The following is a 144,179-nucleotide window of genomic DNA, read 5'->3' as shown; positions in this document are numbered from 1 at the left end:
GGTATATTGGTCACTGAATAATAATAATACAATTTATTTATATATCGCCACCAGATTCCGCAGCACTTTACAAATTCATAGGGTTCATGTACAAGACAAAAGTAACTGGTTAATATGCAACTGAAACACTAGCAGTCAGGGCCCTGCTCGCAAGAGCTTACAATCTATGAGGAATTGGGGGTGATACATAAGGTAGTTGATTGTGATAAGTAGGATTTAAGCCATTATTGAACTGACAAGAGTGGTGTCGGCTGATCTGCTTCGGGTTTGGGACAACTAGAGAATCGAGTTTAGGCCAGAGGAGTTGGTGGGGGAAAGGTTTATTCTGGGAAAAGTCATTTTAGGTAGCTTGATAACCCTGCCTGAAAATATGTGTTTTTAAGGCACGTTTGAAGGTGGAGAAGTTGTAAATTGACCTAGTATTTCGGGGCTGAGTATTCCAGAAAGTAGGTGCAGCTCAAGAAATGTCTTATAGACGGGAGTGAGAGATACGAATTATGGAGGTTATTAATCTTAGGTCACTAACAGAACGGAGAGCACGAGTAGGGTGGTAGATGGAGATTAGGGAGGAGATGTATAGAGGTGCAGCATTGTGGAGAGCAGGAGTAGGGTGGTAGATGGAGATAAGGGAGGAGATGTATGGAGGTGCAGCATTGTGGAGAGCAGGAGTAGGGTGGTAGATGGAGATGAGGGAGGAGATGTATGAAGGTGCAGCCCTGTGGAGAGCAGGAGTAGGGTGGTAGATGGAGATAAGGGAGGAGATGTATGGAGGTGCAGCATTGTGGAGAGCAGGAGTAGGGTGGTAGATGGAGATGAGGGAGGAGATGTATGGAGGTGCAGCACTGTGGAGAGCAGGAGTAGGGTGGTAGATGGAGATGTATGGAGGTGCAGCACTGTGGAGAGCTTTGTGGGTGAGTGTGAGAAGTGTGAACTGTATTCTGTGGTGGATGGGCATCCAGTGAAGTGACTTGCACAGACTAGTAGCATTAGTGTAGCGGTTGGATGGATAGATGAGCCTGGCTGCAGCATTTAGGACAGACTGAAGGGGGGAGAGTTTAGTGAGAGGGAGACCGGTTAGTAATGCATTGCGGTAGTCAAGACGAGAATGAATCAAGGCAACAACAAGAGTTTTTGCAGTTTCCACCATAAGAAAAGGGCGGATTTTGGCGATATTCTTGAGGTGCAGACGACAAGAGCATGTAAGTGATTGAATATGAGGAACAAAGGAAAGATTAGAGTCAAATGTGGCCCCAAGACAGCGGGCATGTTGTACAGGAGTTATGATAGTGCTGCAGACCAAAATTGAAATATCAAGTTTAGGTGAGTTAGTAGATGGAGGAAAGACAAGAAGTTCTGTTTTTGAGAGGTTCAGTTTTAGATACAGAGAGGACATGATGTTAGAGACAGCTGCCAGACAATTACTGGTGTTTTGTAGTAAATCAGGGGTGATGTCAGGGGACGGAGTGTATAGTTGGGTGTCGTCGGCATAGATATGGTACCGAAAGCCAAATCTACTGATAGTCTGTCCGATGGGGGCTGTATAGAGGGAGAAGAGTAGAGGACCTAGTACTGAGCCCTGAGGAATGCCGACACCAAGAGGAAGAGGAGAAGAAGAAGAGCCAGTGAATGATACACTATAGGAGTGGCCATAGAGTAACAATTTTACTGCAGGCCAGTGGAGTACAGGCCCCAAAAATTAGGCATTCACCGTGCAGAAAAGATCAAGTGATTATGTGGCTGGAGGTATATTAGATGGTCTGTGGATAACAATTTTACTGTAGGCCAGCACAGGCCCCAAAAATTAGGCATTCACCTGACAGAAACAAACTTGTGATGATGTGGCTGAAGGTACAATAGGCAGTCACCGGCTAAAAATTTTAAAGTAGGCCATTGAAGTACAGGCCCCAAAAATTAGACATTCACCTGACAGAAAAGGCCTTTTATGCCACTGTATATACATAAGACAAGGACCATTCCTTGTTCTGGGTGGTGGCGGATATGTGTGGGCTGGCATGAGTAAATTCAATTACACATGGTCGTCACAGGTGTTGAATTCCTCTTTGATCCATGCCTCATTCATTTTTAGAAAAGTGAGGTAGTCCACACTGTTGTGAACTAGGCTAGTGCGCTTATCAGTCACGATCCCCCCTGCTGCGCCGAACGTCCTTTCGGACAGGACACTAGACGAGGGGCAAGCCAAGAGTTCCATGGCAAATTCTGCCAGCTCTGGCCACAGGTCAAGCGTGCACACCCAGTAGTCCAGGGGTTCCTCGCTTCTCAGAGCGTCCACATCGGCCGTTAACCCAATGTAGTCGGACACCTGTCGGTCTAGGCGTTCCGTGAGGCTGGATCCGGAGGGCGGCTGTCGATGGGTTGGCTGCAAGAATGATTCATATGCGAAGTGACCAACACATCTTCAAACCGCCCTCTTCTTGCATCTTCCAGCTCCTGCTCTTCGACGGCTTGATCAATGAAACAACGCAATGCACGCTCCAGAAAGAAGGCGTAAGGTACGATGTTACTGATGGTGCCCTGACTGCGACTGACCAGTTTGGTGATATTATCAAATGGTCGCAGAAATCTGCTTGAGTCGCGCATGAGCAGCCACTGGCGCGATGAAAAAAAACAATTCACCCAGTACCTTTCCTGCATATACAAGGTGGAGTTCCAGCGCGTCGGGCTGTCACAAATCAGACGTCTGAGTCAACCGAGGAGCAGACGGAGGATGGAGTAGGAGGAGGAAAAGAAGAGGCAGGCCTGCATGCAATCCTTGGCGGTAACACCAAATCCACACGGGTGCCACGGGTTACATGCCTGACGGCCGTCAGAAGGTTCACCTAGTGATGTACCTTCCCTGCCCGTGTTTGCTAGACCACGTGTCTGTGGTCAGATGTATCTTGGCACCGACACTGTGTGCCAGAGATACTGTATATTCAATTGCCGCTGAACGTGGCCATATAGCTCCGGGATGCCCTTCTGGGAGAAATATTTCCTTCCGGGGACCTTCCATTGCGGTGTGCCAATAGCCACAAATTTTCTAAAGGCCTCCGAGTCCACCGGTTTATATGACAGTAGTTGGCGGGCTAGCAGTTCCGACAAGCCAGCGGTCAGTCATTGGGCAAGAGGGTTATCCGGCGTCATCAACCTTTTGCGCTCGAACAATTGGGCCACTGAAGCCTGCCTTCCGCCAGATGAACACCACGATGGCACGGTGGAAGGTGGAGTGGAGGACAAATGGGAGAAGAGAGGAAAAGGATAAGAGGCAGGACGTGGAGCACCGGGAGTGTGGCTTTGTGGGTTCTGACGGCGTTGCTCCTACTGGGCTCTGTGATGGGAGGCCAGGTGCCTTTTTTAAGGCGGTTGTCCCTAGTTGAGTGTTGAACTTACATCGACTTATGCATTGACAGCACAGGCTGCAGATGGCAACACTATTGTCAGCAGCGGACATGTTAAAAAAAGCCCGCACTGCAGAGCCATGTGCCTGCGTCTTGGGAGCGCAAGATGTGACCGTACATGGTGGATGGCTCGCTCCAGATACATTAGCAGTCTGCTTTTTGCCTCCTGTGCACTGCAAGTTTTGCCTGCTTCTCCTCCTTCTCCTCCCTCTCTGCTGCTCCGTCTCTCCCTCTGAACTCCCCTACCTCTGTGGGCACCCATGTGACATCCATCGACACGTCATCATCGTTACCTTCACCACCACTGACATTAGAGATCTCGGAGTAGGCAGCAACAGCGGGGACCACCCTCCTTGGGCTGATGTGGGTACTTTCGTCAGACCGCTGGTTGCTACCTCCTCTTCCTAATCCGATGCCAAGAATGGCTGCGCATCGGTAAGGTCTGGGAATGGATGGGAAAATAATTCCTCTGACTCGAGTGGAGGGGCTATGGTGGTGGTGGTGGAGGTATCTTTGGGGGTGCACACAGCAGAGAGTGAGGAGGGTGCAGATACAGAGGATGAGGAGGGTGCAGAAGCAGAAGGCTGAATGAGCCACTCAACCAACTCTGGTGCGTCCTTTTACGTAATCGCACGCACCATCTCCAGCTTCCACTTAGGCTCAGGCCTGGTGCACCTGCCTGACCCGTACCACCCCTGCGGAACGACCTGTCATTTTCAAAATGACCCTGTGCCAAAGTTCCTAGAGAAGAGCAGTATTTGTGGAAGCAGGTATATCACAGTCCTCAATCAGTATTTGGTGGAAACCCGTATATCGCACCCCTCAATCAGTGTTTTGTAGAAGCAGGTATATGACACCCCTCAATCAGTATTTTGTGAAAGCAGGTATATAGAATACCTGAATCAGTATTTGGTGGAAGCAGTTATATCGCACCCCTCAATCATTTTTTTGTGGAAGCAGGTATACAGAAGCTTTTAATCAGTATTTTGTAGAAGCAGGTATATCCCACCCCTCAATCAGTATTTTATGGAAGCAGGCATATCAAACCCCCTAATCAGTATTTTGTAGAAGCAGGTATATCAAACCCCTTAATCAGTATATTGTGGAAGCAGGTATATCAAACCCCTTAATAAATATTTGGTGGAAGCAGGTATATCGCACCCCTCAATCAGTATTTTGTGGAAGCAGGTATATAGAAACCCTCAATCAGTATTTTGTAGAAGCAGGTATATCGCACCCCTCAATCAGTATTTTGTGGAAGCAGGTTATATAGAACCCTTTAATCAGTATTTTGTAGAAGCAGATATATAGAACACCTAAATCAGTATTTTATGGAAGCAGGTATGTAACACCCCTCAATCAGTATTTTGTGGAAGCAGGTATATAGAAACCTTTATTTAATATTTGGTGGAAGCAGGTGTATCGCACCGCTCAATCAGTATTTTGTAGAAGCAGGTATATAGAAACCCTTAATCAGTATTTTGTAGAAGCAGGTATATCGCACCCCTAATCTGTATTTTGTGAAAGCCGGTATATCAAACCCCTTAACCCCTTAAGGACCGAGGACGTACCGGTACGCCCTATTTCCCGAGTCCTTAAGGACCGAGGATGTACCGGTACGTCCTGACTTAAAATCTGAATTCCGGCGCCGCGGGGGTTAATCGAAACGGGATTTCGGCTGAAATCATTCAGCCGGCATCCCGTAACAACGCAGGGGGGGGTCATTGGACCCCCCCGTATCGGCGATCGCAGAAAACCGCAGGTCAATTCAGACCTGCGGTTTTCTGCGTTTCCGGTCCATTCGGGTGTCCTGTGACCCGATGAACCGGAAAAAGACTGCGATCGGTGGCGTAATTTTACACCACCAATCGCAGTCCGAGGATTTGCAGAGGCGGAGCTGGCCCTGGTGCTGAACGCCGCTGTCCAGGGTGCTGATTGGTGCAGGGGAGAGAGGCGCGAGATTCAAACTTCCTGCGCTCCTCTCTCCCCTCCTCTTCCTGTCCAGCACCCTGACCGTGCAGCATCGTCCAGCACCAGCTCCTGTGTCCCCCTAAATCGGCATCCATCACCCTCCTGCACCCATCGCCACCCAGGTAGGTTAGGGTCAGTGAGGGAGAGGCACCTTTAGGCAGGGATAGAAGGGAAAAGTTAGAAAAAAAAAAAAAAAAAAAAAAGCACATTTATTCCAAACTTTTTTTTTTCAACTTTCAGACCCCAGACCCCCCCTGCCACTTGCCCCCCCCGCATCCCCCCCACCACCAGCCCCCCCCCCCCCACCACCAGCCCCCCCCCACCAACCCCCTCCCCCCACCACCAGACCCTTCCCCCACCACCACTTTTTTTTTTTTTCTGCGTGCGCTGACTGGCCGGCACTTTTTAGCGTCCGTCCACTGTTAGCGCATCGCCCGCCCCACCACCCCACCGACCGCTGATCAGCGTTGAACCGCAGATCAGCAAGTTTGAACTTTTTTTTTTTTTTTTTTTCCTAACACTTTTTTTTGCCTGGACTTTTTAGTACGTGAACACCCGTGCCCCCACACACACGCACATAGAATAAAGGTTTACACGCACGCACATACACACGCACACACACACACCCATGGCCCGCCGGGTGTTCTCGGCCGAGGAGGCATATGCCCAGATTGCCTCCGACTCTGAGAGCCCCAGTGAGGATGAGGATGACCCCACGTTCCTTTTGTCATCCGCATCCTCCTCATCATCATCGGATGACGATGAGCCACCAAGGCAGCGGAGACGCCGCCAGGCGGAGCCAGGGGCCACACATGCTAGGGATCCTGTGGCCCACCCTAGTACGAGCCGCCCTGGGGTTCGTACTGGTTTCCCGGCCCACCAAATAAGTTCACCGGAGCCCCCTGCCGATGAACTTAGCTGGTGTCCCCCAGTGGACTTTGAGCCTGAGATTCCGGATTTCGCTGGCAATCCTGGAATCCAGATTCCCACAGTGGGGTTTACTGAAATAGACTTTTTTAGTTTTTTTTTCAGTAACCCACTGGTGAATTTGATGGTGGAGCAGACGAATCTGTACGCCCAACAGTTCGTCGCTCAAAACCCAGGCTCAGTTTTGGCTAGACCCGGTGGCTGGACGCCGGTCAGTGCAGCCGAAATGAGGACATTTTGGGGCCTCGTGCTGCATATGGGTCTAGTCCAAAAACCCAGTGTCAGGCAATACTGGAGTGGGGACGTCCTGTACCAGACCCCACTGTACAGTATGGTCATGATACGTCACCGGTTTGAGGCCATCCGGAAATGTCTGCATTATTCCGATAATGCAGCATGTCCACCCCGAGGTGATCCTGCCTATGACCGGCTGTACAAGATACGGCCGGTCATCGATCACTTTGGGGCCACATTTCAGCAGGCCTACGTACCTGGAAGGGAGGTCGCGGTTGATGAGTCTCTCGTTGCGTTCAAGGGGAGACTCAGTTTCCGCCAATACATTCCCACAAAGCGGGCGAGGTATGGCGTGAAGCTATACAAAATTTGTGAGAGTACCTCAGGGTACACTTACAAATTTCGTGTGTACGAGGGGCGAGATTCCCGGATTCAACCACCAGAATGTCCCCCCACTCTGGGTGTTACCGGGAAACTCGTGTGGGACCTTATGTACCCACTGCTGGATAAGGGTTACCACTTGTACGTGGACAACTTTTATACCAGCATTCCCTTGTTCAGGTCCCTTGCCGCCAGATCCACGTTCGCTTGTGGGACCGTGCGGAAAAATCAACGCGGCCTCCCTGCCTACCCCCTCCAGGTACCTATCCCCAGGGGTGAGACCCGTGCACTTACCAGTGGAAACCTGTTGCTGGTCAGGTATAAGGACAAGAGGGATGTCCTTATGCTGTCCACAATCCACGGTAACAGCACCACCCCAGTCCCTGTGCGAGGTACCGCGGCAACGGTCCTCAAGCCCGATTGTATCGTCGACTACAATCGGTATATGGGAGGAGTTGATCTCTCTGATCAAGTCCTCACGCCATATAACGCCATGCGCAAAACCCGGGCATGGTACAAAAAAGTTGCGGTCTACATGGTGCAGGTTGCCATGTACAACTCTTTTGTACTATCCCGAAGCGCTGGCAGCACAGGGACATTCCTCCAATTCTATGAGGCAGTCCTCAAAGACCTGATCTTTTCGGACCGGGAAAGAGCAGGCCGGAGTACCTCGGGAACTGGAGGCGCCCGGATCGTCCCTGGCCAACACTTTCCAGGTGTGGTCCCCCATACTGGAAAGAAGGGACGAACCCAAAAAAAGTGCAGAGTGTGTCACAAGAGGGGGATACGGAAGGACACCACAACTCAATGTGACACGTGCCCCGATCATCCGGGCCTCTGCATTATCGATTGCTTCAGGGAGTATCACACTTCCATGGAGTACTAAATTTTTATAATCCCCAACAGTTCACTAGAGAACATAAAACACTATGGCTCTCAGACTTTGGAGACACGAAAACAATTTTTCTTTCCCCAAAAAATATTAGTTTTAGTGCAGGCATCCTCAAACTGCGGCCCTCCAGATGTTGTAAAACTATAACTCCCAGCATGCCCAGACAACCTACAGCCATCATCAGGGCATGGTGGGAATTGTAGTTTTACAACATCTGGAGGGCCGCAGTTTTAGGATGCCTGCTTAGTGTCTCCAAAGTCTGAGAGCCATACATATTGGGCATCGTCGCGTGCGTAAAAGTCGTCGCTATAAAAATAACTTTTTACCAAACGCCTCGGATGAACGGTGTTAAAAATATAAAATAAAAACGGTGCCAAAACACCTATTTTTGGGCAAAATTTAAATTTAAATCCATTTTGCCGGTAATAAAGCAAGGGTTAACAGCCAAACAAAACTAAACATTTATTGCCCCAATTATGTAGTTTGCAGAAACACCCCATATGTGGTCGTAAATGGCTATATAGCCGCACGGCAGGGCATAGAACGAAGGGAACTCCATACGGTTTCTGGAAGGCAGATTTTGATGGACATTTTTTTTTTTTTACACCATGTCCCATTAGAAGCCCCCCCTGATGTAGCCTAGACTAGAAACTCCAAAAAAGTGACCCCATCTAAGAAACTACACCCCTCAAGGTATTCAAAAATTACTTTACAAACTATGTTAACCCTTTAGGTGTTCCACAAAACTAAATAGCGAATGTAGAAACAATTTTAGAATTAAATTTTTTTGTTACATTGCCTCAAAAAAGAGTAATATAGAGCAACCAAAAATCTAATTTACCCCAAAAATTGTCCCAAAACAACAACCACCTTATCCCGTAGTTTCCTAGATGGGGTCACTTTTATGGAGTTTCTACTCTAGGGGTGCATCAGGGGGCTTGAAAGGGTACATGGTGTAAATAAACCAGTCCAGCAAAATCTGCCTTCCAAAAACCGTATGGCGTTCCCCTTCTTCTATGTCCTGCCGTTTAGCCAAACAGTAGTTTACGACCACATTTGGGGTGTTTTTGCAAACTACAGAATCAGGGCAACCCATTTTGAGTTTTGTTTGGCAGTTAACCCTTGTTTTACTCCTGGAAAAAACTGATTATATTGGAAAATTTTCCAAAAAATAGAAATTTCTAAATTGTTTCTCCATCTGCCATTAACTCTTGTGGAACACCTAAAGGGTTAACAAAGTTTGTAAACCCAGTTTTGAATACCTTGAGGGGTGTACTTTCTTAGATGGAGTCACTTTTTTGAAATTTCTATTCTAGGGGTGCAACAGGGGGCTTCAAATGGGACATGGTATAAACAAAACCAGTCCTGCAAAATCTGCCTTCCAAAACCCATATGGTGTTCCCCTCCTTCTATGTGCTACCGTTCGGCCAAACAGTAGTTTACGACCACATATGGGGTGTTTTTGCAAACTACAGAATCAGGGCAACCCATTTTGAGTGTTGTTTGGCAGTTAACCCTTGTTTTACTCCTGGAAAAAATTGATTATATTGGAAAATTTTCCAAAAAATAGAAATTTCAAAATTGTTTCTCCATCTGCCATTAACTCTTGTGGAACACCTAAAGGGTTAACAAAGTTTGTAAACCCAGTTTTGAATACCTTGAGGGGTGTACTTTCTTAGATGGAGTCACTTTTTTGAAATTTCTATTCTAGGGGTGCAACAGGGGGCTTCAAATGGGACATGGTATAAACAAAACCAGTCCTGCAAAATCTGCCTTCCAAAACCCATATGGTGTTCCCCTCCTTCTATGTGCTACCGTTCGGCCAAATAGTAGTTTACGACCACATATGGGGTGTTTCTGTAAACTACAGAATCAGGGCAACCCATTTTGAGTGTTGTTTGGCAGTTAACCCTTGTTTTACTCCTGGAAAAAATTGATTATATTGGAAAATTTTCCAAAAAATAGAAATTTCAAAATTGTTTCTCCATCTGCCATTAACTCTTGTGGAACACCTAAAGGGTTAACAAAGTTTGTAAACCCAGTTTTGAATACCTTGAGGGGTGTACTTTCTTAGATGGAGTCACTTTTTTGAAATTTCTATTCTAGGGGTGCAACAGGGGGCTTCAAATGGGACATGGTATAAACAAAACCAGTCCTGCAAAATCTGCCTTCCAAAACCCATATGGTGTTCCCCTCCTTCTATGTGCTACCGTTCGGCCAAACAGTAGTTTACAACCACATATGGGGTGTTTCTGCAAACTACAGAATCAGGGCAACCCATTTTGAGTGTTGTTTGGCAGTTAACCCTTGTTTTACTCCTGGAAAAAATTGATTATATTGGAAAATTTTCCAAAAAATAGAAATTTCAAAATTGTTTCTCCATCTGCCATCAACTCTTGTGGAAGACCTAAAGGGTTAATGAAGTTTGAAAAAACAGTTTTGAATACCTTGAGGGGTGTAGTTTCTAGAATGGGGTCATTTTTGGGAGGTTTCTATTATCTAAGCCTCACAATATGACTGCAAACCTGAACTGGTCCATAAAAAGTGGGATTTTGAAGATTTCTCAAAAATTTCAAAATTTGCTTCTAAACTTCTAAGCCTTGTAACATCCCCAAAAAATAAAATATCATTCCCAAAATGCTACAAACATGAAGTAGACATATGGGGAATGTAAAGTCATCACAATTTTTGGGGGTATTACTATGTATTACAGAAGTAGAGAAACTGAAACTTTGAAATTTGCTAATTTTTCAAAATTTTTGGTAAAAAATGTATTTTTTTATGCAAAAAAATTAACTTTTTTGACCCAATTTTAGCAGTGTCATGAAGTACAATATGTGACGAAAAAACAATCTCAGAACGGCCTGGGTAAGTCGAAGCGTTTTAAAGTTATGAGCACTTAAAGTGACACTGGTCAGATTTGCAAAAAATGGCCTGGTCCTTAAGGTGAAAATGAGCCTGGTCCTTAAGGGGTTAAAGGGATTCTGTCACCTCCCCTAACCCAAAATCGTATTTTAAAGCAGTCATGCAGCACAGCTTACCTTGAAATGGCTGTGCTCTTCTATCTTGTAATCCGTCCAGTAGTTTAGGAGAAAAACAACTTGTATGATTATGCAAATTAGCCCTGTAGGTGCCCAGAGGGGCGTTTTGTTCCCCTTAGTGTGCCCAGTAACGCCCCTCTTACAGTGCCCAAAACGCCTTCCTTCAGAATGCCTAACCGCCCACAGCCTCTCATCCCTCTCCTCCCCCTCTCTCACGGCCGAACGAACTCTCGCGCAGGCACAGTACCCACTCCAGTGCGATCTGCAGGAGACTGAGGGCAGGAGCTTCATCGTCGTCACTGGGCATGCGCCGAGCCCAGTGACCAGATCATTACAATTGCTAGAATTGTCCACTCAGAGAACACAATGTTGAGAGTATAACCAGGGCTGGTCTTTGGGGTGTACTAATGTACATGAATCCTCAGCATCCGACATATTGAAATCTTTACAAAAGATCATACAGACCATGTGTCATGGTCTTACCTTCTTACTGTTCTCCTTCGTTTGACATGTGCTGGCGGCCATCTTGGTTTCTGGGTTTCTTGTAGCCTCCCACCCTGCGGCTTCTCCTTCCCACTGGGAGGAGCTGGATGCCTAGCTCATATATATAGAAGGTCTGTGGCTTCAGTTCCTTGCTTGGTCCTCCTGTGTTCACATGCTTCTAAGACTGCTGCTGCTTCTGGTTCCTGATCCTGGCCTCGTCTGACTACCCCGTTGGTTCCTGATCCTGGCTTCGTCTGACTACCCTGCTGGTTCCTGATCCAGGCTTCGTCTGACTACCCTCCTGGTTCCTGACCTCTGTCTACGCAAGACCCTGCTTCGGTTTAGCCATCCGTTTGGACTTTTGCTACAGCTTGATTTTCAATAAAGCCTTCTTATTTCCACTTATCTCTTGTTGTACGTCTGGTTCATGGTTCCATGACATTAGGACCAAGCCATGAATTCTGACGGTACAGGGCCATCCTCGCTACCTACGCTGGTTGCCAGACTTGATCAGCAGGATCACCTGTTGGGTCGGTTCGCTGTGGCGTTGCAAACCCTGCTTGAACGCACGGCTCATTTCGCTTCCGTTGCCGATGGGTCGGTTGTCGCTCCTGGGCCCGCTCCTACTGCCGCTCCGGTTGTTGCGCCAGAGTCTACCCCGACACCTGTTGCTGCGCCTGCGGTGTCTCGGGGTATGACCGGTTCTGCCCCCCTTCCACAGCGCTTTGGGGGAGAGCCAACTCCGTGCCGAGGTTTCCTTAACCAGGTGGGCATTTATTTCGAGTTGCTGCCACATGCCTTTCCTACTGAGAGATCAAAGGTGGGCTTCTTGATCTCGCTGCTCTCGGACAAGGCCTTGGCCTGGGCCAGCCCTTTATGGGAGAACAACAATCCGGTGGTTGCCGAGTTTTCCGGTTTTGTTGCTTCTCTTCGGAAGGTATTCGATGTGCCGGCTCGTGCTGCCTCTGCTGCGAAGCTCCTTATGTCCATCAGACAGGGTTCACGATCCGTAGCTGAATACGCCATTGAGTTTCGTACCCTGGCAGCAGAGGTGGGCTGAAATAATGAGGCTCTGGTCGCTGCTTTCTCTCATGGTCTCTCGGATGCCTTGAAGGATGAGGTTGCAGCTAAGGACCTACCAGTGGAGCTCGAGTCTCTTATTTCTTTCCTGATTTTGATTGACACCAGACTCAGGGAGAGACCTTCCTTTAAGGAGAGCCTGCGGAGGTCTTCTAACAGATTGGCGCCTACGTTTGCTGTCCCACCCGTGCCTCCCTCTCCTCCCACGCCTCCTGGGGATGACTTGTCTGGGGGTGAACCCATGCAGCTGGGGTTTGCTCGCCTGTCCGAGGGGGAGAGGGTACTCCAGAGACGCGAGGGCCGATGCATGTACTGTGGTCTCGGTGGGCATTTTCGGTTGGCATGTCCGAACCGTCTGGGAAACGCTCGCACCTGAGATCCTGTCGGGGGCAGATCTTGGGTGGAGTCTCCTCGTCCCCGGTTTCCCGTGTTGACAAACCACTGATTACTGTTGTCCTCTCCTGGGTCGGGGGCTCGGTGACGACCCAGGCGTTGGTGGACTCTGGTGCTGGTGGTTTGTTCATTGATAGTGTGTTCGCTGCCGCCAATTCCATTCCTCTGCAGCCTCGAGGTTCCCCACTGGCTCTTGAGGCGATAGACGGCAGACCCCTTCTGCCGCCACACGTGACTCATGAGACCCTTCCAGTGGGGATAGCCATTGGTGCCGTTCACAGAGAGTCGGTCTGTCTCCAGGTGATTTCGTCTCCACACTACTCGGTGGTCTTGGGGTACCCCTGGCTCCAGAAGCATAATCCGACTTTCGATTGGAGATCGGCCAAGATCCTCTCGTGGTCACCGCAGTGTGGGGCTAGTTGCATCCATGGGCCTGTCAAGTTGCTGTGTACTTCCTCGGACTCTCTGTTGCCTCCTGAATACGAAGAGTACCGGGATGTATTCGATAAGGTGCGCGCGGTTGCCCTACCTCCACACCGCCCATACGATTGTGCCATAGAGTTACAATCTGGTGCCGTTCCTCCTCGTGGCAAAGTCTATCCACTGTCGGTAGCGGAGAATGAGGCCATGGAGGAGTACGTGAGGGAGGCGCTTTCACGCGGACACATTCGCAAATCCTCGTCCCCGGCAGGGGCTGGATTTTTCTTTGTGAAAAAGAAGGGTGGTGAGTTGAGGCCTTGCATTGATTACAGGGGTCTCAATCGCATCACGATCAAGAACGCTTACCCGATACCCTTGATTTCCGAGCTGTTCGATCGCCTCAAAGGGGCCACGGTCTTTACCAAACTCGACCTGAGGGCGGCATATAACCTGGTAAGGATCAAGGCGGGCGATGAGTGGAAGACCGCGTTTAACACCAGGACCGGTCATTATGAATCCTTGGTTATGCCCTTTGGGTTGTGCAATGCGCCCGCAGTCTTCCAGGAATTCATCAACGATGTTTTCCGTGACCTGTTGCAGCAGTGTGTGGTGGTCTATTTGGATGACATCTTGGTATATTCTGAATCCATGGAGGCCCACATTATGGATGTCAGACGAGTGTTGCAACGGTTACGAGAGAACAGGCTGTTTGGTAAGCTTGAGAAATGCGAATTTCACCGATCCCAGGTAACCTTCTTAGGTTACATCATTTCCGCTGAGGGGTTCTCCATGGATCCTGAGAAGGTTTCGGCTGTCTTACAGTGGCCCCAGCCCAGTGGTCTCCATGCCCTGCAGCGCTTTTTGGGCTTCGCCAATTATTATCGGAAGTTCATCAGGGACTTTTCTATGCTAGCCAAGCCTCTCACGGATCTGACCAGGAAGGGCAGTAATTTCCAGGTCTGGCCGCTCGAGGCCATCCGAGCTTTTGAGGCTCTAAAGTCCGCCTTTGTGTCGGCTCCGATTCTGTCGCATCCCAACCCTGGGTTGCCCTTTGTCCTCGAGGTGGATGCGTCTGAGACGGGAGTAGGCGCCCTTCTGTCTCAGCGTAGAACACCAGAGGGTCCTCTGCTTCCTTGTGGGTTTTACTCCCGGAAACTGTCTTCCGCGGAGTGCAACTATCAGATTGGTGACAGGGAGTTATTGGCCATCGTGCAGGCCCTTAAAGAATGGAGGCACTTGCTCGAGGGATCGGTGGTTCCGGTTCTCATCCTGACGGACCACAAGAATCTGACCTACCTTTCTGAGGCCAAGAGATTGACACCACGTCAGGCCAGATGGGCTGTGTTCTTGTCACGTTTTAATTACGTGGTCTCCTACCTACCCGGTTCCAAGAACATCAGAGCGGATGCCTTATCACGGCAGTACTCCGAGCTGTCCGGGGAGGAGTCGATTTCGACTTCGGTCATACCTCCGAATCAGATCCTGGCCGCCATTCGCACCAGCCTGACCTCTCCCCTGGGTGAGCAGATTTTGGCGGCTCAATCTAGGTGCTCCCTCTGGGAGACCCAACGGCAGGTGTTTTGTGCCTGAGGAGTTGCGCACTCGGTTGTTGCGAACCTACCATAACTCCAAGGCCGCGGGGCATCCTGGAAAGAATCAGCTGTCCTGGGCTGTTTCACGTCTGTTCTGGTGGCCTTCTCTACGTTCCGACATCGCCGCATATGTAGCGGCATGCTCCGTTTGTGCCCAGAGTAAGTCCCCTCGGCACCTTCCGTTGGGCCTTTTGCAACCCATAGCCACCGGGGAGCGCCCATGGTCACACCTGGGGATGGATTTCATTGTGGACCTCCCTGCATCCCGAGGCCAAACGGTCATTCTCATGATTGTGGATCGGTTTTCCAAAATGTGCCACTGTGTTCCTCTCAAGAAGTTACCCTCTGCACAAGAGTTGGCCACGATTTTCGCCAGGGAGGTCTTCCGGTTGCACGGTTTGCCCAAGGAGATTGTGTCGGATCGGGGGAGTCAGTTTGTGTCCAGGTTCTGGCGCGCCTTTTGCTCCCAGTTGGGGATTCATCTCTCTTTCTCCTCGGCCTACCACCCTCAGTCCAATGGGGCCGCAGAACGATCCAATCAGGCCTTGGAGCAATTCCTTCGTTGCTATGTCTCCGATCACCAAGACAATTGGGTTGACCTCCTGCCTTGGGCTGAGTTTGCCAGGAACACGGCGGTGAACTCTTCCTCTGGGACGTCTCCCTTCATGGCCAATTATGGGTTCCAACCTGCCGTGTTACCGGAGGTATTCTCTCCCCAGGATACTCCGGCTGTGGAGGATCACCTTTCCGTCCTACGTGCTTCTTGGGTACAGATCCAGAGGTCCCTTGAGGTCTCTGCGCAGCGCCAGAGACTCCAGGCTGATCGCAGACGAGCGCCCGCTCCTTCCTACCAGGTCGGAGACCGTGTATGGTTGTCCACCCGCAACCTCAACCTTCGAGTGCCCACTCCCAAGCTGGCGCCTCGCTTTGTTGGTCCCTTCCGAGTGCTTCGCAGGGTAAACCCGGTAGCCTATGCCCTTGCGCTTCCTCCTGGCATGCGGATCTCCAACGTGTTTCATGTCTCCCTGTTGAAGCCATTGGTGTGTAATCGTTTCACTTCCTCGGTTCCTCGGCCCCGTCCGGTCCAAGTGGGCAATCGTGAGGAATATGAGGTGAGCAATATCCTGGACTCACGCCTGGTCCGCGGTCGGTTGCAGTTTTTGGTCCATTGGCGTGGTTATGGTCCAGAGGAGCGTTCCTGGGTTCCCTCCACAGATGTCCATGCTCCTGCTTTGCTCCGAGCCTTCCACGCACGCTTCCCTCAGAAACCGTTCCTTACTCCGCGGAGGAGGGGCCCTTGAGGGGGAGGTACTGTCATGGTCTTACCTTCTTACTGTTCTCCTTCGTTTGACATGTGCTGGCGGCCATCTTGGTTTCTGGGTTTCTTGTAGCCTCCCACCCTGCGGCTTCTCCTTCCCACTGGGAGGAGCTGGATGCCTAGCTCATATATATAGAAGGTCTGTGGCTTCAGTTCCTTGCTTGGTCCTCCTGTGTTCACATGCTTCTAAGACTGCTGCTGCTTCTGGTTCCTGATCCTGGCCTCGTCTGACTACCCCGTTGGTTCCTGATCCTGGCTTCGTCTGACTACCCTGCTGGTTCCTGATCCAGGCTTCGTCTGACTACCCTCCTGGTTCCTGACCTCTGTCTACGCAAGACCCTGCTTCGGTTTAGCCATCCGTTTGGACTTTTGCTACAGCTTGATTTTCAATAAAGCCTTCTTATTTCCACTTATCTCTCGTTGTACGTCTGGTTCATGGTTCCATGACACCATGCCTGTACTGCTGAGAAATCCAGGAAGATACTTATCCATCATGCAATACATGCAGCAGGACAACAACCCCAAACATCCAGCCAATGTCATGAAGAACTATTGGCCCCGACAGAGCCCTGATCTCAACAGCATCCAGTCTATCTGGGATGAAGAGACAGAAGGATCGGAGCAAGCCTACATCCACAGAAGATCTGTGCTTAGTTCTCTAAGATGTCTGGAACCAGCTCCCTGCCGAGAAGGCAAAGGGCGTTCACCCCAAACACTGATTGGCTTTAGATTTTTCTTTTCTTCATTCACTTTGCATTTTGTACATTGATAAAGAGAAACTATTAACACTTCTGGATTTGAAAGCATTCTTGCTCTGCTGCATTTTTTCACACATGCCTAAAACTTTAGCATAGTACTGTATATGTAGACAGTATAATATCATTTCATGCCATAATTGGTGCCCAAGCTTTAAGCAGGAGTGTAACTTGCAAAGACTGGGCCCCAAAATAAACTTTTAAATGAAGCCCACATTCCCTCCTTCTCTTCCAGCCTAGCACTGCCTCACTGCTCTGTGCCCCACTGGCTCCTTCTCCGGATCACACCTCAGGAGGACAGAGTAAGTCCCCATGGGCCCTGATGCTGGTTAGTGCTAGACACAACCGATGCTACTATCACTGATAACTGACAAGAAACAGCAGGACTGCAGGAGGCACAACAGATCATCCAGGCTGCCGGCCCCTCGAATGCCGTGGACTGCATAACAGTCATTATGGTTGCTGTGGCAGAAGGTCTGCCACTGGCTTTAAGCTATGCCCCTCCATGAGTGTCCCACGGAACTCAATAGAGGGGCTCCTCAGGGGCCGGCAGAGCACATTTGGCTTTGGAGTCAGACAATAATTCATAAATACTTTATAAGTGGTTGCAGGATGAGTATAATAATAAAATTAAAAAAACTCCTGAGTGCCAAAAATTAGCAAAGGGTAAATCATTATCGATACAAATACTGAGTTCTTTATTTTTCAAAAAAGGTAAAAGAATAAGAGATAATTGAAATTATAACAGGTAAACCAAAGCCTCTACCCCCCACCCCAGGGACACAGGGGCACTATGGGTGTAATATTTTAATTAGCAGAATGAAAACCTCTGATTAGCTTTGTAAATGAATCCCCAGAGCTGCCGTGTTGATGTGAAGATCTGAACTAACTAACACACATCAAATTCCCAGAGACTATAATACTCTAATAAGACAGAGAAATCCTTACGATACTTTTCACAGGTTTTCTGTCATTCCATACGCTTTATAAACATTTAATATGTACAATACTTTACTGAGTTACTAATTGTTTTCTTGTACATAGGAAAAAGTAAGGAAAAAGCAGACGAATATAGTATTAGTAATATATGGTCGACATAGTGGTTCCTTACGTAAAAAAAACCTGCTATAATAAGGCATTTTTTGCGGACCTAAAATACATACGTTCTTGTGCGTGAGGTCTAATGCAGAATATATGAAGTCCTATGTACAAGAATATAACTACTATAATACTGCTCCTATGTACAAGAATATAACTACTATAATACTGCTCCTATGTACAAGAATATAACTACTATAATACTGCTCCTATGTACAAGAATATAACTACTATAATACTGCTCCTATGTACAAGAATATAACTACTATAATACTGCTCCTATATACAAGAATATAACTACTATAATACTGCTCCTATGTACAAGAATATAACTACTATAATACTGCCCTTATGTACAAGAATATAACTACTATAATACTGCTCCTATGTACAAGAATATAACTACTATAATACTGCCCTTATGTACAAGAATATAACTACTATAATACTGCTCCTATGTACAAGGATATAACTACTATAATACTGCTCCTATGTACAAGAATATAACTACTATAATACTGCCTCCTATGTACAAGAATACAACTACTATAATACTGCCTCCTATGTACAAGAATACAACTACTATAATACTGCTCCTATATACAAGAATATAACTACTATAATACTGCTCCTATGTACAAGAATATAACTACTATAATACTGCCTCCTATGTACAAGAATATAACTACTATAATACTTCTCCTATGTACAAGAATATAACTACTATAATACTTCTCCTATGTACAAGAATATAACTACTATAATACTGCTCCTATGTACAAGAATATAACTACTATAATACTGCTCCTATGTACAAGAATATAACTACTATAATACTGCTCCTATGTACAAGAAAATAACTACTATAATACTGCTCCTATGTACCAGAACATAACTACTATAATACTGCTCCTATGTACAAGAATATAACTACTATAATACAGCTCCTATGTGCAGGAATATAACTACTATAATACTGCTCCTATGTACAAGAATATAACTACTATAATACTGCCCTTATGTACAAGAATATAACTACTATAATACTGCTCCTATATATACAAGAATATAACTTCTATAATACTGATTCTATGTACAAGAATATAACTACTATAATACTGCCTCCTATGTAGAAGAATATAACTACTATAATACTGCTCCTATGTACAAGAATATAACTACTATAATACTGCTCCTATGTACAAGAATATAACTACTATAATACTGCTCCTATGTGCAAGAATATAACTACTATAATACTGCTCCTATGTACAAAAATATAACTACTATAATACTGCTCCTATGTACAAGAAAATAACTACTATAATACTGCTCCTATGTACAAGTATATAAATACTATAATACTGCCTCCTATGTACAAGAATATAACTACTATAATACTGCTCCTATGTACAAGAATATAACTACTATAATACTGCCTCCTATGTACAAGAATATAACTACTATAATACTGCCTCCTATGTACAAGAATATAACTACTATAATACTGCTCATATGTACAAGAATATAACTACTATAATACTGCCTCCTATGTACAAGAATATAACTACTATAATACTGCCTCCTATGTACAAGAATATAACTACTATAATACTGCTCCTATGTACAAGAATATAACTACTATAATACTGCCTCCTATGTACAAGAATATAACTACTATAATACTGCTCCTATGTACAAGAATATAACTACTATAATACTGCCTCCTATGTACAAGAATATAACTACTATAATACTGCCTCCTATGTACAAGAATATAACTACTATAATACTGCCTCCTATGTACAAGAAAATAACTACTATAATACTGCTCCTATGTACAAGTATATAAATACTATAATACTGCCTCCTATGTACAAGAATATAACTACTATAATACTGCTCCTATGTACAAGAATATAACTACTATAATACTGCCTCCTATGTACAAGAATATAACTACTATAATACTGCCTCCTATGTACAAGAATATAACTACTATAATACTGCTCCTATGTACAAGAATATAACTACTATAATACTGCCTCCTATGTACAAGAATATAACTACTATAATACTGCCTCCTATGTACAAGAATATAACTACTATAATACTGCTCCTATGTACAAGAATATAACTACTATAATACTGCTCCTATGTACAAGAATATAACTACTATAATACTGCCTCCTATGTACAAGAATATAACTACTATAATACTGCCTCCTATGTACAAGAATATAAATACTATAATACTGCCTCCTATGTACAAGAATATAACTACTATAATGATCTTTTTATTTAAAATCAAGCAACAAAATATTACAATATATTTACAATAAAGTCATAGAAAATAAATGAAATAAAGTTACATCACATAAACATCACACACATTGTACACATGCTGACACATGGATGTTCCTCCTCTACACATTATTGCAGTTCTTTTTCTCAACTTCTATCTATCACACAATCACTTCTCTCCAGCATAAAGGACCAGAAAGACGCCTTTTGTCTCCCGGCTGCAAACTCATGAGAATTGCTCCTCAGATAAGTCTCCTGTATGGATGGAGAAGACGTCAGATCTCTCCTGAGAAACTCGCCTGCCGCCTGTTCTTAGTCTTTACACTGTTCACATTAAGATTTATTTTATTTTTTTGCAGTCTTATTCAGGTCACTTAAACTTCTTTGCCCTTTTTTTCCTCCTCCCTCTGCTGTGACCTGTACTGCCCCATGTTTTGGTGGACACTGAGGAAACAAGATCTTCTTTCTGAGGGTCATCCTCAGGATTGAGTGAATGAACTTGCTCCATTTGTGCCTCTTCCTTCTGATCTTCTTCTCCCAGTGCACTGTAACGTCCAGAAGCTACTTCCAGTACCGATAGCTCAGGTGTTCGCTTCACTGTGCTGTTTTTCCTTTTTACTGTCTGGAACCCATCATCATCCACACTGGTCTCTATGGCTGGACCAGCTGGCTCTGTGGACATGGTCTCTGTGGCTGCAGCAGCTGGCTCTGTGGACATGGTCTCTGTGGCTGGACCAGCTGGCTCTGTGGACATGGTCTCTGTGGCTGGAGCAGCTGGCTCTGTGGACATGGTCTCTGAGGCTGGAGCAGCTGGCTCTGTGGACATGGTCTCTGAGGCTGGAGCAGATGGCTCTGTGGACATGGTCTCTGTGGCTGCAGCAGCTGGCTCTGTGGACATGGTCTCTGTGGCTAGAGCAGCTGGCTCTGTGGACATGGTCTCTGTGGCTGGGGCAGCTGGCTCTGTGGACATGGTCTCTGAGGCTGGAGCAGCTGGCTCTGTGGACATGGTCTCTGTGGCTGGGGCAGCTGGCTCTGTGGACATGGTCTCTGTGGCTGGAGCAGCTGGCTCTGTGGACATGGTCTCTGTGGCTGGAGAAGCTGGCTCTGTGGACATGGTCTCTGTGGCTGGAGCAGCTGGCTCTGTGGACATGGTCTCTGTGGCTGCAGCAGCTGGCTCTGTGGACATGGTCTCTGTGGCTGGAGCAGCTGGCTCTGTGGACATGGTCTCTGTGGCTGGAGCAGCTGGCTCTGTGGACATGGTCTCTGTGGCTGGAGCAGCTGGCTCTGTGGACATGGTCTCTGTGGCTGGAGCAGCTGGCTCTGTGGACATGGTCTCTGTGGCTGGAGCAGCTGTCTCTGTGGACATGGTCTCTGTGGCTGGAGCAGCTGGTTCTGTGTCTGGATCAGTTGGTTCTACAAGTGTGGCCCTGCAGGGTTAGCTGGTTCTGTAGACACGCTGGGCCTCTCTTCAGGTGGTTTGGTGGCAGCTGGCTCTTCAGGCGTGCTGAGCTTTTGTTTCAGTAAGTCATTCATAACTTTTTTGAATATAACTACTATAATACTGCTCCTATGTACAAGAATATAACTACTATAATACTGCTCCTATGTACAAGAATATAACTACTATAATACTACCTCCTATGTACAAGAATATAACTACTATAATACTGCTCCTATGTACAAGAATATAACTACTATAATACTGCTCCTATGTACAAGAATATAACTACTATAATACTACCTCCTATGTACAAGAATATAACTACTATAATACTGCTCCTATGTACAAGAATATAACTACTATAATACTGCTCCTATGTACAAGAATATAACTACTATAATACTGCTCCTATGTACAAGAATATAACTACTATAATACTACCTCCTATGTACAAGAATATAACTACTATAATACTGCTCCTATGTACAAGAATATAACTACTATAATACTACTCCTATGTACAAGAATATAACTACTATAATACTGCTCCTATGTACAAGAATATAACTACTATAATACTACCTCCTATGTACAAGAATATAACTACTATAATACTGCCTCCTATGTACAGGAATATAATTACTATAATTCTGCCTCCTATGTACAAGAATATAACTACTATAATACTGCCCCCTATCTACAAGAATATAACTGCTATAATACTGCCTCCTATGTACAAGAATATAACTACTATAATACTGCTCCTATGTACAAGAATATAACTACTATAATACTGCTCCTATGTACAAGAATATAACTACTATAATACTGCCTCCTATGTACAAGAATATAACTACTATAATACTGCTCCTATGTACAAGAATATAACTACTATAATACTGCTCCTCTGTACAAGAATATAACTATTATAATACTGCTCCTATGTACAAGAATATAACTGCTATAATACTGCTCCTATGTACAGGAATGTAACTATAATACTCGGTGTTCTTAGTTTCTTCATTCTTTGCTGAAGATAGTATGATGACCACCTTTTAAAAAATCAGCATTAGGCCTCATACACATGACAGTATGTATTTGTGGTCCACAAAAAACGGATCTGCAAAAAATACAGATGACTTCCGTGTGCATTCTGTATTTTGCGGAACGGAACAGGTGGCCCCTAATAGAACAGTCCTATCCTTGTCCGTATTGCGGACAATAAAAGGATATGTTCTATTTTTTTGCGGAACGGAAATACGGACATACGGAAAAGGAATGCACACGGAGTTCCTTCTGTTTTTTTTGCGGACCCATTGAAACAAATGGTCCTAAAAAAAAGCGTAACTGCCGCGGAATGAAAATACGTTCGTGTGCATGAGGCCTTATTTGGTTGGGTGTTATTGTCACCGTTTTTTTTCCTTCAAAGTATGTCATCTGGGGTAATTTGGAGGACAGGCAAGGAAGGTCACATCTGTACAGTATAGACGTTTGGGGTACATTTGTCTTCGGTGTATTTTTATTATTTTCTATTAACCTCTTAATGCAGAACGCCATACATGCATGATGGGATGAACATGAAGGCAGGCACCGGAGCGGTGCATGCCCGATCACTGCAGGGGTCCGGCAGTCCCTGGTAGCCAGGCCTCTGCTGTATCCGCCGGCTTCACTGTTTACAGCGATGTCGGCGGATTAACCCCTACTATGCCGCGGTCCACGCTGACCGCGACATAGAAGTGGTTTGCGGCAGGTGAAGTATTGATCTGGCTCTCCTGTAAATTATTAATATCAAGGATATTAATTATTAATATTAAGGATATTAATTATGACAGATAATAAATATATTAATAATCAAAATAGGAATAACAGTTGAGACAATGGGGGTACAAATATCCGTAATGATATAGATATATATAGGATGTGTCATCCAAATTGGGTCTTACAATATATATAGTGATTGTATAAGGACAATGGAAAATCAGAATCATCACAGAGAGTCTTCTAATATATACAGTGATGATATAAGAATAAGAATAATGAAAAATCAGAATCATCATAGAGAACTCAAGATGATGAGGTCCACTCAGGAGTACACAGCTCTTAGACTCCAGAAAGACACTATTTGGTTTGTCTGAAAGAAAAAGAAAACTAAAAAGCTTGCAACATAGTTTCAATGCCTTTTCTGAACATCTTGATCCGCTACATTTGGCGGCTTAGATGGCATTGCTATTATGGTTATGAAGACATAATAGCTCAGAGTGGATACCTCTCCACCGTTATATCTATATATATTTGTGAGTGCGCTCCGATCTAATTATGATCTGACGTACATGTGAAGACCGGCCTGGTTATCTAAGTCCTGGCGCAAGCGCAGTAGGAATCGGGAACCAGAGGATTCGATCCTAGAGTATGGACGCATGCGCATAGGCTCGTACCTTTTGACCCCTATCGGATGACATCATAAGGAATAGACGGTACTTTGATTGGCCCCCTTGACGCTGACAACACGAGCAGGAAGGTTAGGATTGGTTTTCCTTTTCTGATGACCCGCCTCAGGACTATAAAGCATCAAGCATTACAAACGCTCGTGTTGCCTGTAGCTCCATCCCCCTGAAGAAGCCGCCGAGTGCGGTGAAACATGTCGGGGGAGCTTCGTCGTAATAAATTTTAATAATATGTTAGGGAGAGCCTATCCATAGCACTGTGAACTGCAGACGCAGTGCGCCTTGGATTATTACCACGAGGGTGTGCAGATGTAGTGATTTGTGCTGGCAATAGATATTAGGCTCAAACAAATAGCAGGAAAGACTCCTCTAATGATTAATATGACTTGTTGCAAACAGCACACCGCATACATCGCTAGAATGATAGTATAACCTGGTGGCACATAACACCAGTAGATGACCAAAAGTGAAGATAAGCCAATGGCAAACTTTTGAGTTGTATCTATTGATAAATATAAACATCATTCTTAGAAGGATATACATCCGGTACAGTTAGTGACACAGTGTCACAATCATCCCGTGACATATATTTTTAAGGACTCTCAATAGAGTGTTTTCTTGTTTTGTTTTGTATTAGATGATAAAAAATTGTTATAATAAGTAATAATAAAAGTTATATTTTAAAATCGACCTGAAACAGGAAATATTGGTCTTTTGACTATTGGATTATAAACATTGATCTCCTGGGTCCAGTGGATTTTTTGCAAATAATACGGCAGGTGAAGCAGCGCAGCGAGTCCCTGCGCTGCTGTGGCGGGGACCCGATGCGTGACCAGGCAGCCAGATGCCGTGCAGACGCTGCCCAATGCACTGCACTGCATCTGGACCTGCCTTCTACGGGTGCCCAGGAGATCCAGCCTCAGGCCCATCTCCTAGGCAACCTGTCCGGCCTCAGGACGTCTCCTAGGCAACCTGTTAGGCTCCATTCACACGTCCGTGATGTGTTGCAGACCCGCAAATTGCGGGTTTGCAACACACCAGCCTGGCACCCCCATAGAAATGCCTATTCTTGTCCACAAGCTGCGGACAAGAATAGGACATGTTCTATCTTTTGCGGAGCTGCGGACCCGAAGATCGGGGACGCGCTCCGCAATTGCGGATGCAGACAGCACACTGTGTGCTGTCCGCATCCATTCCGTCCCCATAGAGAATGAATGGGTCCGCACCCGTTCCGCAAAATTGCGGAACGGATGCAGACACATTCTGCGGACGTGTGAATGGAGCCTAAGTGTATGACTCAGTGTAATACACTAACAGCCAATGCATTACAACAGAGATGTATTGCAATGCATTGCAGAGGGAATCAGACCCCCAGAGTGGGACAGAAATAAAGTTTTAAAAAAAAGTAAAAAAAAAGTGTTTTGGATAAAAAATAATAAAGTTTCAAGTGAAAATAAAAACCATGCCCCTTTCCCCTGATTTTCTAATAAAAAAAGAAAAGAAAAAAAGAAAAAACGCACATTTTAGGTATCGCCGCATCCGTAACGAATGGCTCTATAAATATATCACATGATCCACCCCGTCCGATAGACACCATAAAAAATTACAAATAAAAACTGTAAAAAAAAATTTTTTTGGTCAACTTAAATCACTAAAAGTGCAACACCAAGCGTTAGTACCAATCTAACCGTCACCTCATCACACTAAAAATTAGCCCCTACATAGGGCAATCACCCCAAAAATTTAAAAACTATGGCTCCCAGACTATGTAGACACTAAAACATGATATTTTTTTGTTTCAAAAATGCTTTTATTGTGTTCACTGTAAAAAAATATATACATATTAGGAATCGTCGTGTCCGTAAAAACCTGCTCTATAAAAATACCACATGGCCTAACCCCTCAGGTAAACACCGTGAAAAAAAAAAACCTATGCAATGAATCAAAAAGTCATATGCACCCCAAAATTGTACCAATCAAACCGTCATCTCATCCTGAAAAAAATGAGATCTTACCTAAGATAATCACCCAAAAACTTAAAAATATATGGCTCTCGGAATATGGAGACACTAAAACATGATTTTTTTTTTGTTTCAAAAATATTATTGTGTAAAACTTCCATAAATAAAAAAAGTATACATATTAGGTATCACCGCATCCATAATAATCTGCTCTATAAAAATATCTCATTAACTAACCCCTCAGATGAACACCATAAAAAAAAATAAACGGTGTAAAAAAAGCAATTTTTTGTCACCTTAGATCACAAAAAGTGTAATAGCAAGCGAGCAAAAAGTCACACGCACCCCAAAATAGTGCCAATCAAACCAACATCTTGTCCCGCAAAAATCCTACCCTACCTAAGATAATTGCCGAAAAACAGAAAAAACTATGGCTCTCAGACTATGGAGACTCTAAAACATGATTTTTTTTGTTTCATAAATGAAATCATTGTGTAAAACTTACATAAATAAAAAAAAGTATACATATTATGTATCACCGCATCCGTAATAACCTGCTATATAAAAATATCACATGACCTAACCCCTCAGGTTAATACCGTAAAAAATAAAATAAAAACTGTGTAAAAAAAGTCATTTTCTGTCTCCTTCTATCACAAAAAATTTAATAGAAAGCGATAAAAAAGTCATACTCACCCCAAAATAGTGCCAATCAAACCGTCATCTCATCACGAAAAAAAAGAGACCCTACACAAGAGTCGCCCAAAAAATAAATAAAACTATGGCTTTCAGAATGTGTAGACACTAAAGATTAATTTTTTTTTTTAAATGCTTTGTTATTTAAAACTGAAACAAACAACCCAAAAAAGTAGTCATATTTGGTATTGTTGCGTCCTGCTCTATAAAAATACTATATGATCTAACCTGTCAGATGAATGCTGTAAATAACAAAAAATAAAAATGGTGCCAAAACAGCTATTTCTTGTTACCTTGCCTCACAAAAAGTGTAATATAGAGCAAACAAAATCATATGTACCCTAAAATAGTACCAATAAAACTGCCCCCCTATCCCGTAGTGTAAAGGGGGAATATTAATCACCAATATTATGCGAATATCGATAATTAATATTCCTAAATAGGAGGAGCCGCCTGGTGATGACTCCGCCTATTTATACCTTTATATAACATTAACATAATACTTTCGCTATACCTTACACTAATCACTACGCTAGCTGCATGCGCCTTACTAACTCACTACCGCTAACAAGTACACGCTACACAAAGGGTACAAATATAACGGTATTTATTAACACCTGACGCACATGATATACTGTAAATACTCAGCCTAAACTACACTACACGTTCCCATATTCCACCCATAAACTAACTATACAGTTCACACATACAAGTATATAACAACCCACCCCACCTGACTAATTCTATCCCTAAGGTACGACAAGGGTTAACGGTGGCACTGCAGGGGTGTTTGCAGGCCACCGACACAAATACAGCTACACAGTAATGCAAGGGTTAATACCCTGCAAATGTAGTAACCAGGGGATCAGGGGTTAACCAGGGGATGCAGGGGTAACTCAGGGGAATAAGGTCTGGCAGGGAAAGGGTTAATCAGGGGAGGTGGTGCGTTGGTGGGATAGGGGTTGATCAGGGGTTGCCACCAGGGGTTAACAGGGTAAATCAGGGGCACAGCAGGGGCTACTCAGGTGTATGAAAGGGGTCCACCAGGGGTTAACAGGGTAAATATATGAGGAGTGGGGGTTCGTTGGTGGGATAGTGGGGGTTAATGGAGTGGGGGTTCGTTGGTGGGATAGTGGGGTTAATTCGTTAGTGGAATAGTGGGGGGGGATACTTAGTCCTTCTGCTCGTTCTTCTAGGGTGATCCTCGCCAGCCAGGGGGCCGCTCTGTACAGAGCGCCGATCGCGCTCTCTTCCTTCTGGGGGGTGGGGGCGGCAGGGGTCCGGTCCGGCTGAGCGCAGGATGCGCGGCCCTTTCAGGTGGGGGGATAGTAATCGCACTGTAGGAATGCGCATAATAGAAGGAGGGGAGGCTTCTCCCCTTCTTCTATCATGCGTAATTATCTCCAGCGGCACTGGAGGTAATTACAACAAAGGGCTCAGGTTCTGTTGAATCTGAGCTCTTTGTATCCATCAGGATGACCGGACCCTTGTCCGGTCATTCTGATGCAATTAGCCAGATTGCATCGGTGTGAATGCTTGGGGCACATTCACACCGATGCACCTGGTTTCAGGTGTAGGAGGGGGAATATTGTATAATATACATGTGTATGGATGCATGGGGCACATCCATACACATGTATACACCAATATAAAAGGGACAGATATATTTATAAGGGGGACAGATGATTATATAAGGGGGCACAAGCCCCTACATTATAAGGGGGCACAAGCCCCTACATATATTAAAAGGGGTCACATATCCCACAGGGGTCTCCATGAGCCCCTGTGGGCCACTAAGGGCAGATGTGCGCAGATGCTGGGAACATCTGCGCACATCCTCCTATAACGTGATTAATGCATGCAAATATATCATATATGCATGCACGTGTTTGCATGCATATATGTATATATATGCATGCGTCTCAATCCTTCCTCAACACGTAGTTTCTAAAATGGGGTCACTTTTTTGGAGTTTCTACTCTAGGGGTGCATCAGGGGGGCTTCAAATGGGACATGGTGTCAAAAAACCAGTCCAGCAAAATCTGCCTTCCAAACACCGTATGGCGTTCCTTTCTTTCTGCGCCCTGCCGTGTGCCCATACAGCAATTTACGACCACATATGGGGTGTTTCTGTAAACTACAGAATCAGGGCAATAAATATTGAGTTTTGTTTGGCTGTTAACCCTTGCTTTGTAAATGGAAAAAAATTATTAAAATGGAAAATCTGCCAAAAAAGTTAAATTTTGAAATGTTATCTCTAAGGGTAAACAAAGTTTGTTAAATCAGTTTTGAATACTTTGAGGGGTGTAGTTTGTAAAGTGGGGTCATTTTTGGGTAGTTTCTATTATGTAAGCCTCACAAAGTGACTTCAGACCTGAACTGGTCCTAAAAAAGTGGGTTTTAGAAATTGTCTGAAAAATTTCAAGATTTGCTTCTAAACTTCTAAGCCTTGTAACGTACCCAAAAAATTAATTCAAAAAATTATCCAAACATTAAATAGACATATTCAAAATGTAAATTAAAGGGGTTCTGCACTTTGTTTAAACGGATGATCTATCCTCTGGATAGATCATCAGCTTCTGATCGGCGGGGGTCCGACACCCGGGACCCCTGCCGATCAGCTGTTTGAGAAGGCAGCGGCGGAGTTTACTTGAATGGAGCTTCGCTGCGTCCAGGCCAGTGATACTAGTCGTGACGTCACTGGGCCAGCGGTAAACAGTGAGAATGCTGTTGCCTTTTCAAACAGCTGATCGGCAGGGGTCACGGGTGTTGGACCCCCGCCGATCAGAAGCTGATGATCTATCCAGAGGAGAGATCATCAGTTTAAACAAAGTGCAGAACCCCTTTAATAACTATTTTTTGGAGGTATTACTATGTATTATAGAAGTAGAGAAATTAAAACTTGGAAATTTGCTAATTTTGCCAAATTTTGGGGTAAATTTTGTATTTTTTTTATAAATAAAAAACTATTTTTTTAACTCCATTTTACCAGTGTCATGAAGTACAATATGTGACAAAAAAAACATTCTCAGAATGGCCTGGGTAAGTCAAAGCGTTTTAAAGTTATTGACACATAAAGTGACACTGATCAGATTTGCAAACAATGGCCTGGTCCTTAATGGGTTAATAATTATCTTATTTCATATGACAAAACCCTTAATTTGATTTTATTATATAAATGAATTTACTTAATAGCTAATATTAACAAACCCATGGAAAAATGAAAAAGTGGTGGGGCTCTGTACCTCAGAGCTGACATCTTTACCTTAAAATAACATTAACATCAAGCAATAAAAATAAATTGAGAAATAAATAAAATCTTCATAAAGGTTTAGTTTATTTTACAAACCCCTATCTTAGAGATGCAGTCACTGAAGGGTTAAAGAATTAATGGCCGGTGGGAGAGTGCGGCTGGAGATGGTGGATTTCTGCTAATTAGGACTGTTTAATAGGAGACATGTAGAAGACGCTGGAGAATTAGTGATATCAGTCAGACTCCACAGGTATAAGTAGCTGTATGCAGACGGCGGTGGAGTCTTCCTTGGACTTCTCATCCCACCGGTCATCTCTCTCTCAGGTCCCCGTAATGTGGCTTCTCCCATTCACACTTCTTATTCTGCAACTTTTTATGGCAGAACCTCAGTTCATCACTAGTATAAATGCCACCAAGGGACCACCGTCTTCCAAAATATTCCTTGGGCTCCAGGCTCCTTGGAATATGTCCTACCCATTTAGTGCCCAGCGGCTCGGCGCTGCCATCCAGTTGGCTTTTGAGAGGATAAGTAAGGAATGGGAACACCATTTCTTGAGTAACAGGACACTGGAGTTTGTGTACGCCGACTGCGGCTGTAACGCCAAGATGTCTCTCAATGCCTTCATTCAACAATCCGAAGAATACAAAATCTCTGCTCTCTTTGGTCCAGTTTGTCCAGAGGCTGCTGAGGTATGTTTCTTTCTGGTGGGCACCATGTGTCGCCATTTCTATTTACACTGTCATATAGGTTACATTTGGCAAAAAGGAAAGGAACTGTCCTGGAACGGAGAATGTAACCTGTGAAGATAGTAACTGTTACAAATGTATTAACTTGTGTGCAACATTTCATGCAATGTAAAGAATGCTAATTATAAAAGTAACACTATGCAAAAAATGTGGGGGTTTTAGGGCAGAAATGTCTGAAATACTCTTTTGCTGTTTGAAACACAGAATTTCTAATCAGAAGTGGAAAAGCAGTGAAATAACTTTATAATTCCAGGTCAATTTTCAGGGGCAGGGGTCAGCAACCTCCGGCACTCCAGATGTTGTGTAACTACAATTCCCAGCATGCTCCATTATTTTCTATAGGAGTTCTGAGAAGACCAGAGCAATTATGCATGCTGGGAGTTGTAGTTTCACAACAGCTGGATTGCCGGAGGTTGCCTACCCCAGTACTAGAGTAATATCAGTATTGCTGACCCCAATGTCACCTGTTGGTTGCATTGTCCAGATTTTCACCTTTTCAGGCTCTACCTCAGTTTTTCCTCCAGCAAGCATCAGCTCCTGTAATGCTGTCCTGCACCCAGGAGCACTGCACCCCCAGCCCATGGTTCAGTGCCTGCTGCTAATTAACTGGTAGAAGGTTCTCATCAGTGTAAGCTTTCTCTCAGTACTGTGTAGACCAGGGATTAGCAACCTCTGTCAGCCCAGCTGTTCAGAAACTAGAACTCCCAGAATGCTTCATTCACTTCTGTGGGAGTTAGAATGTCTGCATGCTGGGGGTTGTAGTTTCACAGCAGCTGGTGTAGAATCACCTGCATGAGAACTTGTGGACTTATCCCTAACAGTACTGTGTGGGCAGGCAGCTCCCTCTCCCTCAGTGTCTCTGGAGCTCCGCTTTCCTCAGTACTTGCCACTTTTAATCAGGTACCGATCAGATATCCTGAGGATAGGTCATTAGTAGAAAAGTCTCAGAAAAGCCTTTTAAGATAAAGAAGTGTATGTGAATAATGTTCTCTCCCTGGTTTAAGTTTCACTTTGGAGCTTTGGGAGCTTCTGGTTCTTTCAGTATTTTGTGGCAAACACGGCCATGAAATCGGTTTTAATGGACATAAAGATTAGCACCTTTAAATGGTTCTTTTGTAGTATGAAGAAGAAATAAACTTGCGGCACTCACCAAGCTCCTTTATTCACATTCAAAACAGGGCCGCCTGTAGCTGAGTGAGTGCCCGCTCCAGCGACCATGTTTTATTGCCGCAAGTTTATTTCTTCTTCATACTACATGTGAACTTGGTCTATACTGCTGAGCACCACCCATGAATCACACGACAGGCGCATCGACCCAATGCACACCCCATAAAGAGGCAGCAGTGCCGACACCAAAACTATTTCTATACAATACCAGCAGAAGGACCCGGCTACGCACAGGTATATTTCATCTATTTCATTTTATGTTTCCGTGTGTCATAAAAAGATATCAACTGTTTCCCCCATAACATGAACCTCTAGAGTACCCGCCCCTTTAACAATGACCTCCACAGTGCCTGCCCCTTTAACAGTGACCCCTACAGTGGCCGCCCCTTTAACATTGACCTCCACAGTGGCCGCCCCTTTTACATTGACCTCCACAGTGCCTGCCCCTTTAACAGTGACCTCCACAGTGCCCGCCCCTTTAACAGTGACCACATCTTTAACAGCGACCTCCACAGTGCCCGCCTCTTTAACAATGACCTCCACAGTGCCTGCCCCTTTAACATTGAACACCCCTTTAACAGTGACCTTCATAGTGGCTGCCACTTTAACAGTGATCCTCACAGTGCCCGCCCCTTTAAAAGTGACCTCCACAGTGCCCGTCCCTTTAACATTGACCACCCCTTTAACAGTGACCTCCACAGTGCCTGCCCCTTTAACAGTGACCTCCACAGTGCCTGCCCCATTAACAGTGACCTCCACAGTGCCTGCCCCTTTAACAGTGACCTCCACAGTGCCCGCCCTTTTAACACTGACCACCCCTTTAACAGTGACCTTCATAGTGCCTGCCCCATTAACAGTGACCTCCACAGTGCCTGCCCCTTTAACAGTGACCTCCACAGTGCCCTTTCGGATTTCACCGGTCATTTTTTACACATTTTGATTGCAAAGTTCTTCTCACACATTTGGGCCCCTAAATTGCCAGGGCAGTATAACTACCCCACAAGTGACCCCATTTTGGAAAGAAGACACCCCAAGGTATTCCGTGAGGGGCATGGCGAGTTCCTAGAATTTTTTATTTTTTGTCGCAAGTTAGTGGAATATGAGACTTTGTAAGAAAAAAATAAAAATAAAAAATCATCATCATTTTCCGCTAACTTGTGACAAAAAATAAAAAGTTCTATGAACTCACTATGCCCATCAGCGAATACCTTAGGGTGTCTACTTTCCGAAATGGGGTCATTTGTGGGGTTTTTCTACTGTCTGGGCATTGTAGAACCTCAGGAAACATGACAGGTGCTCAGAAAGTCAGAGCTGCTTCAAAAAGCGGAAATTCACATTTTTGTACCATAGTGTGTAAACGCTATAACTTTTACCCAAACCATTTTTTTTTGCCCAAACATTTTTTTTTTATCAAAGACATATAGAACAATAAATTTAGCGAAAAATTTATATATGGATATCGTTTTTTTTGCAAAATTTTACAGCTGAAAGTGAAAAATGTCATTTTTTTGCACAAAAATCGTTACATTTCGATTAATAACAAAAAAAGTAAAAATGTCAGCAGCAATAAAATACCACCAAATGAAAGCTCTATTAGTGAGAAGAAAAGGAGGTAAAATTCATTTGGGTGGTAAGTTGCATGACCGAGCGATAAACGGTGAAAGTAGTGTAGTGTCGAAGTGTAAAAAGTGCTCTGGTCATGAAGGGGGTTTCAGCTAGCGGGGCTGAAGTGGTTAACAGTGACCTTCATAGTGCCTGCCCCTTTAAAAGTGACCTCCACAGTGCCTGCCCCTTTAACAGTGACCTCCACAGTGCCCGCCCTTTTAACACTGACCACCCCTTTAACAGTGACCTTCATAGTGGCTGCCCCTTTAACAGTGACCTCTAAAGTACCCACCCCTTTAACAGTGACCTCCACAGTGCCAGCACCTTTAACAGTGACCTCCACAGTTCCCGCCCCTTTAACAGTGACCTCCACATTGCCCGTCCCTTTAATAGTGACCCCCTCTTTAACCACTTCACCACCGGGCCATTTCCCCTTCCTGAAAGAGTAATTTTTTGCAAATCTGACATGCGTCAATTTATGTGCTGATAACTTTAAAACGCTTTTACTTATCCAGGCAATTCTGAGATTGTTTTCTCGTCACATATTGTACTTCATGACAGTGGTAAAATTGAGTAAAAAAAATCATTTTTAACTATAAAAAAATACCAAATTTCTCAACTTTTATAATAGATAGTAATACCTCCAAAAATAGTTATTAGTTTCCATTCCCCATATGTTTACTTCATGTTTGGATCATTTTGTGAATATCATAAAAAAAATTGGGAACGTTAGAAGGCTTAGAAGTTTAGAAGCAAACCCACTTTTTATGGACCAGTTCAGGACTGAAGTCACTTTGTGAGGCTTACATAATAGAAACCAACCAATAACCCCATTTTAGAAACCACACCCCCTCCAAGGTATTCAAAACTGATTTCACAAACGTTGCTACCATTTAGGTGTTCCACAAGAATTAATGGAAAATGGAGATTAAATTTCAGAATTTCACTTTTTGGGCAGATTTTCCATTTTAATCATTTTTTTCCACTAACAAAGCAAGGGTTAACAGCCAAACAAAACTCAATATTTATTGCCCTGATTTTGTAGTTTACAGAAACACCCCACATGTGGTCGTAAACTGCTGTACGGGCACACGGCACGGCGCAGTAGAGCACGGCGCAGTAGGAAAGGAACGCCATATGGTTTTTGACAGGCAGATTTTGAAGATGCCCTGATGCACCCCTGGAGTAGAAACCCCAAAAAAGTTAACCCATTTAAGAAACTACAACCATCAAGGTATTCAAAAATGATTTTACTAACTTTTTTAACCCTTTAGGTGTTCCACAAGAATTAATGGAAAATTGAGATGAAATTTCAGAATTTCACTTTTTTGGCAAATTTTCCATTTTAATCCATTTTCCGCTAACAAAGCAAGGGTCAACAGCCAAACAAAACTCAATATTTATTGCCCTGATTCTGTAGTTTACAGAAACACCCCACATATGGTTGTAAACTGCTGTACGGGCACACGGCAGGGCGCAGAAAGAAAGGAGCGCCATGTGGTTTTTGGAAGGCAGATTTTGCTGGTTTATGATTTTTGGTTGCTCTATATTACAGTTTTTGTGAGGCAAGGTAAAAAAAAAATAGCTGTTTTTTGGCACCGTTTTTATTTTTTGTTATTTACAATATTCATCTGACAGGTTAGATGATGTGGTGTTTTTATAGAGCAGGTTGTTACGAATGCGACAATACCAAATATGACAAAAAAATTGTTTGCAGTGTAAGATGACGATTTGAATGGTACAATTTAAGGATGCATATGACTTTTTGATCGCTTGGTATTACACTTTTTGTGATGTAAGGTGACAAAAAATAGCTTTTTTGACTCACTTTTTATTTTTACGGTGTTCAGCTGAGGGGTTAGGTAATTATTTCATAAAAGCAGGTTCTTACGGACGCAGCGATACCTAATTATACTTTTTATTTATTTATTTAAGTTTTAGACAAAAAAAAATCATTTTAGTGTCTCCATAGTCTGAGAGCCATAGTTTTTATATTTTCTAAGCGATTGTCTTAGGTAGGGTATAATTTTTGCGGGATGAGATGACGATTTAATTGCCACTATTTTGAGGTGCATATGACTTTTTTATCGCTTGCTATTGCACTTTCTGTGAAGTAAGGTGACAAATAATAGCTTTTTTGACACAGTTTTTATTTACGGTGTTAACCTGAGAGGTTAGGTCATGTGATATTTTTAAAAAGCAGATTCTTACGGACATGGCGATACCTAATATGTATACTTTTTTATTTACTTAAGTTTTACACAATAACAGCATTTTTAAAAGAATATATATATTTTAGTGTCTCCATATTCTGAGAGACATATTTTTTTTATTTTTTGGGTGATTGTCTTAGATAGGGGCAAATTTTTTGCGGGATGAGGTAACTGTTAGACTGGTACTATTTTGGGGGGCATGCACCTTTTTGATCGCTTGGTGTTGCAATTTTAGTGATGTAAGGTGACAAAAAAGTGTTTTTTAGCAGTTTTTATTGAATTTTTTTGACAGTAGTTACCTGAGGGGTCATGTGATATTTTTATAGAGCCGGTCGTTACGGATGTGGCAATACCTAATATGTGTACTTTCTTTTATTTATTTAAGTTTTACATAATGATATCATTTTTGAAACAAAATAATATCTTGTTTTAGTGTCTCCATATTCTGAGAGTCATAGTTTAAAATTTTTTGGGCGATTGTCTGCATATGACTTCTTGATCACTTGCTATTATACTTTTTGTGATGTAAGGTGAAAATAATGGCTTTTTTATTTTACGGCGTTCACCTGAGGGGTTGGAGTTGGGATATTTTTATAGAAATGGTTGTTACGGATGCGGCGATACCTAATATATCTACTTTTTTAAATTCTTTAACACTAAAATTGCATTTTTGAAACAAACAGTGACCTCCACAGTGCCCGCCCCTTTAACAATGACCTCCAGAGTGCCCACCCATTTAGCATTGACCACCCCTTTAACAGTGACCTTCACAGTGCCCGCCCCTTTAACAGTGACTTCCATAGTAGCCGCCCCTTTACCAGAAACCTACACAGTGCATGCCCCTTTAACATTGACCACCCCTTGAACAGTGACCTCCACAGTGTCAACCCCTTTAACAGTGACCTCCACAATGCCCGCCCCTGTAACATTGACCACCCCTTTAACATTGACCTTCACATTGCCCGCCCCTTTAACAGTGGCCTCCACAGTAACTGCCCCTTTAACAGTAACCTTAACAGTGCCTGCCCCTTTAACATTGACCACCACTTTAACAGTTACCTCCACAATTCCCGCTACTTTAACATTGATCACCCCTTTACCCTTTAACAGTGAACTTTGTAGTGTCCGCCCCTTTAACAGTGACCTTCACAGTGCCCGTCCCTTTAACATTGACTTCCACAGTGCCTGCCACTTTAACAGTAACCGCCCGGGTGCCCGCCACTTTAACATTGACCACCCCTTTAACAGTGACCTCCACAGTGCCCCCCCTTTAACACTGACCACCTCTTTAACAGTGACCTTCATAGTGGCCGCCCCTTTAACAGTGACTTTCACAGTGCCTGCCCCTTTAACAGTGACCTCCACAGTGCCCACCCCTTTAGCAGTGACCTTCATAGTGGCTGCCCCTTTAACAGTGACCTTCACAGTGCCTGCCCTTTTAACAGTGACTTCCACAGTGCCCGCCCCTTTAACAGTGACCTCAGCAGTGCCTGCCCCTTTAACAGTGACATTCACAGTGCCCGTCCCTTTAACAGTGAACTCCACAGTGCCCGTCCATTTAAAAGTGGCCCCTGCCCCCTATGCATGTAGCAGTGTAGTTTTGCCATCATACGTCATATGACTGAATATTTAAGGACCTGTGAACTGCTAAAACCTGTGATCAGTTGTTATGGAAACCTGGAGTAGGACCTTCAAGCTTCTATTGGCTAATAAGGGACACGTGACCGTGTAAATGGCAGTTCGGATTTAGTGAAAGGCTTGCTGGCTTCTATTGGCTAATGCAGATAATTTTTGGGGAATATCTCAGGAACGGTAAGTATTAGAGAGCTGAGACTCGGTCTAAAACCTCCCCGGACACCTGATATACCTGTGTGCCAATTTGTGAAGATTGGTCCAGTCGTTTGGTCGCGATTAAAGAACGTCCAGACAGACAGACGTCCAGACAGAAACTCATTTTTATATGTAAAAGAGACTAACAGAATGACCCGGCTTTGCATGGGTATATTTCATCTATTTTATTTTAGGTTTCTGTGTGTCGTAAAAATAAATCAACAGTATCCCCCAAAACAGTGACCTCTACAGTACCCACCCCTTTAACAATGACCTCCACAGTGCACGACCCTTTAACAGTGATCTCCACAGTGCCCGCGCCTTTACCATTGACGTCCACAGTGGCCTCCCCTTTAACATTGACCTCCACAGTGGCCTCCCCTTTAACATTGACCTTCACAGTGCCCGCCCCTTTAACATTGACCTCCACAGTGCCCGCCCCTTTAACATTGACCTCCACAGTGCCCGCCCCTTTAACAGTGACCTCCACAGTGCCCGCCCCTTTAACATTGACCTCCACAGTGCCCGCCCCTTTAACATTGACCTCCACAGTGCCTGTACTTTTAACAGTGACCTCCACAGTGACGGCCCCTTTAACAGTGAACACCACAGCACCCATCCGTTTAATAGTGGCCCCTGCCCTCCATGCATGTAGCAGTGTAGTTGTGCCGTCATACGTCATCTGACTAAATATTAAGGACCTGCGAACTGCTAAAACCTGTGATCAGTTGTTATGGCAACCTGGAGTAGGACCTTCGAGCTTCTATTGGCTAATAAGGGACATGTGACCGTGTAAATGGCAGTTCGGATTTAAATGAAAGGCTTGCTGGCTTCTATTAGCTAATGCAGGTAATTTTTTGGGAATATCTAAGGAACGGTACGTCCTAGAGAGCTGAGAACTGGTCTAAAACCTTCCCGGACACCTGATATACCTGTGTGCCAAATTTGGTGAAGATCGGTCCAGTCGTTAGGTTGCGCATAAAGAACGTCTAGACAGACAGACGTCCAGACAGAAACTCATTTTTATATATATAAGAGATTAGCAGAAGGACTCGGCTTCGCACGGGTATATTTCATCTATTTAATTTTATGTTTCCGTGTGTCGTAAAAAGATATCAACAGTTTCCCCCATAAGTGACTTCTACAGTACCCGCCCCTTTAACAGTGACCTCCACAGTGCCCGCACCTGTAACAATGATCTCCACAGTGCCTTACCCTTTAACAGTGACCTCCATAGTGGCCGCATCTTTAACATTGACCTCCACAGTGGTTGCCCCTTTAACATTGACCTCCACAGTGGTTGCCCCTTTAACATTGACCTCCACAGTGCCTGCCGCTTTACCAGTGCCCGCCCTTTTACCAGTGACCTCCACAGTGTCCGCTCATTTAACAGTGACCTTCACAGTGTCAGCCCCTTTAACAGTGACCTCCACAATGCCCGCCCCTTTAATAGTGACCTCCACAGTGCCCGCCCCTTTAACAGTGACCTTTACAGTGGCCGCCCCTTTAACAGTGACTTTCACAGTGCCCGCCCCTTTAACAGAAACCTCCACAGTGCCCGCCCCTTTAAAAGTGACTTTTACAGTGACCACACCCTTTAACAGTGACTTTCACAGTGACCGCCCCTTTAAAAGTGACTTTCTCAATGGCCGCCCCTTTAACAGGGACTTTCACAGTGGCCGCCCCTATAACAGTGACTTTCACAGTGACATCCCCTTTAACAGTGACTTTCACAGTAACCTCCCCTTTAACAGTGACTTTCACAGCGACCGCAGCTTTAACAGTGACCGCCTCTTTAACAGTGACTTTCACAGTGGCCACCCCTTTAACAGTGACCGCCTCTTTAACAGTGACTTTTTAAGTGGCCGCCCCTTTAACAGTGACTTTCACAGTGACCGCCCCTTTAACCCCTTATAGACCTGGCTCATTTTCACCTTAAGGACCAGGCCATTTTTTGCAAATCTCATTAGTGTCACTTTATCCAGGCCATTCTGAGATTGTTTTTTCGTCACATACAGGTGAACTTCGAACAATTGGAATATCATGCAAAAGTCCATTTATTTTAGTAATGCAAATTCAAAGGAATTGCATTAATGCAGCTTAAAATACATTTTTTATTAAAAGGTTCAATATTCTAGGCTCAAAGTGTCACACTCTAGTCAGCTAATTAATCCATACCCCCTGAGCAAAGGGTACCTCAAAATTTTGACTGGGGTTTCATAAGCTCTAAGCCAAAATCATCCAAATCATAACAAATAAAGGCTTAAAATATCTCGCTTTGCCTGTAATGAGTCTCATATGTTAGTTTCACCTTTTAAGTTGCATTACTGAAATAAATGAACTTTGCACGATATTTTAATTTTTCAAGTTTCACCTGTATTGTACTTCATGGCACTGGTAAAATGAAGTAAATAAAAAATCTTTTTTATTTCTAAAAAATAAAAAATTTACAAAACATTTTGAAAAATTAGCAAATTTCCAAGTTTCAATTTCTTTACTTCTATAATACATAGTAATACCTACAAAATAGTTATTACTTTACATTCCCCATATGTCTACTTCATGTTAGGATCATTTTTGGAATGATTTTTTATTTTTTGGGGATTTTACAAGGCTTAGAAGTTTAGAAGCAAATCTTGAAATTTTTCAGAAATTTTCAAAAACCCACTTTTTAAGGACCAGTTCAGGTCTGAAGTCACTTTATGAAGCTTACATAAAAGAAACCACCCAAAACTACACCCTTCTAGAAACTACGCCCGTCAAGGTATTCAAAACTGATTTTACAAACTTTGTTAACCCTTTAAGTGTTCCACAAGAATTAATGGAACATAGAGATACAATTTCAAAATTTCTCTTTTTTGGTAGATTTGCCATTTTAATAATTTTTTCCAGTTACAAAGCAAGTATTAACAACCAAACAAAAAACTTAATATTTATGTCTCTGATTCTGTAGTTTACAAAAACACCCCATATTTGGTCGTAAACTGCTGTACGGGCACAGAAGGAAAGGAATGCCATACGGTTTTTTGAAGGCAGATTTTGCTAGACTGGTTTTTTGACACCATGTCCCATTTGAAGCCCCCCTGATGCACACCTAGAGTAGAAACTCCAAAAAATGTACCCCATTTTAGAAACTACGGGATAGGGTGGCAGTTTTGTTGGTACTATTTTAGGGTACATAAGATTTTTGGTTGCTCTATATTACACTTTTTGTGAGGCAAGGTAACAAGAAATAGCTGTTTTGGCACCGTTTTTATTTTTTGTTATTTACAACATTCATCTGACAGGCTAGATCATGTGGTATTTTTATAGAGCAGGTTGTCACGGACGCGACAATACCAAATATGACTACCTTTTTTGGTTGTTTGTTTCAGTTTTACATAACAAAGCATTTTTTTTTTTAAATGATTCTTTAGTGTCTCCACATTCTGAAAGCCATAGTTTTATTTATTTTTTGGGGGACTCTCTTGTGTAGGGGCAAATTTTTTTCGGGATGAGATGACGGTTTGATTGGCACTATTTTGGGGTGCGTATGACTTTTTGATAGCTTGGTATTACACTTTTTGTGATGTAAGGTGACAAAAAATGGCTTTCTTTACACCGTTTATTATTTTTTTACGGTATTCTCCTGAGGGGTTAGATCATGTGATATTTTTATAGAGCAGGTTATTAGGGACGCGGCGGTACCTAATATGTATTCACAGTGACCACCCCTTTAACAGGGCCTTTCACAGTGACCGCCCCTTTACCAGTGACTTTCACAGTGTCCGCCCATTTACCAGTGACTTTCACAGTGACCGTCCCTTTAACAGTGACGGCCCCTTTAACACTGACTTTTACAGTGGCCGGCCTTTTAACAGTGACCACCTCTTTAACAGTGACTTTCACAGTGTCCGCCCCTTTAACAGGGACTGTCACAGTGACTGCCCCTCTAACAGTGACTTTCACAGTGACCGCCCCTTTAACAGTGACTTTCACAGTGACCGCCCATTTAACAGTGACCGCTCCTTTAACAGTGACTTTTACAGTGGCCGGTCCTTTAACAGTGACTTTAACAGTGACTTTCACCGTGGCCATCTCAGGAACGGTACGTCCTAGAGAGCTGAGACCTTCCTGGATGCCTGATGTACCTGTGTGCCAAATTTGGTGAAGATCGGTCCAGTCGTTTGGTCGCGCATAAAGAGCGTCCATACAGACAGACGTCTAGACAGACAGACAGTCAGAAATAAATTTTTATATATATATATAAGATACTAGCAGAAGGACCCGGCTTCGCACAGGTATATTTAATCTATTTCATTTTATGTTTCCGTGTGTCATAAAAAGATATCAACAGTTTCCCCCATAACAGTGACCTCTACAGTACCCGCCCCATTAACAATGACATCCACGTTGCCCACCCCTTTAACATTGACCTCCACAGTGGCCAGCCCTTTAACATTGACCTCCACAGTGTCTGCCCCTTTAGCAATGACCTTCACAGTGCCCGCCCATTTACCAGTGCCTGCCCCTTTAACAGTGACCTCTACAGTGCCCGCCCTATTAGCATTGAACTCCCCTTTAACAGTGACCTTCATGGTGGCCGCCCCTTTAACAGTGACCTTCACAGTGCCCGCCCCTTTAACAGAGACCTCCACAGTGCCCGCCCCTTTAACACAGACCTCCACAGTGCCCGCTCCTTTAAAAGTGACTTTCACAGTGACCACCACTTAAACAGTGACTTTTACAGGGACCGACCCTTTAACCGTGACTTTCACAGTGACCGCCCCTTAAACTGCGTCTTTCACAGTGACCGCCCCTTTAACAGTGACTTTTTGGGAATATCTCAGGAACTGTACGTCCTAGAGAGCTCAGGCCTGGTCTAAAACCTTCCCGGACACCTGATGTAACTGTGTGCCAAATTTGGTGAAGATCGGTCAAGTTGTTTGGTCGCGCATAAAGAACGCCCATACAGACAGACGTCTAGACAGACAGACAGACAGAAATTCATTTATATATATATAAGATACTAGCAGAAGGACCCGGCTTCGCACAGGTATATTTCATCTATTTCATTTTATGTTTCCGTGTGTCATAAAAAGATATCAACAGTTTCCCCCATAACAGTGACCTCTACAGTACCCGCCCCTTTAAAAGTGACTTTCACAGTGGCCGCCCCTTTAACAATGACTTTTACAGTGGCCGCCCCTTTAACAGTGACTTTCACAGTGACCGCCCCTTTAACTGCGACTTTCACAGTGACCGCCCCTTTAACAGTGACTTTTTGGGAATATCTCAGGAACGGTACGTCCTAGAGAGCTGAGGCCTGGTCTAAAACCTTCCCGGACGCCTGATGTAACTGGCTGCCAAATTTGGTGAAGATCGGTCAAGTTGTTTGGTTGCGCATAAAGAACGTCCAGACAGACAGACAGAAACTCATTTATATATATATATAAGATACTAGCAGAAAGACCCGGCTTCGCACAGGTATATTTCATCTATTTCATTTTATGTTTCCGTGTGTCATAAAAAGATATCAACAGTTTCCCCATAACAGTGACCTCTACAGTACCCGTCCCATTAACAAAAACCTCCCCAGTGCCCGCCCCTTTAACAGTGACTTTCACAGTGACCACCCCTTTAACAGTGACTTTCACAGTGACCGCCCCGTTAACCCCTTAAGGACACAGCCTTATTTCCCCTTAAGGACCAGGCAATTTTTTGAAAATCTGACCAGTGTCACTTTATGTGGTGATAACTTTAAAACGCTTTTACTTATCCAGGCCATTCTGAGATAGTTTCTTTGTCACATATTGTACTTCATAACACTGGTAAAATGGAGTAAAAAAAAATCATTTTTATTTATAAAAAAATACCAAATTTACCAAAATTTGGGAAAAATTAGCAAATTTCCAAGTTTCAATTTCTCTACTTCTATAATACATAGTAATACCTCCAAAAATAGTTATTAGTTTACATTCCCCATATGTCTACTTCATGTTTGGATCATTTTGAGAATGCCATTTTATTTTTTGGGGACATTACAAGGCTTAGAAGTTTATAAGCAAATCTTGTAAATTTTCTGAAATTTTCAAAAACCTACTTTTTAGGGACCAATTCAGGTCTGAAGTCACTTTGTGAGGCTTACATAATAGAAACCACCCAAAAGTGAACCCATTCTAGAAACTGCACCCCTCAAGGTATTCAAAACTGATTTTACAAACATCATTAACCTTTTAGGTGTTCCCCGAGAGTTGATAGCAAACGGAGATGAAATTTCAGAATTTAAATTTTTTGCCAAATTTTCCATTTTAATCCAATTTTTCCACTAACAATGCAAGGGTTAACAGCCAAACAAAACTCTATATTTATTGCCCTGATTCTGCGGTTTACAGAAACACCCGATATGTGGTCGTAAACTGCTGTACAGACACACGGCAGGGCGCAGAAGGAAAGGAGCGCTGTGGGGTTTTTGGAAGGCAGATTTCGCTGGACTGGTTTGTTTACACCATGTCCCATTTGAAGCCCCATGATGCACCCCTAGAGTAGAAACTCCAAAAACGTGACCACATTTTGGAAACTACTGGATAAAGTGGCAGTTTTTTGGGTACTATTTTAGGGTACATATGATTTTTGTTTGCTCTATATTACACTTTTTGTAAAGTAAAGTAACAAAAAATATCATCTCCATATGCCATTGACTCATGTGGAACACTTAAAAGGTTAACAAAGTTAGTAAAATTTGTTTTGAATTTCTTGAGGGGTGTAGTTTCTTAAATGGGGTCACTTTTTGGAGTTTTTACTCTAGGGGTGCATCAGGGGGGACATGGTGTCAAAAAACAAGTCCAGCAAAAACTGCCTTCCAAAATCCATATGGCATTCCTTTCCTTCTGCGCCCTGCCGTGTGTCTGTACAGCAGTTTACGACCACATATGGGGTGTTTCTGTAAACTAAAGAATCAGGACAATAAATATTGAGTTTTGTTTGGCTGTTAACCCTTGCTTTGTTACGGGAAAAAATTAATTCAAATGGAAAATTTGCCAAAAACAGTTTTTATTTTTTATTATTTACAACGTTCATCTGACAGATTAGATCATGTGCTATTTTTATAGAGAAGGTTGTTACGGACGCAGGGATACCTAAAATGTTTACTTTCTTAAATTTATTTACGTTTTACACAATATCATTTTTGAAACAAAAAAAATCATTTTAGTGTCTCCATAGTCTGAGAGCCACAGTTTTTTTTAGTTTTTGGGCGATTGTCTTAGGGTCACTTGCTATTACACTTTTTGTGTTGTTCATCTGAGGGGTTAGGTCATGTGATATTTTTATAGAGCAGGTTCTTACGGACACGGCAATACCTAGTATGTGTACTTTTTTTATTTATTAAGGTTTTACACAATAATATTATTTTTGAAACAAAAAAAACTTGTTTTTGTTTCTCCATAGTCTGAGATCCATAGTTTATTTTTATTTTTGGGCCATTGTCTCATGTAGGGGCTCATTTTTTTGTAGGATGAGGCGACGGTTTGAATGGTACTATTTTGGCATACTTACGACCTTTTTGATCACTTTTATTACCTTTTTTGGGAAGTAAGGTGGGCTAAATTTCAATTTCATCATAGTTTTAATTTTTTATGGCGTTCACCATAATGTAACATTGGAATGTAACATTTATAGATCGTTTTATAGATCAGGTCGTTACGGACATGGTGATATATAACATGTGTAGGGAATTTTTTTTTATTATTTTTAATCAGGGATAACTGTTTTTTTATTTTTACTTTTTTTCACTTTTTTTTCTTTTTTTACCCAGACCCACTTGGTTCTTGAAGATCCAGTGGGTCTTATGTCTGTATAATACAGTACAGTACAGTATAGATTGTACTGCACTGTATTTCACTCACACTTTGTCTGAAGAGATCTTTTCCTTTAGCACAGGTCTGTTCAGCACCATGGACAGCAGGGTGCCTGAGGAGGCGTCCTGTTGCCATGGGAACCTTCCCCCGTCTGCCTCCCCTGAGGGGGGGCTCCCTCCCTCCGTGACCCCATCCTGTCCAGGGGCTGCAAAGGCACAGCAGCCCCCCTATGGGAGAGGGAGGGAGCTCCCTCCCCTTCCATACAGCGGTCCCTACGGACTGCGGCATGGAAGGGGTTAAAATGGTTGACATCTGCACAGATGTCAGCCGTTTGAATCAGAGTGTCAGCAATGAGCTGACACTCTGATTAAACCGCTCGTTCATCCTGAGAAAAAACAGGGGGCGGGCGGAAGATCGCGCGCCCAAAGGCGCAAAAACACAGAGGGCTTCAGGGGGCGGTTAACTTCGAAATACAGGCACTTTGAGGTTTCTGATCCCTGCGGTCACGGACTGCAGGGATCAGAAACTTGCATAAGCTCTACATTCCGCAGGTCTGAATTGACCTGCGGTTTGTAGCGATCGGCAATGCGGGGGGGGGGGGGGTCACAGGACCCCCCTAGGCATTGTCACAGGGTGCCTGCTGAATGATATCAACAGGCACCCTGTTCCGATCACTGCCGGCCGTGTGGCAGTGATCAAAACTACACAGGACGTACGGGTATGCCCTGTGTTCTTAAGTACCAGGACATTAGGCCATACCTGTACGACCTGTGTCATTAAGAGGTTAACAGTGACTTTCACAGTGGCCGCCCCTTTAACAGTGACTTTCACAGTGACCGCCCCTTTAGCAGTGACTTTCACAGTGACCGCCCCTTTAACAGTGACTTTCACAGTGACTGCCCCTTTAACAGGGACCTTCATAGCGCCCACAGTGCTGGGTTGTTGTGGAAACCTGGAGTAAAACTGTGTTTATGGCAGTTGGGATTTGAAGAGAAAGACTTGCAGGCTGGTATTGGCTAATGCAGGTAATTTTTTAGGAATATCTCAGGAACAGTACGTCCTAGAGAGCTGAGGCCCAGTCTAAAACCTTCCCAGACACCTGATGTATCTGTGTGCCAAATTTGGTTAAGATCGGTCCAGTCGTTTGGTCGCGCATAAAGAACGTCCAGACAGACAGACAGAAACTCATATATATATATAAAAGAGATTACCTTTTATTACAAGAACCATTAAAAGTTTTCAGTGATTTACTCTGTAATTTCCATCACTTTTCAGTGAGTGCAGAGATTCTGAGCTATTACATAACCGAGAGGGAAAGAGGTAAATTATAGTACGTTTCTTATCTTTGCTAACACTGTTCATCCAATGTTTTCTGTGTTTTGTAGATTTACTAATATTTAAGACCGCTTCAGCTCAGACTAAAGATGCACCAAATTTATCACAGTGGCTGATGATGGACGATGAACCGAGTGCATTGTTAGATATGTTACTTTTGCAATTTTTTACCACCTCTTGGTTGGCTGACAAAGTTTTGGTGCAATCTTTTCACGTTACTGCATCTTAGGCCATGTCCCCTTTTTAACCACTTCTGTAAGGTACATCCCTTTTCCAGTGAGTCTTAGGCTACATGCATACGACAGTGAAAAACGGACACGTGCTGTACATTTTTTTTATTGACCTTCACCAATGGTAGTCTATAGGGTTATTCACATGGCAGTTTTATTTGACTGTCAGTGAAAAACAGACATCAACATGTTCTATCTTGTCCGTTTTTCACTGACCGACAGCCCCCATTCAATTGCATGGATCCGTTTTTTAATTTCCCTTTCTCAGAAAGGCATTAGTGAAAAAAAAGTCTGTTAAAAATGGACAGTTTGTAGCACACAGCAGTAAGTGTTTTGTCATCTGCAAAACACGGATACCGAACCGCGTGCATTCTGTATTTTGTGGAACAGAGCGGCTGACCCCTAATAGAACAGTCCTATCATTTTCCGTAATGTGGACAATAATACAACATGTTTTATTTTTTTACGGACACAGAATGCATATGGAGTCATTTCCCCATTGAAGTGTATGTTTGTGTGCATTAGCCCTTAAAAAAGTCTAAACCCCATAATAAATGTGATGCAAAGCATGTACACCTGCTTTTATATAAGCAAATTAAGACAGAAATCCCCTGTAAATCCCATCCAATGTATCCTCTTTTCAGCTATGCTAGCTATCTCCACATTTATTGCCTGTAAACCGGCGTGCTCATTCACTGACAGCAAACACATGCATTAAGTCAGAATGTACCAGAATTCTGACTCAGGCCTCATGCACACGGCCGTTGTGCAATTGCGGTCCCCAATGCACGGGCAACATCCATGTAACGGGTCAGGCCCATTCAACTTGAATGGGTCTGTGGTCTGTCCGCACCCAAAAAAAATGACATGTCATATTTATTTGCGGTGCGGAACAGCGGAAAGAAACACCACGGAAGCACTCCATAGTGGTTCCGGTGTTCCGTCTCGTGACTCTGTTCCGCATATCCGGAATTGCGAACCCACACAAAGGCCGTGTGCATGAGGCCTTAATATTATTCTCTAGGCCATGGATGTCAAACTCATGGCCCTCCAGATGTTGCAAAACTACAACTCCCATCATTCCCTGATAGCTGTAGTAGGCCCAGGCATGATGGGAGTTGTAGTTTTCCAACAGCTGGAGGGCCACGAGTTTGACATCCCTGCCTAGGGGGAGCGCTGTTTCTGTTGCAGAGCTCCAAATCTCCTGCTTACTTTTGCCCAGCAATAGAGTTGTCCCAGCGCCACCACTGGAGGGCGTTGTAGAGATTTCTTATTGGGTTCATTGGGAGCTGTATAGCGGTACATGCAGGGAGCCCTGATGACTCTATGGCTGTGTTTACAGCAGCAGGGGATTTGGACCTCTGTATCAGTGTGTAATTAGTCAGAAGAGAATACTCTGGCTTAGGCTATGTTCGCACTTGTTGGATTTGTCAGCAGTGAGGCTGTTGTCCGCTGCGGACATGCTGGCAGATTCACTTGTTAGTTGGCGCCATTGTAATCTGGCAGGAATCCATGCATCTTGAACATTCAGCTTTACTCTGGGTTTTTCTGCTCCATGTGAATTGGCTATACTGTAAAATGCCGCATTCACTTCCATTAATTGCAGAATGTCAGGATTCAATCCTGATACAATCCTAAGCATGTGAACATGGCCTAACATGGAAAGCAATATCAATATGTAGTTATGGCTTCCCTTAGATCCTATAGCAGGGGTAGGGAACCTACGGCACTCCAGCTGTTGTGAAACTACAACTCCCAGCATGCATACTTAGGCCTCTTGAACACGACCGTGTGTCCCCAGTGGCCGTATTGCGGGCCGTATATGGCGGGTCCACAATACATGGGACACCGGCCGTGTGCATTCAGCATCACGGATGCGGACCCATTCACTGCAATGGGTCCGCAAATCGGTAGATGCGGTGCGGAATGGAACCACGGAATGGAAGCACTACGGAGTGCTTTTGTAGGGTTCCGTGCTTCCGTTCCGCAAAAAGATAGAACTCGTCCTATTTTTTTGCGGAACGGACGGATCGCGGACCCCATTCAAGTAATTGGGGTTGCGATCCGCATGCGGCTGGCCCACGGTCGGTGCCCATGCATTGCGGACCACAATTTGCGGTCTGCAGCACGGGAGACACACGGTCGTGTGCAAGAGGCCTTACTCTGCTCTTCTCTGAATGAAGCATGTTGGGAATTGTAGTTTCACCGCAGCTGGAGAGCCGAAGGTTGCTGATCCCTGTCCTATAGGATTACCACCCCAGGTTCCCACTTCCAGCTGATGTTACTGATGCTAAGAATAGAGTCAGACGTGGCGGGCAGTGGGCGGCAGAGACACGGCTGTGAGGCCATCAGCAATTAGCAAGCCACTGACAATGAATAATCAATAGAACACAACTGCAGCTTGCATGGCCCTGTGTCTTTCGGTGTCTCGGATGCCTGTCGGCTGGTTCTGCCTTGAAGGAACTTGTCCAATTTCCTGTAAATGAAGCTTAATCGTTGGTAAGTGAACAAGTAATACTCTGTGTTCAGCTCCTCCCCATTGTAAAGATCTCTGCTTGCGGTCTTTGAATAGAAAAATTATCCTTTTAAAACTATAGGCTGCAAACCTGACTCAATCAAATACTTCTCACAGCTGAGAGTTTGCTACAATTGCATACAGTCTAGACAATACTTTGTGAGATAAACATCCTGGACTCCAGGCTGCTACATTGTAATTATCGGGACAAGAGAGATCTGTACTGCTGACAGGTTAGGATTGCTTCATCTGAAAAATTACAATGTTTAAACCTATACATAATATGAGGATAATAATATCTATAATGTACATATATGAAGACAAAACAAGAGCAGCACTCAAGTCATAAGTGTTGTCATGAGAACCAAGCAGTAGAGCGGTCTTGGGCATTAGAGTAGTCTTTGGCAGTAGAGCAGTCTTGGGCAGGGGAGCAGCATAGGGCGGTAGAGTGGTCTTGGGCAATACAGCGGTAATAGGCAGTAGAGCGGTACTGAGCTGTAGTTGTAGAGCGGCCTTGTAGAGCGCTATTGGGCAGTGGAGCAGCATAGGGCGATAGAGCGGTCTTGGGCATTAGAGTAGTCTTTGGCAGTAGAGCAGTCTTAGGCAGTGGAGCAGCATAGGGCGGTAGAGTGGTCTTGGGCAATACAGCGGTAATGAGCAGTAGAGCGGTACTGAGCTGTAATTGTAGAGCGGCCCTGTAGAGCGCTATTGGGCAGTGGAGCAGCATAGGGCGATAGAGCGGTCTTGGGCAGTACAGGATTCTTGGGCATTAGAGTAGTCTTGGGCAGTAGATCAGTATTGAGCAGTAGAGTGGTCTTTGGCAGTGGAACGGTACTGAGCTGTAGAGTGCTATTGGGCAGCAGAGCAGTAATGGGCAGTACAGTATTCTTGGGAATTAGAGTACTCTTGGGTAGTAGAGCAGTATTGGGCAGTAGAGTGGTCTTGGGCAGTGCAGCGGTAATGGGCAGTAGAGCAGCCTTGGGCAGTAGAGCAGTCTTGGGCAGTAGTGTAGCCTTAGTCAGTAGAGCTGTCTCGGGCAGTAAAACAACCTTGGACCATAAAACAGTCTAATGCAGTGGAGAAGTCTGGGACAGTAGGGCAGTCTTTGGCAGTACAGCAGTCTTGGGCATTAGAGTCGTCTTGAGCATTAGAGTAGTCTTGGGCAGTAGAGCACTCTTTGGCAGTAGAGCGGTCTTGGGCAGTAGAGCGGTCTTGGGCAGTAGAGCGGTCTTGGGCAGTAGAGCGGTCTTGGGCAGTAGGGCAGTTTTGGGCATTGGAGCAGACAGGCAGCAGGGCAGTCTGAGGCAGTAGGCCAGTCTCGGGCAGTGGGGCAGTCTCAAGCAGTAGGGCAGCCTTTGGCAGTACAGCAGTCCTGTCCAGTAGTGTAGTCTTAGTCAGTAAAGCAGTCTTAGTAGAGCAGTCTTAGTCAGTAGGGCCATGTTGCACAGTAGAGTAGTCTCTAATAGTAGGGCAGTCTTGGCCAGTAGTGTAGCCTTAGTCAGTAGAGCAGTATGAACAGTAGATCAGTCTTAGTCGGTAGAGTAGTCTTGAGCAGTTGAGCAGTCTTAGGCAGTAGAGCCGTGTTGCGCAGTAGAGCAGCCTTAGGCCTTATGCACACGAGCGTTCCGTTTTTTGGGGTCCGCAAACCGCGGAGCCGCAAAAAACAGAAGCTGCCCATGTGCCTTCCGCAATTTGCGGAAAGGAACAGGTGGCCTATTGTAGAAATGCCTATTCTTGTCTGCAAAACGGACAAGAATAAGACATGTTATATTTTTTTTGCGGGGCTACGGAACGGAGCAACGGATGCGGACAGTGAATGAGTCCGCATCCGAGCCGCAAAAACGGTGGCTCGGATGTGGACCAAAACAGTGGTCGTGTGCATGAGGCCTTAGTCAGTAGAGCAGCCTTAGTCAGTAGAGCAGCCTTGGGCAGTAGAGCAGCCTTGGGCAGTAGAGCAGCCTTGAGCAGTAGAGCAGTAGAGCAGTCTGGGGGCAGTAGAGCAGTCTGGGGCAGTAGAGCAGTCTTGAGCAGTAATGCAGCCTTAGTCAGTAGAGCAGTCTTGGGCAGTAGAGCAGTCTTGGGCAGTAGAGCAGTCTTCGGCAGTAGAGCAGTCTTCGGCAGTAGAGCAGTCTTGGGCAGTAGAGCAGTCTTGGGCAGTAGAGCAGTCTTGGGAAGTAGAGCAGTCTTGGGCAGTAGAGTAGCATTAGTAGAGCAGTCTTAGTAGTCTTGGGCAGTAGAGCAGTCTTAGTAGAGCAGTCTTAGTCAGTAGAGTACTCTTGAGCAGTAGACCAGTCTTAGGCAGTAGAGCCTTGTTGCATGTTAGAGTAGTCCTGGTCAGTAGAGCAGTCTTGGGCAGTAGAGCAGTCTTGGGCAGTAGAGCAGTCTTGGGCAGTAGAGCAGTCTTGGGCAGTAGAGCAGTCTTGGGCAGTAGAGCAGTCTTGGGCAGTAGAGTAGCATTAGTAGAGCAGTCTTAGTAGTCTTGGGCAGTAGAGCAGTCTTAGTAGAGCAGTCTTAGTCAGTAGAGTACTCTTGAGCAATAGACCAGTCTTAGGCAGTAGAGCCTTGTTGCATGTTAGAGTAGTCCTGGTCAGTAGAGCAGTCTTGGTCAGTAGAGCAGTCTTGGTCAGTAGAGCAGTCTTGGTCAGTAGAGCAGTCTTGGTCAGTAGAGCAGTCTTGGTCAGTAGAGCAGTCTTGGTCAGTAGAGCAGTCTTGGTCAGTAGAGCAGTCTTGGGCAGTAGAGCAGTCTTGGGCAGTAGAGCAGTCTTAGTAGAGCAGTCTTAGTCAGTAGAGTAGTCTTGAGCAGTAGACCAGTCTTAGGCAGTAGAGCCTTGTTGCATGGTAGAGTAGTCCTGGTCAGTAGAGCAGTCTTAGTCAGTAGAGTAGTCTTGAGCAGTAGAACAGTGTCAGGCAGTAGAGCCTTGTTGCATAGTAGAGTAGTCCTGGTCAGTAGAGCAGTCTTGGGTAGTACAGTAGTCTTGGGCTTCAAACCAGCAGCTGAAAACTCTAATACATTTGAGCCAGGTTCTTTGCTCAGCCTGATCCTCTTCTCCTTCTGTACGCAGGTCACAGGCTTGCTGGTCTCCACTTGGAATATTCCAATGTTTGGCTTTGTTAGTCACACCCCAAAGCTTAGTAACAACCAAATCTATAACACCTACATCAAAATAATTTCCCCTCTCCAGCGAATATCTGATGCTCTGGAGAAAACCTTGAAATATTTTAATTGGGAATATGTTGCCTTGTTTGGAGGATCAGCCGCGGAGTCGACGTGGGACAAAATAGATGAACTGTGGACGTTACTGGAAAATCAGCTGGTTGTAAACTTCACCATCACTGTGAAGAAGAAATACGAAACAACAAACCCAGACAGTCTGCGGGAGGCTCTCAGATCAGTGGCTTCACTCGCTAGAGGTAACAGAAATACATCAGGTCTGATACTCCACTCACATCCAGAGGTGCATTGAGAAGTCCATTGTTTCCTGCTATTACACTGATACATGTAGCAAGGTTAGGAAATACCAATGTCAGTTACTTTGTCTTGTCGTATGGGTTGAGTATTTTGAGATGTATAGCAGACACTATAGGAGGCATACAGAACATAGACATCCATGGCCCTATATGGTGGCTTATCTGATTTCTGGCACAGTGTTGAATTTTCCCGACACTGTACATCTCTGTGCCAGGCATTAGGGGCACCTGTGGCAGTCGTAACCAGACTTTCATTCACCCGGGGCAAATATTTAGCTTGCTGCCCCATTCATCTACTCTGTACCTGGCACACATGCCATGTTGTCCCCTCTTTAGCTATGCTCCTGGGCCTTCTGTACCTCTTTTAAGAAAGTTGAAGGGTATGCATTTTTGGGTCTTAACAAAACGTCTTCTGATTGACCTGATGTATGCAATATCTGACTTTAAGTATCATACAAGAATAAAACAAAGAACACAGCACCTCATGTGCAGTACCGTCTTATGTCATAAAAGTGTACAGTGCTTATCGAAAACTGTTGTGAAGAGTCACAACAGCTATTTGAGCTTTGCTGGTATCTAACCCCACCAGCCTAGGGAATGCCTTGCTGCTGCCCGGTCTCCCCCCGTCTCGTTCACGAGCTCCAGGAGAATTGCTTGTAGAATAAAGGATGAAAAAAAGAAAAAGACCGCTCGTTCGGCTCTGCAGATTTACAGATGAGTCTTCAGTATAAATAGGTGTTCTTTTATTCAATATCAGTCAACGCGTTTCAAGGGCAGAGCGCCCCCTTCATCAGGACAATATTACAGGATGACATTTAGATACATGCTGCATGGTTTAAATCACACTTTTGGCGCGCTTATCTAAGGGGAAGTGTAACATCCCAGAGTTGTGTTACTAAACTCTTTTACAATCTCTTAAGAGCCTTCACCTTGTCATCTGATGTAATTTTACATTATATCCTCACAACTGTGATTAATAAACCATGTTAAATGTATATTGCTGTAATTTCCATGTTCACCAGCAGGTGGTAGCAATGTGCTAGCAAGGACTTAGGTTCAGTTTAGTACATCTAAGCTGGAATAGTTCATTCCAGCTTAGCTCCCCCTCTGTGAGCAGAATGGGCTGTGCCCACATCCTGCAGAATGGGGAGAGAAGGAAGTTAGAGTGAGTGTAGGCCACCCCCTGCTAGAGGTAGGGTGTGCATGTTAGGAGCTCCCTGAGATAGAGAAGAAAGCCAGGATCTTGTCTCGGCTGAGACATTGATCAAATCCCTAGCCTGAGCCCTGCAGCCTCGGCTGGATGAAGCAAACAGACAACTCGAGTTACAGGAAGAAAGCATACCCTGAGAAGATAACTGTGAGTAAAGTCCAGAGACCCAGGAGACTCCATGTTCCTCCTCAGCTAGTCAGTCCCCAGACAGCAATAGATAGAGTGCAGAAGCCAAATTCCTGCCACAGTATAGAGCTACAAAGCAGACGTCCTTTCCTGCAAGCTCCAGGTTGATAGAGCAGAAGATAAATCCCTGACAACAATTGCCAATACCTGCTGGGACCTAAGACAAAAGCTGTATCTTGCTTGGATGAAAGTTACCATCAGTAAATACAAGTTTGAACTTTACCAAAGGTCTGGATCTCAATTTCTGCTGCAAAATCCCTCTATTACTCCTACTATCACTACACTAAATTTATTGCAAGTGAGCCAGGAGCCAGGAGTCCAGCCGTACCCATGTAGGAGACACCGTTGACACAATTACCACTACCATAACGAGACATTACACCACTCTGGCATTCCTAACCTGGGGTGTGAGTTATAACCTTTAAAGGGCTCTGTGACAGTACCCTGTGCATGCTGCAATTGGCGTCACAAACAAAACTATAGACTATTATACTCATATCCTGACCCACTCTATAATTTAGCGTTAGTGTAACTGACCACAGTCCTGCTCATTGCAGAAGGTTGGGGGCCGGATCTGGTGAGTGGCAGGAGCGTGCATGTTTTGAATAATGAGGTTCACTCGCAAAGAACCTCTTTCTCCGGCCTCGCTGCTATTGTTGTCAGATTCATTGTGTTGCCTCCGCATTCCCACAACAATTATTGTAGAGATGCACAGCTCAAAGCACAACATTGTCACCAATGCGCTGAATTTGGCACCTTCTGTACATGTATAGTGCCTTCTATGCGCATACCCCGCGATACTGCGAGGTGCACTGCCTCGCAGTGTCATAATGCTGAGTTAATAGTTGTTGGGCGCTCTCTTATCCCGGAGCGCTCGAGCTGTCAGTCTGGGGCGATCGCGTTCAGTGCAAGACCGCCCCTGCTCGTTCCGTACCTATTGTTACCCGCAGGTAATCCTTATTCGTTGCGGGATTGCGGGGCTTGACCGCATGGGTTTAGTGTATACAGGAAGAATGATCCATGGGTTCTTGTATCTATAATTCAGCGCCTTGGTGACAATGTTGTGCTTTGAGCTGCGCATCTCTACAATAATTGTTGTGGGAATGCGGAGGCAACACAATGAATCTGTACCACAACAATAGCAGCGAGGCCGGAGAAAGAGGTTCTTTGCGAGTGAACCTCATTATGCAAAACACGCACGATCCTGCCACTCACCCGATCCGGCCCCCAACCTTCCCCGCAGATGAGCGCGCCAAAAGTGTGACTAAAACCATGCATCTAAATGTCATCCTGTAATTGTCCTGATGAAGGGGGCGCTCCGCCCTTGAAACGCGTTGACTGATATTGAATAAAAGAACACTTATATAGCGCTACTATATTCCGCATCGCTTTACAGACATTAGCATTCAACTGTACCCAATGGGGCTCACAATCTAAGGTCCCTATCAGTCTGTCTTTGGAGTGTGGGAGGAAACCGGAGAACCCGGAGGAAACCCAGGCAAACACGGGGAGAACATACAAACTCCATGCAGATGTTGCCCTTGGTCGGATACGAACCTAGGACCCCAGTGCCGCAAGGCACCAGTGCTAACCGCTGAGCCACCGTGCTGCCCATACTGAAGACTCATCTGTATGCCTGCAGCGCCCAATGAGCGGTCTTTTTCTTTTTTTCATCCTTTATTCTACTGACTTTAAGTATCATCATAAATGGTTGTTGCATCAATGTAAACATGATTGTTGTCTTCCTCACCTTCCAGCAGCCTGTAGTTCTACTTTCCTTGTCTGCAGACCCTTTTCTAAATCTTTCCAAACAGTAAATTGTAGATAGAGAGGAGGAGGGGGATGCGGCTGCAGCTTCTATCTTTCTGTTGTGAGAGACCGCATGCTGTGAGAGGGGGGCAAGAGCAGACTGCCTACATCACAATGCCTCTTTCTTCCTTCCTCCCAGTCATCATACTCGTGGCAAATTTTGACAACTCCAGGCTGATCCTGCTGGAAGCGGAAAGGCAGGGGCTGATAAACGGACAGTACGTCTTCATCATGATCCAGCAGTTTGAAGTCAGCGGATTCCTGGTGAGTGTGGATATGATGGAAAGGATTACATTTAAAGGGACACTGTCTAGAAGTGCCTCAGAAGAGATGTGCCTCAGGTGATAGGGATTGGGTTCGACTCAGTGGAGGGGCTGAATCTCTGAAGGCAGAGCATTCTGCTGCAGACCATTACTTCCAACCGGCAACAAACAATCACATTAGCTGCTGTTCAGTTGGTTGTGGTTCTGGAAGGGGAGAAGCAGGAGACAAAAAAACTAGCTTAGTGACGGTAAGTGGTCATGACAGGGAGGAACATGCAGTGGCCCCCAATTTGCAACCATTAAAACCATTATATCTGCAGTGGGATAGCTGTAGGAGGTAGAGATATTGCAGCTCAACCATGTAGAGGCCACAAAACCGTAGGTGACGCTCAGGAACAGCAGTGCCACAAGTTTCGGAGACCCTAGTTCAGATTTTGCATCAGGACCTAAAAGTCAATGTCATAGTTACACAGGGGAAAAAAAAGCACAGGTCCATGAAGGTCAATTATACAATATTAATTATTAGATTAACTATAACCCTCAATGCTGTTTGCAATTAGCTAGAATTCCTGACGTAGTATCTGCCATTACTACCTCCTGGGGTCGGGCATTCCATACTGTGACTGCTCTAACTGTGAAGAATCCTTTCCTGTACTCTAATGAATGTCCCTGGTCCTTTGTAAAGTCCTTGGGATGAATAAATCCTGTGCCAGTTCTGACCGCACACGTAATAGCAAAACATCACCTCTAGGTGGAACGAGCCGCTCATCACAGCTGAGACCTCCCTTCCCATTTAATAATCTGGTCGCCCGTCTCTAACCCTTTCTAGCACTCCGAGGTCTCTCTGGAATATTGGACCATCAAGCTGGGTTCTCAGTATCCTACATAGTGTTGTGTAATCTGCAAAATCTGACGCTTTGCTCTCAATCACTGATAAAGAGATTAAGGAGAATCGGGATTGACACGGATCCTTGTGGTCTCCACTGCTCCCAGTACAGATCCTTGTGGTCTCCACTGCTCCCAGTACAGATCCTTGTGGTCTCCACTCTCCACTGCTCCCAGTACAGATCCTTGTGGTCTCCACTGCCTACAGTACAGATCCTTGTGGTCTCCACTGCACCCAGTATAGATCCTTGTGGTCACTGTTACTCCCAATATTGATTCTTGTGGTTTCCACTGCTCCCAGTACAGATCCTTGTGGTCTCCACTGCTTCCAGTACAGATCCTTGTGGTCTCCACTGCTCCCAGTACAGATCATTGTAGTCTCCACTGCTTCCACTAAAGATCCTTGTGGTCTCCACTGCTTCCAGTAAAGATCCTTGTGGTCTCCACTGCTCCTAGTACAGATCATTGTGGACTCCACTGCTTCCAGTACATATCCTTGTGGTCTCCACTGCTCCTAGTACAGATCATTGTGGACTCCAGTGCTTTCAGTAAAGATTAGTGTTGGTTTAACACCAAAGTGCTTGTGTGCTCGAGTAGCACCCAAGCACAATGGAAGTCAATGGGAGAACCCGAGCATTAAACCAGACACCCCCTGCTCTGGAGAGGGGAGGGTGTCAGGACTCTAGTTCAGCTTAGGAGTCCATGCTCTGACTCCATATATAGCTATGTCCATATATGGAGTCAGTGCTTGGGGACACCCAGTGTATTTAAATCTAATTTAGCCTCTATTTCTGAAAAGTTTTTTGTGGGATTCGAACTCACAACCTTCTACATCACAGCCAAGAATCTTATCCACTACACTTCAGAGCTGCATGGCCAGTTACTAAAATAAAATAAAATCCTTGTGGCCTCCACTGCTCCCAATACAGATCCTTGTGGTCCCCTGTACTGACTTTCTGTCCCGTAACCAGTTCTTTACCCATGTGCAGATATTGCCCCCAGTCCCTGCATTTGCAGCTTCAGCACAAGGCTCTTGTCTGGAACTGTAATAAATGCTCTTGCAAAATCCAGATATTTCACATCTGCCACATGAGTAGAGATGGCCTTGCGGTTGCCTGGCGGTCGTTTCGCGGCGAACTTTGCTAGTTCGCTATTCACCGAACAGGCGAACATATGGCGATGTCCGCCGGCACCATATTCTTTGCATTGTGCAGAACTTTGACCCATGACACATCCATCAGGTGGGACAGGACAGCCAATTGAGACGTTTCGGCACATGGACACACCCCACTCTATAAATAAACCCGATCTGGCCTCCATTTTACATTCAGTCTTTTGCCAGTGTAGGGAGAGGTTGCTGTGTGGAGCAGGGACAGGCTGTTAGGGACACCAAACGCTAGCTACTAGGGCCACAAAAGTCCTTTTAAGGACTGGTATAGGTGTGCTATCCAGTATCAGACTGGGGTACCTAGGGCCCACCAGTAAAATTTATTTTGGGGGGGCCACCATACGGATACTTTTAAATATAATAAATAATCTAACAAGTTTTTTTATATGAACATCGGCTGGTTGAGGTGCTGTACATTGAAGATATGTATGTAGTGCAGTAAGTCTACTGTGTTATGTGCCACTTGTGCAGGAGGTGGGAGACTAGGGGCCCACCTTGCTCAGGGGCCCACCGGGGGATTCCCCTGTACCCCTGTGGGCCAGTCCGAGCCTGGTGCTATCGATAGGTGTGACTTACTGACGGGTGTGATATACCGATAATATAATTTCTATATAGTGGATTTGTGTTGTGCAGCAGTTGTGTGCGGTTATGCTGAGATACCGCAGCTACACAGAGGGACAAACGCTATTGGAATAAATAATTGCAACTGGTGTGATATACCAGTTGCCCCCCCCCCCCCCCCCAAAAAAAAAACTGATTAAGGGGTTCTATATTACTACTTCCACAAATACTACTCTTCTATAGGGACTTTGTCACAGGGTCATTTTAAAAATGACAGGCAGAGGAAGAGGCAGACCGTTCCGCAGGGGTGGTAGGGGTCGGGCAGGTGCACCAGGCCGGAGCCTAAGTCGGAAGTTGGAGAAGGTGCGTGCGATTACGTCAAAGGACGCACCAGAGTTGGTTGAGTGGCTCACTCAGCCTTCCGCTTCTGTACCCTCCTCAACCTCTGCATCTGCACCTTCCTCATCCTCTGTATCTGCACCCTCCTCATCCTCTGTATCAGCACCCTCCTCACTCTCTGCTGTGTGCACCCCCAAAGACACCACCACCACCATAGCCCCTCCACTCGAATCAGAGCAATTATTTTCCCATCCATTCCCAGACCTTACTGATGCGCAGCCATTCTTGACATCGGATGAGGAAGAGGAGGTAGCAACGGCCGCCACCCAGCGGTCTGACGACAGTACCCAGATTAGCCCAATGAGGGAGGTCCCCGCTGTTGCTGCCTACTCCGAGATCTCTAATGTCAGTGGTGGTGAAGGTGACGATGATGATGTGTCGATGGACGTCACGTGGGTGCCTACAAGAGAGGAAGAGGAGGGGAGTTCAGAGGGAGAGATGGAGCAGCAGATAGGGAGGAGAAGGAGGTGAAGCAGGCAGAACTCGCATTGCACCAGAGGCAAAAAGCAGACAGCAAATGTATCTGGAGCGAGCCATCCACCATGCACGGTCACATCTGGCTCTCCCAGGACGCCGGCACATGGCTCCGCAGTGTGGGCTTTTTTTAACATGTCCGCTGCTGACAATAGTGTTGCCATCTGCAGCCTTTACTGTCAAGTCGCGGTTAGCCGAACACTCACCTAGGGACGACCGCCTTAAGAAGGCACCTGGCCTCCCATCACCGAGCCCAGTGGGAGCAACACGGTCAGAACCCACAAAGCCACACTCCCGGCGCTCCTTGTCCTGCCTCTTCTCCTTCTCCTCTCTCCTCCAATTTGTCCTCGACTACACCTTCCACCGTGCCGTTGTCACGTTCATCTGGCACAAGGCAGGCTTCCGTGGCCCAAATGTTCGAACATAAAAAAATGATGACGCCGGACAATCCTCTTGGCCAACGGTTGACCGCTGGCTTGTCGGAACTGCTAGCCAGCCAACTACTGCCATATAAATTGGTGGACTCTGAGGCCTTCAGAAAAATTTGTGGCCATTGGCACACCGCAATGGAAGGTCCCTGGAAAGAAATATTTCTCCCAGAAGGGCATCCCAGAGCTATATGGCCACGTTTAGCGGCAAGTGAATGTATCTCTGGCACACAGTGTCGGTGCCAAGATACATCTGACCACAGACACGTGGTCTAGCAAACACGGGCAGGGAAGGTACATAACTTTTACTGCCCACTGGGTGAACCTTCTGACGGCTGTCAAGCATGCAACCTGTGGTACCCGTGTGGATTTGGTGTTACCGCCACGGATTGCGTGCAGGCCTGCCTCTTCCTCTCCTCCTCCTACTCCATCCTCCATCTCCTCCTCGGCTGACTCCTCCTTTTCCACTGCTACCGCCTCTTCCGCTGCAACCCCCAAGCTCCCCAGAACCTATTCGACGTGCCAGGTGAGACGTTGCCATGCTGTGCTGCGGCTGTTGGGCCTGGAAGCCAAGAGCCACACCGATCCTGCACTGCTTTCAGCTCTGCGGTCACAGGCTGATCAGTGGCTAACCCTGCTCAATTTGACAGTTGGTAAAGTGGTGTGCGACAACGGTGCCAATCTGCTGAGCGCGCTGAAACAGGGCAAAATGACACACGTGCCGTGCATGGCACACGTCCTGAACATAGTCGTGCAGCGATTCGTTGCCAAATCCTCCGGGGTCCAGGACGTCTTGCAACAGGCCAGGAAAATATCTGCACGTTTTAGAAGATCTTACACGGCCATGTCTTGCCTTGTGACAGCCCGACACGCTGCAACTCCACCTTGTATATGCCTGATGGGCTGTTCCAGCAGAAACGTGTCATTAATGACTACCTGTATGAATTCTGCGGCAGGACAGGTTCTGGGGAGCTTGGTTTCTTTTCACAGCGCCAGTGGCTGCTCATGCATGCAGACTTCTGCGGCCATTTGATGAGATCACTAAACTGATCAGTCACAGCCAGGGCGCCATCAGTTACATCGTACTTTACACCTTCTTTCTGGAGCGTGCATTGCGTTGTGTCATTGATCAAGCCATTGAGGAGCAGGAAGATGTTGGATGAATTCCCAGGTGGGGCTACTCCATCTGAGACAAGTCAACAACAGGAGTCTGAAGAGGAGTCAGAGGAGGATGGTGTCGGGGTTGAGAAGGAGCAAGAAGAGCAGGTTTTAAACTTTTCTGGGATCTCTGGTGTTGTCCGTGGATGGGGGGAGGAGACCGAGGATGACATTCTCCTGGGCGCTCCACCACTTCCAATTTAGTGCAAATGGGGGCCTTGCCCCTCGTTGAGTGTCCTGTCCGAAAGGACGTTCAGCGCAGCAGGGGGGGATCGTGACGGATAAGCGCACTCGCCTAGCTCACAACAGTGTGGACTACCTAACATTTCTAAAAATGAATGAAGCATGGATCTCGGAGGAATTCAACACCTGTGAAGACCACGTTAAATTGAATTTCCTCTTGCCAGCCCACACATATCCGCCACCACCCAGAACAAATAATGTTCCTTGTCTTAGGTAAATAAAGCGGCATAAAAGACCTTCTCTGTCAGGTGGATGCCTAATGTTTGTGACGACCACATGTCATCGAATTTTAAGTATTATCATTTGTGTTTTTTTCAAGAGGGAGGATTTCGTTAGCAATGATTTTAATCCAATTTTTTGTTCTTTTAAACATATGTATTTGACATCTATTTGTACTGGCCGGCAGTAAAATGACCGTCTAATATACCTCCAGCCACATAATCATTTTTCTGTCCGGTAAATGCCTAATGTTTGGGGCCTTTACTCGCCTGTTTTCCTTTAAGATGCATAAAAATGGCCCCTGATTAAAATACATATTTTTTGTGGGAATTTTTGCCATTGATCCCCCTCTGGTATGTCACTGTCCATGTTGTGGGACGATTTGTGCACTTCTTGTAAGTATTTGGTGGCTGCAATAATGACCTGAAGGTTTTTTCAGGTTCGCCTGCCATTAAAGTGAATGGGGCCCGCCGTGAATTTGCTGTTCGCGAACATTTGATCGCGTTCGCGAATTGTCCCAACCAATGTTCGTCCATCACTACACATGAGTAACATTCAGATTTTCATTCACCTTCATATAGAAACCCAGCCTGCTGGTTAGTCGCAACCTATTTTTCCATGAATTTTTGCTAGTTATCAGTTATTAACGTATTCACTGATATATGCTTTTGTAGCTCATCTTGTAGAATACAGTCAAATATTTTACATACCAGAGACTTACCGGACAAAAGTTACACGGTTCCACTGTTTTACTTTTTAAGCATTGGTGCCACATCATCCCTCCTCCAGTCCTGTGGCACTGACCCTGTTGCAAGAGAGTATAAGAAGATGAGATAGACTATTTTATCAGTTACTGAGCTCCGTTACCTCAGTACCCATGGATGTATGCCATCTGGGCCCGGCGCTTTATCAGTATTAAATTTGCTCACATGTAGCTGTACTTCTTCTTGTGTTTAAGATATTAATACAGATGTGGTGTCCTTATTCAGAGCTCCAAATCCCCGGTATAGTCATAGACATACAGTAAATAATAACTTTTTGTCATCCTGCAGTCAGTGCTAGGTAGAGCTCAGGAGTTTAATGTGTTATTATGAAGGTCTGAGGTCACCACTAAGGAAGCTAACAAGCTTGCATACACTGTGTTAAAGGGCTTATCCAACCCCTATAATGACCCCCCTAATGCCTGGGGCCCTCATATCGGTTATACTTACTCCACTCCCTGGCACCCATGTCGCTTCTGATCCGAGCGCAGCCGCTGCTGCATCTCCCTGCTGCGCGGTTCAAAATATCAGTCGATTGGGGGGGGGAGTTATGCAATTGACAACTAATAGCAGGCTGCGACGGGGATGAGCAGCATGCTGCTGCTGCAATGATGCAGCAGTGTCCGTGCGAGGATCATAAGTGACAGGGCGTGGGGTAAGTATAACCGATAAGAGGGGCCAAGGCATTAGGGGGTTCAATAAAGGGGTTTAATTTACAGGCCTGCAGCTCACTTACTGCATACTGTGATATTATTGAGGCCTGCAGTCACCATAACGGGGGGCATAGAAGTAAATGCTAAAGGTTTATTTGCCTACTGCTACCACTAGGTGGAGCTCAGGAGCTTTCTGCATACTATATTATTATTAAGGCCTGCAGCCACCACTAGGGTAAACTTATGAATGCATTGCAAATTATATAGACATTGTCCTGAATTATAAAACAGTATACAGTAAGCTCCTGAGCTCCTCCTAGTGGTAGCAGTAGGCAAATAAACCTTTAGCATTTACTTCTATGTCCAAGGCAGGGATTTGGAGCTGTATTTCTTTGTGGGATTATGTAATACAGCGCCATCAAAATGTTGTAAACCCTCGGGTATTGACCAGTCACTGTGCTCGCTGTAGACAGTAAGTTTGATTTAAATTGCACATTAATCTTCAGGAAACTTTTTGGAAGGACGCCTTGATCAATGAAAGAAATCAGACTGCTGTCCGGGCTTACGAATCTGTCCTCTTGATAGCAGTGAACTCCTCCTACAGCTATACGTCTTTCATGAAGCAGGTGTACGAAAAGCTGAAAGGTCCCCCATTCTACAGTGAAATTGAGTCTGAAGACCAGGTACCTCCTCATTAAACTGATCCTCTCCTCATTTGTAATCACAATTGACAGCCAGCAGATGGCAGTGCTCTTCAACCAGAGAATTTTAGTTAATATTTGCATTGCAGGTTAGCCCCTACGCCGCTTACCTCCATGACTCTATCTTACTCTATGCCTTGGGCTTGCAGGAAGTTCTTAAGCAGGGGCGTAATATCACGGATGGACAAGCCGTTGTGGAAATCCTTAAAGGATACAATGGGACTGAGCTGTTTGGTAATTTTATGGCTGGCTGGATGAAATACTCCTCCTATTCACATTCAATGGTGAAATATTATTATATGGCAACTTTTATATGTCTGTATGGTGTAGTGATACGTCTGTGTTATCTTTTGTGCAGGGGTGACCGGGCTGCTGAGCATTGATAAGAATGGAGAGCGATTCATCAACTATTTAGTCTATGACCTGCAGCTGGTCGGTAACTTGTCTCGTTTTGTTCCTGTTCTGCAATATGACAGCTACAGGAATGAGATCAGGTATGTAATATGTCTGGACACTACATGGCCAATGTATGTGCACCTCCTTCTAATGCCATACACACAGAGCGCAGTGTCTTTGACCCTCAGCAACATTTGCCTTGCTCTATGAATTACCATTTTTATATTGGTATATAATGCTATAGTTTGGGGTAGTTCCCAGATATATAGTACCTACCCAGATAAGTAGTGCTCATATAAATAGTGTCTAAACAAATAGTGCCCAGATAAGTAGTGGCCAGAAAAATAATGTCCAGATAGGTTGGGTTCATATAAATAGTGTGCAGATAAGTAGTGCTCAGATAAAGTGCTGGTATAAGTGGTGCCCAGATAAGTAGTGCTCAGATAAAGTGCTGGTATAAGTAGTGCCCAGATAAGTAGTGCTCAGATAAAGTGCTGGTATAAGTGGTGCCCAGATAAGTAGTGCTCAGATAAAGTGCTGGTATAAGTGGTGCCCAGATAAGTAGTGCTCAGATAAAGTGCTGGTATAAGTGGTGCCCAGATAAGTAGTGCTCAGATAAAGTGCTGGTATAAGTGGTGCCCAGATAAGTAGTGCTCAGATAAAGTGCTGGTATAAGTGGTGCCCAGATAAGTAGTGCTCAGATAAAGTGCTGGTATAAGTGGTGCTCAGATAAGCAGTGCTCAGATAAAGTGCTGGTATAAATGGTGCCCAGATAAGTAGTGCCCACATAAAGTGCTGGTATAAGTGGTGCCCAGATAAGTAGTGCTCAGATAAAGTGCTGGTATAAGTGGTGCCCAGATAAGTAGTGCTCAGATAAAGTGCTCGTATAAGTGGTGCCCAGATAAGTAGTGCTCAGATAAAGTGCTGGTATGAGTGGTGCCCAGATAAGTAGTGCTCAGATAAAGTGCTCGTATAAGTGGTGCCCAGATAAGTAGTGCTCAGATAAAGTGCTGGTATAAGTGGTGCTCAGATAAGTAGTGCTCAGATAAAGTGCTTGTATAAGTGGTGCCAAGATAAGTAGTGCTCAGATAAAGTGCTGGTATAAGTGGTGCCCAGATAAGTAGTGCTCAGATAAAGTGCTGGTATAAGTGGTGCCCAGATAAGTAGTGCTCAGATAAAGTGCTGGTATAAGTGGTGCCCAGATAAGTAGTACTCAGATAAAGTGCTGGTATAAGTGGTGCCCAGATAAGTAGTACTCAGATAAAGTGCTGGTATAAGTGGTGCCCAGATAAGTAGTGCCCAGATAAAGTGCTGGTATAAGTGGTGCCCAGATAAGTAGTGCTCAGATAAAGTGCTGGTATAAGTGGTGCCCAGATAAGTAGTGCTCAGATAAAGTGCTGGTATAAGTGGTGCCCAGATAAGTAGTGCTCAGATAAAGTGCTGGTATAAGTGGTGCCCAGATAAGTAGTGCTCAGATAAAGTGCTGGTATAAGTGGTGCCCAGATAAGTAGTGCTCAGATAAAGTGCTGGTATAAGTGGTGCCCAGATAAGTAGTGCTCAGATAAAGTGCTGGTATAAGTGGTGCCCAGATAAGTAGTGCTCAGATAAAGTGCTGGTATAAGTGGTGCCCAGATAAGTAGTGCCCAGATAAGTAGTGCTCAGATAAGTAGTGCTCAGATAAGTAGTGCTCAGATAAAGTGCTGGTATAAGTGGTGCCCAGATAAGTAGTGCTCAGATAAAGTGCTGGTATAAGTGGTGCCCAGATAAGTAGTGCTCAGATAAAGTGCTGGTATAAGTGGTGCCCAGATAAGTAGTGATTACATAAATTGTACTAGGATGAATAGTGCTCCAATAAGTAATGCTCAGATAAGTAGTTCTCAGATAAATAGTACCCAGATGAGTATTGCCCAGATAAACAGAGCTCAGATAAATGTGCTGAGATAAACGGGGCTCAGAAAAATAGTATCCAGAATCAGATAAGTAGTGCTCATATAAAGAGTGCTCATTTAAATAATGATCAGATAAATAGTGATCAGATAGGTAGTGCCCAGATAATTAATGCTCATTAATAGAGTTGAGCGAACACCTGGATGTTCGGGTTCGAGAAGTTCGGCCGAACTTCCCGAAAATGTTCGGGTTCGGGATCCGAACCCGATCCGAACTTCATCCCGAACCCGAACCCCATTGAAGTCAATGGGGACCCGAACTTTTCGGCACTAAAAAGGCAGCAACATGTAGGTAAATCCCCTGCAAACAAATGTGGATAGGGAAATGAATTAAAATAAAAATTAAATAAATAAAAATTAATCAAAATCAATTGGAGAGAGGTCCCATAGCAGAGAATCTGGCTTCACGTCACCCACCACTGGAACAGTCCATTCTCAGATATTTAGGCCACGGCACCCAGGAAGAGGAGAGAGGTCCCATAACACAGAATCTGGCTTCATGTCAGCAGAGAATTAGTCTGCATGTCATAGCAGAGAATCAGGCTTCACGTCACCCAACATTGGAACAGTCCATTGGCATATATTTAGGCCCCGGCACCCAGACAGAGGAGAGGTTCATTCAACTTTGGGTTGCCTCGCAATATAATGGCAAAATGAAAATAAAAATAGGATTGAATGAGGAAGTGCCCTGGAGTCCAATAATATATGGTTAAGGGGAGGTAGTTAATGTCTAATCTGCACAAGGGATGGACAGGTCCTGTGGGATCCATGCCTGGTTCATTTTTATGAACGTCAGCTTGTCCACATTGGCTGTAGACAGGCGGCTGCGTTTGTCTGTAATGACGCCCCCTGCCGTGCTGAATACACGTTCAGACAAAACGCTGGCCGCCGGGCAGGCCAGCACCTCCAAGGCATAAAAGGCTAGCTCTGGCCACGTGGACAATTTAGAGACCCAGAAGTTGAATGGGGCCGAACCATCAGTCAGTACGTGGAGGGGTGTGCACACGTACTGTTCCACCATGTTAGTGAAATGTTGCCTCCTGCTAACACGTTGCGTATCAGGTGGTGGTGCAGTTAGCTGTGGCGTGTTGACAAAAGTTTTCCACATCTCTGCCATGCTAACCCTGCCCTCAGAGGAGCTGGCCGTGACACAGCTGCCTTGGCGACCTCTTGCTCCTCCTCTGCCTTGGCCTTGGGCTTCCACTTGTTCCCCTGTGACATTTGGGAATGCTCTCAGTAGCGCGTCTACCAACGTGCGCTTGTACTCGCGCATCTTCCTATCACGCTCCAGTGCAGGAAGTAAGGTGGGCACATTGTCTTTGTAGCGTGGATCCAGCAGGGTGGCAACCCAGTAGTCCGCACAGGTTAAAATGTGGGCAACTCTGCTGTCGTTGCGCAGGCACTGCAGCATGTAGTCGCTCATGTGTGCCAGGCTGCCCAGGGGTAAGGACAAGCTGTCCTCTGTGGGAGGCGTATCGTCATCGTCCTGCCTTTCCCCCCAGCCACGCACCAGTGATGGACCCGAGCTGCGTTGGGTGCCACCCCGCTGTGACCATGCTTCATCCTCATCCTCCTCCACCTCATCCTCGTCCTCCTCGTCCTCCAGTAGTGGGCCCTGTCTGGCCACATTTGTACCTGGCCTCTGCTGTTGAAATAAAACTCCCTCTGAGTCACTTCTAAGAGAATGGCCTGAAAATGCTAAAAATGACCCCTCCTCCTCCTCCTCCTGGGCCACCTCCTCTTCCATCATCGCCCTAAGTGTTTTCTCAAGGAGACATAGAAGTGGTATTGTAACGCTGATAACGGTGTCATCGCCACTGGCCATGTTGGTGGAGTACTCGAAACAGCGCAACAGGGCACACAGGTCTCGCATGGAGGCCCAGTCATTGGTGGTGAAGTGGTGCTGTTCCGCAGTGCGACTGACCGGTGCGTGCTGCAGCTGAAACTCCACTATGGCCTGCTGCTGCTCGCACAGTCTGTCCAGCATGTGCAAGGTGGAGTTCCACCTGGTGGGCACGTCGCATATGAGGCGGTGAGCGGGAAGGCCGAAGTTACGCTGTAGCGCAGACAGGCGAGCAGCAGCAGGATGTGAACGCCGGAAGCGCGAACAGACGGCCCGCACTTTATGCAGCAGCTCTGACATGTCGGGGTAGTTGTGAATGAACTTCTGCACCACCAAATTCAGCACATGCGCCAGGCAAGGGATGTGCGTCAAACCGGCTAGTCCCAGAGCTGCAACGAGATTTCGCCCATTATCGCACACCACCAGGCCGGGCTTGAGGCTCACCGGCAACCACTCGTCGGTCTGTTGTTCTATACCCCGCCACAACTCCTGTGCGGTGTGGGGCCTGTCCCCCAAACATATGAGTTTCAGAATGGCCTGCTGACGTTTACCCCGGGCTGTGCTGAAGTTGGTGGTGAAGGTGTGTGGCTGACTGGATGAGCAGGTGGAAGAAGAGGAGGAGGAAGCCGAGAAGGAGGAGGTGGCAACAGGAGGCAAAGAATGTTGCCCTGCGATCCTTGGCGGCGGAAGGACGTGCGCCAAACAGCTCTCCGCCTGGGGCCCAGCTGCCACTACATTTACCCAGTGTGCAGTTAGGGAGATATAGCGTCCCTGGCTGTGCTTACTGGTCCACGTATCTGTGGTTAGGTGGACCTTGCCACAGATGGCGTTGCGCAGTGCACACTTGATTTTATCGGATACTTGGTTGTGCAGGGAAGGCACGGCTCTCTTGGAGAAGTAGTGCCGGCTGGGAACAACATACTGTGGGACAGCAAGCGACATGAGCTGTTTGAAGCTGTCTGTGTCCACCAGCCTAAATGACAGCATTTCATAGGCCAGTAGTTTAGAAATGCTGGCATTCAGGGCCAGGGATCGAGGGTGGCTAGGTGGGAATTTACGCTTTCTATCAAATGTTTGTGAGATGGAGAGCTGAACGCTGGCGTGTGACATGGTTGAGACGCTTGGTGACGGAGGTGGTGGTGTTGGTGGTACATCCCCTGTTTGCTGGGCGGCAGGTGCCAACGTTCCTCCAGAGGCGGAGGAAGAGGCCGAGGCGGCAGCAGCAGAAGAGGCCGAGGCGGCAGCAGCAGAAGAGGTAGCAGGGGGTGCCTGAGTGACTTCCTTGGTTTTAAGGTGTTTACTCCACTGCAGTTCATGCTTTGCATGCAGGTACCTGGTCATGCAGGTTGTGCTCAGGTTCAGAACGTTAATGCCTCGCTTCAGGCTCTGATGGCACAGCGTGCAAACCACTCGGGTCTTGTCGTCAGCACATTGTTTGAAGAAGTGCCATGCCAGGGAACTCCTTGAAGCTGCCTTTGGGGTGCTCGGTCCCAGATGGCGGCGGTCAGTAGCAGGCGGAGTCTCTTGGCGGCGGGTGTTCTGCTTTTGCCCACTGCTCCCTCTTTTGCTACGCTGTTGGCTCGGTCTCACCACTGCCTCTTCCTCCGAACTGTGAAAGTCAGTGGCACGACCTTCATTCCATGTGGGGTCTAGGACCTCATCGTCCCCTGCATCGTCTTCCACCCAGTCTTGATCCCTGACCTCCTGTTCAGTCTGCACACTGCAGAAAGACGCAGCAGTTGGCACCTGTGTTTCGTCATCATCAGAGACATGCTGAGGTGGTATTCCCATGTCCTCATCATCAGGAAACATAAGTGGTTGTGCGTCAGTGCATTCTATGTCTTCCACCGCTGGGGAAGGGCTAGGTGGATGCCCTTGGGAAACCCTGCCAGCGGAGTCTTCAAACAGCATAAGAGACTGCTGCATAACTTGAGGCTGAGACAGTTTCCCTGGTATGCATGGGGGTGATGTGACAGACTGATGGGCTTGGTTTTCAGGCGCCATCTGTGCGCTTTCTGCAGAAGACTGGGTGGGAGATAATGTGAACGTGCTGGATCCACTGTCAGCCACCCAATTGACTAATGCCTGTACCTGCTCAGGCCTTACCATCCTTAGAACGGCATTGGGCCCCACCATATATCGCTGTAAATTCTGGCGGCTACTGGGACCTGAGGTAGTTGGTACACTAGGACGTGTGGATGTGGCAGAACGGCCACGTCCTCTCCCAGCACCAGAGGGTCCACTAACACCACCACGACCATGTCCACGTCCGCGTCCCTTACTAGATGTTTTCCTCATTGTTATCGTTCACCACAACAACAAAAATATTATTTGGCCCAATGTATTGTATTCAAATTCAGCTGGATATAAATTTGAGGCCTAGTATTTAGGCGCTGGGTGACAGGTATGGGTTTAGTGACAGAATTAGACTTGGAAATACACAGTTGCGGGTGTGTGTGAAGTTATTCTGAATGACCCTATGTGCACCTTGAATATTATATACCCTTTTAGGGCTAGATTTCAAATAGCTCTGATACAGCAGAAACCACTAAATTTTTGAATTGCTAAATTGTGAATTGTATTTCAACCCAGAACAAGAAATGTGCTTGAACGGACACTAAATAACTCGCCCAGCTCCAGCAGTAACGACAGATTTAGCTGGATATAAATTTGAGGCCTAGTATTTAGGCGCTGGGTGACAGGTATAGATTTACTGATGGAATTAGACTTGGAAATGCACAGTAGCGGGTGTGTGTGAAGTTATTCTGAATGACCCTATGTGCACCTTGAATATTATATACCCTTTTAGGGATAGATTTCAAATAGCTCTGATATAGCAGAAACCACTAAATTAGGAAATTGCTAAATTGGGAATTGTATTTCAACCCAGAACAAAAAATGTGCTTTGACGGACACTAAATAACTTGCCCAGCCACAACAGTACAGCGGTAACGACAGATTTAGCGGGATATAAATTTGAGGCCTAGTATTTAGGCGCTGGGTGACAGGTATAGATTTACTGACAGAATTAGACTGGGATATGGCCAAAAAATAACCACACTATTGCTGGTTAAATGCACTTGGTGTGACAGCTTGACCAACCACACTACTGAGGGTTAAATGCACTTGGTGACGGGCGCAGCTTGCCCCTGATGTAGTATATGGCCAAAAAATAAACAGACTATTGCTGGTTAAATGCACTTGGTGTGACAGCTTCACCCTGATGTAGGCTTTAGCCAAAAAACAACCACACCATTGAGGGTTAAATGCACTTGGTCGCAGCTTGTGCTGGCGCACCACAAGACACAAAATGGCCGCCGATCACCCCAGAAAAATGTGACTGACAAACGGTCTGGGCAGCCTAAAAACAGTGAGCAATTGAGTATCTGCAGCTCAATGACCCACAGCTGCAGATCGATCAATAATCAAGTCCTTTGGAGGAGTTCATCTGCCTAATCTCGCCCTACTGTCGCAGCCGCAACCTCTCCCTACACTGATCAGAGCAGAGTGACGGGCGGCGCTATGTGACTCCAGCTTAAATAGAGGCTGGGTCACATGATGCTCTGGCCAATCACAGCCATGCCAATAGTAGGCATGGCTGTGACGGCCTCTTGGGGCAAGTAGTATGACGCTTGTTGATTGGCTGCTTTGCAGCCTTTCAAAAAGCGCCAAGAAAGCGTCACAAAAGCGCCAAGAAAGCGACGAACACCGAACCCGAACTTTTACGAAAATGTTCGGGTCCGTGTCACGGACACCCCAAAATTCGGTACGAACCCGAACTATACAGTCCGGGTTCGCTCATCCCTACTCATTAACAGTGTTCATATAAAGAGTATCCAGATAAGTAATACTCATATGTCCCGTCTACTCTGCTCGGTGGCCTGGGCTCGCCTCCCACAGTCTTCTTCCTGGGGGGGGGTCCAGCTGCTGGGACCTCTCTCTCTCTCTCTCTCTCTCCAGTCTGCTTGCCAGCAAGGTATCTCCTCCTCTCCTGCTCATACGGCTCTTAAGGGACCAGTGCACACACCCTCAACTTCACCAGCCAGTGCCTGGCAACCGTGTGGTACTCAAAGGCTTTGTACGACTTTGGTGACAATTTTTATTTATTTTTTATGATTGCATTTTACTCATTTTGGGCTAAAAATAATTTTTTCCAATTGGTCTTCTTTATTAATAATATTGAGCCTTTCTTTTACAAAGGGTTAACTGTTTTTCTAGCTGTGTGAATGCTACTTTCACTTGTACTTTGTGCCGGTCATCTAATAACCCTTATCTCTAAACTACTAAAATGTCATAAAGCTTTTTTAAGCCACATTCCTATTAGTAATATAAGAATTGAGCTTTAATGAGTGTTTATCAGGTCAGAGAGCAGAGATAAAGAGCCTGTCAGCTCCCTGCCTGACGGAGCAGAGAGAAAATACAGTAAAGTACAGTTCCAATCTGGGGAGGAGTTAGGGACGCAAAACGCCAAGGGGCACTTACAGCCAGAACGCCGCCCTGGGCACTGGCGAGTCCTCATTTGCATACCATTAAAACCTTAGTTTTTGCAACTTTAGAAATTCAGACTAACAACAAAGGTACCGATATGATCGTGTGTGTGTGTGTGTGTGTGCAAGAAGGCCATATAAGCAGTGTAGAATGTGAAAAGTTGATGACAGACTCCCTTTAAGACTTTACGTTTCAAGTTACCATTGTCTACATCTGTATATTACCAATAGTATCTACGACCCCCAGAGGCTCTATGAGAGCGCTCTAGCGCTTTAACTGGTGTTTCAATAATGACGTAACCCTATTCTTGTCGTTTCTTCAGGCCTACAGACGCCTTCTCGCAAATCAGCTGGCCGGGGACGAATCGTCCTAAAGACCGACCGGACTGTGGGTTCAGTAATGAGCTCTGTAAAATATCCATAACTAGTAAGTATCCTCTACACCCCCCACCACCACCTGCCCCCCATGGTATAAGACTGTCCTGGTATTGGATGAATAGAGGTTTTTCTGAAACGTTCTGTCTGGCTGTGCTATAAATCCTTGAGGCACTCTGTAATGGGATAGTGGCCGTAGAGTCACGGGACCCCCATTCTCCTGATAGGTGAGGGTCTCAGACGTGATACCTGTACCTGTCACAAGTTTATAGCATATCCTTCCACCTCTGAGAGGCTTAAACAGAATTCATGTCGATGATTAACCCATAGTATGCTTGCATGTTTCAGACAGTCCGGTTGTGGGGCTGATCGCCACCCTCATCGTCACCGCTGTGGCTGGGCTCATTATTGTGTTATTCCTCCTTGTTCAGAAGGGGAAACTTAGGAGACAATTTTCTGATGATTCCTGGTGGCAAATTAAGTATGAAGACATCTCCATTCTTAAAGGAAGCAAGGTGAGAAACCAAACAGGGAGGATGTAATAACACTGGTGTCACAAATACAGTCCTAGTATAAAGCCTTTTGGTGCAGAATGTGCCCAATTTATTAAGGGGCACAGACCTCCTAATGAATTTGGCTCAGATAATTAGCTTACATAACTACCGTAGTTCAAAATTGCACACATAATAGTGCTCATTAAACGAATGCCCAGATACAGTTGCAAGAAAAAGTATGTGAACCCTTTGGAATGATAAGGATTTCTGCACAAATTGGTCATAAAATGTGATCTGATCTTCATCTAAGTCACAACAATAGACAATCACAGTCGGCTTAACTAATAACACACAAAGAGTTAAACGTTACCATGTTTTTATTGAACACACCATGTAAACATTCACAGTGCAGGTGGAAAAAGTATGTGAACCCTTTGATTTAATAACTGGTTGAACCTCCTTTGGCAGCAATAACTTCCATCAAACGTTTCCTGCAGTTGCAGATCAGACGGGCACAACGGTCAGGAGTAATTCTTGGCCATTCCTCTTTACAGAACTGTTTCAGTTCAGCAATATTCTCGGGATGTCTGGTGTGAATCGCTTTCTTGAGGTCCTGCCACAGCATCTCCATCGGGTTGAGGTCAGGACTCTGACTGGGCCGCTCCAAAAGGCGGATTCTCTTCTGTTTAAGCCATTCTGCTGTTGATTTACTTCTATGCTTTGGGTCGTTGTCCTGTTGCAGCACCCATCTTTTGTTGAGCTTCAGCTGGTGGACAGATGGCCTTAAGTTCTCCTGCAAAATGTCTTGATAAATTTGGGAATTCATTTTTCCTACGATGATAGCAATCCATCCAGGCCCTGACACGGCAAAGCAGCCCCAAACCATGATGCCCCCCCCACCATACCTCACAGTTGGGATGAGGTTTTGAGGTTGGTGAGCTGTGCCTCTTTTTCTCCACACTATGGGCCAGATTTATCATTAGCTCAGGTCAGAATAATGGAGTGAAAAAGTCCCCAAAAAAGTCCCAAACGCTAAAACTGCGCACAAATTTGCGACTTTTTTCTGCTCTGCACTATGCTCGCCAGTTTTCTGAAAGTGGGCGTGTTTTCTTATGTAAATGAATCTCTAGACAAATTTACTATTGGGACTATTTAAAAAGTCGCAAAAAAGTCGCTATTTCACTCCAGTGAGGACCATGTTTATCTTATGAGACTTTTTCATAAAACGTGCAACTTTTTCGTAAATATGTGCGACTTTTGTAAAGCTGCTTACTGACGGATAAACTGCTACCGTCAAACCACATTTATTACAGTCTTAAAGGGCCGATCATAAATCTGACTTGGCTAAAACTGTCTTTAGCCATATGTTAAAGTGGAGTGAGCTGTCAGAGTCATGATAAATCTGGCCCATAGTGTTGTGTGTTTCTTCCAAACAACTCTACTTTGGTTTCATCCGTCCACAGAATATTTTGCCAGTTCTGCTGTGGAACATCCAGATGCTCTTGTGCAAACTGTAAACGTGCAGCAATGTTTTTTTGGGGGGGCAGCAGTGGCTTCCTCTGTGGTGTCCTCCCATGAAATCCATTCTTGTTTAGTGTTTTACGTATCGTAGATTCGCTAACAGGGAGGTTAGTCTATGCCAGAGACTTCTGTAAGTCTTTAGCTGACACTCTAGGATTCTTCTTCACCTCATTGAGCAGTCTGCGCTGTGCTCTTGCAGTCATCTTTACAGGACGGCCACTCCTAGGGAGAGTAGCAGCAGTGCTGAACTTTCTCCATTTATAGACAATTTGTCTTACCGTGGACTGATGAACAGCAAGGCTTTTGGAGATACTTTTATAACCCTTTCCAGCTTTATGCAAGTCAAAAATTCTTAATCGTAGGTCTTCTTTTGTGCGAGGCATCATTCATATCAGGCAATTCTACTTGTGAAAAGCAAACCCAGAACTGGTGTGTGTTTTTTATAGGGCAGGGCAGCTGTAACCAACACCTCCAATCTCATCTCATTGATTGGTCTCCAGTTGGCTGACACCTCAGCCCAATTAGCTCTTAGAGATGTCATTAGTCTAGGGGTTCACATACTTTTTCCACCTGCACTGTGAATGTTTACATGGTGTGTTCAATAAAAACATGGTAACATTTAACTCTTTGTGTGTTATTAGTTAAGCCGACTGTGATTGTCTATTGTTGTGACTTAGATGAAGATCAGATCATATTTTATGACCAATTTGCAGAAATCCATATTATTCCAAAGGTTTCACATACTTTTTCTTTCAACTGTAAGACTAATAAACAGTGCTCAGATAATTAGTGCACACACAAATAGTGCCCAGATAAGTACTGAACAGATAAATAGTGTCCAGATAAGTACTGATCAGATAAATAGTGTCTAAATAAGTACTGATCAGATAAACAGTGCTCAGATAATTAGTGCACACACAAATAGTGCCCAGATAAGTACTGATCAGATAAATAGTGTCCAGATAAGTACTGATCAGATAAATAGTGTCTAGATAAGTACTGATCAGATAAATAGTGTCTAGATAAGTACTGATCAGATAAATAGTGTCTAAATAAGTACTGATCAGATAAACAGTGCTCAGATAATTAGTGCACACACAAATAGTGCCCAGATAAGTACTGATCAGATAAATAGTGTCTAGATAAGTACTGATCAGATAAATAGTGTCCAGATAAGTACTGATCAGATAAATAGTGCTCAGATAATTAGTGCACAAATAGTGCCCAGATAAGTACTGATCAGAAAAATAGTGTCCAGAAAAGTACTGATTAGATAAATAATTCTCAGATAAGCAATGATCAGATAAATAGTACCCAGATAAGTACAGATCAGATAGTGTCCAGATAAGCACTGATCAGATAAATAGTACCCAGATAAGTACTGATCAGATAAATAGTGTCCAGATAAGTACTGATCAAGATAGTGTCCAGATAAGTACTGATCAGATAAATAGTGCCCAGATAAGTAGTGCACAAATAGTGCCCAGATAAGTACTGATCAGATAAATAGTGCCCAGATAAGTACTGATCAGAAAAATAGTGTCCAGAAAAGTACTGATCAGATAAATAATTCTCAGATAAGCACTGATCAGATAAATAGTGCCCAGATAAGTACTGATCAGATAAATAGTGCCCAGATAAGTAGTGCACAAATAGTGCCCAGATAAGTACTGATCAGATAAATAGTGCCCAGATAAGTAGTGCACAAATAGTGCCCAGATAAGTACTGATCAGATAAATAGTGCCCAGATAAGTACTGATCAGATAAATAGTGTCCAGAAAAGTACTGATCAGATAAATAATTCTCAGATAAGCACTGATCAGATAAATAGTGCCCAGATAAGTACTGATCAGATAAATAGTGCCCAGATAAGTAGTGCACAAATAGTGCCCAGATAAGTACTGATCAGATAAATAGTGCCCAGATAAGTAGTGCACAAATAGTGCCCAGATAAGTACTGATCAGATAAATAGTGCCCAGATAAGTACTGATCAGAAAAATAGTGTCCAGAAAAGTACTGATCAGATAAATAATTCTCAGATAAGCACTGATCAGATAAATAGTGCCCAGATAAGTACTGATCAGATAAATAGTGCCCAGATAAGTAGTGCACAAATAGTGCCCAGATAAGTACTGATCAGATAAATAGTGCCCAGATAAGTAGTGCACAAATAGTGCCCAGATAAGTACTGATCAGATAAATAGTGCCCAGATAAGTACTGATCAGATAAATAGTGTCCAGAAAAGTACTGATCAGATAAATAGTGCTCAGATAAGCACTGATCAGATAAGTAGTGCTCAGATAAGTAGTGCACACATAAAGTACTAAGATAAGTGGTGCAAGCATAAATAGTGCTCAAATATGTAGTGCTCAGATAGGTAGAGCATGCATTGCATTGCCATAAGGAAGTATATTCAGTATGCCAGGTTGCTCAGAATGTCATGCTTCACTTACGCAGTGTCTGGCAGTGCTCACATGAAGGCAAAAAGTAACCAAACAATGCCCAGTTATATCCTTCATTCACATTGAAGTTACAGTATATGACATATTTTTGAGATACGTGTACTTGTTTAAGCTCAGTGTAAGTGGACCCAGTGTCCCAGCAACAATGCCCAGAACATGCCATGCTTTATATAGGGCCCTACAATGCCCACAGAGTGCCATAGTGTGTCCATAGTGTATCCAGTTTAGTATTGTGTCCAGTTAACATTTGCTATTTGCAACTACATCTATCATGCCTACCCTCCCTAGGGGCCCTAGAAGAACACACATAGTGTTCTGATAGGGTAAGATTTGTAAAGCGCTATTAGTGCTAGCTGGCATAGATTTGAACGATCATTTGCGCCTTGTCCCCTCCTGCTATGATGAGCCCCCTTCCCTATCACTTTTGGTAAGTGATGCTAGAAGCAGAGAGTTGCAACTTACAGTATTTTGGAAATATGGGCTTGTGCATTAACCTGTGACTTTCTTACATAAATTGACGACAGCTGTCCTTCCTATCCGATAAAATACCTATACCAAAGAAAAAAAAAATCTTCAGCTTGTATTATGCTCCAGAGCTGCATTCATTATTCTGCTGCTGGAGTTACTGTGTACATACATTACATATTCTGTGAATGGGGACAGAGGAGCTGTAATGATAATGCTTGCTGACGCAATGTTGATGGCAGTGAAGAGAATGCAGCGCTCCGTTCTCTTCAAACAGTTGATTTGCAGGGGTGTCGGGAGCTGGACCCTCACTGATCTGATATTGATGACCTATCCTGAGGTCATCAATATTAGAGACCGGCCAACCCTTTAAATTTGTTTTTTTACACCCCCCCCCCCATTTTCTTACAATTATTCCTTCTAAAGTCTGGCACTGTCACAGTATTGTATGAACGCTGGAGGTCACAGGAACCCGAATGCTCTTCCACCTTAACCTCAGACACCCGATTCCCATTAGTGAAGACTAAATCATGAATGTAATCTCCTCTGGTCGGTGACTTAACGAGGTGTCTCAGAGACGCTCCTTTACGTGCATGAATTAGAGTCCTGCGTGTAAGAGCACTAGCGATGCTCCAGTCTACACCGGGCTGGTTGACGTCACCAGAAGTGCAATATCTCCCTTCTCTGCTATTTGAGACCTTTCATCCAATCCTATGGACTGGCCGTCATTGCTAAACCCTGGATGACCCCTTTAAGGAATATTAATGGCTGTTTGATGGTGGACGTGGGCTTGTCCCTTCTCTCTGCTTTCCACAGATGATTCTTGGGACACCTTTGAGCACTCCATCCAAGGGGCTGGAGAGTCTCGGGTCCAGCGGCAACATTTCCAGCAATCAGAGCTCCGGATTCATGGACAAGCAAGGCAAAGAGATAATTTACTGCACCATCGGTATTTACCAGGTATTGACCCCTCTGTGCATCATGTACTTGTCATGTCCTGTAGTCACAGTCAGAGCTGCATTCACAGATCATATTCTTGGATGCATGATTTTTGAAGTCTGCTCTGGAGGTGACTGGAGCATACCATGGAATAAAATTGAGATAAAGACCTTTGTTCTATGCATTTTAGGGTAATATTGTTTCCCTTAAGTATCTCGCCGACCAAACAGCCATATCTCACATCAGGAAGCCGTCCGTCATGAAGGAATTCCGTATGGTGAGACATTTTTTGTATATGGTTTTTGCAGTCCCATTAGTGATCACTCACATGCTATAGTCACAAGTGGACAAGATTGAGAAGTTCTAAGGCCTCATGCACATGACCGTATTTTGCATCCGTGTTCAATCCGCAAACTATAGAATGTATTGTGGGAGTGAGAAAAATGTGGATTGCACGCGTGGATTGGAAAGTGTCCATATTTTGTGGATCCGTGGTTCCCAGACTGCAATATGGACACAGTGCTGTGGCCTAAGGGTGTGTGTACCTTTAAGAATCTTCAGCTGCATACAATTGTATCCAGTCGTTTCAGCAAGATTTGCAATTGTAGAATTCTCTTTTTAATTGTTTATAAATGGTAATTCTGTGTCCATCACATTCCAGATCCGCGAGCTGAAGCACGAGAACCTGATCACTTTCTTCGGCATCTGCATTGAAGCCCCCAATATTTGTATAGTGACCCAATACTGCAAGAAGGGGAGTCTGAAGGTATGAGAAGCCAAATCCCCTGACATGGCCACAGAGGAGTAAAGGGGTCATGTCAGTGGAGGCAGATTACTCCCTGTTTGTTAGATTGTCCTTGAAGAGGTTACTTCATTGTGATTGGTTACCAGTAAGAGCTGAAAGAGGGAAGAGGAGGAGCTGCCCCTGGCAGGGAAGCCCGGCAATTATCACTGTCAACTACTTCCTGCCCCAGGAACAAAGTGACTGGACTTTGTTATATTTTATCCAGCCACCAACTGGTTAACCTCTATTAGTATAAATTGTAGAAGCAATTAAGTCAGTGTGGATTCTCAAATCACCAAACGGATCACAGCTTGTGGAAATATGATAGACTAGCAGAAGGACCCGGCTTCACACGGGTATATTTCATCTATTTCTTTTAATGTTTCTATGTGTCGGATATTGACAGTATCCATTATAACAGTGACATCTACAGTACCCCGCCCCTTTAACAGTGACCTCCACAGCAGCCTGCTCCCTTAACAGTAACATCCACAGCGATCCCTTTAACAGTGACCTCCACAGCGATACCTTTAACAGTGACCTCCACAGCTGCCGTCCATTTATTAGTGACCTCCACAGTACCCCGTCTCGTTAACAGTGATTTCCACAACACCCCGTCCCCTTAACAGTGGCCTCTACAGCAATCTGCCTCTTAAAAGGGATTCTGTCGCCAAGTTTTGCAAATTAGTCTTGTAGGTGCCCAAGGGGCTATATGAACCTTCCGTAATCTTCCGCATCGCAAGATTACGGCAATCTATCGGTGATGAAAGGAGGAGATTCGGAGGACATAGGCGCTGCTGGGCTCCTTCACAGGTGGGCGTGGCTGGGCACCAGGAAGGTTAGTACAGCCCCTTGGGCACCTACAAGACTAATTTACATATCTCTGAAATCCTTTTTTAAAGAAAATAAAAGCACACAGCCCTATAGGACCGGTATATTGCGGACATGCAAGCGGCGATCTAGACATGCATGTCCGCAGCTCTATAGCCCAAAACAGAATCCCTTTAACACTGACCATAGCGGACCGTCCCCTTAACTGTGACCTCCACAGCAGCCTGCCCCTAGGGTGGCCAGAGGTCTGGTTTTAGGCCAGACAGTCCGGCTTTCAGGGCCTGGACGGACACAGGGATGTCCTTTTGAACAGCTCACTCTCAGACCGCAGCACTGTGCTGTCTGAACGTGAGCTCATTTTTTCAATCCCCGTCGGCTGCAGTGTGGGAGGAGGCGTGGCCTAACCGATTCAGGGGCATGGCTTAGAGGGACCTGGGGGTGGGGTTTTTAAGTCCGTCTTTTGAGGGTGGCCTAAATGGCCATCCTACTTCCCCCCTTAACTGCGACCTCCACAGCACTCCGCAACCTTAACAGTGTCATCCACAGTGCCCTCCCCCTTTAAAGCTGACCTACAGCAGTGAAGAAAAATGGCTGGGTTGTTATGGAAACTTGGTGTAAAACTGTGTGTATGTGGAGACTAAGAACCTGCGAGCTTCTATTGGCTGATAAGGGTCATGTGACCAGGCTTCTATTCCCTAATGAATTTTTTGGGAATATCTCAGGAACGGTACGTGCTAGAGAGCTGAGACTAAAACCTTCCTGGACACCTGATGTACCTGTGTGCCAAATTTCGTGATTCTAAATGCGACGGTGTGGATTCCTTTAGCGGACTGTGGGGATGTGCTCGTGGTAGGCTACGGTAGCGGCGGCAGTATTGAGGCAATCATAGACAGTCTTTGTGATACACTGTGACTTTATTCACACCAACGGCATAACAGGCAATGTGCAGACCACACAGGTGCATATCCACATAGTGCATAGAACAAAAGTCCTTCCATAGAAAATAAACAGCAGGTTTGAGTCACCTTGTTTTGGACAGACCACAGCAGTTCTGCAGGCTTCTAGGCTATCTGCCTTTGTCTCCCTCAGGCCAGAGCCCCTTCGGCTCGTAGCACCACAGGTCCCAGGGCTATCCTTCAATGTGTGCTGCGCCCAGACTCTCCTTCACCAGCACTCACTCTGTCTGTGGAAATCTCCAGCACAGCAAGACACACCCCACCCCCATCATCAGCAGGCTGGGTTCTTAAAGGCCCAGCTCCACCAAAAACCTGGGCTGGCCGTGGGGAACAGTAAGAACCGGCCCGGACACGCTGCGCCAGCAGCATTCGCCGCTGTAACCGCAATGATCCGGTTCTTACTCCACCGAGGCCAGGACCTCTGGTGGCACGTATCGTCCGTCCATTATTATTCCGGGGACTCTCCTACATATCCCCCCCCTTTGTTCACCCCTGAGGGCTTGAACATACCGTTCAAGCCTGAGGGGGTGAACACACGCACAGCAGTGTACCCGGGACAGGGCATCTGCGTTCCCCTGTAAGCGGCCGGCCCTGTGCTCAACAGTGAACTTAAAGTTTTGGAGGGACAAGAACCACCTGGTAACCCGAGCGCTCCCCTCCTTAGCCCGACTCATCCACTGGAGAGGGGAGTGGTCGGTCACCAGACGGAACCTTCTCCCCAGAAGGTAATATCTGAGAGACTCGAGTGCCCACTTGATGGCGAGGCACTCTCTCTCCACAATGCTATACCGGGTTTCTGCTGGGGTAAGCTTGCGGCTTAGAAAAACCACGGGGTGCTCTTCCCCGTTGAGCTCTTGGGAAAGCACAGCCCCTAGTCCTACTCCCGAGGCATCTGTTTGAACTACAAACTCCCGCTTGAAGTCGGGCGTCACCAGAACTGGGGACTCACATAGGGCCGACTTCAAACGGGAGAACGCCTCCTCCTCCTTCTCCCCCCAGCGAACCATCACCGACTTTCTACCCTTCAAGAGGCCGGTTAACGGGGCTGCCAAGGTGGCAAAATGGGGAATGAACCTCATGTAGTACCCAATCAGGCCCAAAAATGACCGTACTTGCTTGGACGTACGAGGCCTGGGCCAATATTGGATTGCTTCAACTTTATTTACTTGGGGCCTAATGACTCCGCGTCCAATCACATACCCCAAATAGCGAGCTTCCTCTAGTCCCACCGAGCATTTTTTTGGGTTGGCAGTTAACCCCGCCTTCCTTAGAGAATCTATCACTGCCTGAAGTTTTGACAAATGACCCTCCCAGTCTGGGCTAAACACGACTATATCATCCAGATACGCGGAGGTATACTGGTGATGGGGCTTGAGGACGACATCCATCAGACGCTGGAACGTAGCCGGAGCGCCATGTAACCCAAAAGGCAACACCCTATACTGAAAAAGCCCCTCCGGGGTGACAAAGGCCGTCTTCTCCTTTGCCGCCTCCGTCAGAGGTACCTGCCAGTAGCCCTTCGTGAGATCTAGGATCGAAAAATACCGGGCTTTTCCCAGCCGCTCGATCAACTCGTCTACCCGAGGCATGGGATAGGCGTCAAATTTTGATACCTCATTCAATTTCCTAAAATCATTACAGAACCGTAATGAACCATCCGGTTTGGGAATAAGGACAATCGGGCTAGCCCACTCGCTCTTTGACTCTTCTATGACCCCTAGACGTAGCATCGATCTTACCTCCTGCGAAATGGCCTGTCGCCGAGCCTCCGGCACTCGGTATGGTCTTAGGCGGACTTTCACCCGGGGCTCGGTGATGATGTCATGCTCGATCAAGGTGGTACATCCAGGAAGGTCAGAGAATACGTCCCTATTCCGACTAACAAATTCTTTCACCTCTTGTGCTTGTTTGGTCGACAGTCCGTCCCCTATCGTCACCCCAGCGGCGTTCTCCGGAACACCTGGTGACCCCGGGTCACTCCCTGACGTCCCGACAGAGGGCGGGCTGTCTGCAAACAAATTCTCTCTGTCTCTCCAAGGTTTTAGTAGATTCACATGATATACCTGTTCGGGCTTCCGCCTCCCTGGCTGGTATATCCTGTAATCAACTGGGCCCACCTTCTCCTTAACTTCATAGGGTCCTTGCCACCGGGCCAAGAATTTACTCTCGACCGTGGGCACGAGTACAAGAACTCGGTCCCCCGGGTGAAATGTCCTTACCCGGGCGGTTCGGTTATATACCCGACTCTGGGCCAGTTGTGCCGCTTCCATGTGCTCACGGACGATCGGCAACACGACCCCTATTCGGTCCTGCATTTTTCCTATGTGCTCTATCACACTTTTATGAGGCGTAGGCTGTTGCTCCCATGCTTCCTTAGCGATATCCAGTAGCCCACGGGGATGTCGCCCATATAACAACTCAAAGGGCGAGAACCCCGTGGACGCCTGGGGCACCTCCCGTACCGCAAACAAAACATAGGGCAACAGTAAGTCCCAATCCCTCCCGTCCTTAGCCACGACTCTTTTTAGCATGGACTTCAGGGTCTTATTAAACCGTTCTACTAACCCATCGGTTTGGGGATGGTAGACGGACGTGTGCAGGTGTTTAATATTTAATAGCTTACACAATTCCTTTGTTACTTTGGACATAAAGGGTGTCCCCTGGTCCGTCAGAATCTCCTTTGGTATCCCCACCCGGGCAAACATACTCATGAGCTCTTTAGCTATTACCTTGGCCGACGTATGGCGCAATGGGACCGCCTCCGGATAGCGAGTGGCCTAGTCTAACACTACCAGGATGTGTTGGTGACCTCGGGCTGACTTAATAATGGGGCCTACCAGATCCATGGCGATCCTTTCGAAGGGCACCTCTATAATGGGCATAGGTACCAGTGGACTGCGATAGTGAGGTTGGGGGCTAGTCAGCTGACACACTGGACAGGACTGACAGAACCTCCGGACTTCCTCATATATCCCAGGCCAATAGAACCGTTGTAGAATTCGCTCCAGCGTTTTCTTAACCCCTAGATGACCACCCAACACATGCGCATGCGCTAAATCCAAGACCATTCGCCGGTAAGGCTGGGGCACCACCAGTTGTTCCACCACCTCCTGCCTCACCTTGTCTACCCTATATAACAGGTCCTGGTTATAGGCCAGGTGAGGAAATACGGTATCGGCGCCGGGACGCTGGGCAACACCATTAACCACCGACACACCTTCTCTAGCCCGCAATAACGTCGAATCCTGGAGCTGTGCGGTCCCGAAGGTTTCTCGGGGTACCTCCAGATCCAGGATGGACGAACTTTCTACTGTCTCACCCGCCAATACTTCTAGGGGAAACCGGTCAGGGTTACACTCTACCTCCTCTACGGTGACCCCTACAGCTGGGGTCCCTGCCTCGGGGTCCTCGGGCTCGGGACCTGGACATTTTCCTTCCCCATAGGTAGGCAACCCGTTCCTCCATAAAGTCCAGAACAGGGGAAAGTCCCTCCCCAATATTGCGGCATAAGGGAGCCGTCTCCCCACCCCGACGACATGTGGTACCTCCTTTCCACACACTGCCAGGGTAACCTTAGTGGTGGGATACTCCCTGCGATCCCCATGTATACAGACAATGGTACGGGTTCGCCTTTCTGGGAGTTTTTCCGTTACCAGCGACTCATGGACCAGAGTTACCAGGCTCCCAGAGTCCAGCAGGGCCTGCACGGAGTGTCCATTAACAACGACATCACACACCGGAGGGTTGTCCGCCGCCAGCAGGGGGTCAGCTATATACACCGGTTGGGCATAAAAAGAGGACCGGCGAGCGAACCCGCAGTCCATGGGTTCGGATGCCCTAGGGCAGTTGGATGCCACATGTCCCCAGTCCTGACAATGCCAACATCTGATCCTCGCAGCCTCCCTCCTCCCCAGGGTATTCCTCCCACGGACTGGAGATCCACTCCCCTCCTTATGTGGTGGGATCCCTTTTTCAGGATCCCGGGTCGGCAACGGGGGCTGACGTGACTTCGGTAGTACCGCTGAGTCCCGCACCAAATCCTGAGTGGCCATATACCTCTCCACCAGGCTAACCAGTTGTTCCAGGTTGCCTGGATCGCCTTGTCCCACCCAGCGCTGTATGGCTCTCGGGAGGGTACGCACGAACCTGTCGACCACGACCCTTTCAACCATCTGAGAAGTGCTCAATATTTCAGGCTGAAGCCATTTTTTTACTAGGTGAAGTAAGTCATAGGCTTGTGACCGGGCGGGTCGGGACTCGGCAAACACCCACTGATACACCCTGTGCGCTCGCACATAGGTGTTTACCCCCAACCTGGCCAACACCTCAGTTTTTAGCCTCTCATAGTCCTTGGCCTCATCGCAGCTGAGGTCAAAATAGGCCTTTTGTGCGTCCCCCACCAGAAAAGGCGCCACCACCTCGGCCCACTGCTCCAACGGCAGCCTCTCTTGCTCCGCGGTTCTTTCGAATACCATCAGGAATGCCTCTATATCATCTCCCGGACCCATTTTCCTCAGGGCGGATCGGACTTTGTCCCTGGCGGTAGACACAGTCGGGGTTGTCGCAGTTGAAACTCCTTGCAGGGATGTTCGCACCGACTCTTGCATGGCTACCAGCTGCTGCATTAGGAGATTGTTTGTTTGCTGCTGTGCACACATAGCCTCATCATGTCTTTCCTTCTGAGCCTGCAATGCCTGTTGCTGCTGTACATTACTCTGAATCAGGTGCTTAATGGCCTCCTCCATCTTGTCAGGAACCATAAAACTTGCAGGCCTGATATATGACATGCAGTCCAACACAACTTTTGCCTCAGGCCTGCCTCACTGCAGGAATGCCCGCTCCAAGCCACCAATTGTGGGGATGTGCTCGTGGTAGGCTACGGTAGCGGCGGCAGTATTGAGGCAATCACAGACAGTCTTTGTGATACACTGTGACTTTATTCACACCAACGGCATAACAGGCAATGTGCAGACCACACAGGTGCATATCCACATAAAACAAAAGTGCATAAAACAAAAGTCCTTCCATAGAAAATAAACAGCAGGTTTGAGTCACCTTGTTTTGGACAGACCACAGCAGTTCTGCAGGCTTGTAAGCTACCTGCCTTTGTCTCCCTTTGGCCAGAGCCCCTTCGGCTCGTAGCACCACAGGTCCCAGGGCTATCCTTCAATGTGTGCTGCGCCCAGACTCTCCTTCACCAGCACTCACTCTATCTGTGTAAATCTCCAGCACAGCAAGACACACCCCACCCCCATCATCAGCAGGCTGGGTTCTTAAAGGCCCAGCTCCACCAAAAACCTGGGCTGGCCGTGGGGAACAGTAAGAACCGGCCCGGACACGCTGCGCCAGCAGCATTCGCCGCTGTAACCGCAATGATCCGGTTCTTACTCCACCGAGGCCAGGACCTCTGGTGGCACGTATCGTCCGTCCATTATTATTCCGGGGACTCTCCTACAGGACATACATACACTCAGCTTTATATATTAGATAGAGATACAGTAGATATATATGAGATGGTGATAGAGAAATAGAAACAGTTGCATGCAAAAGTTTGGGCACCTGGGTCAAAATTACTGTTACTGTGAACAGTTAAGTAAGTTGAAGATCAAATAATCTCCAAAAGGCAAAAGATGACACATTACAAAACTTTTGCATTTTAAGCAAAAGCTATTTTTTTTTCTCCATCTTTTACATTTTCAAAATAACAAAAAAGTAAAAGTTTTGCTTCGGGTCCTCTGCATGGTTAGTATAACAGCTTGTAAATGCTTTTTGTAGCAGCCGAGAGTTTTTCAGTTCTTGTTGGGGGGGATTTTCATTGATTCTTCCTTGCAGACGTCTTCCAGTTCTGTGAGATTCCTAGGCGTCTTGCATGCTCTGCTCTTTTAAAGTCTATCCACAGATTTTCAGGTCAGGGGACTGTGAGGGCCACGTTGGTAAAACCTTCAGCAGATCAGGGGACTGTGAGGGCCACGTTGGTAAAACCTTCAGCAGATCAGGGGACTGTGAGGGCCACGTTGGTAAAACCTTCAGCAGATCAGGGGACTGTGAGGGCCACGTTGGTAAAACCTTCAGCAGATCAGGGGACTGTGAGGGCCACGTTGGTAAAACCTTTAGCAGATCAGGGGACTGTGAGAGCCACGTTGGTAAAACCTTCAGCAGATCAGGGGACTGTGAGGGCCACGTTGGTAAAACCTTCAGCAGATCAGGGGACTGTGAGGGCCACGTTGGTAAAACCTTCAGCAGATCAGGGGACTGTGAGGGCCACGTTGGTAAAACCTTCAGCAGATCAGGGGACTGTGAGGGCCACGTTGGTAAAACCTTCAGCAGATCAGGGGACTGTGAGGGCCACGTTGGTAAAACCTTCAGCAGATCAGGGGACTGTGATGACTATGGTAAAACCTTCAGCAGATAAAGGGGACCGTGAGGGCCATGGTAAAACCTTCAGCAGATCAGGGGACTGTGATGGCCACGTTGGTAAAACCTTCAGCAGATCAGGGGACTGTGAGGGCCACGTTGGTAAAACCTTCAGCAGATCAGGGGACTGAGGGCCATGGTAAAACCTTCAGCAGATCAGGGGACTGTGAGGGCCACGTTGGTAAAACCTTCAGCAGATCAGGGGACTGAGGGCCATGGTAAAACCTTCAGCAGATCAGGGGACTGTGATGACTATGGTAAAACCTTCAGCAGATAAGGGGACCGTGAGGGCCATGGTAAAACCTTCAGCAGATCAGAGCGCTGTGAGGACCATGGTAAAACCTTCAGCAGATCAGGGGACTGTGAGGATCATGGTAAAACCTTCAGCTTGAACCTTTTGAGATCTTCTGTTGTGGATTTTGAGGTGTGTTTAGGATCATTCTCCATTTGTAGAAACCATCCTCTTTTCAGCTTCACCTTTTTTACAGTTGGTGTTATGTTTGCTTCCAGAATTTGCTAGAATTTCATTGAATCCATTCTTCTCTTTACCCCTAAAATGTTCCTGGTGCCATTGGCTGCAACACAACCCCAAAGCAGGATTCATCCACCTCCATGTTTAATGGTTGGAGAAGTGTTCTTTTCTTGAAATTCTATGCCATTTTTTCTCCAAATATAAATTTACTATTTGTGGCCAAAGACTTCTATTTTAACCTCATCTGTGCATAGGACTTGTTTCCAAAATGCATCAGGCTTGATTAGATGTTCTTATGCAAATTTCTGACACTGAATTTTGTGGTGAAAACACAGGAGAGGTTTTCTTCTGATGACTCTTCTATGAAGGCCATATTTGTGCAGGTGTCGCTGGACAGTAGAACAATGTACCACAACTCCAGATTCTGCTAAATCTTCCTGAAGGTCTTTTGCACTCAAGCAGGGGTTCTGATTTCCTTTCTAGCAATCCTACGAGCAGTTCTCTGAAATTTTTCCCCTCACCCATGATGGCACCCTGTGCGACTCAGGACCTCCCATCAGGACAGGAAACCTGAGAAGATAAATAAAAAAAGGACACACCCCCACCTAACACCAGTTCAGGTTTCCTGTCCTCCGGAGAAGCAGCGCAGCAGGCTTGCTGTAAAGACATACCTCAAAGAAGCACCAGCGCTGGGGGGGGGGTCTGTGGCTAGAACCGTGGGAAGACCTATCCCTGGGGAGCGGTAGTTCTGTGGCCGTGCCGGAAGCCGCTCCCCACAAGTCTGCCTGCGCCTGCACTCTCCCGGTCCTGCGGGGAGCCGCTGTGGCTGTGTTCAGGCGGCTCCCCGCGCTCTCCATACCCGATTCCAAGATGGCGCCAGTGCGTCCGTGCGCATATGCGTATGCGCGGGGCCGTCCTTCACTGATGACGTTGGGGGGGCGGGGCTTCTCCCGGCGCACAGGATCCAGAAGTAGAGTGCCGGGGCGCGTCTTTTAAACTACAAATGCGGCGGCAGGCAGCCAGCGGGGGCACACCACTTTTTGATGTGCTGAAGTAGTGATCCTGCTCACAAGCATGTCGGAGTCTACAGATGGACGCGCTGAACCCCAGGAACCCTTGAGGCCTGCAAGTCCGGTACTGGTCCTAAGGACGGGGAAAGGAAAACTTTCATTATGGGTGAGATCGTTCCTTTTATTTACTAATGAAGTGTTTTATATGATTGATTTTAGATCTCTAAGCCACCTAAAAAGTCATCTTCCAAGACAAAACACAAAGAGTGTGCGGAATGTAAAACGTCCCTATCTGCATCTTATCAAAAACCTTTATGCTCAGCGTGTATAGATGAACTGGTAGCGGAGCAATCCCAGACCCTTACTAGATCCATGAAGTCTTTAATCAAGGCATCCTTCAAGGCATTCAGTAAAAGCCGTGCCAGGTCCCCAGATAAATCCACAGAGTACGACAGTATAGAAATGGACTCATCCGACAGTGAAGTCAGAGAATCCGGGCAGTTATTTTCTAGCAATTCGGACTCCTCGGACGACGATTATTCAGGGAGGTCCTTCTTTTCCCCTGAGGATATGCAGCCGTTACTAAAAGCGGTCAGAGCAACTATGCAGTTGGAAGACATTAAGCAGACCAGATCGGTTGCGGACCAGGCCTTCCAGGCATTAGGCCCTAAAAAACATAGGGTTTTTCCTATTCATGAAAACATGCAGGCAAATATTAAAAGAGAGTGGAGAAATCCTGACAGAAAATTCTTCATACCCTCCTCTGTGAAAAGGAAATATCCTTATGAGGAAAAGGTCTCCTCAAGCTGGGATAGGGCCCCTACGGTAGATGCTCCAGTCGCCAAAATAGCAAAGAGATCTGCCCTCCCCTTTGATGATCTGGGTTGTCTTTCGGACCCGTTAGATAAAAAAGCAGACATATATCTAAAACGGTCGTGGGAAACTTCTACTACTTGTCTTAGACCTGCAGTTGCAGCCACTTGGGTATCCCGGTCCCTGAGACTATGGATTGACCAGCTAGAGACACATCTTAAAGAGAAAAAGTCTAGAGAAGAGCTCTTAGCTTCTCTTCCCACCTTCTCAAAAGCGGCGGATTTTTTAACAGATGCATCTACTGATGTTATACGCTTTGCCACCAAATCCTCAGCCATGACAAATGCGACAAGAAGAGCCATTTGGCTTAGATCCTGGAAGGGTGACCAGGGGTCTAAGGCCAGACTCTGTGCCCTTCCGTGTGAGGGTGATAGGTTGTTTGGGTCCTCTCTAGACGACATCTTGGAGAAGGCCTCTGACAAGAAAAGAGGATTTCCTGTCCCTCAGAAGAATCCCTTTTTCGTAAACCCCAGCAGGGTTTTAGAACCCAGAGGGGCAAGCCATACGACAGGAAAGAGAGGGATAGGTTTCAAAGAAAAACTCGCGGCTTCCTTTTTAAATCCCAGGATAATAAACCAAAAGACAAGCAGTGACGCCAATCTCCAGGTTGGGGGAAGACTCTCTTCCTTTCTCCCGGCTTGGTCAAACGTCACCCAAAACAAGTGGGTTTTGGGAGGGATAGCAGAGGGATTCAGGTTGGAGTTCCTCTCCTATCCCCAAGTTTTTTTCACCCGCACTCCAACTCCGAAAGATCCTCTAAAGTCCACAGTTTTAGAGGCAGAGATTCAGTTATTATTGGACAAAGGAGTAGTTTGCCAAGTTCCAAAGAAAGAGAAGGGCAAGGGGTTTTACTCTCCACTCTTTTTAATAAGAAAACCCAGTGGGTCTTTTTGGATGATTCTGAACCTGAAGCGTCTAAACAAGTTCCTGAGATACAAAAAGTTCCGGATGGAAACTATAAGGACAACTATAGAACTGTTACACAAAGATTGCTGGATGGCAAGTATAGACCTAGAGGATGCTTATTATCACATCCCAATTCACTCTTCCTCACAAAAGTATTTGAGAACGGCAGTTTAAGTGAGGGGCCAACTTCTGCACCTGCAATACAGGGCCATCCCGTTTGGGGTCTCTCAAGCCCCGAGAATTTTCACAAAGGTTGTGGCGGAGATGGTGGCATTCCTTCGATTGTCCGGGATAGTATTAGTACCCTATCTGGACGATTTTTTGTTCAAAGCCCAGACAAGGGAGCAGTTACAGACAGAACTGGTTCTGGTGTGCCCTCTGTTGAAGGATCTGGGGTGGAAGATGAATCAAGAGAAGTCTTGTCTAACCCCTTTTCAAATTTGCACCTTTTTAGGAATGCAGCTAGATTCCACGGCTCAGAAGACCTTCCTCCCTCAGAAGAAAGGGTTTTCAAAAATAGAACATGTTTGGATCCTTTTCCGTTCCTTACGATGATCCATCAGAAAGGCGATGGCAGTGCTGGGGCACCTGACGGCTACAATTCCCGCCGTACCATTTGCTCAGATCCACACAAGACCGTTACAGTCTGATATCTTAAAGAATTGGAATGGTCTCCCACAAACGCTAGAGGAAAAATTTCATCTCTCCTCCGGAGCAAGGTATTCTCTCCTGTGGTGGACGTCCGAGAAGAACCTTTCGGCAGGAATGCCTTGGTCCTTCATAGAGCCCATACTGATAACGACAGACGCCAGTCCGTGGGGTTGGGGAGCTCACTCAGATGGAAAATACTGGCAGGGAAGATGGGATTTAAGAACCCGGGCCTGCACGTCAAATTACAAGGAGCTCAAAGCAGTAGAAAGAGTCCTAAAGGTGGCAGTTCTAGATGTCTCAAACAGAAAGTTGGTCTTTTACTCTGACAATTCAACGACAGTGGTCTATATAAATCATCAGGGCGGAACAAAGATACCATCCCTAATCTTCCTCTGCCAGGAGATTTTCAAAATAGCAGAAGACAGAAACCTGGTCCTATCCGCAATACATCTGAAGGGGAAAGAGAACACTGTGGCCGACTTTTTAAGCCGAGTAGAACTCAGTCAGGCAGAGTGGAATCTGAACAAGGAGATTTTTTCCCAGATTGTGTCAAAGTTTGGGGCCCCAACTATAGACCTCTTTGCCACTCGGAAAAACAGGAAGACAGAGAGATTCTTCTCCATAAACTACACAGAGAATCCTACAGCGGTAGACAGTCTGGCTCAGGACTGGAGCCAGGAACTCGGCTATGCCTTCCCGCCTATTTCCCTAATTCCACAGGTACTGAAGGAAGTACGGAGGGAAGGAGCCACCATAATCCTGGTAGCCCCAAAATGGCCCAAGAGAGTCTGGTACTCCACCCTCTTAAGTCTAGCCAGAAGCCCCCCCTGGGTGATCCCTCCAAGGGAGGATGTCCTTTCCCAGGGGCCCGTATGGCATCCCAATCCGGGGATTCTTCAATTGGCAGTATGGAGATTGACAGGGACATCTGGTTGAGGAGAGGGCTTTCTAGCAAAGTTGTTTCCACCCTTCTAGGCAGTAGAAAAACTACACCAGCCAGGAAGTATAATAGGGTTTGGAATGTCTTTTCTTCCTTTCTAGGTTCTAGCCTTGATCCATTTAGTCCTCCAGAAATCCCTAAGATTTTAGACTTTTTACAAGCAGGTTTAGACAAGGGACTCAAGGCCTCCACCTTAAAAGTACAGGTGTCGGCTTTGAGCTACTTTTTTGACTACCAATTAGCAATTCACCCTTGGGTCAAACGTTTCCTTTCTGCCAGATTCCGTCCTTCTGTAAGACCTCTTTCCCCTCCTTGGGACCTGAACAAGGTCTTGACGGCCCTAACCGATAAACCCTTTGAGCCCTTATTGGAGATCCCAATTGACATCTTGTCCATTAAAATCGCTTTCCTCCTGGCTATTAACTCTGCTAGGAGGATCTTGGAGATCCAGGCCTTCTCTGCTTATCCACCTTATACTGTCATCCAGGATAACCAAATAGTTATCAGGCCCCTGCCTTCTTTGCTTCCCAAGGTTGTCTCTGATTTTCACAGGAGCCAGGACATTGAGTTACCTTCCTTTTTTCCTAACCCCTCCAATAGTACGGAAAAAAGGTTTCATTGCCTGGATGTTAAGAGATGCTTGTTGGTTTACCTAGATGTTACGGCTCCTTGGAGAAAAGACGAAAACCTCCTGGTCCAGTATTTAGGAGGGAATAGGGGGAAAAAAAGCATCCTGCGGGGTTATTGCTAGATGGGTGAAGAAGGCCATAACTAAGGCTTATATCTCCTTGGGTCTCTCCCCTCCTTCAGGTTTCGGGGCCCATTCTACTAGGGCAGTGTCTACTTCGTGGGCTGAAAGAGCTGATGTGTCTTTAGCTCAGATTTGTAGGGCGGCTACCTGGAGCTCCCCCCATACCTTTCTCAAACATTACAGATTGCAGCTCCATTCTAATGCCTTATTCGGGGAGAAAGTCCTTCAGGCTGTGGCCCCCCCCTAGGTTCTACTTATAGTTTATCTCGCACAGGGTGCCGTCATGGGTGAGGGGAAAACAACATTGCTTACTGGTAATCGTTTTTCTCGATACCCATGACGGCACCCGATTGTCACAGAAGGTGTACAGGAAACTAGAAGACCCAAAATGAAAATCCGACTGACTGGATCCAAAACTAAGGAACAAAAGGGAGAGCCCTGCATCAGACCTGGCTCTCTCCCTAACTGCTCAGCCTATGCAAAAATCCCAATGGTAGATGATCACATATCCTCGTACCTCGACTGTATAACACCTGAACACCCTATAATAGTGAGGGGACACGACCACCGGCTCCCTACACTTCATACGGAGGGAGTCAGGGTCACCTGGGATCCAGCAAACAGGAAAACACAAATGAACGAACAAAACTTATCTGTAGAAGACTCAGAAATAGGATCAGCATGCACACACTCCAGGAAGTAATATAAACCGCAAAGTGATGCAGTATGGGAAGGGATTTAAAGGGATGCAATCAGTGCAACTACATGACAGCTGAGAGAGGCTAACGAGATGAGAAAATGAAAGCAAAACAAAAGGAACCTCAAGGAGGAGGTTCTGAAGGACGTCTGTCAGAGCTTCTCAGATGTCTGGTGGTGACACCGATATTTCGGTCTATATGAAGTACTATAGATTTAAAAAAAAGAAAAAAAAGGGGTCTTTAATCCTTTGTCACTTCTCCCCGGAGAACAATTTATTTCTTCCACTGGTGTTAGGTGGGGGTGTGTCCTTTTTTTATCTTCTCAGGTTTCCTGTCCTGATGGGAGGTCCTGAGTCGCACAGGGTGCCGTCATGGGTATCGAGAAAAACGATTACCGGTAAGCAATGTTGTTTTCTTGGTCTTCCAGACCTTCTCTTGACCTCCCCTGTTCCCTTTAACTGCCATTTCTTAGTTATATTTTGAACTGATGAAATGATAACCTGAACATTCTTTGATATCTCAAATATAAAAATGAGTTTCTGTCTGTCTGTTCTTTATTCGCGACCAAACGACCGGACCGATCTTCACCAAATTTGGCACACAGGTACAACAGTTGTCCGGCAAGGTTTTAGAGCTGGTCTCATCTCTGTAGGATGTACCGTTCATGAGATATTCCCAAAGAATGACCTGCATTAGCCAATACAAGCCCCAAACTGCCATGCACACGGTCACATGTCCCTTATCAGCCAATAGAAGCTCAGCTCGCAGGCCCTTAGTCTCCACATACACACAGTTTAACTCAAGGTTTTCATAACAACCCAGCAATTTTTCTTCACTGCTGTAAGTCAGATTTAGGCTAGGGCTACACGACGACATGCACAGCTCAGCAGACAGTATCTCACAGGATAGGATTAGATACACAGCTCAGCAGACAGTATCACACAGGATAGGATTAGATACACAGCTCAGCAGACTGTATCTCACAGGATAGGATTAGATACACAGCTCAGCAGACTGTATCACACAGGATAGGATATTAGATGCACAGCTTAGCAGACAGTATCACACAAGATATGATTAGATACACAGCTCAGCAGACAGTATCACACAGGATAGGTTAAGATACATAGCTCAGCAGACAGTATCACACAGGATAGGTTAAGATACATAGCTCAGCAGACAGTATCACACAGGATAGGTTAAGATACACAGCTCAGCAGACAGTATTACACAGGATAGGATTAGATACACAGCTCAGCAGACAGTATCACACAACATAAAGATTAGATACACAGCTCAGCAGACAGTATCACACAGGATAGGATTAGATACACAGCTCAGCAGGCAGTATCACACAGGATAGGATTAGATACACAGCTCAGCAGACAGTATCACACAGGATAGGATTAGATACACGGCTCAGCAGACAGTATCACACAGGGTAGGATTAGATACACAGCTCAGCAGGCAGTATCACACAAGATAGGATTAGATACACAGCTCAGCAGACAGTATCACACAGGATAGGATTAGATACACGGCTCAGCAGACAGTATCACACAGGGTAGGATTAGATACACAGCTCAGCAGACAGTATCTCACAGGATAGGATTAGATACACAGCTCAGCAGACAGTATCTCACAGGATAGGATTAGATACACAGCTCAGCAGACAGTATCACACAGGATAGGTTAAGATACACAGCTCAGCAGACAGTATTACACAGGATAGGATTAGATACACAGCTCAGCAGACAGTATCACACAACATAAAGATTAGATACACAGCTCAGCAGACAGTATCACACAGGATAGGATTAGATACACAGCTCAGCAGACAGTACCACACAGAATATGATTAGATACACAGCTCAGCAGACAGTATCACACAGGATAGGTTAAGATACATAGCTCAGCAGACAGTATCACACAGGATAGGATTAGATACACAGCTCAGCAGACAGTATCACACAGGATAGGATTAGATACACAGCTCAGCAGACAGTATCACACAGGATAGGATTAGATACACAGCTCAGCAGACAGTATCACACAGGATAGGATTAGATACACAGCTCAGCAGACAGTAACACACAGTATAGGATTAGATACACAGCTCAGCAGACAGTATCACACAGGGTAGGTTAAGATACATAGCTCAGCAGACAGTATCACACAGGATAGGATTAGATACACAGCAGACAGTATCACACAGGACAGGATTAGATACACAGCTCAGCAGACAGTATCACACAGGATAGGATTAGATACACAGCTCAGCAGACAGTATCACACAGGATAGGATTAGATACACAGCTCAGCAGACAGTATCACACAGGATAGGATTAGATACACAGATCAGCAGACAGTATCACACAGGATAGGATTAGATACACAGATCAGCAGACAGTATCACACAGGATAGGATTAGATACGCAGCTCAGCAGACAGTATCACACAGAATAGGATTAGATACACAGCTCAGCAGACTGTATCACACAGGACAGGATTAGATACCGAGCTTAGCAGACAGTATCACACAGGATAGGATTAGATACCGAGCTTAGCAGACAGTATCACACAGGATAGGATTAGATACCGAGCTTAGCAGACAGTATCACACAGGATAGGATTAGATACACGGCTCAGCAGACAGTATCACACAGGACAGGATTAGATACACAGCTCAGCAGACAGTATCACACAGGACAGGATTAGATACCGAGCTTAGCAGACAGTGGGGTGCTGTAGAGGTCACTGTTATAGGGGATACTGTCGACACACAGAAACATTAAAATAAATAGATTAAATATACCCGTGCAAAGCCGTGTCCTTCTGCTAGTGTCTTATATCCTTCTTCTGCATTATGGGCCTTAGCCATAGCTATGAGTGTTAGGAAGCTACTTAGAAGAACCCATGGCTGATGTTCTTTGGGGCAAGGTTAGCGGAGTCTGGGTATTTATAAAGCTTTGGAATGTGCATCAACCTGGACTTTCCTAACGATGATTGTGAACAAGCCTTAACCCTAACAGGCTATTTAAGGTCTGAGACCTCGGTCAAAGTTACCTGAGCTCTTAAATCTCCTTGGGTTACTCCTTTCCTTTTTTCACTCTAAAATTGTACAAAACCCAAATAATACACTGATATTGCTTAGAATATTGAAGTGTGTTTCATCTTTAACTTTATGCCTTTTGGAGATCATTTCACCTTCTACTTCTTTTGAATCCAGAGGAAAAAAACCTGTCTGGTTTGAAGCTGTTTGAGAGCTGCATTTATACAAGCAGAGAAACAACGCGAGTTTGGGAGCGTTCGCGTGTTTTATTTTTAAGTGCGTGTTTGTATTAAGTGTGTGACTTGAGATTCAGGGACTTTAGAAGGGGACTACAGTAAGGCTACTTTCACACTGGCATTTTGATTTCCGTTTGTGAGATCCGTTCAGGGCTCAGCGGTCCAAAACTGATCAGTTTTGCCCTAATGCATTCTGAATGAGTAAGGATCCGCTCAGACTGCATCAGTTTGCCTCCATTCCGTCTCCATTCCGCTCTGGAGGCTGCTTGCAGCGTTTTGGTCTCCGCCTGACGATGCGGAGGCAAACGAATCCGTCCTGACACAATGTAAGTCAATGGGGATGGATCTGTTTTCACTGACACAATGCAAAACGGATCCGTCCCCTATTGACCTTCAATGGTGTTCAAGACGGATCGGTTTTGGCAATGTCAACGATAATACAAACTGATCCGTTCTGAACGGATGCATGCGGTTGTATCATCGGTGCGGATCCGTCTGTGAAAGTAGCCTAAGTTAGATTCTTATCACTGCACTTTTTTGTATTTTTGCTCTTTTCTTGTGTAATCCTCACTTAGTATGTGTCCATTATTGACAGCACCGTCTAGTGCACATTTGTCTGATGTCTGCAGTTCTGGAACAGCCGTTTTCATATCTTTGTTCAAAATGTGAGTAAATTGCCCGTTTGGAATCGCACATCGAGTATCTTAACGGGCGAATTTCAACACTGAGAAGCATTGGTAATTTGGAACAGAGTTTGCTGCTCACTGAGCAAGCGCTCTATGGGGTAGATGAGGGGGAGGGTGGTAGTATGGAGGATCAGGAAAGTGAGGTAGCTAGCTGGGTAACAGTTAGAAAGCAGGGTAGAGGGAAGATTGCCAGGGAGGCTAGCCCTGATCTGTCACAAGGTTGGCAGATGAGGGGGATGTAAGTTCAAGGACTGCACTGCTGCAGCCGGACCCTTCCTCTGCTAGTCCGGGGAATGTCAGCTGACTCCAGTAGGCAGGGGACCAGGAGAGCACGGCAGACAGGTGCTGGTAGTGGGAGACTCTATTATTATGGGTACAGATAGGGAGATCTGTCGCAAAGACCGGGATTGCCAAATGGTGTGTTGTCTTCCTGGCGCTCGAGTTCGACACAAAATGGGATATTTTTAAAAGCATCCTAAAATTTAATTGTGAGAGGTACATACCTTATGGGAATAAAAGGTTAAGGAACAAGAAGGAAACAATGTGGATAAATAGAACTGTAAAGAAAGTAATAAATGACAAAAAGAAAGCATTTAAATCACTAAAACAGGAGGTGGACGAGGAAGCACTGAAAAACTATAAGGAAAAAAATAGAATATGTAAAAAACAAATAAAAGCAGGCAAACTAGAGACCGACAGATTAATTGCCAAAGAGAGCAAAACTAACCCTAAAATGTTCTTCGATTATATAAATGGTAAAAAGTATAAATCTGAAGGTGTCTACCCTCTACAGAGTAATGAGTGGGGAGTTGCAGAGAGCGATGAGGAGAAAGCAAAGCTATTAAATAAACTGTCAGATGAAATGCAGAATGTAAAAGTAAATTCCCCATTAAAAGTGCCCTGTCTGACCCAGGAAGAAGTACAGCGGCGTCTTAAAAAGATTAAACTAGACAAATCGCCAGGACCAGATGGCATACACCCCCGTATCCTAAGATAATTAAGTAATTTCATAGCCAGATCCTTATTTCTGATATTTAAGGACTATATACTGACAGGGAATGTCCTACAGGATTGGCGCATAGCAAATATAGTGCCAATATTCAAATAGGGTCCAAAAACAGAGCCCGTAAACTGTAGGCCGGTAAGTTTAACATCTGTTGTGGGTAAACTGTTTGAAGGTTTTCTAAGAGATGCTATCTTGGAGGATCTCAAGGAAAATAAGCAAATAACGCAATATCAGCATGGCTTTATGAGGGACCGGTCATGTCAAACTAATTTAATCAGTTTCTATGAGGAGGTAAGTTCTAGACTTGACAGCGGCGAATCAATGGATGTCGTGTATCTGGACTTCTCCAAAGCATTTGACACTGTACCACATAAAAGGTTAGTATATAAAATGAGAATGCTCGGACTGGGAGAAAACGTCTGTATGTGGGTAAGTAACTGGCTCAGTGATAGAAAACAATGGGTGGTTGTGACGAATATCAGACTTCGTGTCCGCTTGACACAGTGGTTCTCAACCTTTCTAAAGCCGTGACCCCTTAATACAGTTCCTCATGTTGTGGTGACCCCCAACCATTAAATTTTTTTCCTTGCTACGTCATAACTAATTTTGCTACTGTCATGAATTGTAATGTAAATATCTGATATGCAGGATGTATGCCAGTCTATTACAAGGTGTTAGGTAGTTCTGTAATTGGCGCTGTGTTGTGGGGGATCTGTGGATGGTGCTGTGTTGTGGGGGATCTGTGGATGGCGCTGTGTTGTGGGGGATCTGTGGAGGGCGCTGTGTTGTGGGGGATCTGTGGATTGCGCTGTGTTGTGGGGGATCTGTGGAGGGCGCTGTGTTGTGGGGGATCTGTGGAGGGCGCTGTGTTGTGGGGGATCTGTGGAGGGCGCTGTGTTGTGGGGGATCTGTGGAGGGCGCTGTGTTGTGGGGGATCTGTGGAGGACGCTGTTATATGGGGGATCTGTGGAGGACGCTGTTATATGAGGGATCTGTGGAGGGCGCTGTTATGGGGGATCTGTGGAGGACGCTGTTATGGGGGATCTGTGGAGGACGCTGTTATGGGGGATCTGTGGAGGACGCTGTTATAGGGGATCTGTGGAGGATGCTGTTATGGGGGATCTGTGGAGAACGCTGTTATGGGGGATCTGTGGAGGACAGTGTTATGGGGGATCTGTGGAGGACACTTATGGGGTGGATCTGTGGAGTACGCTGTTATAGGGGATGTGTGGTATGACACATAGGGCCATGAGGGGGGCCAGCATAAGACATATAGCATCTTATGCTGGTCCCCCTCATGGCCCTATGTGTCCCCTCATGTGTCCTAAACTGCGCACATAACTGTCTTTGCATGTAAAGTATGTTTCTCCTGTGTGAAACAAGCTCTCTCCTATTTGTAGCGTTATACTACCCTACCTCGTGAGATTTCCCTACCTCCTGACTTCCTGTTGCACTGCTAATGATCTGAGGAGGCGTTCCTGAGTTTTGACGATCTGTGCATGCGCAAACCGAGAGTTTATGGAAAATCTCAGCGGAGTTCAGCTTTACACTGGGACACTGCGCATGCGCAGGAGAGCCTTAGTAGGGAAATATTACGGCCCAGTGCGCAAGCGCGGCTAACTCCGGCCGGCGCATGCGCAGTGTCCCGGTGTGAAGCTGAACTCCGCTCAGATTTTCCATAAATTGTCGGTTTGCGCATGCGCAGATCGTCAAAACTCTGGAACGCCTCCTCACGTCATTAGCAGTGCGACGGGAAGTCAGGAGGTAGGGGTAATGTAACGCTACAATCGTGCAGTCCTAATAGGAAGCCTCAGGCGACCCCCCGGAAAGGGCCGATCGACCCCTAGGTTGAGAACCGCTGGCTTGACGTCACCTACATCAAGCTCACGAGACGCAGTATGGTCACAGGTTACCAAAGCGTGACGTTATGCCTTCCAGTGGAGCAGGTAAGGTCAGCTTGGTACAGATTACACAGACACCTCCTGTCCACGCGGGCACAGAGAGGCAACAAGCTGAGAGAGCCTTTGCACTGCCGCAGTGAAAACAGCGCCTTCTCAGCCCAGGTATCTGCCACCAGCTTCTCATTTGATATAAGCCCAGTCCGCTAACGGGATTATATACGGTGAGAAACCAACCCGTGATAGCTTATAACTAGGCCGAAACACGGACATGGTGATTCGTGATCAAGATACAAGATAGCACAAGATTTTTTAATCGCCTTAGGGGCATACTAGATATAACACAGTATACACAAAGAATATATACAGTGGTCTGAGGTTACAAATACAGGTGATATAGGTACAACAGGTTTGAGCAAAGCAAGAGTCAGTTACTGGGTAATAATGGTGGAATAGTCCTTGGCTGCAGTCACGTGGGGGCAGTGAGGTTAGCTGGTTCCCTGCCTCTCCAAATACATTGGCACAATGTGATCCCCTTCAGAAAAGACACCGCCCGCTGGCTTGCATGCGCTTATGACCTGTAGCCGTCCGCTCCCCTCCCCGCCTATGGGTAGGGTCCATCCCTCCTTCTCTAGTGCTGGCAGCAAATGACCCATAAAACCCCTTAGGGCTCATAGCCCCAGACCAGAATGTCGCAGGAAGATGGTTCCGGGCCCAATTATTCCGCCTGGATTCCGGCTACAACTAGAGTTTAAACATGGTGCCACTATGTGGTTTCTGTGGGGAGATATGTATATATCCCCTCCTGGGCATCCTAGCTTTAAGCCAGGACCACGTGGATGTTCGGCTTTGCCGCAGGAATGCAAAAAGATAACTGAATTATGCCTGGGATGGATGGACGATTCATAATTCCTTATGAAATGTAGGTGCCAACATGTCTGGGAGGTATCATTTATCCTGGGCAAGAGCTGAGACCTTCTGCTGAGGGTTATCCTGCAGGATTAGCTTATCTCCAACCTGGCTGTTTAAGGTGTGACTTTATACACCTGGGGCCTCCTTGAAGCCTGGACCCCTAGGGTTTCCTCCCTTGCTAGCTGATATCAGATGGCTGGGGGTGAGAACTTATTTTGCATGTACACTGACTGTGCTGCCAATAAATGATAATCCGTTATTAAAGGGCTTCTGTCAGCCCACTAAACAGTTTTTTTTTTTTGTTAATATTAATCCCTACACTGCGAGCTCCCTATACATAAGCTAAATATTCATTTTTGTTCAGTAGATTTTGTTAAAAATCACGTTTTATAATATGTAAATTACCTTGCTACCAGCAAGTAGGGCGGCTACTTGCTGGTAGCAGCCGCATCCTCCTCTCATCATGACGCCCCCTCCGCCGTTTGATTGACAGGGCCAGGGAACGGGATCGTTCTCTGCTGGCCCTGTTTGAATTCAAAATATCGCGCCTGCGCCGTACCTTTCTTTAATCGGTGCAGGCGCACTGAGAGGCGGCCGCTATGTCGGCCGCTCCTTCCTCAATGCGCCTGCGCCGATGACGTCACATCTACACCCGGCGCAGGCGCATTGAGGATGGAGCGGCCGAGAGAGCGTCTGCACCGATTAAAGAAAGGTACGGCGCAGGCGCGATATTTTGAATTCAAACAGGGCCAGCAGAGAACGATCCCGTTACCTGGCCCTGTCAATCAAACGGCGGAGGGGGCGTCATGATGAGAGGAGGTTGCGGCTGCTACCAGCAAGTAGCCGCCCTACTTGCTGGTAGCAAGGTAATTTACATATTATAAAACTTGATTTTTAACAAAATCTACTGAACAAAAATGAATATTTAGCTTATGTACAGGGAGCTTGCAGTGTAGGGATTAATATTAACCAAAAAAAAAAACTGTTTAGTGGGCTGACAGAAGCCCTTTAACGGTACACACTCAGATTGGGTCACTGTCACTAGTGGGTACCTCAGGGGTCAGTATTGGGCCCTATTCTCTTTAAAATATTTATTAATGATCTTGTAGAAGGCTTGCATAGTAAAATATACATTTTTGCAGATGACACTAAACTGTGTAAAGTAATTAACACGGAATAGGACCGTATACTGTATATATACTACAGAGGACAGCATACTGTATATACACTACAGAGGACAGTATACTGTATATAAACTACAGAGGACAGTATACTGTGTATATATACTACAGAGGACAGTATACTGTATATATACTACAGAGGACAGTATACTGTATATACACTACAAAGGACAGTATACTGTATATATACTACAGAGGACAGTATACTGTGTATATATACTACAGAGGACAGTATACTGTATATATACTACAGAGGACAGTATACTGTATATAAACTACAGAGAACAGTATACTGTATATAAACTACAGAGGACAGTATACTGTGTATATATACTACAGAGGACAGTATACTGTATATATACTACAGAGGACAGTATACTGTATATAAACTACAGAGAACAGTATACTGTATATAAACTACAGAGAACAGTATACTGTGTAAATATACTACAGAGGACAGTATACTGTGTGTGTGTATATATATATATATATATATATATATATACACAAACCGGATTCCCAAAAAGTTGGGACACTAAACAAATCGTGAATAAAAACTGAATGCAATGATGTGTAGACGGCAAATGTCAATATTTTATTTGTAGTAGAACGTAGATGACGGATCAAACGTTTAATCCGAGTAAATGTATCATTTTAAAGGAAAAATACGTTGATTCAAATTTTCACGGTGTCAACAAATCCCCAAAAAGTTAGGACAAGTAGCAATAAGAGGCTGGAAAAAGTAAATTTGAGCATAACGAAGAGCTGGAAGACCAATTAACACTAATTAGGTCGATTGGCAACATGATTGGGTATAAAAAGAGCTTCTCAGAGCGGCCGTGTCTCTCAGAAGCCAAGATGGGTAGAGGATCACCAATTCCCACAATGTTGCGCAGAAAGATAGTGGAGCAATATCAGAAAGGTGTTACCCAGCGAAACATTGCAAAGACTTTGCATCTATCATCATCAACTGTGCAGAACATCATCCGAAGAGTCAGAGAATCTGGAACAATCTCTGTGCGTAAGGGTCAAGGCCGTAAAACCATACTGGATGCCCGTGATCTCCGGGCCCTTACACGACACTGCACCACAAACAGGAATGCTACTGTAAAGGAAATCACAGAATGGGCTCAGGAAAGAGGACAAGGACAACCCAAGTTGTTATCAACGCTCAGGTCAGAAGCCTGCATCTCTGATGGTATGGGGTGGCATGAGTGCGTGTGGCATGGGCAGCTTGCATGTCTGGAAAGGCACCATCAATGCAGAAAAATATATTCAGGTTCTAGAACAACATCTGCTCCCATCCAGACGTCATCTCTTTCAGGGAAGACCCTGCATTTTTCAACAAGATAATGCCAGACCACATTCTGCACCAATCACAACATCATGGCTGCGTAGAAGGATCCGGGTGCTGAAATGGCCAGTCTGCAGTCCAGATCTTTCACCTATAGAGAACATTTGGCGCATCATAAAGAGGAAGGTGCAACAAAGAAGGCCCAAGACGATGGAACAGTTAGAGGCCTGTATTAGACAAGAATGGGAGAGCATTCCTATTTCTAAACTGGAGAAACTGGTCTCCTCGGTCCCCAGGCGTCTGTTGAGTGTTGTAAGAAGAAGGGGAGATGCCACACAGCGGGGAAAATGGCCTTGTCCCAACTTTTTGGGGATTTGTTGACACCATGAAATTCTGATTCAGCATATTTTTCCCTTAAAATGGTACATTTTCTCAGTTTAAACTTTTGTTCCGTGATTTATGTTCTATTCTGAATAAAATATTAGAAGTTGGCACCTCCACATCATTGCATCCAGTATTTATTCACGATTTGTACAGTGTCCCAACTTTTTGGGAATCCAGTTTGTATATATACTACAGAGGACAGTATACTGTATATATATTTATACTACAGAGGACAGTATACTGTATATATACTACAGAGGACAGTATACTGTATATATATACTACAAAGGACAGTATACTGTATATATATACTATAGAGGACAGTATACTGTATATACACTAAAGAGGATAGTATACTGTATATATACTACAGAGGACAGTATACTGTATATACACTACAAAGGACAGTATGCTGTATATATACTATAGAAGGCATTATACTGTGTAAATATACTACAGAGGACAGTATACTGTATATATACTATAGAGGATAGTATACTATATATGCACTAGAGAGGACAGTATACTGTGTAGATATATATATATATATATATATATATATATATACTACAGCGGACAGTATACTGTATATACACAACAGAGGACAGTATACTGTATATAAACTACAAAGGACAGCATACGGTATATATATACTACAGAGGACAGTATACTGTATATACACTACGGAGGATAGTATACTGTATATATACTACAGAGGACAGTATACTGTGTATATATACTACAGAGGACAGTATACTGTATATATACTACAGAGGACAGTATACTCTATATACACTACAAAGGACAGTATACTGTATATACACTACGGAGGATAGTATACTGTATATATACTACAGAGGACAGTATACTGTATATATACTCAAGACGACAGTATACTGTGTATATATGCTACAGAGGACAGTATACTGTATATACACTACAGAGGACAGTATACTGTGTATATATACTACAAAGGACAGCATACGGTATATATATACTACAGAGGACAGTATACTATATATACACTACAAAGGACAGTATACTGTATATACACTACAGAGGACAGTATACGGTGTATATATACTACAGAGGACAGTATACTGTATATATACTACAGAGGACAGTAAACTGTGTATATATACTACAAAGGACAGCATACGGTATATATGTACTACAGAGGACAGTATACTATATATACACTACAAAGGACAGTATACTGTACATACACTACAGAGGACAGTATACGGTGTATATATACTACAGAAGACAGTATACTGTATATATACTACAGAGGATAGTATACTGTATATACACTACAGAGGACAGTATACAGTGTATATATACTACAGAGGACAGTATACTGTATACATACTACAGAGGACAGTATACTGTGTATATATACTACAAAGGACAGCATACGGTATATATATACTACAGAGGACAGTATACTATATATACACTACAAAGGACAGTATACTGTATATACACTACAGAGGACAGTATACTGTATATACACTACAGAGGACAGTATACTGTATATATACTATAGAGGATAGTATACTATATATGCACTAGAGAGGACAGTATACTGTGTAGATATATATATATATATATATATATACTACAGCGGACAGTATACTGTATATACACAACAGAGGACAGTATACTGTATATAAACTACAAAGGACAGCATACGGTATATATATACTACAGAGGACAGTATACTGTATATACACTACGGAGGATAGTATACTGTATATATACTACAGAGGACAGTATACTGTGTATATATACTACAGAGGACAGTATACTGTATATATACTACAGAGGACAGTATACTCTATATACACTACAAAGGACAGTATACTGTATATACACTACGGAGGATAGTATACTGTATATATACTACAGAGGACAGTATACTGTATATATACTCAAGACGACAGTATACTGTGTATATATGCTACAGAGGACAGTATACTGTATATACACTACAGAGGACAGTATACTGTGTATATATACTACAAAGGACAGCATACGGTATATATATACTACAGAGGACAGTATACTATATATACACTACAAAGGACAGTATACTGTATATACACTACAGAGGACAGTATACGGTGTATATACTACAGAGGACAGTATACTGTATATATACTACAGAGGACAGTAAACTGTGTATATATACTACAAAGGACAGCATACGGTATATATGTACTACAGAGGACAGTATACTATATATACACTACAAAGGACAGTATACTGTACATACACTACAGAGGACAGTATACGGTGTATATATACTACAGAAGACAGTATACTGTATATATACTACAGAGGATAGTATACTGTATATACACTACAGAGGACAGTATACAGTGTATATATACTACAGAGGACAGTATACTGTATACATACTACAGAGGACAGTATACTGTGTATATATACTACAAAGGACAGCATACGGTATATATATACTACAGAGGACAGTATACTATATATACACTACAAAGGACAGTATACTGTATATACACTACAGAGGACAGTATACTGTATATACACTACAGAGGACAGTATACTGTATATATACTACAGAGGATAGTATACTGTATATATACTACAGAGGATACTATACTATATATACTACAGAGGATAGTATACTGTATATAAATATACTACAGAAGACAGTATACTGTATATATATACTACAGAGGACAGTATACTGTATATATACTACAGAGGACAGTATATAAACTACAGGACAGTATACTGTATATACACTACAGAGGACAGTATACTGTATATACACTACAGAGGACAGTTTACTGTATATATACTACAAATGACAGTATACTGTGTATATATATACTACAGATGACAGTATACTGTATATATACTACAGAGGACAGTATACTGTATATACACTGCAGAGGACAGTATATATACTACAGAGGGCAGTATATTGTATATTTACTACAGAGGGCAGTATATTGTATATATATATACTACAGAGAACTGTATATATATACTACAGAGGACAGTATACTGTGTATATATACTGCAGAGGGCAGTATACTGTATATATATATATATATATATATATATATACAATTACAGAGGACACTATACTGTATATATATACATTACAGAGGGCTGTATATTGTATATATACTACAGAGACCAGTATATTGTATATATACTACAGAGGACAGTATACTGTATATATACTACAGAGGGGAGTATACTGTATATATACTACTACAGAGGGCAGTATATTGTGTATATATATACTACAGAGAACTGTATATATATACTACAGAGGACAGTATACTGTGTATATATACTGCAGAGGGCAGTATACTATATATATATATATATATATATATATACAATTACAGAGGACACTATACTGTATATATATACATTACAGAGGGCTGTATATTGTATATATACTACAGAGACCAGTATATTGTATATATACTACAGAGGACAGTATACTGTATATATACTACAGAGGGCAGTATACTGTATATATATATACTACCGAGGGCAGTATAATGTATATATATTCTACAGAGAACTGTATATATATACTACAGAGGACAGTATACTGTGTATATATACTGCAGAGGGCAGTATACTGTATATATATATATATATATATACAATTACAGAGGACACTATACTGTATATATATACATTACAGAGGGCTGTATATTGTATATATACTACAGAGACCAGTATATTGTATATATACTACAGAGGACAGTATACTGTATATATACTACAGAGGGCAGTATACTGTATATATATATACTACCGAGGGCAGTATAATGTATATATATTCTACAGAGAACTGTATATATATACTACAGAGGACAGTATACTGTGTATATATACTGCAGAGGGCATTATACTGTGTATATATATATATATATATATAATTACAGAGGACACTATACTGTATATATATACACATTACAGAGGATAGTATATTGTATATATACTACAGAGGACAGTATACTGTATATATACTACAGAGGGCAGTATACATTATATATATATATTACAGAGAACAGTATACTGTATATATACCCTACAGTTGGCAGTATACTGTATATATACTACAGAGGACAGTATACTGTGTATATACTACAGAGGACAATATACTGTATATATAATACAGAGGACAGTATACTGTATACTACTACAGAGGACAGTATACTGTATATATACTAAAGAGGGCAGTATACTGTGTATATACTACAGAGGACAGTATACTGTACATACACTAGAGGACACTATACTGTATATATACTACAGAGGACAGTATACAGTATATATACTACAGAGGACAGTATACGGCTGCAGATGGATCTGGATAGATTGGAGGCTTGGGAACAGAAGTGGCAGATGTTTAACACTGAAAAATGTCAGGTATTGTGCACATAGGAAGGAATAATGCAAGTCACCCGTACATACTAAATGGTAAAACACTGGTTAACACTGACATGAAGAAGGACCTAGGTGAACCACTAACTAAGCTGTAAAAACCAGTGTCAGGCAGCTGCTGCCAAGGCCAATAAGATAATGGGTTGCATCAGAAGGGGCATAGATGCCGGTGATAAGAACATAGTCCTACCACTTTACACATCACTGGTCAGACCACACATGGAGGACTGTGTACAGTTCTGGGCTCCTGTGAACAAGGCAGACATAGCAGAGCTGGAGAGGGTCCAGAGGAGGGCAACTAAAGTAATAACTGGAATGGGGCAACTACAGAACCCTGAAAGATCATCAACATTAGGGTTATTCACTTTAGAAAAAAGACGACTGAGAGGAGATCTAATTACTATGTATAAATATAAAGAGAGATGCAAAGTGTGAATGCTGTGACCCGGATTCAAACCTGTGTTGCTGCGGCCACAACACAGAGTAGTAACCACTATACGATCACGGCGACATTCACGAGCCGGGTAGGAGTCGAACCTACAATCTTCTGATCCGTTGTCAGACGCGTTATCCATTGCGCCACTGGCCCTGACTACGGATCAGAAGATTGTAGGTTCGACTTCTACCCGGCTCGTGAATGTCGCCGTCATCGTATAGTGGTTAGTACTCTGTGCCGTGGCCGGGTCACGGCATTCACACTTTGCATCTCTATTTATGTATAAATACATCAGGGGTCAGTACAGAGATCACTCCCATCATCTATTTATCCCCAGGACTGTGACGAGGGGACATCCTCTGCGTCTGGAGGAAAGAAGGTTTGTACACAAACATAGAAGAGGATTCTTTACGGTAAGAGCAGTGAGACTATGGACTCTATACTGTAAGAGCAGTGAGACTATGGACTCTATACTGTAAGAGCAGTGAGACTATGGACTCTTTACTGTAAGAGCAGTGAGACTATGGACTTTATACTGTAAGAGCAGTGAGACTATGGACTCTATACTGTAAGAGCAGTGAGACTATGGACTCTGTACTGTAAGAGCAGTGAGACTATGGACTCTGTACTGTAAGAGCAGTGAGACTATGGACTCTATACGGTAAGAGCAGTGAGACTATGGAGCTCTCTGCCTGAGGAGGTGGTGATGGGGAGTACAATAAAGGAATTCAGGAGGGGCCTGGACGTATTTCTGGAGTGTAATAATATTACAGGCTATAGCTACTAGAGAGGGGTCGCTGATCCAGGGAGTTGTTCTGATGCCTGATTGGAGTCGGGACGGAATTTTTTTCCCCTTAAGTGAGGAAAATTGTCTTCTCACAGGGATTGTTTTCCTTCCTCTGGATCAACTTGCAGGATGACAGGCCGAACTGAGGGCTTTTTTCAGCCTTATAAACTATGTTACTATGTTACAGTAATTTTGACAAGGGGTGCCCAAACTTTTGCATGCCACCCTAGATAGATAGATGACATATATAAGATAGATAGATAGATATGTGATAAGGACTCTCATCATCTGTTTTATAAATTGCAGGACGTCCTGCAGAATAATGATATAGAGCTGGACTGGGTCTTCAAGCTTTCCTTCGCTCATGACATTGTCAGTGTGAGTACTGGGAGGGCACCCCGGCTTTATTGTCTCTGTATACATGCTCTTCAGTTGCTGTAAACCAGCTGCCGAGGCTGGCTGGGAGTTGTAGTTCCGTTACATGGCTTCAGTTACTTTGATCTCTGCTGTGCTGCATTCTGTATACAATAGCATAGTCTACAGAGGTTTCTGTACTTCTCCCACAATGCAATGCAGCAACACCCACTAATTTCAGCTTGTGCCCTCTTCTCCTCCCAGGGGATGGGATTTCTACACTCCAGCCCTCTCGTCTCTCATGGAAATCTGAAGTCGACAAATTGCCTGATAGATAGTCGCATGCAGGTGAAACTCTCCGGCTTCGCTTTATGGGAATTCAAATACGGCACAGTGTATAGAGACCTGACCGCCAAGAATATCGACTATTCTGGTAGGAAGCACCAACTGCAACACAAAGGGAATCACGAGATCTATCAATAGTGGGGAAATTAATGGAGACCATACTTAAGGAGAGGATTGTGGACCATCTAAAATCCCGTGGATTGAAAGATGAAAAACAGCATGGGTTTACTTCAGGGAGATCATGTCAAACTAATCTTATAGATTTTTTTGATTGGGTGACTAAAATAATAGATGGCGGAGGTGCAGTAGACATCGCTTATCTGGACTTCAGTAAGGCTTTTGATACATAGAAACATAGACTGTGTCGGCAGATAAGAACCATTTGGCCCATCTAGTCTGCCCAATATACTGAATACTATGGATAGCCCCTGGCCCTATCTTACATGAAGGATGGCCTTATGCCTATCCCATGCATGCTTAAACTCCTCCACTGTATTTGCAGCTGCCACTTCTGCAGGAAGGTTATTCCATGCATCCACTACTCTCTCAGTAAAGTAATACTTCCTGATATTACTATTAAACCTTTGCCCCTCTAATTTAACACTATGTCCTCTTGTAGCAGTTTTTCTTCTTGTAAATCTTCTCTCCTCTTTTCCCTTGTTGATTCCCTTTATGTATTTAGCAGTCTCTTTCATCTCCCCTCTGTCTCGTCTTTCTTCCAAGCTCTACATGTTAAGGTCCTTTAATATTTCCTGGTAAGTTTTATCCTGCAATCCATGGACCAGTTTAGTAGCTCTTCTCTGAACTCTCTCCAAAGTATCAGTATCCTTCTGGAGATATGGTCTCCAGTACTGAGCACAATACTCCAAATGAGGTCTCACTAGTGCTCTGTAGAGCGGCATGAGCGCCTCCCTCTGTCTACTGGTAATGCCTCTCCCTATACACCCCAGCATTCTGCTAGCATCTCCTGCTGCTCTATGACATGGTCTGCCTACCTTTAAGTCTTCTGAAATAATGACCCCTAAATCCCTTTCCTCAGATACTGAGGTTAGGACTGTATCACTGATTGTATATTCTGCTCTTGGGATACTGTCCCACATAGAAGGCTTATCAATAAAGTGCAGTCTTTGGGCTTGGACTCCCATATTGTTGAATGGATTAGGCAGTGGCTGAGGGAGAGACAACAGAGGGTTGTAGTCAATGGAGTATATTCAGACCAAGGTCTGTTACCAGTGGGGACCTCAGGGATCTGTTCTGGGACCCATATTGTTTAATATCTATATCAGCGATATTGCAGAAGGCCTCGATGGTAAGGTGTGTCTTTTTGCTGATGACACAAAGATTTGTAACAGGGTTGATGTTCCTGGAGGGATGCACCGAATGGAAAAGGACTTAGGAAAACTAGAGGAATGGTCAAAAATCTGGCAACTAAAATGTAATGTTGATAAATGCAAGATAATGCACCTGGGACGTAAAAACCCAAGAGCAGAATATAAAACCAGTGATACAGTCCTAACCTCAGTATCTGAGGAAAGGGATTTAGGGGTCATTATTTCAGAAGACTTAAAGGTAGGCAGACCATGTCATAGAGCAGCAGGAGATGCTAGCAGAATGCTGGGGTGTATAGGGAGAGGCATTACCAGTAGACAGAGGGAGGCGCTCATGCCGCTCTACAGAGCACTAGTGAGACCTCATTTGGAGTATTGTGCTCAGTACTGGAGACCATATCTCCAGAAGGATACTGATACTTTGGAGAGAGTTCAGAGAAGAGCTACTAAACTGGTACATGGATTGCAGGATAAAACTTACCAGGAAAGATGAAAGGACCTTAACATGTAGAGCTTGGAAGAAAGACGAGACAGAGGGGAGATGAGAGAAACTGCTAAATACATAAAGGGAGTCGACAAGGTAAAAGAGGAGAGAAGATTTACAAGAAGAAAAACTGCTACAAGAGGACATAGTGTTACATTAGAGGGGCAAAGGGTTAACAGTAATATCAGGAAGTATTACTTTACTGAGAGAGTAGTGGATGCATGGAATAGCCTTCCTGCAGAAGTGGTAGCTGCAAATACAGTGGAGGAGTTTAAGCATGCATGGGATAGGCACAAGGCCATCCTTCATATAAGATAGGGCCGGGGCTATCCATAGTATTCAGTATATTGGGCAGACTAGATGGGCCAAACGGTTCTTATCTGCCGACACATTCTAGGTTTCTATGTTTCCATATATATACTGACATACCGTGTCATTAAAACCACTGACAGGTGCAGGTACATTCATCATCTCAGGGCTGTCGAGGAGTGGGGCATATCCGAGTAATACAGGCTCAGTGTCGGGGGTAGCCATAGGCTGGGTTAGTTTTGATACATTAATGTTGGGCGTACACAAGATGTGGGGGTTATGGGGTTAAAACCTCCTCTTTGATTTCCTGTCTCTTCCGCCCGTCACTCCTTCTCGGCAGCTCTTGTACTCTCTGTATGCACCGACCATCTGCTGGTGAAAGGAGAGGATTAGATGGCGGCATTACACACCGAGAGCGGCCCCGTCAGAGAGCAGATCGAGGGGAGATTTCTTAAAGGGTTTTTCCGTCACCCCAATTTTCGCTATTAAACAGACTGACATTACAGATGTGAAAAGGTCACCTGAATTTAACTCTGCGTTTCTTTTATTTAAGTATGCCCCCGTTTTCGTGTAATTTAAACTTTTTTTTATATGCAATGAGCCTCTAGGAGCGGGGGGGGGGGGGGGGGGGGGGTAGCACCTGCTCCTGGAGGCTCAGTTCGCCCACCTCATTTCCACGCCCTTCTGTCTGGATTGACAGGGCCAGGCCAGCGTTGGTTTTCCTGCTGGCCCCGTCTGCCGTGTAAATCTCGCGCCTGCGCAGTATTCGGCGCAGGCGCAGTGGGAAAGTGTTATTTTTCCAAATCAAATTAAAAAAACTTTAGATTCGTTTTGCGGACAAATTTTTCTGAAATTCATAAAAAAATTCAGCTCATCCTTAGTGCAAATGTCTGCGTATGAGTATATGTTATGCGTGTGCAACAGTGTATATTTTTCTGCCAACGTAAGGTATATGTGTATTAGTCACTGTGTGATTGGACGCAGTGGGGCCCCATTATTCTGAGCAGAGTAACCGCCGTGTGCAGCTAGACGGGGCCGGAGTGACTCCATAAGGTCCTGGGAGGTTGTCACAGATATCTGGAGCCATGCTGACTGCAGAGCATCTCACTGCTGCTGGAGGGGGGGTCCATAGAGAGAACGCAACCATCGAGGTGGTGCCGCATATTATCAACTGGGTTCAAGTCTGCGGAATTCGGGGGCCGGGGTAGTACTTTGAACTCTTGGTCACTCTCTTCCAACCAATATCAGATATTTCTTTAAATCCTATACTCCCCAAGGGAGACAATCAGCATGTATGGGTGTACATGATCTGCAAGGATGGAATCATACCCAAACCGGCTGGTTGTGCCTTCCACGTGGATGAGTGGCTGACGCTTTCCATTAAGTGTATTCATGCCTATGTGTTCACGGCCGTGAATCCTCCTCTTACGCCCCTGATTTATGTCCCCGAATAGAACTTTACTGGACGGCTCCGGAGTTCCTGCGTCTGGAAAGATTCCCCTTCCAGGGAACCCAGAAAGGAGATGTGTACAGTTTTGCCATCATTATGAGAGAGCTCATATGCAACCACGAGGATGGACCTTACCAGGACCTGAGCCTGGAGCCACAAGGTACAATCTCCAGTGTGGGTGGGGCTTAAAGGAATTGTTCACATTTGGAGAACTCCGCATGATGCATTGTAGGACAATGTGACATTTATGTCTGTTAAAAACTGGAAAATATTTATAGATTTATTTATTGCAGAAATTATCCGCAAAATCAAAGATCCAAAAGCGACCGTCCCATTGAGACCTTCCCTGTCTGTGGAAAAATGTAATGAACGGATCATCGCTATGCTGAAAATGTGCTGGGATGAAAACCCAGAACGGCGCCCGTCCTTCATGTCCATAAAGAGGAGCCTGCGAGGAGCCAGCCCTGAAGGGTGAGTCCTGGACACCTGTGTGATGAGTCAGGATGGCACAGGAGCTTGCAATCTAAAAAAAAGCTGAGGCATTGTGGGAGTTGCGTTGAACCAGAGCAGAGCATACTGTACAAATATACTGAACCAGCAGGGGGCAGCAGTGAGATGCAAGGAGCTGTCGTCTAAGAGCAAACATGAAAGCAGCCGAATTGCAAAAGCAGCTTTGGTTGTGAGTAGAGTAGAAAAACTGATATGAATTGATACCTACAAAATAAGAAAAGCCAATGATTATTATATTATAAACTATTTATTATAATGCTGCATTCCTCTCTGTGTAGACATGTCAGCATCCTGGACAACATGGTCAACAAGCTGGAGAAGTATGCCAATCACCTAGAGGAGGTGGTGGAGGACCGGACGTTGCAGCTGATGGCTGAGAAGAAGAAGACCGACAAGCTGCTATCAACCATGTTACCGGGGTAAGCTTAGTGCTCGTGGCTCAGTTTACCCAGGAGCTCAATAGCGGTTCTGGTACTTACTAATACCAAGCGGATGGTCATGCAAATAAGCCTCTAGGAGCAACAGGGGCGTTACCATTGCACCTAGAGGCTCTGCTCTCTCTGCAAATGCCACAGGGCCTGGTGTGAACACGCTTACACTGCAAAACTCAAAGGGTTCAGCAGTGGCAGAGAGCAGAGTCTCTAGGTGTAAAGACAACGCCCCCGTTGCTCCTAGAGGCTCATTTGCATTTATTAAAGCATCATTTTTCTCAGCAATTATGCGGACACATAGGGACATGGGACCAACACAGATGCTTTCCGCTGCCAAGTGCACATGTAACAGGTCAGCCGGTGTCATAAGGTACAAATCTGCCTTTTACAGGACCATACACTGCAATGGTATAACATAAACCAGCTGTTATACATAGCACTTACCACTAGATGGCAGCATTGCGCTGAGTCCTGTGCTATCTCATTAGCTGGAGCAGTGCATGCTCCTCATGTGTCCTCAGGCAGTCTCCGGTACTGCAGGTAGCACTTACCACTAGATGGCAGCATTGCGCTGAGTCCTGTGCTATCTCATTAGCTGGAGCAGTGCATGCTCCTCATGTGTCCTGAGGCAGTCTCCGGTACACCACTAGATGGCAGCATTGCGCTGAGTCCTGTGCTATCTAATTAGCTGGAGGAGTGCATGCTCCTCATGTGTCCTGGGGCAGTCTCCGGTACTGCAGGTAGCACTTACCACTAGATGGCAGCATTGCGCTGAGTCCTGTGCTATCTCATTAGCTAGAGCAGTGCATGCTCCTCATGTGTCCTGAGGCAGTCTCCGGTACTGCAGGTAGCACTTACCACTAGATGGCAGCATTGCGCTGAGTCCTGTGCTATCTCATTAGCTGGAGCAGTGCATGCTCCTCATGTGTCCTCAGGCAGTCTCCGGTACTGCAGGTAGCACTTGCCACTAGATGGCAGCATTGCGCTGAGTCCTGTGCTATCTCATTAGCTGGAGCAGTGCATGCTCCTCATGTGTCCTGGGGCAGTCTCCGGTACTGCAGGTAGCACTTACCACTAGATGGCAGCATTGTGATGAGTCCTGTGCTATCTCATTAGCTGGAGCAGTGCATGCTCCTCATGTGTCCTCAGGCAGTCTCCGGTACTGCAGGTAGCACTTACCACTAGATGGCAGCATTGCGCTGAGTCCTGTGCTATCTCATTAGCTGGAGCAGTGCATGCTCCTCATGTGTCCTCAGGCAGTCTCCGGTACTGCAGGTAGCACTTACCACTAGATGGCAGAATTGCGCTGAGTCCTGTGCTATCTCATTAGCTGGAGGAGTGCATGCTCCTCATGTGTCCTCAGGCAGTCTCCGGTACTGCAGGTAGCACTTGCCACTAGATGGCAGCATTGCGCTGAGTCCTGTGCTATCTCATTAGCTGGAGCAGTGCATGCTCCTCATGTGTCCTGAGGCAGTCTCCGGTACTGCAGGTAGCACTTACCACTAGATGGCAGCATTGCGCTGAGTCCTGTGCTATCTCATTAGCTGGAGCAGTGCATGCTCCTCATGTGTCCTGAGGCAGTCTCCGGTACTGCAGGTAGCACTTACCACTAGATGGCAGCATTGCGCTGAGTCCTGTGCCATCTCATTAGCTGGAGCAGTGCATGCTCCTCATGTGTCCTGAGGCAGTCTCCGGTACTGCAGGTAGCACTTACCACTAGATGGCAGCATTGCGCTGAGTCCTGTGCCATCTCATTAGCTGGAGCAGTGCATGCTCCTCATGTGTCCTGAGGCAGTCTCCGGTACTGCAGGTAGCACTTACCACTAGATGGCAGCATTGCGCTGAGTCCTGTGCTATCTCATTAGCTGGAGCAGTGCATGCTCCTCATGTGTCCTCAGGCAGTCTCCGGTACTGCAGGTAGCACTTACCACTAGATGGCAGCATTGCGCTGAGTCCTGTGCCATCTCATTAGCTGGAGCAGTGCATGCTCCTCATGTGTCCTGAGGCAGTCTCCGGTACTGCAGGTAGCACTTACCACTAGATGGCAGCATTGCGCTGAGTCCTGTGCTATCTCATTAGCTGGAGCAGTGCATGCTCCTCATGTGTCCTCAGGCAGTCTCCGGTACTGCAGGTAGCACTTGCCACTAGATGGCAGCATTGCGCTGAGTCCTGTGCTATCTCATTAGCTGGAGCAGTGCATGCTCCTCATGTGTCCTGAGGCAGTCTCCGGTACTGCAGGTAGCACTTCCTTTACCTCTCTGTTCTCATGCACTAGTCAGAAGTCAGTCAGAGAGCGGGGTAGTTCCTCGACGACTCACAGACGAAAAATGGAGGCTGAAGAAGAAAAAGAAAGGAGGCGACGCAGAAGGATGTATCAGTGTAGGCAGCAAAAAGCTTTCCTATCTCTTATCTAGACTGACGCATTATAACAACGTGAGCAAGAACCGCTCTTAGCCTTTCAACGTACAGTAGACTAGAATGTTCTTGTTCACTGACAGCAAGCAGAGAGTTTGATGAGGTATTAGAAAAGTAAGATTTATTTTACAATGATTAAGCTTTATTTAAATTAAACCTACAGACATATTTCACACAATTCTTCTGCTTGTTAGTGGAAACAGTCAGCAAGCTGGTCAGAGACAGACCCTCTGCTTCCCTGAGCTCCTATAACGCAGGGGGTTGGTTGTTCTGTTTCACCAGCTGGGTAGTCGTTCTAGTAGAAAGTGCACCCCTCCCCCGTCACGGGCCAAATGCCCCCTCCCCCTTTTAAATGACATGACCCCCACTTTCCACATTTCTCCTATATAATGATGGGGGACAGCCGGAGTTTACCTGCGGGGGAATCTCACCGTGTATTTGTAATGTTCAGCTTCATTGCAGAGCAGCTGGTGGCGGGGAAGTCGGTGGAGCCGGAGAGCTTCAGCTCGGTGACCATCTTCTTCTCGGACATTGTGGGCTTCACCACCCTCTGCTCGTCCAGCACGCCGCTCCAGGTCGTGGATCTCCTCAATGACCTGTACAGCCTGTTCGATGAGATTATCAAAGCGTATGACGTGTACAAGGTAGGACGAGAGCCGACCCTAACGAGTCAATGCGTCCTCCTGCAGGATATTATACCGCTATATTGTGCATGTAATGTTATATAGTGTAACAGTATCATCCCTCGTTACATCATATCTCTGATTACTGTGATAATCTGATTATCAGATATTCCAAACCACTTACCCGCTGCTATAGTGTCCGGAGTCTAAGGACGAGGTCCAGGATGGCGCCGGCCGGGCTTTACCTGCTGATGCCAACACTTCTGCCCAATACTTTATTGCGAGCTTTAAAAAATGATGAACCAAAAAACACCTAAAAGGGCAGATTTATCCCAAAAATTTGGTATGGGGGCACCGCGCATATATATAAATGAAGTAAAGGGGGAATAATTAGAGTTAACAAGAATGCTGATGTTTTACCTTATTTTCTAGATATTCTTTATGTGTCCTCCTGGGTGGCTCCGCTTGTGGAGTGGTTGGCGGTATAAGGGTATAAGTGGAATACCGGGTGACGTCACCGGAGCTACAATTCCTCACAGACACCAAAAAGAGGGAGTTCCTCCAACGCGTTTCTAGCACTGCGGTGCTCTTCGTCAGGGATTGCTCCAGGTGCCTTCTTCGTCTGTCCTTTATCAGCTGCGGTGTTTGTCTATTTAACCCCTACCCTGCTGTGACATATTCAATCAAAGCCAAAAAGTTTGATTTCTTTATTTAGACCCTGGGTTCCATTGAATCCATATTAAAGATCCACTGTGTCTCTTTTTTTGACATATGTTTAATATAGTCTCCGCCACGTATGTCCATCCTAACTATTTCAACCCCATAAAACGAGGAGCCTTCAAACTTGCCTCTGTCGGTTTTTGTAGTGTCTGGACAGCGGGTGATCAGCGAGTCATTTGAATACGTTAAAATACAGTGTCGTAGAAAGATCAGTTAGACCAAAGGAATCTAGAGAGAGCACTAATAAGAAGACTAAAAATAGAGACAGGAAGAAGACCACTATAAAGAAAACTGTAAAACAGGATTTTTTCAAGGCATGCAAAAAAGGCAATTCAAAAGAGGATGTAGAGGCGGGCAAGTCGCCCAAAAGAAGACGCTACGGAATAAATTACAAAAAATAGAAATGGGGCGAGAGGATAAGGAGGATAATGTACAAAAAATCGATAATTTAAGTAGCCATATCCTGACATACAATGAACAAAAAATTCTGAAAAAAGGGTTAAAGTTTGCACCGACTACATATTTCAACAAATTCGAAGCCTTCATTGGGGTGAGGAAATTTGCAAGACGGTTAGCCCTGATAAAATACCACCTAAAAAAAGAGGAAAAAAATAATAACAATAAAAACAAGGGTAATAAATAATATAATCATTCGCCCTGCAGACAAGGGGGGGATCATTGTATTGGATAAAAACGATTATGAAGAAGAGGCACTGAAAATATTGAATGATAGTAAAACATATCAAGTGCTGAAGGACGACCCAACGGAGAGATATAAGAAAGAATTGCAACTCCTAGTCCAGAATGCATGTAAAGAAGGTATTTTTAATAAGCAGGAAAGTGTATTCATTAATATCAAACATCCCAAAATGGCGATATTCTACCAAAATCCAAAGATCCATAAAGATACAAGTAAACCACCTTGGACACCTATAGTTTCCGGGGTGGAATGCCTTACCAGTGCCCTATCCAGGTATGTCGGCCAGTATCTGCAACCATGTGCCCAGAACTTATAGGCATACTTGAAGGACACTAAACATATACTGCAGATACTGGAAGACATTTCGTGGATTGAAGGGGACATAATAGGGACCCTCGATGTCAAATCCCTATATACAGTTATAGAGAAGGAAAAAGGCTGTGCAGCAGCCAAACACTTCCTAGTGCAGGAGGGATACCTTTCAAATACTCAGATAGACTTCATAGGGGAATGCATTTTATTTATTTTACAAAAAAAATCTTTAGATTCAAAGACAAATTTTACCTCCAGACGTGGGGGACCGCGATGGGGACGAGGTTCGCACCGGGGTTCGCAAATTTGTGCGTGGGAAGGTGAGAAGAAGAATCCATCCACCCCAACGGTGAGCTCCGGGCGGGCCTCATCCTCTGGCGGCGTTTTATTGATAATGTGTTTTTTATTTGGAGTGGTGGTGAACTCACTTTAAATAGGTTTTTAGAGGATATTATTAAAAATGAGTTTTACTTGGAGTTCACCCCTAATTACAGTTTTAGAGAGGTCAATTTCCTGGACCTTACAATTTATGTGGAGAAAAACAAGATGCTAACAAAAACCTATGAAAAACCTACAGATTCCAACAGTTACATATCACGAACTAGCTGCCATCTCGCTCGGTGGCTAGACAATATCCCTAGAAGTCAATTTATGCGCCTGAGGAGAAACTGCACAGATGTCGTTGAATATGATAAGGAGGCAGAAAAACTACAGAATAAATTCGAGGACAGAGGGTATGAAATTAACAAACTAAAAGTGCAGAAAGGGGAAATTAGGACGTTGGAAAGAACGCAATTATTGGGGGAGAAGAAGGGAGCAGTGGGGGATAAGTACGGTAATACACAAATACCACCAATCATAATCCTTTTCAACTCCCAAACACATATTCTCAGGAAGATAGTGGGCAGACATTGGGATGCACTGAGGGAAGACAAATGGATCGGAGAATTAATACCAGAAGCACCAGCATCTGTATATAAGAAGGCAGCTAATATCGGGAACATAATTGCACCAACAAAAAAATGCGCAGTAATAACCAATAAGATATTATCAAAGAATCCAATGGACATACGTGGCGGAGACTATATTAAACATATGTCTAAAAAAGAGACACAGTGGATCTTTAATATGGATTCAATGGAACCCAGGGGGCTAAATAAAGAAATCAAGCTTTTTGGCTTTGATTGAATATGTCACAGCAGGGTAGGGGTTAAATAGACAAACACCGCAGCTGATAAAAGACAGACGAAGAAGGCACCTGGAGCAATCCCTGACGAAGAGCACCGCAGTGCTAGAAACGCGTTGGCTGAACTCCCTCTTTTTGGTGTCTGTGAGGAATTGTAGCTCCGGTGACGTCACCCGGTATTCCACTTATACCCTTATACCGCCAACCACTCCACAAGCGGAGGCACCCAGGAGGACACATAAAGAATATCTAGAAAATAAGGTAAAACATCAGCATTCTTGTTAACTCTAATTATTCCCCCTTTACTTCATTTATATATATGCGCGGCGCCCCCATACCAAATGTGAAGTTTGTTACTCACTGTTGCAGCGCTGGTCCGGAGCTGCTTGGGACGCGGCTGCATTGCTGATATATAGTAGCGCTGATGGGTCGTGGCGTTGCCACATAGTAACTAGATTCGATTAACTCAAAAATGGTGTAAAGGAAAACTGGCTTAGTTGCCCATAGCAACCACTCAGATTCCACCTTTTCTTTTTAAAAAGAGGCTGAAAAAAGAAAGGCGAAATCTGGTTGCTATGGGCAACTAACCCGGTTTTCCTTTACACAAGCTTTGATAAATGACCCCCACTATTTCTTGGTTAGTTACAATTGTATCCAGTCTGCCAGCCTAAAAGCCAGACTCCAGACTGATACATTGTAACAAATAACCAGGGAAGGCGAGACCTTTGTGCTGCTCTCAGTGGATTGCATGTTTTGGATACATTGTAACAAATGTTCATCTTCTGAATGTTTCCATTTATTGACAACAATGTGGGAAAGGAAGTCTCATGGTTTCAGCTTTTCTGCCTCTTTGGTCATGTAGCACCCCCAGCAGCGCCCACTTACAGACTGCAAGTAATCAGACCATGTTGAGAGTTGTAGTTTTGCTGGAGACCACTGATCTACATATAGTCCAATACTGTCTGCAGGTGGAAACCATTGGAGATGCTTACATGGTCGCCAGCGGTCTCCCCATCCGCAATGAGATTAGACACGTAGAGGAGATCGCCACCATGTCTCTGCACTTCCTCAGCGCCATGCTGACCTTCAAAATCCGTCACAAGCCGGATGTAAAGCTCAAGCTGCGGGTCGGCCTGAACACGGGTAAGTGAAGGCTCCACAGGGTCCCAGCCTGTATCACAGATGGGGTCTGTGGGGCAGGGGAGTTGCTAGGGTCCAAAGGATCCGGGGCCCAAGCCCCAAGGAATATGGCCCAGTTCTCTAAGTCGCTCCCCTCCCCCCACACACCGCACTTTCCTGTACTCGCCATACAGCAGCACTTACCTGTCACATCCAGCGCCTCCAGGTGATGTCTCCTCCGATGTAGATCTTCTCATCATCTTCTCAGCCGCCTCGTCTCTGCAGAGTGTGACACACGGACATCTTAGCTTCCTCACATTTCTATCATCCCCCAACCTGGAGCCCCCACAGTGTTATCCTGCTGCTCACTGTGCCCCCCAATACCCCCAAGTACTATCCTGAAGAAATATCAGGGCCCCCCCATAGTAATAGTGCCCCTCATAGTCCCACCAATAGTACTTCCCTTCTAGAATGCCCCCATTAGTAATACTGCCCCCTACAGTGCCTCCATTAGTAGAAGAGCCTCTAGTATTAATAACAGACCTCACAGACCGTCAGTACTAATACGGCCCCCACAGTGCTCTTTGTAGAAATAAGGCAGATCTATAAGACCCTCCTATAAAGCCCCCAGTAGTAATAATAACGCCTATAACGTCCCCTGGATTTATATTGCCGCCTGTAGTTATATTCCTCCCTCCACCATACAGTCCCATGTAAATAACATAACACCATCTCTCCTGCCCCCTCCAATATGCAGTCCCATGTAAATAACATCCCTCTCTATCTACAGCTCCCTCCAAAATACAGTCCCATGTAAATAACATCACCTCCTCCCCAGCCGTCTCCAACATGCAATCCCATGTAAACATTACCTGCTCATCATTCAGTCCCATGTAAATAACATCATTCCCCCCACCAGCCACCTTCAACATTCGGTCCCATGTAAATAACATCACTACCTCCCCCAGCCCCCTCCGACATACAGTCCCATATAAATAACATCACTCCCTTCAGCCATAACATACAGTCCCAGTTAAATAACCACAACTCCCAGCATTGCTCTGCCTCTTCCTTCACTTACCTCTCCTCATGTAGCAGACATCATCACAGCTTCTTCTCCTCTTCACCACCGTCCTCTCATGCACTGGTCACATGATGGTAACATCATCACAGGTCCTTCTCAACCACTGCCTGTTTTACTAGTCACATGACCTGTGATGTCACCACAGGTCCTTCAGCTCTTGCAGGGCATTAGATTCAATTGTATTGCCGTCCTGAGGACTTACAGTTGTATCTAGCAGGCAGGCACGACATCCGGGGCCTGGGACAGAACATCAGGGGCCCAGGCCCCAAATGTTTTAACCTAGCAACGCCCCTGTTCTGGGGTCTGGAAATTCTACAGGACTGTTAAAAGCTGCTACAATGTCACAACTCAAGCCGTGCCCCTTTCCCAGTAAACCACACCCTCCCCACTAAGCAATACCCCTTCACAATAGGCCACACCCTTTACAATAGGTCACACCCCTTTCCTCTCTAAGCTACGCCCATCTGTCAAGCAAGGCACAAAAAAAGTGTCAGGACACTGATTTAATTTGGCAAATTCTGTTTATTAAAGCGGGCTCAGTGTTCTGCGTGTTGCTAATGGAAACAGCAAACATGTTAAAAAAAAACTGTGGGGGGAAAAATCTAGAAATCTGATGAGCCAAAGCTTGTCCCCTTCCCCCCCAACTCCAATATAATGAGGAATTTCTGAAAATCAGAAGCAAAAAATGAGTGAGAGGAACAACTCATCTGCTTCATGTTTTATACTCCAGTCATACCCAAAGCTGCATTTACAATACTGTCGGCCAATGGAATTTTCCAAATGTATTCTGAGCTATGTACAACCATCAGAGGACAGGACCTACAACAGGAGTGCTTGTGGCAACTTGTGGATGCAGCTCTGGCTGTGAACACTAAGCAGGATCTCTGCTCTGAATACTTGTCTCTGATTGTCTCTGCTTTCTGCACGCAGGTCCGGTGGTGGCCGGCGTGGTGGGTGTCACCATGCCGAGGTACTGTCTGTTTGGGGATACGGTTAACACTGCATCGCGGATGGAAAGCAACAGTTTACGTAGGTAAACCCCAGTGCATTCTTCTAGTGTCCGCTCCATCCAGCTGTAAAGGCATTTCTCATTTTATACTCCAGTCACAACCAGAGCTGCAGAATTTCGCTTGCTTCAGACTTAACACTATCTACAGAAATGTCCAAATACCTAAGCATATTAGCTCCTACACTATACCGCACTCTAGTGATGGGAAATTACCACTGCAGCTCCCCGTTGCATGTTGACTATTCTGCCACGCTACAGCACTTGAATTTGGGTAACTACAGTACTGTTATGTGAGCACTATATAGCACTATTATATGAGACCTGTATAGTACTGTTATGTGAGCACTATATAGCACTATTATATGATACCTGTATAGTACTGTTATGTGAGCACTGTATAGCACTATTATATGAGACCTGTATAGTACTGTTATGTGAGCACTATATAGCACTATTATATGAGACCTGTATAGTACTGTTATGTGAGCACTATATAGCACTATTATATGAGACCTGTATAGTACTGTTATGTGAGCACTATATAGCACTATTATACGAGACCTGTATAGTACTGTTATGTGAGCACTATATAGCACTATTATATAAGACCTGTATAGTACTGTTATGTGAGCACTATATAGCACTATTATATGAGACCTGTATAATACTGTTATGTGAGCACTATATAGCACTATTATATGAGACCTGTATAATACTGTTATGTGAGCACTACATAGCACTATTATATGAGACCTGTATAATACTGTTATGTGAGCACTATATAGCACTATTATATGACACCTGTATAATACTGTTATGTGAGCACTATATAGCACTATTATATGAGACCTGTATAGTACTGTTATGTGGGCACTATATAGCACTATTATATGAGACCTGTATAATACTGTTATGTGGGCACTATATAGCACTATTATATGAGACCTGTATAATACTGTTATGTGAGCACTATATAGCACTATTTTATGAGACCTGTATAGTACTGTTATGTGAGCACTATATAGCTCCATTATATGATACCTGTATAATACTGTTATGTGAGCACTATATAGCACTATTATACAAGACCTGTATAGTACTGTTATGTGGGCACTATATAGCACTATTATATAAGACCTGTATAGTACTGTTATGTGAGCACTATATAGCACTATTATATGAGACCTGTATAGTATTGTTATGTGAGCACTATATAGCACTATTATATGACACCTGTATAATACTGTTATGTGAGCACTGTATAGCACTATTATATGAGACCTGTATAGTACTGTTATGTGGGCACTATATAGCACTATTATATGAGACCTGTATAGTACTGTTATGTGAGCACTATATAGCACTATTATATGAGACCTGTATAGTACTGTTATGTGGGCACTATATAGCACTATTATATGAGACCCGTATAGTACTGTTATGTGAGCACTATATAGCACTATTATACGAGACCTGTATAATACTGTTATGTGAGCACTATATAGCACTATTATATGAGACCTGTATAATACTGTTATGTGAGCACTATATAGCACTATTATATGAGACCTGTATAGTATTGTTATGTGAGCACTATATAGCACTATTATATGAAACCTGTATAGTACTGTTATGTGAGCACTATATAGCACTATTATATGAGACCTGTATAGTACTGTTATGTGGGCACTATATAGCACTATTATATGAGACCCGTATAGTACTGTTATGTGAGCACTATATAGCACTATTATACGAGACCTGTATAATACTGTTATGTGAGCACTATATAGCACTACTATATGAGACCTGTATAGTACTGTTATGTGAGCACTATATAGCACTATTATACGAGACCTGTATAATACTGTTATGTGAGCACTATATAGCACTATTATATGAAACCTGTTTAGTACTGTTATGTGAGCACTATATAGCACTATTATATGAGACCTGTATAGTACTGTTATGTGAGCACTATATAGCACTATTATATGAGACCTGTATAATACTGTTATGTGAGCACTATATAGCACTATTATATGAGACCTGTATAATACTGTTATGTGAGCACTATATAGCACTATTATATGATACCTGTATAATACTGTTATGTGAGCACTATATAGCACTTTTATACGAGACCTGTATAGTACTGTTATGTGAGCACTATATAGCACTATTATATGAGACCTGTATAGTACTGTTATGTGAGCACTATATAGCACTATTATATAAGACCTGTATAGTACTGTTATGTGAGCACTATATAGCACTATTATATGAGACCTGTATAGTACTGTTATGTGAGCACTATATAGCACTTTTATACGAGACCTGTATAGTACTGTTATGTGAGCACTATATAGCACTATTATATGAGACCTGTATAATACTGTTATGTGAGCACTATATAGCACTATTATATGAGACCTGTATAATACTGTTATGTGAGCACTGTATAGCACTATTATATGAAACCTGTATAGTACTGTTATGTGAGCACTATATAGCACTATTATATGAGACCTGTATAGTACTGTTATGTGGGCACTATATAGCACTATTATATGAGACCCGTATAGTACTGTTATGTGAGCACTATATAGCACTATTATACGAGACCTGTATAATACTGTTATGTGAGCACTATATAGCACTACTATATGAGACCTGTATAGTACTGTTATGTGAGCACTATATAGCACTATTATACGAGACCTGTATAATACTGTTATGTGAGCACTATATAGCACTATTATATGAAACCTGTTTAGTACTGTTATGTGAGCACTATATAGCACTATTATATGAGACCTGTATAGTACTGTTATGTGGGCACTATATAGCACTATTATACGAGACCCGTATAGTACTGTTATGTGAGCACTATATAGCACTATTATACGAGACCTGTATAATACTGTTATGTGAGCACTATATAGCACTGTTATACGAGACCTGTATAGTACTGTTATGTGAGCACTATATAGCACTTTTATACGAGACCTGTATAGTACTGTTATGTGAGCACTATATAGCACTATTATATGAGACCTGTATAGTACTGTTATGTGAGCACTATATAGCACTATTATATGAGACCTGTATAGTACTGTTATGTGAGCACTATATAGCACTATTATATGAGACCTGTATAATACTGTTATGTGAGCACTATATAGCACTATTATATGATACCTGTATAATACTGTTATGTGAGCACTATATAGCACTTTTATACGAGACCTGTATAGTACTGTTATGTGAGCACTATATAGCACTATTATATGAGACCTGTATAGTACTGTTATGTGAGCACTATATAGCACTATTATATAAGACCTGTATAGTACTGTTATGTGAGCACTATATAGCACTATTATATGAGACCTGTATAGTACTGTTATGTGAGCACTATATAGCACTATTATATAAGACCTGTATAGTACTGTTATGTGAGCACTATATAGCACTATTATATGAGACCTGTATAATACTGTTATGTGAGCACTATATAGCACTATTATATGAGACCTGTATAATACTGTTATGTGAGCACTATATAGCACTATTATATGAGACCTGTATAATACTGTTATGTGAGCACTATATAGCACTACTATATGAGACCTGTATAATACTGTTATGTGAGCACTATATAGCACTATTATATGAGACCCGTATAGTACTGTTATGTGAGCACTATATAGCACTATTATATGAGACCTGTATAGTACTGTTATGTGAGCACTATATAGCACTATTATATAAGACCTGTATAGTACTGTTATGTGAGCACTATATAGCACTTTTATACGAGACCTGTATAGTACTGTTATGTGGGCACTATATAGCACTATTATATGAGACCTGTATAGTACTGTTATGTGGGCACTATATAGCACTATTATATGAGACCTGTATAGTACTGTTATGTGAGCACTATATAGCACTTTTATACGAGACCTGTATAGTACTGTTATGTGGGCACTATATAGCACTATTATATGAGACCTGTATAGTACTGTTATGTGAGCACTATATAGCACTATTATATGAGACCTGTATAGTACTGTTATGTGAGCACTGTATAGCACTATTATATGAGACCTGTATAGTACTGTTATGTGAGCACTATATAGCACTATTATATGAGACCTGTATAGTACTGTTATGTGAGCACTATATAGCACTATTATATGAGACCTGTATAGTACTGTTATGTGAGCACTATATAGCACTATTATACGAGACCTGTATAGTACTGTTATGTGAGCACTATATAGCACTATTATATGAGACCTGTACAGTACTGTTATGTGAGCACTATATAGCACTATTATATGAGACCTGTATAGTACTGTTATGTGGGCACTATATAGCACTATTATATGAGACCTGTATAGTACTGTTATGTGAGCACTATATAGCACTTTTATACGAGACCTGTATAGTACTGTTATGTGGGCACTATATAGCACTATTATATGAGACCTGTATAGTACTGTTATGTGAGCACTATATAGCACTATTATATGAGACCTGTATAGTACTGTTATGTGAGCACTGTATAGCACTATTATATGAGACCTGTATAGTACTGTTATGTGAGCACTATATAGCACTATTATATGAGACCTGTATAGTACTGTTATGTGAGCACTATATAGCACTATTATATGAGACCTGTATAGTACTGTTATGTGAGCACTGTATAGCACTATTATATAAGACCTGTATGGCACTATTGTTTAGGACTGTATGTCACTGTAATGGGTGCACTATATTGCACTGTTTTGTTAACATGCTATGGCAGTACTGTACGAGCATTGTGGGGTACTGTTATATCTTCCCTATATGGATACACTATTTGAGCTCTGTATGGTTCTGTTATGTGATTATTATGCAGGCTTTGCTTGGCACTACTATTTAATCACAGTATGGCAGTATTATGTAGGCACAATGGTGGAAATGTATCATCTTCCTGTGCCTCTTTTTAAGCTTAAACCTTGTGTTTGCAACTTTTTAAATGCCACTTGAGACAAATTTGTAAGACGTGGCGTTACTGCGCCTCCCTCGCTACTTTCTGAAAAGAGGGCGCAGTAAAGGCGGTGAGTGGAGCCAGTGAGTCCACCATATTCATCTTCATTTGTGCATCTCCGAGCTTCCGTAGATTTTTTCCTGGCGGACGGACAGCCGGAGGATGCGCCTAATTTATGACAAGGCGTTACTCATTGATAAATCTCCTCCTATATAATAGCAGTATGTGGGCACTGTTTGGCAGTATAATTCAGCACCAGTCTGTGTGTGTGGGGTGGGACACATGCTTTATCAGGGGTCTCTCCAGATGTGATCCAGCCGCTGTCTTCTGTCCTCCACAGCTCTGCGGATTCACATCTCGGAGACAACAGCCGACGCTCTGGAGCAAATCGGGGGATATGTGATATCAGAAAGAGGATGGATCCAAGTGAAGGTATGACTAGCAGTATAAATGACGCTGTGCTATACAGGGAGTGCAGAATTATTAGGCAAGTTGTATTTTTGAGGATTAATTTTATTATTGAACAACAACCATGTTCTCAATGAACCCAAAAAACTCATTAAAGGGAGTCTGTCACCACATTTTAGCATGTTAGACCGTTAAAATAGGGTTATGTGATCCAGCCAGAACATAAAAACGGTACCTTTGTGGTAGAAAACTGACTTTTCAATTTGCCGAAAACGAAGTTATAAGATTATCTTCTGAGCCCTCTCAAGTGCCCAGGGCGGTCTCTCAATCCTCGGAGCCCCATGCAGGCACCTCCTAAACGGCTGATAACTCCGCCCTCCGTGCGCCTCTGCCCGCCCGTTTACTCCCCTCCCCTGTCCCTTTCCACTGCGGCTGTGCGGTACAAATCGTAGCGGGCGCATGCGCAATGCGATGCCCGCTCCTGGCAGGGCATCGCAATACCTATTGCGCATGGCCGGCTAATCCTGCAGATTTCGCGCCGTTTAGCCGGCGCATGCGCAATAGGTATTGCGATGCCCTGCCAGGATCGGGCATCGCATTGCGCATGCGCCCGCTACGATTTGTACCGCACAGCCGCAGTGGAAAGGGACAGGGGAGGGGAGTAAACGGGCGGGCAGAGGCGCACGGAGGGCGGAGTTATCAGCCGTTTAGGAGGTGCCTGCATAGGGCTCCGAGGATTGAGAGACCGCCCTGGGCACTTGAGAGGGCTCAGAAGATAATCTTATAACTTTGTTTTCGGCAAATTGAAAAGTCAGTTTTCTACCACAAAGGTACCGTTTTTATGTTCTGGCTGGATCACATAACCCTATTTTAACGGTCTAACATGCTAAAATGTGGTGACAGACTCCCTTTAATATCAAAGCTGAATATTTTTGGAAGTAGTTTTTAGTTTGTTTTTAGTTTTAGCTATTTTAGGGGGATATCTGTGTGTGCAGGTGACTATTACTGTGCATAATTATTAGGCAACTTAACAAAAAACAAATATATACCCATTTCAATTATTTATTTTTACCAGTGAAACCAATATAACATCTCAACATTCACAAATATACATTTCTGACATTCAAAAACAAAACAAAAACAAATCAGTGACCAATATAGCCACCTTTCTTTGCAAGGACACTCAGAAGCCGCCATCCATGGATTCTGTCAGTGTTTTGATCTGTTCACCATCAACATTGCGTGCAGCAGCAACCACAGCCTCCCAGACACTGTTCAGAGAGGTGGACTGTTTTCCCTCCTTGTAAATCTCACATTTGATGATGGACCACAGGTTCTCAATGGGGTTCAGATCAGGTGAACAAGGAGGCCATGTCATTAGATTTTCTTCTTTTATACCCTTTCTTGCCAGCCACGCTGTGGAGTACTTGGACGCGTGTGATGGAGCATTGTCCTGCATGAAAATCATGTTTTTCTTACCTTGCAGACTTCTTCCTGTACCACTGCTTGAAGAAGGTGTCTTCCAGAAACTGCCAGTAGGACTGGGAGTTGAGCTTGACTCCATCCTCAACCCAAAAAGGCCCCACAAGCTCATCTTTGATGATACCAGCCCAAACCAGTACTCCACCTCCACCTTGCTGGCGTCTGAGTCGGACTGGAGCTCTCTGCTCTTTACCAATCCAGCCATCTGGCCCATCAAGACTCACTCTCATTTCATCAGTCCATAACACCTTAGAAAAATCAGTCTTGAGATATTTCTTGGCCCAGTCTTGACGTTCAGCTTGTGTGTCTTGTTCAGTGGTGGTCGTCTTTCAGCCTTTCTTACCTTGGCCATGTCTCTGAGTATTGCACACCTTGTGCTTTGGGCACTCCAGTGATGTTGCAGCTCTGAAATATGGCCAAGCTGGTGGCAAGTGGCATCTTGGCAGCTGCACGCTTGACTTTTCTCAGTTCATGGGCAGTTATTTTGCGCCTTGGTTTTTCCACACGCTTCTTGCGACCCTGTTGACTATTTTGAATGAAACGCTTGATTGTTCGATGATCACGCTTCAGAAGCTTTGCAATTTTAAGAGTGCTGCATCCCTCTGCAAGATATCTCACTATTTTTGACTTTTCTGAGCCTGTCAAGCCCTTCTTTTGACCCATTTTGCCAAAGGAAAGGAAGTTGCCTAATAATTATGCACACCTGATATAGGGTGTTGATGTCATTAGACCACACCCCTTCTCATTACAGAGATGCACATCACCTAATATGCTTAATTGGTAGTAGGCTTTCGAGCCTATACAGCTTGGAGTAAGACAACATGCATAAAGAGGATGATGTGGTCAAAATACTCATTTGCCTAATAATTCTGCACGTAGTGTATACTCCAGTCACATCCAGAGCTGCCTTTACAAATCTGCTATTTGCCATTTTAACTCTATCAGTACTAGCAGTTTCTTTGACCTTCCATAGTCCATTTCAACATTGACAGAACTTTAAATGCAGCTCTGCATGTGACTGGAGTATAAGATATGATATAACTGAAGATCACCGAAGCCAAGAATTCATAATCTCAGCCATAGAAACATAGAATGTGTCGGCAGATTAGAACCATTTGGCCCATCTATAGTGTCTATAGTATAGCCATCATTACCTGCAGATTTACAGTAATGTCTATAGAGGAATCCAGAATGATATCATGTGAGGTTAGTAACCAGGAATAATACTGTCTTCTCAGGGTAAAGGGAAGCAGAAGACTTTCTGGCTAAAGGGTAAAGCTGGCTTCGGAATGCCGCTACCAGACTTCCCAGATGGTACAGAAGATGAACTGCATGGGTTGCATGAGGTATGAATATACACCCAGGTTATACCAGCATGCTCCATATCACTGTATACAAGAAGATGTATAACTTATACCAGCTGTACATATATAATTATATACAGGAGATGCCCAGGTTATACCAGCATGGTCCATATCACTATATACAAGAAGATGTATAACTTATACCAGCTGTACATATATAATTATATACAGGAGATGCCCAGGTTATACCAGCATGCTCCATATCACTATATACAAGAAGATGTATAACTTATACCAGCTGTACATATATAATTATATACAGGAGATGCCCAGGTTATACCAGCATGGTCCATATCACTATATACAAGAAGATGTATAACTTATACCAGCTGTACATATATCATTATATATAGGAGATACCCAGGTTATACCAGCATGCTCCATATCACTGTATACAAGAAGATGTATAACTTATACCAGCTGTACATATATAATTATATACAGGAGATGCCCAGGTTATACCAGCATGGTCCATATCACTATATACAAGGAGATGTATAACTTATACCAGCTGTACATATATAATTATATACAGGGGATGCCCAGGTTATACCAGCATGGTCCATATCACTATATACAAGAAGATGTATAACTTATACCAGCTGTACATATATAATTATATACAGGAGATGCCCAGGTTATACCAGCTGTACATATATAATTATATACAGGAGATGCCCAGGTTATACCAGCTGTACATATATAATTATATACAGGAGATACCCAGGTTATACCAGCATGGTCCATATATAATTATATACAGGAGATGCCCAGGTTATACCAGCTGTACATATATAATTATATACAGGAGATACCCAGGTTATACCAGCATGGTCCATATCACTATATACAAGATGATGTGTAACTTATACCAGCTGTACATATATAATTATATACAGGAGATGCCCAGGTTATACCAGCTGTACATATATAATTATATACAGGAGATGCCCAGGTTATACCAGCTGTACATATATAATTATATACAGGAGATGCCCAGGTTAGGCTACTCTCACACTTGCGTTTGGAGTGGATCCGTCTGGTGTCTGCACAGACGGATCCGCTCCTATAATGCAAACGCTTGCATCCGTTCAGAACTGATCCGTTTGCATAACTGTTTATTTCAGATCTGATTTTTCACTTCGGAAAACTCAGATCCGACAGTATATTCTAAACACAGAAGCGTTCCCATGGTGATGGGGATGCTTCAAGTTAGAATATACTGAGAACTGTGTACATGACTGCCCCCTGCTGCCTGGCAGACCCCCCCCCCCTCCTGTATTTAACTTATTGGTGGCCAGTGCGGCCCCCCCTCCATCCCCAGTATTAATTGTAACCAGTGCGGCCCCCCTCCCTCTATATTCATTGGTGGCCAGTGCGGATTCCAAGTATTGTGACCAGTGCGGCCTCCCCTCTCCCCCCCCCTAATTAAAATCACCCCCCCCCCCATCATTGGTGGCAGCGGAGAGTACCGATCGGAGTCCCAGTTTAAATTGCTGGGGCTCCAATCGGTTACCATGGCAGCCAAGACGCTATTGCAGTCTTGGCTGCCATGGTTACTTGGCAATAAATACAAGCATTATACTTACCTGAAGAGCTGCGATGTCTGACCGGCCGGGAGCTCCTCCTACTGGTAAGTGACAGGTCTGTGCGGCGCATTACCTATAGCACAGACCTGTCACTTACCAGTAGGAGGAGCGCCCGGCCGGACACAGACATCGCAGCTCTTCAGGTAAGTATAATGCTTGTATTTATTGCCAAGTAACCATGGCAGCCAAGACTGCAATAGCGTCTTGGCTGCCATGGTAACCGATCGGAGCCCCAGCGATTTAAACTGGGACTCCGATCGGTACTCTCCTGTGCCACCAATGATGGGGGGGGGGTGATTTTAATTAGGGGGGGGGGAGAGGGGAGGCCGCACTGGTCATAGTACTTGGAATCCGCACTGGCCGGCCACCAATGAATATAGAGGGAGGGGGAGGCCGCACTGGTCATATTTAATACTGGGAATCCGCACTGGCCACCGATGAATATAGAGGGAGGGGGGCCGCACTGGCTACAATTAATACTGGGGAGGGAGGGGGGCCGCACTGGCCACCAATAAGTTAATTACAGGAGGAGGGGGGGTCTGCCCCCTGCTGCCTGGCAGCATCTGCCAGGCAGCAGGGGGCAGTCATGTACACAGTTCTCAGTATATTCTAACATGAAGCGTCCCCATCACCATGGTAACGCCTCTGTGTTAGAATATACTGTCGGATCTGAGTTCTACGATGTAACTCAAATACGATGGTATATTCTAACATAGAGGCGTTCCCATGGTGATGGGGACGCTTCAAGTTAAAATATACCATCGGATCGGAGAAAACTCCGATCTGATGGTATATTAATAGGGACTCCTGACTTTACATTGAAAGTCAATGGGGGACGGATCCGTTTGAAATTGCACCATATTGTGTCATCGTCAAACGGATCCGTCCCCATTGACTTGCATTGTAAGACTGGACGGATTGGCTCCGCACGGCCAGGCGGACACGAAAACGCTGCAAGCTGCGTTCAGGTGTCCGCCTGCTGAGTGGAGCGGAGGCCAAACGGTGCCAAACTGATGCATTCTGAGCGGATCCGCATCCACTCAGAATGCATTGGGGCTGTACGGATGCGTTCGGGGCCGCTTGTGAGAGCCTTCAAACGGAACTCACAAGCGGAGCCCCGAACGCTAGTGTGAAAGTAGCCTTATACCAGCTGTACATGTATAATGATATACAGGAGATGCCCAGGTTATACCAGCTGTACATATATAATGATATACAGGAGATGCCCAGGTTATACCAGCTGTACATGTATAATTATATACAGGATGTATGTTGCATCAGCTTAGAGTATTATAATGTATCAGTTTGTATCTTTTTATTACAGGCAGAAGAGATAAGTGTGAACTGACTAAAGCCCGCAGGATTTCACAAGGGTGTAATATTCATCAGTTGGTTTGTGGATTTTGGAGCCGATTTTGCTCCACTAGATTCCTGATTTCAACAATTCAAACGTATGTCCATCACCCCAGCCACCATACTGCTTCCTTCAACAGTCAGATGACCAATCATACCTGGCACCACCGTATGACGCTATGAGCAAAGGGTGATATAAGTGGAAAATTTAAGTATCACAACTAGAGATGAGTGAATTTTTCAAAAATCTGATGCGGCCGGTTTGCCGAATTGTTCGAAAAAATTCAGTTCGATCTGAATTTATTCGCAGCGAATTGCCTTAAAAAAGGGCTATTTCCTGGCTGCAGAGAGCCTGTATAGCGGTGTAGAACACTGTGCCTGTATAGCGGTGTAGAACACTGTGCCTGTATAGCGGTGTAGAACACTGTGCCTGTATAGCGGTGTAGAACAATGTGCCTGTATAGCTGTGTAGAACACTGTGCCTGTATAGCGGTGTAGAACACTGTGCCTGTATGGCGGCGTAGCGCACTGTGCCTGTATAGCGGTGTAGAACACTGTGCCTGTATAGCGGTGTAGAACACTGTGCCTGTATAGCGGTGTAGAACACTGTGCCTGTATAGCGGTGTAGAACACTGTGCCTGTATGGCGGCGTAGCGCACTGTGCCTGTATAGCGGTGTAGAACACTGTGCCTGTATAGCGGTGTAGAACACTGTGCCTGTATAGCGGTGTAGAACACTGTGCCTTGCAGTAACACGCATAGGGAGTCTGCTGTGGTAGTGAAAAAATACTGTGAGTCCTTATGACATGCAGATGACAGGCGTCGCTCTTAGAATCCCTTCACTTATTTGGGCAGTCACGGGGCCAAAACTGACCAAATAACTCGAGTATGAACTCAGCCTTACAGGTCGATGTTAGCGCCAAGAAGAAGCGCACTCCTTTTACACCGTTATCAGCTGATTCCACATAGATGTCTACAGAACCTGTTCTATTAAACGCTTATACAAGTAGAGCCCCCGACAGAGTGGAGAGGGGGTCAGCAGTAAGGTTGTGTCGACGTCACTGATTATTTTGCCCTTCCTCTGATCCATCAGAACAATAACCCCCCAAAAATGGATCCTGTCTGTGGAGCATCAGCTGTCACTCGGTCAGCATTTGGTCAGTAATCCATCAGTATTGATAAAGCAAAAAAAAACAGGAGTGGATCCAAAACAGAGATGACACGTGAATGGGATATTTGCATGTCTTCTGTGTTTTGTACCCACTCCTGCTTTTGGCTACCAAATCATAAGCCAATTCTGATGGGACCATACAGGCCTTACAGCTGCTACAGACAGGATCCGCTGTGCGTCTCATTTTTCCTTCCTTCTGACAGATCAGAAGTGTCAAATAAATGATGATGTCAGCCAGGCCAAAAGGCAAAATAGTGACTCAGTCATGAAGTAGGGAGGGTCGGAAGAGCATGAGAAGCCCACCGAGTGGCCCTATGACATAGTGGTGAGGTGGAAGCAGCATGAGGAGACCACAGAGTGGCCCAATGACAGAGCATGGAGGTGGCGGCAGCATCAGGAGGAGGCCACAGAGTGGCAGAATGACAGATTCTGGAGGTGGCGGCAGCGTCAGGAGGAGGCCACAGAGTGGCACAATGACAGTGTGGATGTGGCAGCAGCAGCATCAGGAGACCACAGAGCGGAAAGGTGACATGATGTGGAGGTGGCAGCAGCATCATGAGACCACAGAGTGACCCAGTGACATAGTGTTGAGGTGACAGCAGAATCAGGAGACCACAGAGTGGCAAGGTGACATAGTGTGGAGGCTACAGCAGCATCAGGAGACCACAGAGTGGCAAGGTGACATAGTGTGGAGGTGGCAGCAGCATCAGGAGACCACAGAGTGGCAAGGTGACATAGTGTGGAGGTGGCAGCAGAATCAGGAGACCACAGAGTGACCCGGTGACAGAGTGTAGAAGATGGTAGCAGCATCATGAGACCACAGAGTGGCAAGGTGACATAGTGAGGAGGTGGCAGCAGCGTCAGGAGACCACAGAGTGACCCGTTGACAGAGTGGGGAGTTGGGTGGCAATACCAGTACCAGCTGAAGATGGTGGGTAAAAGAAAGAGCACTTGGCATCAAATGGGTCGCATCAGGTGGGTGGCAGCATCAGAATAGTAGCCAACTCACTACATTGGATGTCTCTATAGTAGTTCAGTTTGTCCTCCCTCTCAGCGGGTGTAAAAAAGGCCCCCATTTTGGACCAGTAGCGAGGATCCAACAAGATGGAGAGTCAGAAGTCATTTCTCTGTCGAATGGTAACAATTCGGCTGTCACTACGCAAGCAAGTTAGCATGCATCGGGCCATTTGTGCAAGTGACTCAGAGGGACTCCCTGCCTCCATCTCCACTGCATACTGCCACGGTGTGTCTGGGTCCTGTCCCTCGTCTTCCTCATCGCCCTGTAGCTCCTCTGGCTGCTCCCGCTCTTCCTCTCCTGTCAGCAGAGTAGAAAAAAACACCCATTTCACTACACATTGCTTGTGCTCCAATGTCCTCTTCCTCCAGTTCAGCCCCCACAGGGCTCATCTGGCCATGAGATCCAGTCCCCTGACCAGCCAGATTCACCAGCATCTGTTCCAGGACACGAAGCAGTGGAATGACGTTGTTCATCCTGTAGTCCTGGTGACTGACAAATAACATGGCGTCCTCAAAGGGTCTGAGCAAACAGCAGGTGTCATGCATTAGCTGCCCCTGGCTGACATCGAAGTTACACAGGGGAGTACTCCTGTCCGCTTGAATCATCAAGAAATCTATTATGGCCTTTCTCTGTTCGTATAGTCGGTCCAACGGAATTCCAACGGTTGGAAACGTTGCATATCAGGCTATGTTGGGGGATGCCATTTTGCCGCTGCAGATCAAGGAGGGTGTGCTTTGCGGTGTATGAGTGGCTTAAGTGCATGCAAAGTTTCCTGGGCATTTTTTAGGATGTCTTGCAGATGGGTGGAAGACTTCAGGAACCGTTTGACAACCAGATTGAACATGTGTGCCATGCAGGGCGCATGAATGGCTAAGCCCTCATTGGTGCAGAGCCGACACCATGTTCTTCCCGTTGTCGATTTTGAGTTGTCGCGGTGAAAGCCAGGATTCAATTTCTTGATGAAGGACACGGAGCAGTTCCTCCCCTGTGTGACTCAGTTCACCCAGGCAAACGAGGTGCAGAACAGCGTGACCCCTCCGTGCCCTGCACATGTGGTATGCTGGAGGGGCACTGTGAATTGTCCCTGCAGTGAAGGCTGAGAACACGGTGGAGGATGAGGAGGCAGAGGCGGACACTGTCGCTGGACCAACGGCGTGGCAACGTGGAGGTGCAAGCGGTGTCACCTGGCCAAGTTGCTGGTGTGGCTGTGCAGGAAGCACATTTACCCAATGGGCCGTAAATGAAATGTATTGTTCCTGACCATAGTTACAGCTCCACACGTCGGCGCTGCGGTGCACTTTGGCAGACACCGATAGGCTCAAGGACTGGCCCACCTTCTGTTCTACATATTTGTGCAGGGCTGGTACTGCCTTTTTGGCAAAGAAATGACGGCTTAGGACTCTCCACCTCGGCTCGGCACAAGCCATTAGTGATGAGCGGGAGGTGCCATATTGGATTTTGCGATATTTCGCCAATATTCGAATGAATATTCGTGTTATATTCGTCAAAATCGAATATTCGTAATTATTCCAATTATCGCGAATAATATGCGATTTAATTAATCGCGTATTGCGATTTTTTTTTCTTTTGATAGTATAAGGCACTGTTCCTATGCTAATTGACTATGGCTAGGCTAATATGTGTATTTTACGAAATTTCGTAGTATTGCTTTAACTTCGTCTTTTAGAATATTCGTAATATTCTAAAAGACGAAGTTAGAGCAATATTACGAAATTTCGTAAAATACACATATAGATTGTAATTTAGCTAATATAGTGCTATAATCCATTTTTTTTTCTCTAATTTTTTTGCCTCTTCTGAACTTAAGTTTTGTAAAATATGTACACTATTAAAAAAATTACTATAGCAGTATATTAGCTAAATTACAATCTATGTGTATTTTACGAAATTTCGTAATATTGCTCTAACTTCGTCTTTTAGAATATTCGTTATAATGCTCTAACTTCGTCTTTTAGAATATTACGAATATTCTAAAAGACAAGTTAGAGCAATATTAAGAATATACGTAAAAAGTTGAAATCGCAATGCGATTAATATAACTCGAAGTAATCGCATGGCGATTTCAACTTAGCGCTGCTATATTCCATATTAGGCTAGAATTAACGAATATGGAATATAGCAGTGTTAAGTTGAAATCGCAATTCGATTATTATAACTTGAATTAATCGAATTGCGATTTCAACGTAATTCTCAAATCCGACAGTACATTCTAGTATATGGAGACACTCCCATGGTGATGGGGACGCTCCATGAGCACGGAAGTCGGCAGAAGCGGCAACGGGCACTGACTGGAGCAGCTAAGAAGCCAGGAATCCAAAGGACAGGTAAGAACAACTTTAGGGAAGTGGGAAAGAAAAAAATACAACAATAAAAAAAAAACAAAAAAAAAACGAATATTCGATTTCGCGAATATATAGAACTATATTCTAAATATTCGTGAAATCTCGAAATTGCAATATTCGAGAAAAAAATTTGCAATTCGAATATTCGCGCTCAACACTACAACCCATCAGTTCTCTGAAAGGTGCAGAGTCCACCACTTGGTGGAGCCTGAAACCGGGTGCGTGCCACTGGGTGATGCAGGGGTTGCCACGGCAGGCTGGACTACCACATCGGAGCCACGGTTCTCCCAGGCCACTTTATGGTGATACTGCTTATGTTGACGCAGGGCAGTGGTGCCAACTGGCCACTCTTCAGCTTCTGTCCACAGATTCTACATATCGCCATGTTCACCTCCTCCGGCGGCTTAACAAAAAACTGCCACACCGCTTAGTAGGTGATTTTACCCCCAACACTACGCACTGACTGACTGCTACCGCCGCTGCTTCCATTAACCCATGCTCCTGCGAAGCGGGTGATCTACCCCGGGCACGTTTGGCTACCGGCCTCCCACTGCTGCCACCCTGCTGACTCCTGGCCACGCTAGCAACTTGCTGGCTTTGCCGCTGCCTCACGCAAAAGCTGCCACCCTCTTCTCCCGATGATGATGAAGCCCCTTCTTCACCCGGCTCCCAAGTGCGATCGGCTACATCATCGAGTACTGTCTGCACGTCACTGATGTCCTCCTCAACCGTCTCTGGGTCAGGAGCCTGACCGCTCGCAACACCAGCTCCCATGCCACTCTACTTGCCCGCCTACCGGAGGAAGCGGCGGATGTCTCCTCCAGATCTTGGCTGGCCAGTAGCTGCTCACTGTCCTCTAGTAGCTCATCCTCGCTGTGGAGCTGAGCCCACAGCATATAATACTTCTCTGGCTGAGGGAACAGAAAAGGACAGAGGCAGGGTGAGGACTGTTGAGGGCACAGGGCCAGCTCCCGGACCATGCCAACTAAGGGTTGTGTCTGACAAACCCACCGACTCTTGGCTGGGGGTGTCTGATGTCACTTGCGACGAAGTCCAAGATCGAGTCAACCATTCAAGAACCGCAGGGTTGCTGGTCAAGACACGACCCCTAGATGACACCGGGAGCTCAAGCCTCTCGAAGTGACCCCTGCTGCCACGGCCCCTTACTCTGCTGTGACTTCTGCCCACGCCAGAAACAGTAAGGCCTCTGCCCCTCCCCTGTGCAGGGCCTGGCACTTCTCTGCCTGACATACTGTTAGATCAAACAAATAAATAAAAAGGAAATTAAAACACCCCAAAAAAGTCAGTATTTTCTCACTTCACCACACAACGGCAGATACTTTTTTTGTGCCACTAATACACGCAAAAAAAGGGCTTTATAACATATAACTGCTCCGCTGAACGGCAAATATATTGTTTGTGCCACTAATAGATGCCAAAAAGGGCTGTAATTTTCGCACTTCACCGCACAACGGTTAATAAGCCCTTTTTTCCCAATAATACAAGCCAAAATGCTTTAGAACATATAACTGCCCCGCACAAGGGCAAATAAGACATAGAAATATTCCCTGTAATAACCCCTGGTAATGCCGGTATCACACAGAACCTGCACCCCAATAACAAGAACGGTTTGCTGGAATTACAGAGCTGTATAATGGCAATGTGGATGCGCAGTCAGTGCAGCAAGGTGTAATAGGATTGTTCCTATTCCCCAGGCTGTAACCTCCCCGACTGAACCCTGTTCTACAGAAATGCTGTGGAATGATTCCTCCCTATTAGTTCCCTACACTTCTAATGATCTTTACCTGAACTTCTATTCAGCAAAATAAAAGTTTTAAAGTCTTTCCTCGCACTGTCCCTAGCGCCTGCTGACGTCTCTACCTGCACTAAGTGCACTGGAAAATGGCAGAATCCAAGATGGCTGAGGCTATTTACAGGGCTGTGACATCATAGGGCTGGCTGGCTGCTGATTGGCTGCATGCAGGGCATTATGGGTGATCCCGCCTATCCAGAGTTCCTTGCTCCATGTCCTCACATGTGCATCAGCAATTATAGGAAAAAATGCGATTCGTTACCAATAAGCGCAAGGAAATTCGGATTCGCTCATCTCTAATCACAACCCAAATATAATATACAATGTAACAAACGGAAACATAAACTAAACCTATACACACAGCCTAGAAGAAATCAAGGATTAGGAGACTGATACTGTATATAAGCTTATTGGTTTATAAGAAGCGATCCGTTCTAGAATCTTCCTTCTATCCATTATCAGTTTATAATGATTTTTGGAATAAATAGAAACTTTGTCATTTCTTGAATTTTCTTCTTTGCTCTCAGTGTTGGATGTAGGAGTATAAATGCATCTGCCTCATGGACGGTGGTCCGGTGGGTTCATGAAACTGTAATCACTGACACCAAATTCTTAGATTTTCTTCATAAAAAATTTATTTGGAGAACATAGGAAAATCTTCCTGCTTTCAACTCTTTCATGTAGTTTCTAATAATTCATCATGGTTCTCAAGATCTCTGCTTGCTGTAATTTTGTGCAGTTCTTCCTTCCATGGAATGACAATTAGCCCCATCGTGATGTTCACATCGGTGCCTGGTTACCTACAGTACAGTTAGTACTCATATTTAATCATAAAGGAGCCACAGTTGCTGGCCCATATGTGGCAACCTGACAACCACAGATGTCTCCATTAGGGACATTATTGGTCAGCACTTATAGTTGCAACTGAAACAGATAGAGGGAGCTCAGGAGATTACTACATACAGATATATACTGCCACCACTAGAGGGAGCTCAGTAGTAATCTCCTGAGCTCCCTCTAGTGGTGGCTGTATATATCTGTATGTAGTAATCTCCTGAGCTCCCTCTAGTGGTGGCTGTATATATCTGTATGTAGTAATCTCCTGAGCTCCCTCTAGTGGTGGCTGTATATATCTGTATGTAGTAATCTCCTGAGCTCCCTCTAGTGGTGGCTGTATATATCTGTATGTAGTAATCTCCTGAGCTCCCTCTAGTGGTGGCTGTATATATCTGTATGTAGTAATCTCCTGAGCTCCCTCTAGTGGTGGCTGTATATATCTGTATGTAGTAATCTCCTGAGCTCCCTCTAGTGGTGGCTGTATATATATCTGTATGTAGTAATCTCCTGAGCTCCCTCTAGTGGTGGCTGTATATATCTGTATGTAGTAATCTCCTGAGCTCCCTCTAGTGGTGGCTGTATTATATCTGTATGTAGTAATCTCCTGAGCTCCCTCTAGTGGTGGCTGTATATATCTGTATGTAGTAATCTCCTGAGCTCCCTCTAG

The 144,179-nt window shown here is 44.9% G+C and overlaps 1 protein-coding gene across 1 annotated transcript; it reads left to right on the top strand.

Moving 5' to 3' along the window:
* The first annotated feature begins 30,412 nt into the window (after nt 1–30,412).
* LOC122942046 (guanylate cyclase 2G-like) lies at nt 30,413–136,306 on the top strand. The gene is made up of 22 exons (XM_044299539.1): nt 30,413–30,769; nt 52,622–52,970; nt 56,372–56,496; nt 63,951–64,127; nt 64,235–64,379; nt 64,504–64,639; nt 73,141–73,205; nt 73,541–73,707; nt 78,954–79,097; nt 79,267–79,353; nt 79,738–79,842; nt 110,999–111,070; nt 111,311–111,479; nt 114,967–115,122; nt 115,256–115,433; nt 115,751–115,891; nt 118,770–118,962; nt 122,828–123,002; nt 124,993–125,091; nt 130,456–130,547; nt 133,244–133,351; nt 136,283–136,306. The coding sequence occupies exons 1-22, from the start codon at nt 30,413–30,415 to the stop codon at nt 136,304–136,306; spliced, it is 3,264 nt and encodes a 1,087-aa protein (XP_044155474.1).
* Nucleotides 136,307–144,179: the final 7,873 nt, after the last annotated feature.

This window comes from Bufo gargarizans, chromosome 6 (genome assembly GCF_014858855.1).
Source record: "Bufo gargarizans isolate SCDJY-AF-19 chromosome 6, ASM1485885v1, whole genome shotgun sequence".
Classification (NCBI taxonomy): Eukaryota; Metazoa; Chordata; class Amphibia; order Anura; family Bufonidae; genus Bufo; species Bufo gargarizans.
Note: the sequence above shows the minus strand (reverse complement) of the source record. Positions and strands in the feature narration are given on the sequence as shown.

Excerpts from the sequence above, each read along its gene's own strand:
- LOC122942046 (XM_044299539.1), top strand. The coding sequence starts at position 30,413 with ATGTGGCTTCTCCCATTCACACTTCTTATTCTGCAACTTTTTATGGCA. Across the intron at positions 79,354-79,737 it reads TCATGAAGGAATTCCGTATG|ATCCGCGAGCTGAAGCACGA; the intron begins GTGAGACATTTT and ends ATCACATTCCAG. Across the intron at positions 123,003-124,992 it reads GCGGGTCGGCCTGAACACGG|GTCCGGTGGTGGCCGGCGTG; the intron begins GTAAGTGAAGGC and ends TTCTGCACGCAG.